Source organism: Pipra filicauda, unplaced genomic scaffold (genome assembly GCF_003945595.2).
Source record: "Pipra filicauda isolate LSUMZ 115617 unplaced genomic scaffold, ASM394559v2 scaffold81_size6448238_pilon, whole genome shotgun sequence".
Taxonomy (NCBI): domain Eukaryota; kingdom Metazoa; phylum Chordata; class Aves; order Passeriformes; family Pipridae; genus Pipra; species Pipra filicauda.
Window position 1 is genome coordinate 5,522,650 of NW_024104998.1, and position 143,869 is coordinate 5,666,518.

Here is a 143,869-nt window from a genome sequence, read left to right on the forward strand (position 1 = left end):
GTTTTATAATGACCGTGAGCCAAAGTACAAGCTCACTTTACCCAGAAGCTGTTCAGAAATAGCCACAGTATAAGAAAAAATCTCTGGCCTTATCAAGTTGTGGTAGCTAGAAATAAAAAGAATTTTTCTTTATTGTCCCTACGTTTCCTTTTATTTTTTTTCTGTTATCAACCTCTTCTCTCAAGTCTAATACTAAACGAAAGTGCACTATGAGTCCTGTCCTTCTAGTGCAGTGATCCTTTTGTCATTCTATTGTGCAAGTTTGGCTCTCTGTCACAAAACCAGTAATCCCATTTATTTTTAAATTAAACATGCCACAACTTTCTAAGAAAAGAAATAAAATAGGGGGCATTAACATTTTAAATACTAAACCAGAAAGTTAAGCAAAACTGACAATGTCAAGAATATTCCCTTTTACATGCAAGATATCTAACTCCAGAAATAACATTAGTGGTGTGTCAGTGATCATAACGTAACCTTACTGAATAAGTGTTTCCAGTTATCAGTTATAAAAATCTTGTTTGCAATTACTATCTTTCACTGTCATCTAGTGTCCAAAAATACTTTCTGTAAGTGCTTGGTGATTACATAGAAGAATGAAATACTATTTTTCCCAACTTCATTTAAAAACTTTTAATCAGAAAGTAATTCCTAAAGTTGAATATTCAAGGTTTATTTCTGTCCATATAGTTTACTCAACCTTGAAAAAGTCTGTGCCTCTGAACATGCTTAGCTAGCAAGGAAATATGAAATGGAGAGAAAATACAGAGCTTTGAAACCAATACCATTACAGAAGATAGGGGAAGAAACAGTGATTTCAGGTCTCACTTCTGTCAGGGTTTTAAGGGATTTGTGGGCCAGAAGGAAGCACAGTCAATATATGTGAGTACAACTGAACAGAAGCAAGAAGTAAATATATCTAGGGAAGAAAAACATTAGAAGATACTGTGAAAAAAACCCAAAATAAACAAAACCAACTAAAACTTTAATTGCCAAAACAAGAACATGCATTAAATATATTTCATACTTTCCCGTGAATTGTTAATTTTTCCTACATAAAGTAGCAAGAAAGCAGGTTTGAGTCATGTTCACTTAGGGCAATTGTAAGGTGAGCACTGTTTCAGCTTGCACAGTGAAGAACAGAGCCATATTGATGGCTTACATGTTTAAGTCTTACTCTTCATAAACACCCATGTTTATAATTTAATTAGTAATATTGCACTGAGAATATTTGATCACTTTTTCAAGGAAGTATATTATTAATCTTCAGAATGAAAGATTATATTAAATTGCTGTTTCTACCTACATGTACTTGCCACAGACACATGATTAAAGTCAGTTTTCATTTCATAACATTCAAATATTGCACCAGTTATTCTGAGTAAAGCGAAGACTATGCTTATGCATCTGAAAGGACACAGGAGAAAAAATAAATATAAATAACCTGAGATGTTTTTAATCTGTTTAGCCCTGGTGAAATTAGCTTCAAGGAACCACGGCACCAGACAGTTAAAATGATAAACTTAAGGCAGGGCATTAATATCTGTTCTTAAATGTAAGGTTGGTGCCAAATGTACATTACCTGTTTACTTCATAAATGTTACTCCAAGGGCAAAAGGCAATATAGTGAAGCCAAGTAACCCAAAATTACATAAGGGCAGTTTATTAACATAAAAAAACTATTAATAAAAGGGTAATTTGAAAAAATCTGTAAAAAAAGTTTCCCTTTCAGAAAAAGCCCCACAAAAATCAAAATACAAAACAACAAACCCCCACCCATTATTCTTTGAAGAATAATGAGAATTGAAGAACAGATAAAAGCATAAATATTGCACTGATATTAAGTTTTAAAAGGAACAGATTCATATTTATCGTCTCATCCTTGCAACATGGTAGCAATATTTTTACAAGTTCAGTTGAAGGAAACTGGATTGGTGTCCATACAATTTATGATTAAAAAAATAATAAAGCCCTTACAAAAATTTCATTTAAAAATATTTATCTGGAGTTAGTGAAAGACTAAACTACACTCGACATTCTTGATTAAGGTAGATAGTGAACTTGAAGAGGTAAGGGAAATAAAGGTTTCAACCTATTTAATATCACTTTTATTATGGTTTTCTTTATTTACTACATATAAAAATAACCAATTACATTTACCAGTTTTCAATGAGCAAAAGAAAACACACAGTCATCATCTTTCAGTTGGTGGCTTACTGTAATGAGTAGCGATGTCTGATTATTAGTGTTAGAATAAGATGAATAGAAGGTGATTTTTAAGTCCCAGTATGTCCTCGGAGAGGTCTCTATGGCAAATTCAAAGACACTTGGAACCCAGTGAAATATGTGCATTATTTATTTTCCTTTCCATTGCTTCACCTAGTAACTAACAAAATTACAGTAGTTTTGGAAGTATTTTATCTCATTTTCTGTAAAGAAAACAATTTATTCTATAAACTTGAATTGTCATCTCCTTGCATTAAACTGTGCTGAAAGAAAATCTAATGGCAACTTTGGAACTCCATAGAAAATACCATACCAGAGATGACTGTCCCATCTAAATTTTTGTTTTAAGAAAACAAAAAAAAGAATTATTGGTTTGTTTTGTTATAGTTATCTTTCAATTGAACAAAACAGACACTTTCAATTTGAACAAAACTTGAAAACCGTTAAGCAGTTCAAGCACCTTTAATCCTTTGTGAAATTAAGTATACGTATCTATTATAATATCTCAGTATCAATACTTAAACATTTGATGTCATGCTACACTGGACCTTCAAATTTCTACTTGCTGTCTGTTAGAGCATTAGAAATATTCAAGGATATAACTTTTGGAAATACTAAAAGACTTTCAGACAACTTTGCAATCACTTGGTTCTAAAAGAAACAGAACAAAGATAACTAACTTTCTGAAAACCCTCCTAACCTCAAAAAGGATTCTACATACTATATTTTGCATTGAAATTCAGTAGATATTCCTCAAATTGACCTTTAATAAAAAGTGATTGGAAAAATAATTGAAAACCAAGTGGAGAGAAAGAAAGAAATTGCATAGGAATGGCATACAGGTTGCTAGACCATTGTGTTGTTTTTAATGTATATATTCTCGTCTGCTCTGGGATTGCTATCCTACTCCTAAAATATTTCTAAAAAGATAAAAATAAAAGGACTATTTTAAAAATATTTCTTAAAAGAAATCCAAAAGGAAGTGTGAAAACTTATGAAACCATAGATCTAGAGTGAATATGGATCCCAGGCATAATCCACATTTAAAGAATTTAAAAAAGCAATTCCTATCACTAAACCCTGAGAGCTCCAATACTTGCCTTCAGACAGATTAAAAATGTAAAGACTACCAATGACCTCTAGTGTTGTGGCTTTAGTACTGCAAAATACTGTTGCTAGGAATAAACCACAGCATCTATGCAACAGCCAGGGATTTATAGCCTGTATTATTCAGTTATTAGTGTAACATAGAAGAAGCTCTTTTAAAGAAGAAAAAAAATGTCTGTTAACTAAAGCTAGCAGCATGATAACAGCATAACTAAAACCCCTGCCATTTTCCTTAAAATCTACTTCAAAAAAATAGTGTAATACTGTTTGGATTGAAAGCACCAGTTTCTGATGTACAAGGTGGAACACTGTATTCTTCTTTGCACCTCTTTCAAGAACTAGGATTAGGTATCAGATGAGATACTACTCTGATTTGCTCATAAGCCCAGGACAGGTAGAATAAGGGGAGCAGGAGATAGTGAATGAAATCCCAACAAGAAGAATAAGTAAGAGTCCATTATATTTCGTACTATTGCCGGATACATCTTTTGGACCATTTGCAGAGAAAGGACAAAGCAGTGTTGCTTTCTAAGATGATCTTCATGTGAGGCTGTTACTGTCCCCTTCATGAGCAAATGAATCTGTTGCATACTGGCTTTATCAGTCATGAATGTAAACAGAACAAGCCTAGATGCACAGATGCAGTTATAAAATGCCAACATGACAGTACTGGACCTAAATCAATTTTCCACTGAGGCTTGAGAGGAAACACAACACTTGTTTTTGGTAACACCGCAGAATTCTCAGCCTTACTCTTATAGCTCAGACCTTGCTTTTAGTTTTCCTATGCACTTATATAAGAAGTGGGATTTTTTTTTTTCTACTACATATTAAAAAAAAAAAGGCCTACAGCTTCAGGGAAATATGAAAAATTGTCATTAGGGACAAATCACCACAGCAGGATGGTTAAAAAAGATCATGTGAAATTTGTTGTGAAATTCTTGTGCGGGTTACCTGAGGATTCAGGGGTACTGCACAAACATAGCTGAACTGGAACCACAAAGTGATCTCCTGAGGTTTTCCAGGGCTTATTCTGATCACAAGCACTGAAGAGAGTAACGTTTCTGTGTCTAATTCCACTTTTGGATCTTCCTTGCTCTCGCTCCTCACTTTTTTGTTCTTAATATTTCTTTCTTTTTAATTCCTGTTAAACACATCACTTAGCTATTCTTACAGCTTGAAGTGTTTTTACGTGCTCTTTAGCACTTTGATTTCTTTAAATGCCTTTGTTTTATTGTTACTTCCTGTACCAATATGGATATGTTTTGTTGTATTTTTTTCAGGGTACACCTGTGCAGTACTCTAGCCAATCTTTATCTGCAATTTGAGATTATTATTTCATAAATTTTGAGAAATGTAATCCCTAATGTAAATAGTTGCTTTAACCATAAAACTTCTTGCCGAAGGTTTGATTCTGCTGGCCGTAAATTGGTTGCAGCCCTGCTGGTGCCATAGCTGCAACAACAAGGAGCTTGGGCTTGGGTAGTCTATCATGAATTTCCTCTTCACTGGTTTTGCAGCCTTGGCTGAGCCATATGATGTATCACGCAGTTGCTTAAAGCAAGTTCCACATCGCTTCTATGATCTGAAATCCCATGCAGAGCATTAGCAGTGTGTGCCGATTCTAAAATTAGCTGTCTGCAGTAAAATCACAAAACACCCTGATTAATGCTAGAATACACTTCACAAAAAAATTAAGAGGCACAATGGTCTTAAGGGTGTGTGGGGAAAAAAAAAGGCTTTTGAGATGGTAGTCTGGAGAATTTCTGAATTACAGAGAATTGCAGGAAATCCTCGAATTTCTATATGGCTCCAGAGAGCATAATGCAAACCTGAGTTTCGGCAGGCTCAGATTTTAAGAAGTATTTGGGAAAGACCAGGGTTTTCTCCTCTTCTGCACCCTAAGTAAACTTGTAAATTGAGTCAGTGCTTACAGAAATATTAAACAAAATTTTTTATGGCAGTTTCTCCAGCTCCGTCTTTAAAAAATAACCTCATAACTAAGCTGGATAAAAACATCAACAATTTCTTCTGCAGATAAATCTAGATTAACTGATTCTTCAGCTGGTTTTGTCACTATTCAGTGACCACCAATATTTTTTATCTCATATTCAGAACATGTATATTTTTTTAAGTTTAGGGGACATATGTAAAGTTGGCTATTCCTTTTGCCTAATTCTCCAGAGGTGAAAGTAATGAGAAAAATAAATCTGAAAAACACATACAAAGAAACATGTAAATGAAAATTGATTATCTTTCAAAGGATTTAATAAGCAGACAAAATGCCTAGACTCCACAATTTAGAGAGAGCTACTGCTAAGAGCCTGTCCACATTCACCAGTTATATAAAAACACAGTTTGAAATTAAACAACAGCAGCAATAAAACTGATCAATATTATGTAACAAAGCAGAGGAAAAGAGAAACTGATAGGAGTAATGTGAACTGGAAGCTATGAAACATGGTCCATAGCCAGTCAAGGTAGGGGTCAGTTGCTCTTTTTTTTCCCCAAACTACTAGAACTAAACACAGATTATAACAACCTGCTGAAACTTTTAATGACATGAAAATTGTCTGCTGCTAATTAAGAAAGTTACTAGACAGACACAGAGTTTTTAAGTCCAGGTAACTTGGAATTGTACACTGTGGCCAACTAAAGGTAGTATTATAAAACTGTGAAAATCAGGGAAACTTCAGAAGATTGGAAGTACTAATGTTAGGGTTATGTTCACAAAGGGTAAACAGATAAAACTGCTTAATCTATAGTTTGATGTGATGTTTATAACATGTTGTTTCTTCATAATGCCAACAGTTCTATTCAGTTAACACAGATAGAAGGATTAAGAACAGTTAATGTTGCTCAGAAACGTTCAGTGAAAATGGATTCATACCAGTAAATTTTGACTGGGATTATGTGTTTGAGGAAAAAAACATACATACGGTTTACTGAAGTTAATTTCTTCACTGTTAAATAAGGAAAAAATCCAAACTTTATGCACAAACCTGATTTTGTGCCTACAGTGTAACAAAAAAAAAAAAAAAAGAAAAAAAAAGAAAACTAAAGCCTCAATCAAGTCTTCACAGGCCACAGGCCACAGGCCTGAAACCATAGGCCACAGGCCAGCCAACATCACAGCAGCCAGCCTGGAAATGTACATCACACGGCACTTCTCATTACAGTTTTGACATATTTTTCTTTCTTTCCTGTGCTCAAATAATTAGGTAGGTATTGACCTCTATTCCCTCTAACTTGTTTATTTCAGTAGAAGAGAGTAATTTGCAATTAGTAGAGAATTTTATGTGTTAGTTTCTGTTTGGTTGTCCTCCACACATTTGAGTATGAATATACTAAATGCAATAATTACAGAAATGCATTTTAGGAAGTCATTAATTTAAGAGCTTTGGATATTCTTAGCTTCAAAATAGCCTACCACAATCTCTAGCTCTCTAAACAATTCCTTCTGTGCACAGATCTATACATGCTTCTAAAATGCATAGGAAACATAAATGATACAATCAAACCAGCAGTCATCTGAGCTGCTGTGTTGAAAAGCTCAAGTGAAGAGCAAATTCCAAAGCTGCAAAGCTCTGAAAGAGGATTCCACCAGCACCTACGCCTGATCTCATCAATGAATATAAAAAGCTCCTACAAGTGAGTAAGGAATGCAAGCACACTCAGAATAGTTTTCTTTTTTTTTTCTTGAAAATTATTTAAAATCTAGTTTAAATTAGTCTATGCCAATAGTATCTTTTAAAATAATATAGCTAGGTACTTAGGAATGTTTGAAAGGTGTAGTCTCTTCTGGACATGCAAAGAATCATCATTTCAGTGTACTTAGTTCATCATTTTGGTTTACTCTGTTAATTGAGTTCAATGACTACTTCTTTGAATTGAGACTCTGAGACCTGTAAAAAACGGAGATGGTCTTGTTTCTATTCCATTCAGAAATATAACTGAAAGAAAAGGGTAGAACACTATAACTTATCAGAACAAAGGACAAAAAGTTAATTCAATATGTTAATATTCCATTAAGAATTCATCTTCATGTAAGTACAAAGTGAGTTTTATTTATGTGGTTTAAGGCTGTTAGTAGTTTATTTAAATATATTAATAAAATATTTTAAACAAAGAGTTTCTGTATCTTGAATTTCCAATTTGTGCTACTAGAAAGATTGGGAAGGAGAGGGGAATATAGAAAGCCCCCAAATGTCTAAATTATTGACTCAGGTTAAATATAACCATACTTTTCTAGCCCTTAAAAAATAGACTGCACATTAAAATCTAAATATAGAAGGCGTGGACATAGTCTAGAAGCATTCAAGTTTGGCTCTCTGGAGTGCCTGATGAGGTACAGTTCCAAGCCAGCTGTTGCGATGCAGGCTGGCCTGTAGCCTGTGGTTTCAGCTGGAGATGCTGAAAATTTGCATCTGGATTCCCATACTGTTCCAGGAGTTACAGTGAGAAACAAGTTCACTGCCAGGGCTAAGGGAGGAGCTGAAGCTGCGCAGGTATGCCTGAACCCCTTAGTTTATAAATTCTGTCTTTATGATTACAGAACCAGGGGAGTGGCTGATGCAAATCATGAAAGAATCAGAGTATGTCATCTGATGTGAACAGAAAGACCTTTAGATATTCATAATGCTGTTTTGTAAATGGGGACAGTCTATCCTGTTTCATTTCTGTAAAAAGAAAAATACATCAAGTTTCTAGCAATCCAGGCTAAATTATTACTGGTATGATTTCTTCAACTGAAATATCTGCCTATGTAATTAATTTTACTGTTAGCAGGAATTAAATTTTAAAATTATGATTGTATATGTGAACAAGGAGACCTATATAGATTAACAAGGAGCTCGTGCACAAAAACAAACAGAAAAGGGAAGCCCACAGAAGGTGGAAGTAAGGAGAGGTAACCTGAAGGAATACTGAGACATTGTCCCAGCAACCAGAGATCAGGTTAGGACTACTAAAATCCTGATAGAATTAAACCTGATCAGGGATCTCAAGGACAAGAAGAAGAGCTTCTGCAGGTACATCAGTGATAAAAGGAAGACTAGGGAAGATGTGGCTCTTCAGAAGGATACAGGGGAGCTGGTTGCCTGGAATATGGAGCAGGTTGAGGTATTCAATGCCTTTTTTTGCCTCAGTCTTCATTGGCAAGTGCTCCAGCCACACCACCTGAGTTGCAGAAGGCAAAGTCCTGGAACAATGAAGAACTATCTACTGTAGCAGATCAGGTTCAAAGCCACCTAAAGAACCTGAAGGTGCACAAGTCCATGAGACATGATGAGAGGCATCCACGTATTCTGAGGGAACCGGCACGGGAAGTGACTAAGCTACTTTCCATCATATTTGAGAAGTCATGGCAGCTCAGTGAAGTTCCCACTCACTGGAAAAGGGGAAGCAAATCCCCCATTTTTAAAAAGGGAAAAAAGGAATACAGGCTTATGACTTGCTCGCTAGCAGGTCCCTAACTCCAGCCCTCACTAAAGCTCCAAGATATAAGAAAGAAGCTTTTTACAATGAGGGTGGTAAAACACTGGAACTGGTTGCCTAGAGAGATGGCGAACGCCCCATCCCTGGAAACATTCAAGGTCAGGTTGGAGGGGGCTCTGGGCAACCTGGTCTAGTCGAAGATGTTCCTACCCATGGCAGGGGGTTAGAACCAGATGGCCTTTAAGGTCCTTTCTAATCCAAACCATTCTATGATTCTATGAACATGACTCAAGCATTTTAATATAAAACCCCCAAAGATGATAGACAGTAAAAAATGAGAATTATTCTTAGTAACAGTAAATATTCAGAAATACTAATACAGCAATACCTTTCTATAACAACCTTACTGTTGTTCCATGTAGTCTTCACTATATTGCTTGTTTGGCCTTGTTGCATTCAGTATCATCTGCGTGTTGAGAAGGGGTAGGGTGGGAAAGTCCAGTTGGTATAATACACAAATGGGCTTCTTAAATGAAAATGCACAGTAGGGGACTTTTATAGGATTATTCAGGCTGCCTGTTTTCCCTTGAGAGCTTCTGTCCTTAAACACTTCTGAGGGTATGTCCATTCTGATTTACTTTATTTGAGGTTTAAATGTCCTCTGCATATTTTTGCCCAGGACCAAGAACTGATCTCATGACCTATATGTGAAATTGAAGCTAACTATCCCCTTCCTACAAGAAGCTCTGGCAGTAAACAAGAAAAATCACTTATGAATTCAAAACCTATGTAGTCAGAATTACTGAAACATATTGGGAAGCCACACCATGTTAAAATCACTGGTTAGGAATGATCCATAAAGAGGTCAGAGGGAGTGGCATGCTTTCAAAATGGCATCAGCTGCTCTTGAGTCACTGACCATTCAAAAACAAATTACTGATTGCTTAGGGACCAGTCAGTGCTCTGGGAAGGCAGCAAGAGATGAGATAGTACCTGGTGTTTGCTATGGACTGCTGGGCTACATTAAAGGATAATCGAAGTTCTTGAAGTCTCTCTGGAAACATGCAGGAGCACTTGTGTTGGAGACTGGTATTTATATGTTGCATATTCCAGTTCAGAATGGTAATATATACTTTGTGCCTTAAAAAAATTATTGGTTTTTGAAGTAGTTTTTTAGTTGCAGGAAGACTATATTGAAAATGAACGCTTACTGAAGATTACTTTGCAAAATTGACACAAAGCATCAACAGAGAAGGAAAGAACTTGGGTTTAAAACATCAGCCCGATTTAGCAGGGAAATGAATGCAGCTGTTTCCAGTATATAAAAAGGGGGAAAAAAACCCCTAAAAATCCCTGGCAAGACAAAAATCAAGGGAAACTGATGAAGACAGCAATGTGTTCTGGTTTTGACTAGGACAGGGTTAATTTTCGTCTTAATAGCTAGTACAGTGCTGTGGTTTTTTTATTTAGTGTGAGAATAATGCAGATAACGTGCCGATGGTTTAGTCGTTGCTACGTGGTGCTTACTGCAAGTCAAGGATTTTTCAGTTTCCCGGGCTCTGCCAGCAAGCAGGTGCACAAGAAACCAGGAGGGAGCGGGGCCAGGACAGCTTACCTGAACTGGCCATAGAACATTATTATAAACTGGGGGGGAGTTGAAGCCAGGAGGGGCTGATTGCTGTTCAGTGAAGTGTTGGGCATCAGTCAGCAGGTGGTGAACAACTGTATTAGGCTTCAATTGTCTGTCTCAGGTTTTATTTCTTTCTTTATTTGGTTTCCCTTTCCATTACTACTACTACAACTACTACTACTATTATTATTATTTTATTATTATTATTTTATTTCAGTTATTAAATAATTTCTATCTCAACGCATGGGTTTTACAACTTTTCCCTGATTCTCCTCCCCATCTCACTGGGGAGGGCCTTTATGTGAGCAAGCAGCTTTGTGTTACTTAGTGGCTGGCTGGGGTTAAACCAAGAAACAACAGTAAGGGAAGCAGAAGTACACAGGGAGAATTTATGGCAAGCAGACCTAAAAAAAATAGGAAGATGTGGTTTTTCAAGTACATTTGGAACTAAATAAATACTGACAGCATTGGTCCATTACTGGCATGGCAGACTACAATTGTACAGAAAAACTGTCACCAGACCTCACTCTGATACTGTGGGACTGTGCCCCTGCCTGCCTTGCTGCCATCTTTGGCTTCCAGCTTACCTTGCCTTGAAGAGCAGCCTGCTCTTTTTGCTCTCTGACTACAGCTGCATAAATATGTAGTTTAAAAGAGACACATTCTTTGGTGTAACGAATTTGGCACCCAAAATTAAAAGCACACAGGAGTTGAAAAAACTCCTTCAACCTTCTCATCTGTTTTACAGAATGTGAAAAAAATATACAGCTGGATCCTGAACAGTATCTTGAAAGAATAATAACCTACATTTGGTACAGCACTTTGCAAATGTGAAGAATTATCAGTAACCTTGATTAGATGCTTTCTTTTTGTATATCCCGGAGCAAAATAATCTTTACAAAATACAGCTTTTTTAGGATAGAAGTACCAGATATAATGTTAAATTTTAGGTTTTGTTCAGAGAGGCTTATGAAAAAAACCTGTAATTAGTTGCTTGGCATGAAGTGGCTCTGGATCACTTTGAGAGGAAGCAACATAATGAAATGTTACAAGAACAAGCCAGAACAACCTGCTCTGCTAGCAGCACTTTGCTTACTCCTCAGAACTGAAGTTCCTGCTTCAGTCCAGCCTGAGCTGCCTCTCAAATCAATCAACAGTTGTCCCACACGTGCTGTAAAAAGCAGAACAATGCTTAAGCGCCTGAAGCCTCATTTTATGCAATTGTTGAGAGCCTGAGCAGCAGAGGTGCTTTGCCAGAAAACTACAAAGCCTGTTAGCACTACTGCTTCAGTGTTTAAAGAGATGTTGCTGCTACTCTTGCCAGTCTCTCAGCTACTCAGACTTCAAGAGGTCACTCTCAGTAATTTCTCCGCAAGAGAATTTTAATGAGACTTATTGGTGCTTCAGGCTTACTAAAACTCAAAGTTGTTTTTTACCTCTGCTTATAGCATGCATGGCACTTGTTCTATCAGGTTCTAGCTGGATATCATTCCCTTCACAATAAAGATTAGTCCTTCATCACAATCAAAGAATTTATGAAGGAGAAGACCATTTTCGGAGATGCAAAAGCTGAACTTGACATCTGCAGAACTAAAACAACACAACTTTGACATAATCAGTGTTACATTACAGAAAGATCCCTTGAATTGCTTTGAAACTTGTATTATATTTCCCATTACATTACATCTGTTCATCCAAGTACTGATGTCTTCTCAGCTCCATTCACTCTTGTAGTCTGAAGTGCCACAGGTGTCTTTCAGCATGTGGGTAACTTGGACATGTGTCCTAACAAGCTGAAAAGTTGGGGAGTAGTTGTTTATGGGGTGCCACAAGGTGGCAACTGGGGGTAGAGCAGCCATGTTTACCTTTAAAAGCCCACAAAAGTGGTGTTTTCCAAGAAATACCTGTCTGGACAGGCTGTGAATATTCAACATTGTCTTTCATGAGTCAAACAGGCAGGAAGCTCTCCAATGTAGCAGAGGTGGCTTCTAAGAGTTTACAGTGAAAATCATAGGCCTGGTTCAGCTTGTGAGAAGTGGTAGACTTACAAGCTGGTGAACTCGAAGTAAAAATAAAATTAGGTGAAGGGCTGTGTGTATGTTTAAACACACCTAAAAGTAAACTTTGTGAGGGGAAAAAAATGCTTTATATAATGGACCTAGCTATTTTACTGAATGCATAGAATCATAGAATGGCCTGGGTTGAAAGGCTTAAAGATCACCTAGTTCCAATGCCCCTGCCATGGACAGGGACATCTTTCACTAGGCCAAGTTGTTCAAGGCCTCATTCAATCCAGCCCTGAGGGATGGGGCATCTACATTACCCCTGGGGCAACCTGTTCCAGTTCTCACAGGAAAGATTTTTTTCCTAATATCTAATCTAAACCCGCTCTCTTCCAATTTAAACCCATTCACCCTTGTCCTCTCACTACATGCTCTTGTAAATAGTCTTGCCCCATTTTTCCTGTAACTTCCCTTCAGGTACTGGAAGGCCACAGTTAGTTTACCCTCAAGCCTTCTCTTCTTCAGGCTGAACAAATAAAATTCTCTTAGCATTTCTTCATAGAAGAGATGCTCCAACCCTCTAATCAATCTGGTGGCCTCTGGACTCGCTCCAACAGGTCAATGTCCTTTCTGTACTGGGGACCGTGACATGCTTGCACTCTCTTTTGCAATCCTCTTCTGATGTGGAGAGTATATTCTATATCTGAATATACTCTGTCTGCCATATTATGCTTTGAATTTCCTATATTCCCTGACCTGCTGTCTATAGTGTATGTTACAGAAGGAGAGGTCATGGTGAGGCGGTAGGGAAGGCACAATCCAGCTGTATGCTGTGCTTGAGGGATCTTGGCTGGAGGATGTCTGTAATGCCAGTGTCGTGACTCCCACCTGCAGTTCCAAGTCAAACAAGCCCCTTGCTTGTATACCCCTCTCCAATTTGCTCTTCTCTAAGTGAAAATGTCCTCATCTCTAAGAAAAATTCTGCAGGCTGAGCCTCTAAAGAAACTTGTAATAAAAGTGAAACCCCAAAGTGATGCATGGGAGGTTCACTTTCATTTTCTTAGACAGGAATAAGAGGGTGTTTCCCACCCCACAGCTCACGGGCTGCTTTGCATCAAAAGCTCTCCAAGCTCCCATAGGGGCCCATCCTCCCCTGCAGGGAGGGAGGAAGCGGAGTCTGACCTGGGAGGTGAGCACATCTGGGGCCACCCTGTCCTGTGGTGAGGGGATAAGTTGAATGTTTTTAAATGCAAACGATGGGCTTTCACCTGGCCACCCCATGCTGGGGTGATTTTTAAGGTGTGAAATCTTAATTTTTCCTAGCAACTGGAAATGCAATCAGCCATTGTCTTAAATGCTGAAATAATAGTCAATGCCTATGGCAGGAAAAAGAACATAGTGACAGAGAGCCCTTGATTCCTTGCTATGAATCCTTCTCCTTTTATTTATATACAGTTTATCCTTTATAGCAGGTCTTCACTTCAGGCCTTTAAAAAACTACTGTGTGCTTGGGAAGCAGACTCATCATTTGGCTGGACTGGCCATGGTAATCTTGCCTTCTTTAAGTGACAGATGATACAAAGAAGTGTGGTAGAAACTGATATCTGTGTAGTTGGAAGATACATTTCATATCAAGTGTTTGATAAGTTTCTCTACTAGAAGCTGACATTTTTCTATTAGTTCAGGGTGTAACTAAGTATTGCAAGATATCTAAAAACATCTTTTTTAAATGATTATTTAATTCAAAATGTCAGGGAAGCGCACAGAAGTTATTTCAGTGTCGTTTTTTACAATAAAACTCAAAACCGGACAGATTTCTATTCTTTTCTAAACCTCTGTAGATTACCTAAATCTTTGATCTCCTGTGATCTCAGAATAAAATGAAATAGAAGAAACCATGTGCTGTGGTAAGGCCGAGGGCATGACTTCCAAAAGCCAGAGATATCCTGGGCTGCATCACAAGCAGTGTGGCCAGCAGGTCAAGGGAGGTGATCCTGCCCCTCTGCTCTGCTCTGCTGAGATCCCACTTGGAGTGCTGCACGCATGGGGACCCCAACACAGGAAGGACATTGACCTGTTGGATTAAGTCCAGAGGTGGGCCACAAAGTTGATCAGAGGCATGAAACACCTCTCTTACGAGGAAAGGCTGAGAGAGTTGGGATTGTTCAGCCCGGAGAAGGTTTTGGGGGGACCTAATTGTGGCCTTCCAGTACCTGAAGGGAAGTTACAGGAAAGATAGGGTAAGACTATTTATAAGAGCATGTAGTGAGACGACAAGGATGAATGGGTTTAAATTGAAAGACAGTAGGTTTAGATTAGATATGAGGAAGAAATTCTTTACTGTGAGGGTAGTGAGGCACTGAACAGGTTGCCCAGAGAAGCTGTGGGCGTCCTATCCTTGGAGGTATTCAAATGCCAGACTGGATGGAGCTCAGGTCTGGTGGAAAGTGTTCCTGCCCAAGAAGAGGGGCTGGAACTCGATGATCTCCCAGCTCCCTTCCAACCCCCGATCCCGCCCGGGCCCCGCAGCCGCCGCCGCTTCCGCCGCGCGGTGCCTCCCGCGCACCGCCCCCTCCCGGCAGCCCTCGCGCCGGAAGCGGCTGACGACAACAACAAACAGCGGCGGCGGCCGCGCCAGGCAGGGCTCTTCTGCTCCCGCGCCCCCGGCCCGCCCGCCGGATCCGCCGAACCGCCTCTGCCGCCCCGCCGCCTCTCCCCGCCCGGCCGCGGCTACCGCCGAGCCGCTGCGTGCCCCCGCCGAGCCGCCTGGCCCGGCCGCGCGGCGCGGGGGGGACGCGCCGCCACCGCGGCCGCCGCAGGATGCGCGGCGCTGCCCGCGCCGGACCCTCCGGTGAGTGGGGAGCGCTGCCCCCGAGCTGCGGGCTCCCCCCGCCGCCCCGCTCGGCCCCTCCCCGCCGCGGGGGAGGCGGGGACTCCGGTACCGGGAGGGCGGCCTTGGCGAGGGGCGGCGGTCGCGGCTTTGGGCGCGGGGCTGTACCCGCGGGGCGGGCGACAAAGAGCCGGGAGGCGGCGGGGAGGGGGTGCGGAAGGACCGGGATCCCACCGCTGCTGCCGGTGCCGCGGAATGACCCCTGCGCAGCCGGCGGGGGGAGCAGGCACGGGGGGCGGTGACTCCCAGCCGCAGCGCCGGGCAGGCCGGGGTGCTCCTGCCTGCCCAGGGCTCCGCTGCCAGGGCGAGGGATTCGCGGTGAAGTTACTACAAGGAATGACTCAGCCTGGCAGCGCCTCCGTGCTCGCCGGCGGCGGCGGTCGGGCGAGCGCCGGCAGAAGCGATGTGTGTTTACAAACGTTGTTCTTTCTTTCCCTCGGTTGTTTACTTGTTCTTGCTCCCGAGGAAGCATGTGTCGTGTGCTGGATTTTCCCATCGGTTTCTTCTTATTGCTTTCCAGTAGACTTTCAGGCTGTTTTGACCAGTGCTGGCGTTTCTTTCTCACTGACCCCCAAAGTACTGGCTACCAGTGATCCAGAAGTAGAAATGCTAATATAAGAGCTGGGAGAATTAAATGAGCTGATCTTTGTAATGCTCATGCTTCTTACTTAACGTCAGGTAGAGAGGAAATAAAAAGTCACGTCAGTTCCTGAGATACTCAGAACCAACCCAGAAATGTTAATTTAGACCTCATATGGCCCTAGCTTTCTTCTCTTGTGTCATTTGTTTTTTGTCTGAAGTAATTACATGGTATGTTCTGGTCATGAGCCATTTCTTGTGGTTTGTATTTTAAGCTTTCACCTTTATTTTTTTATGGGAAAGAATGAGAAGGTTAAGCTGTTTGTGTTTTTTTTTCCTTCTGCTCACATAAATGTGTGTCAGAATTAGTTTGTGCCATTGGGTTTATGGAGGAACTTACACTTCTGAAGGTGTGCGTTTGTAAAAGATGGTAATGTATGAGGTATGGTAAAAGATACCTTAATAATTATAGAGAAATAATGAGGATGGAAAAACATGCTTCTTACAGTTGAAGTTTATATAGCTGAGAAGTACTATGAGGAATACTAGACACTATAAACAGAATCAGAATCATAGAATGGTTTGGGTTGGAAGGGACCTTATAGATTATCCAGCTCTAACCGCCCTGCCATGGGCAGAGAGACACCTTGAGGGAGACCAGGTTGCTCGAAACCCCATCCAACCTGTCCCTGAACGCCTCTAGGGATAGGACATCCACAGCTTCTCTGGGCAACCTGTTCTAGTTGTCTCACCACCCTTGCAGTAAGGAATTTCTTCCTAATATCCAGTCTAAACCAATCGTCTTTCAGTTTAAAGCCATTGCTCCTTGTCCTGTCCCATACATAGCCTTGTAAATAGTCCATCTCTATGGAAATACTTCATAATAATAATGAAAATGTGCACTACTACAGTATATTTAAGTTGTGATCTTGAAGAGTGTATGTAGTACCTTAAGAAGCTTTTAAAAGATGAAGCACATAAAGGAAGGGCCTTACTGTTACCTGGTTCTCTACTTTTGTGCCAAGAAACAAATATTAACAAGAAAGAAATTAGGTATTCAAACATCATTGAGTTTAAATGAAAGTGCAGGGGATATATTTTACGTATTGTAACTGCTCTCTGGAACTGAAAGTGGTTTTATTTTATTACATTGGGAGTAGTAAAGAAAACAAATTGTTGAAGAACACGGGATAAGGAGCCTTACCTGCAGCAGTTATAGAGCTAGAAATACAAACAGGATCTTTTGGGATAATGGGTTACTGTAAGATAGACCTAACTGTGCTTTGGGAGTATACTATTGTTGTTTGCTTTGTGCAAGTAGCTGTGTGTTTTGTAGATTGTAGGATAGTGATCTATCTTATGTTTTATTGTATTGTTCTAGACTTGTACTCAGCACAGATTTGGGTTAGTAATCTCTGGGATCGTATTCAATGGGCTGTCTCTCCCCATGTCAGGTTACTATATTTATAATTAGAAGTGTATGCAGCAGACTTATGCTGTGACTGGAGAAGAGGGCAAGGGTTATTTTGAGGTCTTTTGTGGTGTCTGTTTAAAAAACGGTGTGTCCCTGCATGTTGGCTGAACACAGATATGGTTACATGGTCTTGCAGAAGTTAAGGTGAAAAACTGAATTTCTAAACTGTTAGTACATTTCTTAAAACTTCAGTTATTCTCATTAATTAGGGGGTTGAGGGTATGTTGGGAATAGGAGAGCAGCACATGTTGATTTGCTCTTCTTGATAAGAGAGTGGCAGTTACAGTAGTTTTTCTGTGTGTTGTCCTCTAGGGTATGTTGTCATCGGTATGTTCTTAAGTCTTTATTTGGTTTTAAACTAGCAGTTAGTCTCTGTGGAGGACTGGCTCAGAGTGATGTGAGGCTCTTGAGACTTATATTGCACAGGTTGGGTGCGTTCGCATGTTGGGGTAAAGTGAAACAAGTTGAAATGAAAAACTGTAGTGTGTGTACCCAGCTGTCACACGAGTTACTTCAGTCATTTGGATACTACCCAAGCAGTCACGTGTCTCCTGCATATGAAATGTTGCTCAAGAAAGTTGTGCTCCTGATTTTTGGTTCACAGCTCAATGACAATATATGAACAGTTTCTGAAGAGGAGGGGACAAAAAAGTTAATACCTTACTACTTTCAAGGACCCTATTAATAGTTAGCATGCTGATGCAAAGTTGTTAATCAGTATTATTGAATAGCAAACACTTGATTACGAGGTGCCAACTTACATAATAATGTATTATACTGCAGGACCCGATTGAGTGCACTGATACCAAACAGGCAAAAAAGAAAAATATCACTAGTATGTAAATTACTAATCTAATTCCAAGAATTACAGAGTGTCTATTTTATAGCTGATTTGTCAAAGTAATGATTTTGGTGTACAAGTTGAAAGATCCTTACATGAATTCTTTGTTGCAAAAGCCTACAGCATAATTAATGGTGATAAAAAAAATTGCTAGCAATTATTTTTGTGAGCTAATTAGCATTCTGTCATTGTGCAAAAGTCACTTGTCTATTTATGAGTTAATTCATATTGCAGATCCACTCTTTACTTTTGAATTCAGTTGAAGGAGAGAAGGCGGAAGACCTCATAGTTGTGTATCAGCTCTTTCTATCCCTATTTGTAAGCAAGGTTGGAAGTGGGTATACTTTGTCTTTTCTAATGGGATTCATGCATAACTAAATTCTTAATAATACGTAGATAGTATCTTAATATCAATTGTTGGATGTTGTTGATAGAAATATCAAAAAAGATTTATTGACACAATGTTTTCATTCAGAGTTTGAGATGAGGCTGGTCAGGAGAAACACCAGGGATGTCAGAGCAATTGTTGCTTGTCTTCTATCCATCTCCAGTTGTGTATTTTTTCTTTTGTTGTTCAGGTCTGCAGTCTGTGGTTTCAGCATGGTTCTGAGCTTAAGCTACCAGCAGCAGCTCAGTGTAGCTTTTTATGTCCATCCAAGATGTTGACTGTTTCGTTTGGAAACAGATTTTGCAGCTGGGCCTGCTATCTTTATCGCATCAAGGTGAAACGATTACAATGTGCTATATATAAAGCTCTACTGGTTTGTGCATCTAGAAAATAAGCTGTTGTAGAATCTGGTAGCCTGCTTTCTATGTGAAAAGACTTAAGTGCTGTATGAGTTTCTTTTTGACCTGCGTTGATTACCTGCTTATTGAAAGTAAAATGTAAAATTGCTTTGTTGACTAGTCGGGTTCCTGTGTCTGTCTTGCTGTGTAATGCCATAGGTTCAATAAGAAGAATGACGTGCAAGTATTTGAGAGCAGCTCTGCTTAAGTAATGTTCTAATGAGTCTCTGACTTCAGAATATGCTTTTATTTTTTCCTTAGGAAATAGCTCATGTTTTCTTACCTCCTAAGACTTACTTGTGCAACTATATTTTTGCTTTTTCAGGAAAGTAGTAAAGTTGTGGTAGTGGTGAAATACTGAGTTCAGTATTTCAGTTGCATTGTCTTTTTATTTGGAGGGATTAGGTGGAACTAGTAACTGTATGATACATCAATCTTCATTATTATTCTTGAAGATATGTTTGACCAATATGTGTGAGGCCAATATGCTGTTTTTATTTCAAACAGATTGAAAACAATATGTATTTTAGAGTTAGAAAGCAGCACTGAAGAACTAATTAAAGGCAAAGTTTTACTTGTATTATTCAAATTCAAAAAATCATACCACTCTTAGCAAAGCTAAAATATTAATTCTGTAAGAGTTGCACTTTGCTGAGATCCAATTTATAAATGTTTGAGGTAGCTGTTTCTAAATTCCGAAATTTTACTTCGATTTAGTGTTCAGTTTCTCTTTTGTAACTGACTTATCTGCCATTTTATTTTATTTTTTTTTTCGTAGAACGTGTTCATGCTGCATTCTGTAAAATATGCTCTTCTGTGTGTTGTAGATATAGCTGCAGCACTTTTAGCTCATATTGTTTGAATGGTGTTTTTTTTCCTGATATAGCAGGGACTCTTAATGTCAGTGGTTTATCTCAAACTTTGAGTTTGTTGATGCCAAGTAGCTCTGCTGGTATGTCAAAGGTGTGGAAATTTCACCCTTATTTATTGTAGTTGTGCTTAGGATAGACAGTTCTTGCTGACAAAATGGTACTTTTATTCATACAGTTTTCCTTCCATCCTCCAGAGTGTGTATTTTTATTAAATTCAAATGAAGCAGAAATTCTTATGTAAGAGTATATTGTGTAACTGGACTAGAAGCTCTCTTCTAATACATTGTGCTTATGCTATATTGCAAATATTCTACTAGTAAACTCAGCATGAGTTTATATGTCTATTTAAAAATATTCTTTACAAGTACTCATGTTGTCTACTGATTGAAAGAGACTTGATTCTCAGTGAGCGGTTTAAAAATATGACTGAAAATTCTCAGTTCTATCTGAATGAAGGGTGGGGGGAGGGGTAATGTGTAAACTTTTGTGTATGTTTTATGTGAAAGGCTTGGTGGTAAAATACCTATAAATTTCAAAAAGCAAATATAAGATAACAACAATTTCACATGCACACTATGGCTGCATACAGCACAACCAGGGTTCAGTAAAGAGGAGTACAGTTTTACTACCTCAACTGCTGTGAGTTGTGTTTTTTGTTGATTTTCTTGGTTTTTTTTTGGTTGTTTTTTTTTTTTAGTGAGGTTGTGTAATTCTTAAGTTGGTAATATTCCATGAAGGGATTTATTAGTGCTGTTTGTTAGCTGTTTTAAACTAGCAAAGACTTATATCCCAGAAAGATAAAGAAGGGCAGATGAAAATTAGGAAACACTTTCTTGAGATAAGAGACAATTCAATATTCTTCAGACACATCCTGCAGCTTTTTTCATTTCTGAACACATTACTGTTATCTTCTTTCAAATTGATGCCAGTAGAGATCTGAAGGTGATTTGTGATTATGTGGCATCCAACAAGAATCTAGACTTGATTTCTGAGTATGTATTCCTAGGGAGGTTGGGGGTTATATTGGCTCTGCATCTCACTGATAGTCCTGTACTTACCTGTTTCAGATACCACTGAAATAGAAAAGAATGTTGATGAATGGCAGGAAGTTCATAGGTGACATGTGAATTATGAGTAACTTAAAAAAATTGAGAAATTTCATCTTTAGATCATGAAATTCAAATGCTAAATTTATAAACATCCATATGGATAAGAAAAATTTGAAACCAGTTTGGAAGTTGCAAATTATTCAAACATTTTTCCAAGATGGTGGTGCATTTCCTTATTACTGGAAAACTTTAATGTTATTTGAAAACATGATTGCATATGAATAGAAATTAATTCAGGAAGAACCTGAGACTGTTATGTAGGCAGTCAGACTAAACCACAATGACTTTTACTTGTCTTACATTTCATTATTTTCAATCTTTTACTTTCTTTTCTATCTGTAGCGCTTTCATTTCTGTGAAATAAATGCCATTTAATCAGTCTTAATTTCTGTGATTTCATCTTTTAAAGTGGGTCTGCCCAAGATTTTTCTCTTTTCTACATAAAAGAGAAAAAAGCATTATAATGGTATATCTAGAGAGGGGAGGACAGGATGAGTGGCCTCTCAGACTGTATTTTGAGAAACTCTGTCCTGCACTGCATCTCTAATAATTGCCCATTTTTAAGTTATCTTAGCCGGATCTTTAAGAGGATGCTGGCTTTTTTTTTTTTTTTTTTTTAAATAGGTTTGCATTTATAAGCAATCTACCAGTAACTGAGGATGACATGGGCAGTTAGGAGTGCGATGCCTTCTGAAAATTCTTACTTGTCTCCTTGAATGATGGTTCTGATGTTTGGTATCCTCTGTATTCATTGGCCTCTTTCCAGCCTTAGTTGAAGTTTATCAGTTTGTGGAGCTGTGTTGTGAACCAGATCAGGGAATCAATTTGAGCTGTTGGTATCGAGGGGAAGTAAGCTGTTTCTAACTTGTTACAACAAAGTAATCCAGTTTATTCCAGAGAAGTATAGACAGTTGCACCACTGAAAGTTGATGCAGGAAAAGGAGCAGGAGAACTGGCTGAGGAAGGGGATTCCTAAATCTGGTACTCTTTTCTATAACCAGTGTTCATGGTCTTGGTTAACCAGAGAGAGCATGTTAGTGGAAGGAGCACTGGTGCTGACTTGTCTGAGTTTGGTGCAAGAAAGAAAGGAATTTTTGTTGTCTGTTTCTTGCAGAATTGTTTCCAAATACTGTAAGTTTTTTACATGCTAATTATTTTAAAGAGTATATGTCTGCAGGGAGAACCTTCCCAGCAGTATGAAGTCAGTCAGTAACTTGAATAAACCCACCTGAAGCTCCACTTACCCCAGAGTGCCATTCTTTGCAAAGCAAATGTATTAATCTCTGTAATTCGAGGGAGGCTTGTGCGCTACAAATGCCTTTGAAATGGCAAAATTATACATTAAAAAAAGAAAATTCTGACAAAACCTTCAGTTAACTTTGCAAAAACCAAGGTACAGACAGCTGTGGAAAGACTTGTTTCCATCAATTAAAAAACAAAAAAAAACAAAAACAAAAACAAAAAAAAACCACAAAAAAAAGGAAAGAAAGAAAAAGGATACTACAGGCCTTGGGCTGTTTCCTGGCAATAAGATTGTCAGGAATCCTTGGTTTGTTTTCTGACTTGTACCTGCTAACTGAGGCACAGAAGTTTCACTTTCTATCATGTAAGAGATGTGGGGTTTTGAAAAATGTGGTAAAATTGTGTTCAACTGTTGAAGGAGAAAAACTATCTATTATATGGATTGTGCTTTGGCAGCTCCTCAAATCAGTGAAACCTGCAGTGTAAATAGATGCTAACCATCAGATCTCAAGTTTTATAATTATGTACATATGGAATCATGACACAGTGTCTAATAATGTGCTTGTTACCTCATGAATGTGTTTCAGACTCTTGCTTTCCTAGAATTCACAATGTAAGTTTTGTCTGAACTTGTAAGAAGCTGCATTGTTTTGGGCCACGCCAGTTTCAAAGCTACACTTAAACACGCACCATGTTTTTTTTGCCTGCCCAGATGCGGTTGTTTTTGATCTCCTGCTGTTTCAGTGTTGATGTTGTTGAGGATCTATGAAGGCATTGTGGCACCTACTTTGCTGAGGGAGGAGCTTCCATGTAGTTCAGAGTTGCAGGAACAACTCTGAATATGATGGTGATATGTAACTCAAGTATGAAGTTAGTATTATATGATTCATATTAAAGGAAGGGGAGGGGGAAAGAAGCCTCTTATCCTATGAAATACTGAATTTACTGACTTTTGAAATTCCACTTCAGTGAGTTGGAAATTAGGCGCTTAGGGATGTTTCCTGGTTGCTCTGCAGAATTGCAGCTTATTTCTTGTGTTGAGTGGAAAAGACTTGCTTTACTGACCAGCAGCTGAGTTTGAGAGCTGCTAACAACAAAGTGACTGTTGGAGTTGCTGTAATTAAGTAACCGCCTCTGTGCCTGATGCACATCTCAACACAGTATAAATAGAGCTCCAGATGGCACCTTACAGATGTCAGGGATTGACAGTCTTCCTTTAAGACTACAGTGTGGCTTGAACATGAAGTTTTTATAGGCTTTGATATAAGGTGGTAATGGGAGATAGGATCTCCACCTGCAATAACATATATCTCTGTGATTAGATGAGATCTCCTGGTTAAATTTATTTTGGAGGAGTGGGGGATGCAATTATTCTCTGCAGTTGGGTCACGAGGAGCTCTACTATTTATTCATCACATAGCTTAGGATTTTTTTTTTTTTTTTAGTTTTTCGTTCAAGTTTTTGAAGTGCCTTTTAAAGCGTATTTCCTTTCAACAGTTGGTTATCCAGAAAAAGGTATGCATTTGCATTGTAGTTTAGAAACATAACCATTTCTGTTGCATAAAGCATTACTAAAGAATGTGTGCCCTCACAATGAGGTCATTCTTTCTATTGTTCTGGTGGTGGTAGCAGTAATCTTCTGCAAAATTAAGATATTTCTGGTTAGATGCATTGGTTGCAGTTTAAAGAAAGCTCCTTGAAGTCTGCTTTTAGAGAGGATCTTACAACTAACATGAAGAAAAGTCTTAATGTCATTAAATTCAGCTTCAATTTCTATTTTCATTTTCCTTTCATACTAGAATTTATGTGCTATAAAATACTTTGCTTGTGGAGTCTGCAAGTTGGAGCAAGAGAGCATTTTTTGAGAAGGGCACCTGAAAAAAACAAAGTGGAGGTAGAATACAGGTTTATAGAAGAAAACATAATGAATTGTAAGGAACATTCTGCACTGGTCTATTATACAGTTGCCTAAGTTGAAGTGAAACAGGAAATCCTGCTCTAAAAGGAGAGGAGAAGAAGGTGAAATCATAGGAGTTGCAGCATCTCAAAGGGAAACCTTAGGATTTGTTATATGGAAATAAAGCACAGTTTCATAGCATGTTACTGTGCTCCAAAGTTGACTCTCCGTCTCCAGAGGTAATAAAGGTATATTCCCCTTTAGGGGAGATGTTATCCAAGAAGATATTTAGTGAATGAGGAATAGCACTTGAGTCTTTTTAAGCATGTGATAGACTTGTCAGCCTTTGCCTCAGATGAGTTGCCCTTTTGATAGGCAGAAATTCTGTGGTGATGTCCCGTGAGACTCCTGACCCTTGTAATTGAGGGTAACACTTATGATTCATATTGGAGACACTCTTTTACCTGTAGTGTAGCCTCAGCTGGTCTGCAGTAAAAGAGAAACTTCTTTATTAGCGGTGTACAGATAACAATCATACAGAGTTATGTGAATGTCTAATAGCAATGTGGAATTGCAGGCACTGAGCGAACAGTGACAGTCTTGCCTTGATCAGGTAGTTCTATCTGCTATCAGATTAGAGCCCCTTTCAACCTGGACATATACATCAGGGGGAAAGAGTTTGGACCTCTTGGTTCTATCTGACCTGGAAGATGAAGCATTTATAAGTATGATGCTTAATGTACAAATGTGTAGCCATACTTCTCTGGCAACAAAGAGCAAGGTACCTTATATGGTGGGTGTGTTGTTGTTGTAGATGGAATTTTAAACCACTGGGTTTAAAGGAAAGCCACAACTCTGGCATTATTCGGTTTAAATTCTTTGGAGTTAAAGAAAAAAATATCAGTATCTTCATTTGCTTAAGTTTAGTTTGAAATCCAGTTTATAAAGGAAGTATGGGAAATGAGATGTCAAAAAAGTATGTTAACTTGAGTAAGATAATATGGAGGAAACATAGTGACTTTAAAGTGAAGTTGATTAATGTCTCTTTAAACCCAAACAACATAAATGTTGATTTCTATCTTTGTCCTGCCCTGACTGCTGTGTTTCAGTGTCTGAGTTTGTAAAGCTGAAAAGAATTGTACCATGGAACAATGGAATGGTCAATATTAGGTAATGGAACAGAGATTCTGCACTTAAGGGCAGAAATGGTTGGTTAATGTAGCCATAGGATTATTTGTGGAGTATTGTGAAACCTATGATACCTGTACTGTAATGACAAAAAGGAAGGGTCTGTAAACAGATCTTCATTTCCTTTTACAGATGTAACAATGAGCATATTCTGAACTAAATAAAATACATCTCCATACTTGTAAACAACATATGTTGAAAGTATTGATTGACACAGACTTCAAAAGTAGTCAGTTGTTGAAGAGTTTATATCGTATAGGAAAAGATTGCAGTAATTGCATTGCAATGTAAATACAACATAGAGCAGTGAAATAAATGTCACAACTGACATAATGTATTCATTGCTGATTTTGGTGTTTTGTTAGCTAATGTAACAAAGTATTCTGAATTAATTACAGAAGCTGTTTCTACTTTGGGCTATTCTTACTTACATGTCATCTCATTCTTTTTCTTATATTTATATCTACCATATTTTGTCTGCCCTGGCAGCTGTTACAGAAATTTCAAATGTTCAGCTGTTTTTTTTCATGATGTTACTGATAATTTGTGGCAGTTCCTCATACAAACTTCCATCCCATAACTTGAAGGATCTAGTTTATAGGATAGCATGGATCTAATGCTGTAAATCACACAGTTTAAAAAAATAATCTGTTTGGATTAGTCATTTGTGGTTTTGTCTGATTACATAGTTAGCAGCTCTGTCTTCAGTAGCTGTCAAATTTTGTAATTGTTCGACCTCTATTAAAACGAATTAAAATAATTTGAGCACTATAACACAAAAACTTGAAACTCGTAACACTATGTAGCAGTTTAATGCTAAAAAAATTTTTTAAAAGCCTGAAATTCTCCTAATGGCCTGTTGTGGTAATACAAGAAGAATAATAATAAAATGCTTATGGATATATTCTGCTGAAGCTTGATGGTGTTACTTTCACTCCAAGCTTATTTTAAGAACTTATGTTACTGCTGAATAATAATGTTCTGGAATATTGGAAACGAACTTAAAGGCTAATTTGTGATATGTAGCTGACCTTGCTTGCTTGTCTGCAGTAACCTGACCTTTGAAGGAAAAGAAACTTAGGCAACTGTGATGAGTTTCATACATTCCTCCCCTCATAACTAATCTGGGACTCTGTTCAGAGTCAGACATATGTTGTCCAGACATGCAAGACTAGGGAGAGCTCTCAAAATTCATTTTCTTCCAGTGTTGCAAAAACAGGCATCTGGAGAGAGGCACTTGACATAGCTGCTGCTGAGGGAAGGGAGGACTGCAGCCTGTCTTTGTTGGACATCAGTGAGTCTGTAGGAGAGGCTGCTGTTAAAGGCATGTATTCTCTGAAACCTTTCTTTACACAGTTCCTTTCTTCCTGAAAGCATTCACTGAAATTTGTGACAACCTTGGGAGTGGGTGACTTGTGTGTATTTCTGTGAATTCTACTTTTTTTTTCTTTTTTTTTTTTTTTAGGAGTAATCTAATACAAATTTGTCCTGCCTGTGTTAGTGTAGTTCTTTTGCCCCCAGGATTGTTGGCTAAAATGTTGGGTGGAAGAAATACCACTTGTTTTTTGTCTCCTTAATGGTTGCAAAGGAATTACAAGACTAGAGATTCCTGTGTTGTGATCCTAGTTTGTGGCATAGGTGTTCCAGTAGTTTCATGTTACTGTGCATTGTTTTGATCTAAAGCAAATATTCATAAATTCATTTTGCTCAAGTACAACTACTGATTGATGATAGCTAAACTGGAGGAAGACACTTCAATTACCGTTTTTGTAGTGGTAGTACTTAAACACATTGCTTATTTCCCTTTTATTGTACCTTTCCTTCTGACAAAATGATGTGTGCATTTTTCATAGGAGTAAAGAGAGAGTGGACAGGAGGGAGGAAGATAATGTCTCTGTTCTGTGCCCATAAAATAATTTTTTTCCTTTATCATAAGGTTTGAAATTTGGGACAAAGTGTTTGATTTAATGTTAGTAGCATGAGTTGTATAAAATGGTTTACACCTTCTAATGGTTTTCAGGCTTCAGCAAGCCTATTTTTAGTAATGGATTATCACCCTTTATAGTGCCTGATCATCTTCTCAGAAAGCTTGCTGGGGCATTAACACGATAGAAATAGTGTTTGTTTGCAGTTTGGAGTTTGATTGTGCACTTGCTTTACTGCCCTGAGCCCAACTACTCATCAACACATTCCTTGCCAAGGGCTCCTTCTCCTTTGGCCCTGCTACTTAACTGAAAACAGTTAAAATGAACTAGGGTAGCCTAAAAAGATCACTTTTGGTAATCTGGCTCATTTTGGTTGTTGCAGTTTCCACTGTAGTTTAAAAAGCAGTTCTGGGAGAGGAAGCCCCTGGCAAAGATGCCAATGACAAGCAGGTGGGAATGGTTAACATCTTCACTTTGTTTAAAAGAGAAATTAGAATAAATCAAGCTAACACATGTTTTGAAAGTAGGCGAGTGGCTTAGCATAATAGGTTACCTTGTTTCAGGTGAGGAAGGTGACACTGATTCCTGAAGGAGTCTGTTGGAGATAGCTGTTCATTCAACATCAGTAGCTTGTATACCTTTTGATGCTGGATTTTCTTAGATAAATTGCATGTGTTATGACTTTTGCTGTTGCTCTTGGCATCATTGTATCAGCATTCTGCACTAGTTCTGAACAGTAATTTCAGTTAATGGAAATGCAAGCAGTTCCTTTTTAATGAGCTAAAATTCTCTCCTTGTAAATACTCAAAAGTATCATTAACAGTTACTTTCAACAAAACTCATGGGCAAAAGTGTTCAGGTGTGTAACAGTTCTGGGCAGATTTGTAACTGGATAGCGTTATTAATTAAAAAACAACTACCATATAATTATTCTTCTGGCATTGACATGCACTGATTTCTGGGTTAGATGCAATTATGACCATAAAATCCTGGCATTTTAATAACACCTGTAATTGCATTTTCATATCTTTTCTTTACAGATCTTCTCTGGCTTTGAACAGCCATGCTACTCTGTTGCCAAAAATCAAGTAAAGCGAATGTGTGCAGTTACTCTCCTCTTGAATTTGAAGAAGGTGGTAACTTTGTATAGTGCCTGAAGGTAATTCTTTCTTTGCTTGAAGTTTAAAAAGTGGGAGACTGCTGATGCATGGCAGATGCTGTCATAAATATTCTTGATCTTGATAATGTTTCTTCTTTCTGTGTTAGTTAGGTTTAGCATTGTGGTATGGAGGGGTAAATGATTAAAATTTCACTTTGTGTATGAGATGAACACATTCTCTCATATTTCACTTCAGCCTGGAAAGTAATGTTTATGTGAAAGCTGGGTACTATACATGCCTTTTACTATACTTTGATTGAAAAGAGCTTATTTTTTTTTCTGTGTGCCCCATGCTGCTTGCTTGAAACATTGTGTTATTTAATGTTTGTTTCTAATTCTGCCTGGATCACAGTCACAAATACATTCTTTGTGAAAAGAAAGTTATGCGCAGGAGACCGATCAATTCGGAAACTTAGTCCAAAGAATTTAGTAATAAATAAATAATCGTTAGCTTGTTCTTGGTGTTCAACAGTTTTTACCTATCTAATAATTTGGTTTATAGAATATATTCATGTCCCAGTACAAAATGGAACTGTTGCCACTTAGTACAGTAGAGTTCAAGTGTAAGGACAACAAAACTCTGTTCAGATCAAATTATTTAGCTAGGGCTTTTTTACCACAGGTGTTTCTGAAATCTTGATGTGAAAACGCATGTTTTAACTAGTTTATGTACTATAATTAATACTTGAGAAATATGTGGAAAGCCACTCTCTTGTAAAAATAGCTCTTTTGACTTTCTGAAATAATTATTCTGGTAAAACCTCTCCCCTCTCCTCATTTTAATGGCATATTAGTTTTATCTGTGGTCTGTCAGTTTTTCTGGGTGTAGGCAAAGAGATAAAGGCAAATTCAGATTAAGTTGAGAGTTAAACAGTTAGCTGTGTAGATCTTGTATATGTGTTCAGGGAAAGAGGGGCCACTTATTGTACCTGTGTAGCAATTTGATCGAAAAAGTTTTTTTTATAATGATATAAAAATATTACTTAGTGTCTAAAACTTTTACAGCTCAGCTTTTTGTAACTCCTTCCACATAACAAAAAAAAAATCAGGCTGTTAGTGACTGCAGTGTTATTCTGCAGCAACTTTGTTAGTGTGGCAGAAATTACTCATAAACTTCCTAGCTCCTGTGGAGGAGAAGAGAAAAAAGGCTCAGAAGTAAGGAGTATTTCAGTGATAAAATCTCAGATCTCAATGTTTTACGAAGCAGGTCAAGGTTTTTCATCTGTCACATACACTGGAAAAACCTGTGCATATAGTTGCTCCTCCAGGTGCCTGTGGGGCTTGAGACTGAAAATGCATCCTGTGTGTTGGGCTGCACATTCTTTCTTACATACTCTGTATTTGCCATTGGTGACAAAGAAGGTAGCTACAGATTTAGCTAATACTGATAACAGAGGAAAATAATTTTTAAAACTATTACTTATTGTGGAGGAATACAAAAAGGAAATCTACCTTTTTTTTTTTTTTTTTTTTTTTTTTGCCAGTGCTTCAATATGTCTGAATGAAGAAAGTATGGATAGGGATATTAGTGAGCAGACAGACTTTCTAACTGTAAGTTGAGGAAAATAGATAGCATAGGTCATGCTGCTGTTTGTAAAATCTAGAAAGGATGTCTGGAAATAACTGTATCAAGGGCTTTAACAATATATTTAATAATTGAGACAAGCCAGATAATGATCTGAGATGGTGACCTCTGCAACTGGAAGTCACAGTTTTTAAAATTTTTTTTTTATTTAACTTTTTCGTTCTCAGTATATATTTCCATGTGTTCTTCTAACCATCTGCACATGCAGAGACTTACCTTGCCCATGTTTCTGGTCAGAGGAGCATCTCTGTCTTTAGAAATAGATAAAGAACTGTGGAATGTGAGGGATGATGTATTCACCCACTGTTTATCTGAAAGTATTTTTTCAATAGCATGTGTGTGTCTTTCATAACTCATGTAAAACTAACACTTGAAATTTTTGTTTCAGTTTCTAAATGATTTTATCAGTGGAAGTTATAAACTTCAGAGACCTAAAGAAATCACCATGAAGCTATATGTATTTTTGGTCAACACTGGAACTACCCTTACGTTTGATACTGAACTTGCTGTGCAAAAGTAAGAGAGTAAATTAATTGTGTATTGCTTGGTTTTTTTTAAATTAAAAAGCATATATAGTTGTTATATACTAGATTCTTGACAGATGATACTCATTTCTATGAGTAAGATGATACTTATATTTTTAAAAGATACTTATATTTTTAGTATGTTGATATAGTTTTCTCACAGGTGTTCATGTATTTGAGTGGATTTTGGTTGTGGGTTTTCTTCATTTTTTTGTGATTAGCATTTTCAATGCCTTGCCAGGTGATTCTTTGTGTTTGAGATTCCATGAAAGAGTAGAAAAGTTATTTACTTTCTGGAGCAGTGACAGAGACTGACCTACTCTTAGCTGAGTCTGGTAGTATTTTTGCTGCTTTTTGAAAAAAGCTGTCAGAATGACTTCTGGTCTTTTGTACTCTTTTATTGAATGGTGTTTTTATTTATGATTCCTCTGTAAGAGTTTTGTTTTTCACTGACTGACATCATAGAAGAAGTTGTGGAGGCTTTTCTTTTTCTCCTGTCAGTATGCTTATCCTGAAGAAAATGTGTGCTCTTTAATGTTTTTAGATTAGATGCTAAAGACTTGGCATGAAGTTTTTTGTGTCATTTTCTGGATGGGTAAAAGTGGGTTCTGTCCTGTGTTGTAAGGCTCCAAAATGTTTTACATCATCTTGTATGTAAAACTTGAACCTCTGAATGCCCAATTGCCTGAAGCATTATCGGTGTTATAGGATCACAGTTAAGTCCCAATAAGTCTCCTGTTTGTTTGGGTTTTTTTTTTGCTGCGTATCAAAAGCATCTTTCAAATGTGTGCTTTGTGTTGTATCCTTTTTTCATTGTTTTCATGTGCAAGACACATTGTAGGTAGCAAGAGCCAAGCTTACCTGCTGTCTTCGTGTTCTACCAGTGATGAATGAGTTAGAACAAGTAGTTGTGCTTAAAAGACTTTTACCAGGGATTTTGTACTCAAATGCATTGTTTTCTTTCTTCTGAATTCCTGTTTGTCATTTTCGTGACTCAGCAAGTGAATTCTGAATTCCTGTTTGTCATTTTCGTGACTCAGCAAGTGAATTCGGATTTTGAAAATTGTTTGTGGTGGTGGAAGGATTCTAAGACTGTGTCTACTGATTGTTTTTTGTATGCTCTTCTCTAAAGCCTGTTGACACACAGGGTATTATGAGCATGAAATACTGCTTCAGCCACTCTGGTTCTACCAGGTCCTTTGCAGATGTGCCCATACCCCTGTATGGTGTCCTAGTACATTTAGACATTACGTTTCTAAATCATGGTGAGTGAGGTACAGCATCTGAGCTGCCATTCCAGGCTCCTAATAATCCAGTCGGGGCCAACTTTTTGCTGATTTGGATAGTTGTTTGAAAAAGAAGCTTTCCAGCAAGTGAACCAAATGAAATCAGGGACTCTTCAGTTGAAGTGTTTAATATCTTATTCTGTATATCTGTACATATGGACTTGGTCTTTCTAGGAAGACTGACTTTCTTGGGTTCTTTGCCTGTTTCCTTGTACATGGACAGGCCAAGCTATCCTTCCTAAAGACCATGGAGATGATAGGTGAATGGTTACTGTAACACAACTAGCAAGTACAAGCTTGTGCTCATGAGAGGTTTGTAATGAGTTTGTGATGTTGTGTTGAATCGTGGTTATTTTAGATAACTGATATTTATGATCTTTACTTTTCGAGTACCATACAGCCAGTACCATTGTTATGTTTCCTGACAGTTATATCAAAACCACTGATGCTTGTGTTGGTTACTCTCTTCATACTCTGAAGTTTTTTAGTATCTTTGCACAGGTACTACCACTGTGTGTTATAATTTGGTTCAGTAACTGTATCAGATTAGTAAATTCTTGTTTATTTTGCTGTTTGCTTGTGTTTTAAAGAAAAAGTCTAGAACAGTCTAAAGTAAGCAATAGTATCATCACCTAGAAATCCAAGTATGAGGCTGGTAAACTGAGAACAGGGATGATCTATTGATATACTGTTTCTACATTGAAAGTGTCTGTGATGTTTATACAAATTTGTTGCATATATATGGATTGTTAAATTTCCTGTTACTCTTCAGTGCTATTAATGCACTTCATGTAAGTAAATCAGTCAATTTATTAGGTGAAACTATGTTTACATTACACATAATGAAGTGTTGATATTCTTGTCTTGTAGGGTTTTATCAAGTCAGCTCTTGGTTCATGAAGTCTGCCTTAAAAGAACATAATACAACTTTTACAGTTGTTATCCTAAATGCTTGATATGACTTAATCCAGAATTTCAGCATACAAACAGATCTTGGAAAAACATTACCAATGATGCACCAGTAATGCAGAGGCTGTCTTCTTTTAGCTGAGAGCTTATTAGTGGGATATCCAGAATGCAACATGTTGTGACACTTAAAAAACTTAGGAATATGTCATTGTGCAGGATAAAAAGTAGTGCTTGTTTTAAAAATGTTCTGCTTTGACACTGACAAGTCACCTGTGTAAAATTAGAGACACCAATATGCTGATAGTGTCATCTTCTCTTCCCATTTCTTCCAGTGTGGCTGATCTGAAACATGCAATTCAAACAAAGTATAAGATTGCCATTCAGCACCAAGTGCTAGTTGTCAATGGAGGAGAGTGTATGGCACCAGACAGAAGAGTGTGTAGTTACAGTGCTGGAACAGTAAGTGCATACTGCATTCTTAGTCTAGACTGTCATTTATAGGGGAAGAAAAAGATGTTTTACTAAGGAATTTTTAAGTATTTTTTCACAGTGTGCTGTTTGCTGGATTTCTTTAATTTGAGGAACAGTTCCTTCTGTATTCACCTTATACATGTAGATTTTAACTTGTTCTTAAGACGTGTTACCCATATAGTGGAATAACTGGTGATTAAACAGTATGTTGCTTTTACTCAGTCTTTGGTTTCATTTTCTTTTTTTGAGTATAGGACACCAATCCAATTTTTTTATTCAACAAAGAAATGATCCTGTGTGAACGTCCACCAGCTATCCCCAAAACTACGTTTTCAGCAGAGAATGAGATGGAATTGAAAGTAGAAGAATCTCTTATGATGCCTGCAGTGTTTCATACGGTAGCATCACGAACACAACTTGCTGTGGTAAGTAGATTCTTACTGTATTTGCACACCAAAGGAAAATATGTCAGAGAGGAAGCTTGCTGTAAAATATGAAATAGTTTGTTCAAAAGGCAGTAAGAATGGCATGCTAGTGATGATGTATTCTTCAGAGCCTTTATCTCAAAGTATTTCAAGGTAAGTACTGAAATGTGCTTGCTTCTTTAGCATGTTCAGAGCTTCTTTCAAAAGCACAATGTAAGACATCTTTATGGATGAATATGTTTACACCATTTGCAAAATAAAAGCAATCTGGTTGCTTTGGATGTATGCCTTAATGCTCTGCCTTGTTTTCAGTGTCCTCTGTTTGCCTCAACCTGAAATCAGAAAAGTAACTTTGGAAACATTGTTAACCCAAGTAGAAAATTAGCAGTATAATTTTTAAAAGCACCTTGCCAAGCTTCTGTTTCATGTTATGTGTCTAAACAACTGGTGAGGAATTAATAAAACTAAGCTTCCTTTTGCTAAAATTCAGATTGCCTATTATTGAGTACTGGCTTTTACTTGCGTATATTTACTTGCAAACTAGTCAGAATCCCAATTTGATTACTTTTGTGTTATTTTTATTGAGAGAACTCGTTTCCTGCAGCGTGGTCAGTAAGATACCCAGTGTGCCTGCAGTAGGAGCAGCAATTTTTTGGTGTGTTCAAAAAACTGACACAATGCCTTCAGTAGATGGGCTGATTGTGTTTCTTCGTGTTGGGAACTGATCTAATTTCTTTTCAATTTTTACATTTAAATGTATTAAATATATTTAATATCTCTAAAGATTATTTAAGGTTCCGATGGCTGGGAGTGGGAGAATGTTTATATGTAGCACTTTGCACAAAATGAATAGTAATATATGTTTTGGTAATAAAATTTCTTGGTTTCAGTGACAACTTTATTGCAGTCCAAAAGAATATTTAGTGCTTGAAATGGCTAGATTTTAATACCATACAGCTGAATTCAGAGAAAAGTGTTAAGTCTTGCGTACAGTACAGAGATTTTGTTTTTTTCCATTGGCATCCTGATCTGTCGGGAGGGGGAATTTTTACTAAATAATCTGTCCTTGACATACTATTTGATTTAAGGCAAGGATTGAGTCCAGTAGACTCCTTCTCTTTCTCCCACCTGTTGACAGTTATTGCTGACTTTGTAAATAGGGCCTTGAGTTACTGAGTATCTGTGAATCACATGACTGTCATGCAGGGAAGAGTGGATATCAATGTGAATTCAGCTAAGGAGTGGGAGGTTTTCAATTGTGCTCCTTGAAGAGTGTGAGGATTCTGGGTTTTAGCAGCTGAAACTGAAAGTGGTTTAAAACCTTTTCTTGTGAAGTTCTAAGAGGAGGTTATAAAATAAGCAAGGCTGGTAGCTGCTAAATACTTACCATTGATTTGATATGAAAGGGGGACTGTGGTAATTAGTATGGTCTTTGTGTTTGTGTTTTATTTAGGGTAATGGAAGTGAAAGGTGGTGGTACTCAGTCTCACATTTCTCATGGTTGATATTTTATCTTCTCCATCCCATCTCCTATTTTCTAGTCTTAAAAATTCTTAATATTGCTTTCAGTTTGGTAAAGTTGCTATATAATGATGGAACATACTTAATTACTGTGGAGTAAGCTCTTTTTATTGCAGGGATTTTATTGCTACTTAGACTTGAAAAAGATTGTTGGTGCTACCTAAGCTTCCTCCTTGATTCTGAAGGTTGCATTAATATGCAGAGCACAAGAGTTTATTGCAGTGTTTGTGCTTTTAAATATGCTATTTAGATCTTTACTGGCTCATTCTGATGACAAGTTTGTAATACTATATATTTAGCTACAGACTGGAAAGTTTATCTAGAGAGAGTGATTTTGATTTGTAAGTGGAAAATAAATCTTTCCATACTCGATGACACTTATTAGTATTATTGAAGGATGGGGTGGAGGGGAAGAATTCAGTATTTAAAGGTCTTTAAACTTGAATCTAAGTAGAATGGAGGTTTTATTTTTAGCCTGCAGATTTACCTTCGGGAAGATTATTATTTGTTCCCCACTTCTGCCAGTTCTTCCCTGCTTGTAAAAGGGCTGCAGTGACAGTAGACTGTTTTTTGGTGAAAAAACTTGGAAATTTATTTAAAGACTAAATAGGTAGTAATATTTGTAAATCTGAAATACCTTTACACCCCCGGTTAGTTTTGTCCTAGATGTTAAATCTTTTAAAGCCATAGGATGTGTGTTAATCTGGGAAAATGAATTGGGTACTTCTCTGGGGTGTCAGGGGAATGACAAAACTGTCATGTATGGTGGAAGATTAGTAAATAGTCTGTTGTGATTTCAGATGTACCAAGGTGTGAAAACTGTATAAAGAAGTATTGCGATGTTGTGCTGAAGTGATGCCTGCCTGAAGTGTATTGAGCAGTAATTCAGAAGAAACTGAGGGAGGACTGGGAATGTGGTTAGAACATTAATCTTCTTCAAGCTTCACCATAAGCCTCTTGCTTGGGAGGAAGAAGGAACATGGGATATTAATCCTTCTCCAAATCAGTTAAGATCTGGGGAGAGTTAGAAAGGCTCTGAACCTCTGTAGTTGTGTGATTGATGCATCCAAAGCCACAGAGAGCACTGTATGGGAGACTTCCTGCAAAATAGACAGGAAAAGTCTACCATATAATAGTCCAAGCTTTGTCTTTTTATTAATTTTAGAGAAACAGTAACCTACTTTACCAGAAAAGCAGAATGGCAGTACTTGATGATGGAGAGTTTTTTGCCTGTTGTAATTATTTAGGACATTTTAATCAATTAAATTTGGTAATTAATACTTACTACTAATGCATGTGCTAATACATGATGATAATGTTTGGGAGTAGGAAAATAAGAGTTGCAATCTAGATTACTGCTTGTGATAAAGTTTTACCTATTCTTGTCCACAACAAGAAGCAGTGATGTGTAACTATGTAAAAGTGGAGGAGAATATTTGATAGCTACTGGTTTCTATTTAATTTGCTATCTGTTCTGCCCAGAGGATCTATGATTTGACTTTTAAAATCAGGCATAGGAAATTGTAAACAGCATATGAAATAGTAAAAATTGCTTTTAAGATGGCTGTTAACGTATTATGGAAGAGTTCCTGGTTATCTCCTGTGCTTCATGCTCTAGGTCTACTGTAGTAATAGACGAACTCATTGTATGAAAGATTATGAATATTTCAGGGGGTGAAGACTTATTCCTCTCTTGTTTCCTCCCTCATTTTAAGCCTGCCTGAAAACTGTTCAGTTTAATTTTGGCATCTGTAATTTGAACTGTTATACCACTTGGCAACTATGCTGTAGAACTGTAGGAAAGGTGGGGTTTTTTTAATTTGTTTTACCTTATTTTTAAACCTTACTTGTACTGTGGAGAAGAGTGGACAGATTTTTTATTCCCTTTTTCTGATCTCTACTTTATATACACTGGTATATAACCTTAATTTTTTTCCCCTCATAATAAATGTAACTCTGGATTCTCATTTAAGAAGTATTTTTACTAGTCCATGCCTTTATGGCATTTCCTTCATTTTTTCTATGTCTAAAACTGGCCATTATTGACTTAAATTATACTTTGGCTTTCTGCATTTTTCTCTCTAATATTTATTACTATTCAGGTATAACCAAAAGTCATTTTAGTTCACAGTGGAGGCTCTGCATTCTTACAGCCTTTTGCATACGCATTTTTAGATAAGTATATATAAAAGGAACTATTTTTTACTCCCAATTGAAACTAATTTCATTAACTTACATGTAGCCTTTTTTTTAGGTTTTGTAACTCCTAACCAAAAATTATTCCTGTGGGAAACTTATTACCTCGTGTTTGGTTTTCAGTGGTACTGTTAGTCATATCAAGATATATCAATTTTCTCTGTGTTTTCATGATTTTAACATCGGTTACAGATTTTATTAAGTTCCTGTTCACTACCTATGATCTCATTATGTAGAATTCACAGTATAAAGATTAGGTAGCTTTAAAGAAGCTAAATCTGTTATCCGAACCTGTTCCTTTACCATTTAAACTGAAAATCTTGACATAGGTTTTGTCCTACATGGCGTAATGTGTTTGTTTATGATTTTTTGTTTTTTTTAAATCTCTGTTAAAGCAACTTTCTAAGCCTGTTTTCATTTTATATCTCAGTGTTCTGATTTCTCTTGGACTAAAAACTTACCTTTGAGATATCTGTTCCTATGGGGTTCCAGCTTACCTTTTTACCAGGCTCTGGTTTCCCACCTCTCCCAGTTCAGCAGTTCTGGCCTTGAGCTGCAGTATGTGGACAGTGAGGTGCATGCAGTGTTTGCAGAAAGTTACATACACATCAGCTTGGGAGAAGACAATCTGTTCTCTGCAGAGTGTGTTGTGCAGTAAGCTATGTTGTGTCAGTCTTGTCTAATCTTGCGGTCTTCTAACACTACTGCTTAAAATAATTTCTGGTAACTTAGCCTTTAAGAGAGGATTATTTATTTTTTTTTTTCTTTAGTGATCTAACTGAAGTCCCCTTGTTATTTTTCCCACAAGGTTATTGAAAACTTGGACTTTTTGTTAGTGGGTATGTTTCACATTTCATGTGATGCTGTTACTGTCATGATTACTGTCAATTCTTGTCCGGTTCTTTTTTTGAGAAGTGGAAATGAGGATGAGAAACTGTGTGGTCATTTAATTTGGTTGCCTAAAACCATGGCTGTAGTCATAGTACCTACATCATTCTTAGTTTAGTTTCAAACACTTCATAATATTTAAGCCAAGAAGTATAGTCATACTTCCTGAAAGCTGTGTATCTATTTAGAGAAACGCTCTTTCTCTTCTACTGGAAAGCTGCTTTGAGACTCTGTGGAAAAGAGTTGCTTTAAAATGTTCATGTTCCTTAAGGTAGTGTAGTGTTTGTAACAATTGCGTGACCAAAGTAATTTTTTGGCTAAATTACTAGTCTAATGGTCAGACACCATTCTAGCTCCTCCAGAGAAGTCCAGATTTCTTTGTAACTTGGATTAGTGATCAGTCTCAATCTTTTAAAGTAATTGAGAAGGTTGGGTTAAAATGGAATAGGTATTAGTTTATCCTAAGGGATAATGAAAGATCTGCTCTCAGGTAGATCTTTCCAAATGCTGCTCTAGCATTTGTTTTTGTTAACCTTTGTAACCAGAACTTTAGATCACGTTTTTAAAAAATTCACCAGAAAAAGAGTTGGGTGGCTTGGAATCAAGGTGGTAGGAGTTAACACTTACCTTGTACCATGGTTTGATTACCTGACTGTGGTGGTTCTTGGTGTGTTTTTCAGTGGTAGATTCTATCATTTGACTTCCCCAAACCTGCTTATAATGTCAGAGTGAAGAACTAGTGAAAACAGTACTGAAGAAAAAGTCATTAAGCTGTGACTTACAGAATAACTTATTCTGTACTATGCTGGTGAAATAAGTACTTTCCAAGTACGAAATAAGTCATGAACTGTGTGGACAAATGCCCAAAAGATGAAGTCACCTGAAATGACCAATATTAAAGGAGAATGGAATAATCAGCTATCTACTGAAAGGAGACAAATTGCCATGAAATATCAAAGTCTCCCTCACAGTAAAGTTAACAGGTTTTAAAAGCTGAAATCATGAAGTGGTTATTCTGGTAGCTTTACTGATGGTTTAGTTGTATGCATTAGGGATAATGGTCTTGGTTATTAATTTTGGCAAAAAAGGTAACAGTTCCCTGTTGTGAATACATTTGTCTGCTGATACAGTGTATGGGTCTGTGGAATTATACTTTCAAGGATCTTTTTTATTGATCTGAGCCTGATTTTTAGGGTGACTGAAACCTGTAAGGAGTCCTTTTACAGGATTTCAGGCACATGGCAATCGAGGACTTTGATGACTTGTTTCCTTTTACCACAGGGTTGTAGAGAATGGAAAGAACCCTGCATTTCCTGAGAACTTTTGTTCTTTAGAGGTAAGTCCAAAGACCACTTAAGACAAACAGACCTTGGTCAGATTTTGTTCATTCAGATGAACAGTAGGATGTAAAGACAGTCTTGAAATTGATGCAAAACACTCTGAGATAATTTCTGCTTTAGATTAAACATATTTTGTTACTTCTACTGGTTTTTGGTTGAAACATGGAAAACAGAAGTAATTACAATCAGAAGAATCGCCTAAACTTAGGCTGCAATTATCAAAGGAAATAATTCAACTAAACACTGTTAAAAAACCCAACCAAAGATAAAAAGCTTTCTGGTTGCCCTGGGGATTTCTTGACAACTTTGGTAGTGAAGATGTCTTTATTCTTCAACGTAACAGCACGAGGAGATTAGCCTGAGTTTGGCTAGTCTTGTACTGGTGGTGGTGCTTCTCAAGGTCCACATTTCAGTGGTACGGTGAGGCTGTCAGTGTTCTAGGTATGCTGCTGTAGCCAAGTAGGATGAACGTAGCCCTACAAGGCAACTGAAGTTAACTTTTGTGCTCTGTGAACCATTGGGTGTCTGCCAAGAACCCTTGAGTGTGTCTGTGAACAGTCAATGACAAAAGCAAGCCTGTTGTTAGGCAGGCTTCATTTTCTGTGCTGAAGCTGGCAACCTTACTGAGAAGCGTTAAAACATATGTTGGGTTGCAGGCCTTTATTTCTGTGCCTGACATAATTCAGTTTTTAGACTGTATTCATTTAGCAGAGCTGCTTAATTCTTTTCTGCATACGGCCATGCCAGTTATATGAAATAAATTGGTCTTGATCCTTCTAAAGTAGCCTGAGATCTCCACAGAAATGTTGTCTATGGAGATTGTAGGAAGAACAAGCCAAATTACTTGAAACTTTATTTCAGAAGTGATGGAAAGATGAGAAAGGTACATTTGTGAAGCTAAAAGCTACAACAAATTAAACATTTCTTAAGTACTTTTCAGTTACGTAGATACTCCAAAGGAAGAAAAAAACTTCACTGCTTTGTCTTCTTGCTGCAGAATCTCACATTTTGAAAGAAAGGTTGACTAAAATACATAAAATAGTGGTTTAACATAATGTTCTTATTGCCTGCACTAGTATCTGCTTAGTATAGTCTAAGACTGAAACAGTTCTGGCATGTGGACAAATAGTTACTCCATGTGGTTTGAACTTCTTTAGAACCATCTACTTGCAACCTCCTGAATCCAGGGTAATATTCTTTACTGTTTAAATATAATGAGCTCATTTCATGCTATTGCCCAAATAACTACCATCAAAGGCGTCTGCCTATGTTTCTGTGGACTCCTAATTGCATTCAGGTTCATCCATGCAGAGAGAATTCTACTGCTTGCCTCCCACCACCTAGAGAGAATTTCTTTGGCACTTGGGATGCACATGTAAAAATAACTTTGGGAGGATTATATTATGGAATGGTGTTGCAATGCCTTGCATATGTGCCCTGAAGCATGTGTCTGTTTAGTTGTACAGTCTGACTGGTAGTCTATTAGTTTACAGGTAGCTTTGAAAACTTGTTATTTGAAAGAAACTTAGCTATGTTTTCAGGCTAATTAATTTTGATCTCAGTGTTAGTTCAGAAAAAAAAATTATCTTTGGGAGACATGTCATGTCTCAATAATTATGTTTGAGATGATTTATGAGCAATATTTATGATTGCTTTCATAAAGGGTTTTTTGTTTTAATGTCCACATCTCCTGTGTATACATAAAGAAGCTGCAGCTCCTCTAACAGTGATATCTGGTTAAATGCTTAGATGGCATTGGGGTATTTTTATGTAATAGTTCCCTTGGACATGTCTGTTATATGACAGATCCCGATTCTGTTATGAGACTTCTAAAAAGTTAACAAATACTAATTTGCTGCTCTGGGAAATACCGTTGTTTGGTCTCACTTTTCTAGGAGCCAGACTGCTGGGAAACAAGCTTCTGGTTTGGTTACCCAATCTACCACAGGGTAGATTCCTAGATACAGAGTGTCAGTGCTGGTCATCAGTTGTGTAATAAGCGATCTCAGTTGTGAGGATTTTTTTTTTCCTACTAAAATATATTGACTTGTGACTTCTCTTTTGTGTTTGAAAAGTGTTTTGCTGGGGAAACAACCTTGTTAAAACTAAAATACTAAACTGACAAATTTAAGGTTCTCAGGAGAGCATCAAAAATTATATATAATGAAGCTTCATAGGGCAACACAGTAACTTGTAACTTTTGACTTCCAGTGTGAACACAATAAATGGATCTCACTGAAAAAGCAAACATTGTCCACTAGTTAAGGGTATGTCTCTTGATGGAAAATTTGGTCATATGAAGCCTCGTGTCTACTTGAATGTGTTAAATACTTGAGCTGTGCCATACTAAGTGAGTTTGTCCAAAGGAAAATAGAACTAACAAAAACCTCTACCCAGGGCTTTTAAAGAAACATTGGAGTCCAGTCTTTACTTTCCTAGTTAAACTGTGATACTCACTTGAAGGAACTGCATAAAAAGACTTCATAATCAGTTTTGATTTTGTAGGTGGCTTATGTCGTTTCAGTCTTCAAACTACTGTGTGGTTCTGGAACTATTGGTGGTAGTTTGGAGGAAGAGAATAGTGTTTATGAATTGAAAGTAAAATGCTTATGTACGTTTCCAGGACATAGATTATAATACAACAGACACATTTAGTTACCTTTTCAGCTTCATATTTTTGGTGCATTTTTTAGTATACCTTAGGATAAAACAGCCTGTTCTTTTGGTTCTTAATATGATAATTGAGGAAGCAGTAATTCTGCTTTTTTTTTATATGCTTTGAGTAACTCACATACAATGTGAATTTAAGAAAATTAAAAAACTGTTCAAGTTGTCAATATTGCATTAGTCAGTTTATGGGCATATAAATTGTATGGACAAACTAGGTATAGTCTGGAGAAAATGACTTGCAGATTTCAGCACTGTCTGGATACTGTTCCAGTTGTGTTATTGGTTGATTTTCGCCTTAGGAAGTGAGAGTTTGTACAGCAATTAAAATAACTGTTTTTCTCAAACCGGAAATCCTTATTCTCACATGCACAGGAAGTGACCAAAGTTCAGAAAACAATAAGACAAATACCATCTTTACTAAAAAGTCATAGGAATTTTTAGTACTTCAGGACTAAATTACTAGTCTGGAGTTGCGTATGTAAATATTTTGTATATTCATTGTTCATCTGCTGATAGTTTAACTATCAGTGATTTGAAGGACAGTGGAATTTTGTCATGGTGCTTGAGACAAGGTTGGGACTTATAAAAAAGGGAGGGTGTTCACAACTTTCAGGTTTTGTCAGTATTAATTCTGAAACATTTGGATAAAATGCTCTGCAGTTTTGTCGTTTATTTTGGGAAGGTAGATGTTGGTCCCTAAACTTTTTTGGGCATGCATGTGTGCTGCTAACCCCATGTGTTCAGCAGCAAATGTATTCTGAAATATGGAGATGTGTTGGGTTTTTAACACTGCTTTCTCACTGTATTTTGTATAACTTGTTTCTCTATGCATGGTTTTCTTACATTTACAATAGCATGGGAAAGTTGTGTTTAGTCCTAGTTTAGCAATGTGCTCAACCTGCAGGAAGTGGAAAGACTTTTTTTATAGAGTAGGTACATATTAAACTTAAAATACAGGTGTGTTCAGGAAAATATTTTCAATGTAGTATGTTATTGGTAAAGTTTTAAGCTGAGGGATTTATGACTTTTGTATTACTTTCTCATATTGGTGTTTTAGTAGGCCCTTTGAGGGGAACAGCCTGTGTTCTTAAATTGCTAGACTTAAAATAATTGCTCTTCCTGCTAGTTAAAACTTTAGAATTGATTATAATAATCATTGCTGTTAGTGCACTTATAGTAAGATATGGTACTTGCCATATGGAGGTCTCTGTTTAAGTTTTCCATGTGGGCTGGCAAATTCTCGCCTTCTTATGGCTGTAAAATGCCTCTGTGTCATCCAGTACTTTTAACAGAAAAACTTCCATGTTGTTTTCTACACACCAAATTGCAGCATTATGTTTTAGTTTTGTGGATGCTCTGCACTGCTGCTCATCATGTTGCATCTGGTTTATTAATCAGTAAAAGACTTTGATTATTTGCCCTGCTGTTTCCTCATGCATCTCTTCTTGCATTTGTTGCACCTGTGCTTTCACTAACTGATCCTGCAGTTCATTGTCTTGTTCTGAGTTTCTGCTTGGCCCATTAAAAGTTTTCTCCTTATTGGACCTTGTTTCCAGCTTTTTCTATCACATTTTTAGTTCAAGCGTTATTAGTCGTGTGTAATATTTTATATTAGCAGCATTTCATTAATTTTATAAGGTGCTTTTGGAACGGCAACTTTCACCTACCTGTTTTTGAGTTATTTCTCAGTAAATAATATATAGTTTTTTTGTCATCTAACTAATTTTTTTTATTTAAGAATAAAGGAAGTATTGTTGTTTTTGTTGAAGTTTTAAGGTGTACAACTTTTTAGCTATTTAAATTTCACACTTTACATTAATATCTTTGCTTCAGTGTAATTACCACAATAACATGATTTGCACTTCGCTGATTTTTTTTATTTTTTTTTTCCCCCCCCAGGAAATGTATGAGGTTGCCAAGAAGCTTTGCTCCTTTTGTGAAGGTCTTGTACACGATGAACATCTTCAACATCAAGGCTGGGCTGCCATAATGGCCAACTTGGAAGACTGTACATACTCTTACCAAAAGCTGCTTTTCAAGTTTGAAAATGTGTATTCAAGCTATTTGCAGTCCATAGATGATATCAAGTTGAAACTTACACAGTAGGTTTGCTATTAAATTCAGTCTCAATACTTTAAACATAGCTTTTGAGTCTTGTATGTCTGGTGCTAGTTCTGATTAATCAAGCATGTGTTCTGTTCTTTGCTGGCTATTTCTTTAACTGACATTTTTCCATGTATTCATCAGCACAAAAGAACTTGTATTGAATTATATGGAAGATAAGCTCATTAATGAACAGCTGTTTAAGAACTGGAGTCATTCCAAATGTGCACGAGAAATAGCTAGATAATAAATTTAGACATTAAGATTTTTTAAATGCCCATTTACTCTTTTGAATTAATTTTTTTAATACACTTGAGGAGATATTAACAATTACAGTCTGTGTTCAAAGAAGTCATAACACAAATGAAGTCATAACACAAATTTTGAGTGTATATGTATACCTTGGAGGGGGGTGTGTACATATATGTATGTATATGTGTGTATACTTGTGTCCTGCATACTCTGGATGTTACTTGGAGGAAAATCTTCTACATCTTTGTGGCTGTTATAGTATTATGGTATTTATATGAGTGCTTTGCCCGATAGAGTGTGAGTGGATGTTGGATACTTAAAAAAATAAACCATAAATAAGTTTTATCTTTAAAAAATGTTTAGCTTCATAGCTCTTACCAAATATATAGAAACTATTCAAACTCTGCAGAAGTAGTTGGACAGAGGATACTGAAATCTTTGATAGTAAGCATTGGTATCCATGCAGATTGGAAGTCCCAGTTGTGTGTTTAAAAAAAAAAAGAAAAGCAAATAGGTATGTCTCAGTTTCAAACTCTTTTTTTTTTTTTTCACTTCATTATAAGCTTATTTCCTGGTTTAGAACACTTAATATTCTGCAGCAGAAGAGAGCAAAAAGTGTGACTTCTTCTGCTGTCCTTTCTTGATGTTAATACTGAACAGAGTATTTTGAATGAGTAGTTCCAAAGTAATTTTGAAATCTGTTTCAATTCTAAAATAAATAGTATTTTATATTGCAGGTGATTTGTAGCTAAGATTTCGTGCCATGTTGGCTTCTAGATAATAATGCTTTTTTCTTTTCACTTTTTAAAAAAAGGTTGGGTTCTGCTGTTTCTATCATGGCCAAGATACCACTGCTGGAGTGCCTAACAAGACATAGTTACAGAGAGTGTTTAGGAAGACTGGATTCTTCAGCTGAGCATGGAGGAACAGAAAGTGACGAAACTGAGGATGGGAAATCTGCTGAATTGGTGCTTTATCCTGATATATCTAAAGTGAACAATAAATCAATGTTAGCATCATTTTGCAAGTCAGTTGAACATTCAGCATTGGAAGGCACAGACCCTGAAAATGTAAAAGATGATAAGGAATGTGGTCAAAATGCTACTGTCCAGGACAGCGAAACATCAGTAGAATTGAAAGATGATGATCAGCCTTCCTTCAATGTGTCTTTGTTAGACTGGATAAATGTTCAAGACAGACCTAATGATGTTGAATCCCTGGTCAGAAAATGTTTTGATTCTATGAGCAGGGTAAGTAAATTTTTTTTAAAGTCAAATTGCATTCCACTGAATGTTGCCGCCTATTCCAGATGCAGGTGCTTTTGAAGTGTCTCAACTTTTTGTAACTACTTGTTTCTCAGATAACGGTCTGAATGAAGACCAAAACAGAGACTAGGTATGGATAAAGGTGGGAAGATTGTTTTAAGAGTTCAGGTGTTAAGAATTTGAGCTTTAGGAAGCTGTATAATTTCACAATGGATGCTTGTGACCTTGCTTGTTTCCAAGAGGAATGGCTATTTGAGAAAGTCAATAGCTTCTTGTAACATTTAAGCAAAGTGACCTCTATTGTTTCTTTGCCTTTTTCATAGAAATTACATTTATAATAAAACTAAAGATTTTCCTTGACCAAAGTTAATGTTCTTTGTGTTTAAAATACTGAAGCCTTTATTAAAATATAGAACAAATTCATGTGGTTAATTATGATAAATTTATATACTATATTTATGAATTCTGTATTAGCTGATACAGATGTGCTCAGAAGAGCCCAGTCAGTCTGGGGAGTGTCAGTTTGTATTTCTGCTGCTGGTAGAATAAAACATTGCTCACTTTACTTTTGAGATTATTATTTTAATCAATGAGCATTATAATCTTTTAAAATTCTTTTGCCTATAGTTTTCCTTCTCTCTTTGCTTTCACTGTAGCTGATATTTCTTACATTGTCTAGCCTTGTTTGCGTATGTATAACATCATACTGTTGCAACTCAATATACCTTGAACAAAGAAAACAATTTCTATTGTCTTTGACACTTCATTTCCTCTGTAAGGTAGGACTGAAAAACTGACTGTTATTTCTAAAACCCATCTGTTGTAGGGAACATTATGATGTGGTCAGTTCTGCGCTGATTTTTTAAATTCTATCTTAAAAGTAATAATATTAATAATATGAAAGGCTGTTTAAGATTTTAAGCTGTCTGAATTTTAGTAGTGCAGAAAAGGCCAAGAAAAAAATTGGACGTTACAAGTTTTTTTTTCTTTAGCAAAAACAATAATTGATTTTGTGTGTAAAAGACTTCCTATTTGCTAAAGTCTGAGGCAGTCCCCTGTCTGTTTGTTCAGTAATGCTGCCAGGTGCTTTCTACTAATTTAGAGCAAAAGTAACAAAACCCACTAGTTTGGTTGCGAGACAATAAATTCCATTTCTATGTAATATTAACAGGACACAAATGTAGTGTCACTTAAAAATCAGTATTTTAGGAGTCAGACATTAAAAAAATGCTTCCAAATAAATTAGAGTGATCTTAAAGACAGAAAAATGCAAAAAATACTTTGGTTAAATACTTACTCCAGCTTTTTTAATCAGCTTATAGTCTTATCTGACATGCATCACATGTTTTAGAGAGACTGTCTTGTACTTGTCTTTTCTGTCCTTGTCTTACTTAAAACTAGGTAGAAATGCTTTATTTTAACTATCATAACTGTTTTTTAATTTAAGCTGATTTGTTTTTAGGGGAAAAATGTGATTGAACCTGCAAAAATTAAGTTTCTTTTTGTATTCTTGGCATAAGCAGAATTAGCAGGTAGGGAAAATGCTTCAGTCAGAGTATTCTGGCCAGAGTATTCTGTGATTGATCAATTCTGATCCATTTGGGTTCCCAAAAAACCCCAGAGCTTTGAAGTAATGTGTTCCTGGTTTTCCTTAGGAAAACATTAATTTACTTGTTATGATTAGCAGCACAGACTAAGGATTGAATCTTTGGTTACCATTGATATGGAATTAGTTGAAAAAAGAAACGACCTGCAGCTGAAAAGGAAAAGAAAATACTAAACATCTTGCGGCATAATTGTTCTTTTAATGCTCATTTCAGATGGCACTTTAACACAGTAAGCTAGAAGAAAATGGCACTAATTTTTTTTGATTGTTTTGCCTGCCTTCTCTCCATTACCTTTCCTTCTTGGAAATATGAACCATACAAATGGTTTGTGATTGCAATTCTTGTTGAAAAACTGAATTCAGGTAAGATTTTCATGAAAGTGTAGGGCATCAGAGTAAGGGCTTTATACCTTCTGTACTGGTAGTCTTGACGTAACTGGTGTGTTGCACGGAGTGCTGCTGGTTATCTGATGGTTCTAGGCCCTAGGTGTTGCTGCAATTTCTAATTACAGAAACCTAGGCTGCAGTAAAAGCAGTGGGTAAGTAGGAGCTGACCAGATGTTTCTGTTAAGTGCTGTTGTAGCCACTTAAATAAAAGGCTAGAAAAGGAAGATACTTGGAAAAGAGGAGGAGAGCAATATTGTCTACCTGTGAATGTAGAGCTGAATGGTGGAGATGCAATTATGTCAAAGATGGGATGAAAAGAATGGATGGAGAAAAGAAATTATAGAGTGGAATGAGAGGAATAGGCATTCCTGTATTACTATAAAAAGACATAAAACACAACTAGAATATGGATGTAAAAAGAAAATAAAAAAACCCACTATATTATTCTTTTGTATTTTGTCTGTTAAGAAACTGTTCTCGATGCTGCAGTGGATTAATTCAGGATGTTGAAGAGGAGTAATCCTGAATAGGGTGGCAATGAAGATGATCCTATAAAATCAGTCTGGTTTTAATACCAGAGGCTACTTTTGTTATCAGTTCTTGAAGATGGACAATTCACTTGAGAAAGTTCAAGATTTATAAGACGTCACATACTAATAATTAACCTTTGTTGTTTTCAGAGAATTCGGATGTATTTTGTCACATTAATAACAGTATTAATTATTTATTCTGAGAAGCTATGTGCTAATTACTGTGGTTTGGTACTTACCCCTGAAGTCTTTGGATTTGAAGAAAATGGAAGACCTTTTCTTTATAATTGCTCCTTAATTTGTAAGTGGCATAAATCCTGCACGTGATGAAAGAAGCCACTGCTGCGACAGATAGTATGACCTCATGAATAGCTTTCTTTTTCACGAGATTCTCATGTAAGAGATGGCATACCCATTTCGGATAAATTTGGGCAAGTTTGTTCATCTTCTGGTAACACCTAATGATTCTGATTATGTTCCTAACTAATATATTCCAGGTTTAGACTAAACTCTGTCCTTCATAAGATGTTGCAATTACCTCCATTGTTTTTGGAACTCTTAATTTAATTCACTACTCCTATGATGAAACTTGAAGAGTCACCCTTAATATCTGTGGACATTCGCAACCTCCTAATGTTTCAGATACTTATTTTTTTTCTGGATGATGGCCTGTGAAGGAATATGATGACATAATTTTTAAAATGTGTTTCTATTAGGAAAAAAAATTAGCTAGAAGTACTACAAATACATTATTCCTCCATGACGTGTTTTCCAGTTGCTTAGAACTGATCTGCTTGTCTGAGTAGTCAATTAAAACATTCATTTAGTGGGAAAAGATTGGCAATTCTTGCAGCTTTTTCCCATCACTCTCCCTTCTGCACTTTCCATTGAGTTACATTCAGGATTTGTTTTGATTGTAGCTGTATGGACTCTCTTCCAGGGTAGACTGTGTCCATTAGCTTTAAACTGCTTCTTCCCCCTGCACCTTGCTTTGTCCCCTCAACTAATGTTCCTTCGCCTTATGAGGATCCTGATTTCTATGATGGCCTGGTTGGAATACTTGAAAGATGTTCATGCTGTGATATAGAATCTACAGACTCATTTACTCAGAATTCTGAAACAGATGGCAGATGTAGTCACAGATTAGATTTAAAAAAGAAAAAAGGAAAGAAAAATATTGAGATTAAAAAATCTCATTTAACTAAATTATATCACCTTTCAATGTGTCAACTGCTAATAAACTTTTTTTTTTTTTTTTAGCTTGATCCAAGGATCATCCAGCCCTTTCTGGCAGAATGTCGCCAAACTATCGCCAAACTAGATAATCAGAACATGAAGGCTATTAAAGGTCTTGAGGATAGACTCTATGCATTAGACCAGATGATAGCAAGCTGCAGCAGACTGGTGAATGAACAAAAAGAACTTGCTCAGGTAATACACCTTTTTGTGTGCAATGTTGGAAGATTGTAGATTTTTGTGTATACTGTTAAAGTTACAGTGAAACAATTGCATGTTTTAATGCAAGATAGTTTTCAACATATTACACTGGAGTTGCTCCAAAAGATACTATATTCATAAAAATTTGGCATGTAAATATTGGCAGTTTTTGCATCCTGTGGTCATGTTTTCACGTGGTTTAGCGGTAGAAAATCATAACTTTAGGAGGAGATAGGGAAAGAGTTAAGTAGAAATACTTTAATATTTTGAAGGTCAATACTGAGTCCTTGGTAACTTGTAACTCAATGATACAGGATCAGGAAAGAGGAAGTGGGCTCAGTGGTTGATCATCAGTCTTGTAGTGAGGAGAGTAGTGTGTCTTCACTAGACAGTGTCATTTTAAGTGATAAGAAATTTGATTAAAGGCTATTCTAAATGTAAAACGTATAGCTCCTGTTTTTAAAAAAGACTACAATGTCATATGAAAGTTGCTATATTAAATACAGTTCCTGTGAAGAGCTTCAATCAACTCTGTGATTAAGGTTGTCCTTTAATGCCTTGTTTGCAGCTGAAAGTATATAAAAATCTGTATATAACCATTACCTGCTGATGTTCAGATTTTCATCATGAAGAAAGGCATGAGTTTCTTTTTTCTGCTTGCACATTGATAAATTATTAGTAGGAATAAATGAATAATCTTACCTCCCTATCTTGGAGAGAGTTAGAGAAGAGAGCTGGGCTGACAGCTGTGTAGGATCCAGGCTTCCTGCTGCCTCTTTGCTCTGGTGCATAAAGGTGGGTGCTACCAGTACTTCTGGCAGCATTGTTTAAAAGCAGAGCCTGTCTTCAGATAAGTTCAGTGAGTAGGTTTAGAAGAAAGTTTATCTTGAGTGTGTTTATTTTGTAGGCCAGTGCTAAATGCAAGGTAATTTAGCATGATGGCTAAGCTAGTCTTCCATCCCTATAGTTGGTTGCCCCATGCAGTGAGTGGTGGTTTTCGCTGTTTTCCCTCTTGCCTTGGATGAAGAGCCTACCTCAAGTCTAGCAGTCCCAGTTTTGAGTGAGATTCCTAACAGTCAGTTGGAAAGGAAAGTTATTTCATCACCTTGTTTAAATGCTACTGTAAATTTAGAACTTGTATCTTTTCAAGACTTGTCAGAGACTTTAACTTTCAAATCTTCATCTTTGCCTTTTCTGTTTTACAAATTGTCTATTCCTTTCTGTATGATATAATGGTTTTTAAGAAAAGTCTACTAGAATGTGACGGTGTGTTTGGGGTTTTATTGGGGTTTTTTAAAGCTTCAATTAATTAAATGTTCATGGTTAAACAAGTAATTAAGTGTACTGTGAGATGCTTTTATGAATTGATTTTTATATTTGAGCCTTAGTAAGTATTTTCATACCAGCTTTAGTAGTTGTTTGGGAAAAAAAATTAGATGCTTTTAAGATACTAGAGTTGGTATCATGTTACGCATTAAAATGATAGTCTGAATGGAAATTGAAGAAGATTGGCAAAGTGCAAGGGCTTAATTATATTTAAAAATACAGATGAGGACTTGTCTATTTAATTTAAAGATAGTGCTCGCAATTTGTGTTATAACATATATATATATATATATTTGGTGCTATGTGAAAAAACACTTATAGTTTTTTTTAACCTCACACCTTCCAGCAGTGAACTGTTCCTGTTCATAAAGAAATAATGTGGAGGCACTTTATTAGAACAAAGACAAGGAACATCTCAGTGTTAATCTCATTGGCAGTATTTGGTTTGGAATCTGTAGGCTCATTTTCCCCTGGCCAGGAAAAGCTGTTGTTCTAACCAGAATTTGAGTTGACTTTCTATGCCAATCTCAGTTTCATTATTAAAATTCAAACCAAACTTACCCCACGGAACAAATTCATTTGCTGCTCGATGACCTCATTACATAGTTAATTTCCTTGTTCCTGGACCTGCCTCAGGAGGTTTTTTGATTTCCATTAGGCTGTTCAATTAACTGACCATTAAACAACCAGTTCAATAGTTAATCTCCAGCCCTTAACATTTAATAAGAAAAGCTGCCTTGATAAATTTAAAAACTGGTTTTCTCTGTGGATACTGGGATTTGTAACATGAGTGTATAGAGCAGCAGTCAGCAGGTGGCATTATGTGATAAGAATATGGCTCTCGAAAATTTGGAACCTCTCTAATCTTTCAGTGTGATTCCCCCCAAAAACTGATCCTTTCCAACATTGCCTCGTGTTTGATTTTATATTTTTTTAAATTTCCCTATTAGTTAGTGTAGCTTTTTAAAACGTTTTATTGCATCTAAATACATTTCTATTAGTTAGGTTCATAGAAGTGTTACTCTTCTATTAGCTCTTTTAAACTGTCAAACTGTTTGGCGGATGGCCTTGATTCTGGTTCTGTACTTTTATTTTCCTCTGCTTCTTGTTAAATCTAAAGAAAACCTTAGATTTATATGTTTATAGTGTTTCGGGGTCTTCTTAGCTGCTTATTACACCACTGATGCCTTCCCTGTTGATTGTCTGAACTTCAGTCTAAAATGTTTTTAAATATTCTGTGATTGTTGCTTCTTTGATTTGGAAATAGTCATTGGGAAAAATCCATAAAGATATTATCATACTTATTTTTCAAGACCCTTCTTAGTTGGACTGTGAGCTGCATGTCATAAATCCTGTGGCCTGATCAGGGCTAGAAAGGCAAGATCTTATGAGAACAATTGATTATCTACATATTGGATTTCTCCACAATTTATTGATGTTCCCCTAACCCTTCTACTTTCCCTCAGTTTATTGCAGTTTTTCTTAATTGGCCTTTTTCAAGTATGCTGAGATTTTTCTCTCTGATTTGTGTGCTAGGGTAATTTTAGTTTAAATTTTACTTTAAAGATGAGTCCACAGGTACAGAAATCTCAAAAATACTCAACTTCATGAATAACCTTTTGAAACTGCAAGTAAAGCTGAAAAAGATTTTCTAGCTCACCGCATCCAGTTTTATGTAACTTCAAACTCTGTGCCATCTGATTCATTTAAAAAGCTTACTGAGCTGCTATTTAAAAGCAATTATTTTCTTGACTTCTCTAATCCTGATGCAAAGTTATATAGAATCTGATTGTCCTAATGTTTATAAACATCTGTTAATCTCAGATTTGAAAGTATTCTTGGCTAGTTCAAGTCTTTTTAACATGCCCATGCTGCCTTTCATTTCAGTGCTTGAAAATTCCCTAGCTATTATCGCAGCATGTTTCTTCAGTATCTCTGTCTTACTTGAGTAAACAACCCAACTTCTTTTGTTGGGGCTGTCTTCTTCTTCATGAATAACAGTTTTCCCCACCTTTTCTGATATTGATTCGCTTGGTTCGGATAATACATACAGTTAAAATGTTTCTGGCCAATATTTGTTTTCCAGAGGGTCTTTGCTCATTCAGTACAGAAGTTGCTCAGAGTTTAGTAAATGGTTGATTCTTCAGTATTCTCTTGCATCTTTGGTGGGCATCTTCCTTTTCCTTATACTGAATGACTTGTTTGATACTTACTTTGATTTCTGTGCTGCTCTCACGAGGATATAAATATTTATTGCAGGCTTTGTAAATGTGTTTTATAGCATCTTAAGCCTAGGCATGATGATGATGATGATTAGGACAAGATTGTTTTTATTCAGTATCAAATCAGTAATGACTGGTTTCATTTTTCGGCAGTTTTTCATATAACTCTATGGTTTTCTGTTCTCATCAACTTCAACTTCAGAAAGAAACACTTAAAACTATTGCCTGGTTTTGAATTCTTTATTAAGGAAAAAGACTTAATAAACAAGTTTGTAGAACTACAAATACAGTGACCATTGTGATGTTCAAGCAACGTGTCAGAGATAAGATATAAATGCGGACAACAGCAAGGCTAAAATTGGTGGTATTGGGTGGTATTTGCTTGCCTAAAAACCCACACTGTTTCCAGGAATATTTTTATCTTGTCTGTTGAATGAGATGAAGTATACAATGGCCTAGTACAGTAGTTATGCCAGCAGTCTCTGTGTTTCTTCTGTATGTGTCATCTATATGTTATCATCTGTAATCAGCCTTCTAAGACATGTTTATCACCGGCAGGCCATCTTCCCTGTTTTACCTCCCAACTTCTTAGGATTTACCTGTAACCATCCACAATGGGTGATTCTTTGCCGTGCCCACCTCCTGCATGTGAATAAAATGTCTAACTGATCTTGGCTCTCGAGAAGAATTAGCGTAGTGTGAATTTCTTTATTCAAAAAAATGTATATTCTTTAACCCACAGTAGTATTGAATGTGCTTTAAGTTGTTATTAAGTCTTGCGTATGCCAGAAGTTAACAACAAGATTGTTTGCAGGAATTAGGATGATGGTTGATCCCCTCTATCCTGGCAGCTATTCTTCTGCAGTATTAATTTTTGCAACCTTTCTCTGGTGTTGGTTAGCTGTGTAAAGTTCTACTAGGGTTGTGTTGGTAACTGTTTGGGAGTGAAGTATCAGATAAGATTGATTGGGACTGGACTATAGAATGGAAAGAAAGCAACTTTGAAACTTGATTTCTCCATGTATCTTTTTGTTATACTCCTCAATGGTTACAGTAGGTTTATTAAACTTCTTGCATTTCTAGAGGAGATGTATCATTTCCATGCTTTTTGATCATCACAAAACTTGTGTAACAAATGTCTCTCTTCCTCTAGGGATTTTTGGCTAATCAGAAGAGAGCTGAGAACTTGAAAGATCCTTCTGTGCTGCCTGATTTGTGTTTGAGTCATGCAAATCAGCTGATGATTATGTTAACTAATCACAGAAAACTGTTAGATATTAAACAGAAATGTACCACTGCCAAACAAGAGCTTGCAAATAATTTGCAAGTCAGACTGAAGTAAGTTACAACTTTGCAAATTTTATTGCTTCAGGTTGCAGCAAGGCTGTTTAAGGAATGTGTGTCTTAAGGAAATCATTACTATGAGAAAGAGTGAATGCCTGGTAACTTCTCTGTTAGTATGTGTTCCTAATTGCTTAACGTTGACTTGTTTGTATTTGTTTCACTTTTGCTTGACTTCTCTCAATAAACGCAATTTATTTTTTTTTTTTAACTTGTGGTATATGCCTCCACCGTATGTATTCTCCAGTGGCAAAGTTGTTGTAATGTTTCTCCTCGAGCCCACCAGTTGATCACCTTTTCAGTAGTTACCCTGTGATTTAGTTATGTTGGTGGCTGTGCTTGAAATTAATCTATTGATTGTATCATGGATAATTGAAGTTGTGGTTACGAAGTGTAGGAATTTATATGTTAAAGGGTCTGTTTCTTTGTGTGGACTTCCCAAACAGAGTTTTGTTCTTAATTCTTTGACAATATTCCTACTCTTACTATCTTTTGCTGACACTTTTCAATAAATATTGATAAGATTTATAAACTAAAAGTAGTCTTTTTTTTACTGAGTATGTATCAGCTTTTTTAATTCTACTGAAGAAAGTTACATTATTATTGGTCCTAAGGTCATTTATGCTAAGATCATTTCTTGCCAAAACAATAGCTCTACTCAAATGATGGTAAATGTTCATTTTTTGAACACTGATGTGGATGACTTACTGTAAGAAATTAACAGGCACCTGCAAGGTGACTACTGAATTCTGAGTAGCTTGGTACTTTCAGATGGTCTGTTATTGTCCCATGTGAAATGATGCCATTGTTCATTTCATCCAGACGTTGCTAACCTAATTTAAATGAAAAAAAAGATTACTGAGTTACAATCTTCTAAAGTGTAACCTACTTTTGTAGGTGGTGTTGTTTTGTAATGCTTCATGCTGACCAAGATGGAGAGAAACTACAAGCATTGCTTCGTCTTGTAACAGAACTCCTAGAAAGGGTCAAAGTTGTAGAGGCTCTCAGTACTGTTCCTCAGATGTACTGTCTAGCTGTTGTTGAGGTTGTGAGGAGAAAAATGTTCATAAAACACTACAGGGAGGTAAGTAAATAAAATTTTGAGACCAAACCTTTGTGTCAGTGTATAAATTGACAACTAACTACATATTTTTTCCCTTTCGCAGTGGGCAGGTGCTTTAATAAAAGATGGGAAACACCTATATGAAGCTGAAAAGGCAAAAAGGGAATCTTTCGGTAAACTGTTCAGTAAGTACTTTCTCTTATGTGAAATCAGAATTGTGTTGAAGTATAACTTTTTTAGTTAAAATACTTTCATTGTATTTTAATTTCAATACCTGTATAATTTTTGTAAACTTAAATAGGAAGTTCATGCAGTGTGTCAGGTGTTCCTACTGTGAACAAAATGTTTTTCTATTAATCAAACCAGAGAACTGTTTTATATAATTATCCAAAATACTGTGAAAGTTGTGATTAGTTTAATGTTTGTAAAAGATAAGATTTCTACCTATTAAATTTTAATGCAGTTTTTGTTTAAATATTCCCTGTGTGCTTTATTGTTCTTCTAAACAACACTTTTAAAACTATTACTGGATATTTGGGTGTTGCTTTGACTTCCTCTGGACTACTTAAGAAAAACCCAAGAACTAAGACCCATGTCTAAAGACCTTGATCAGAAGTTTAAAGAAAACTTAGAAATGAAGTTGCTGGTAAAAGTATTCTTTTTATTCCTTCTGCAAAGTCTGCAACTTGTGTTCTGAATTGGCAGCTAAAATAAGAAATTTTTGGAAAGAAGATTAGCAAGGTTAGAGTGAAGGTTTGGAAAAGAAGTGGAGGATTTTGTATGGGTGAGCATTAAGCAGAAGGAGGCTTCCATGAAGTGAGAAGTTCTACCTGAATGATGAGGTTTTGCCTGAAGTTCTGTGGTCATTCACAATTTTATGTTGTCAACAAATGGCATAGTTAGCTTTCAAATGTAGTTCAGCTGTAAAACTGAAGTAACTTAATTGTTTTCTGTTGAGACATTGTTTGTATGTTGCATTTCTTTCTTTAAATAACTTTTTTCTCTCTTCCTTCCCCAGGGAAGTCTTTTCTAAGGAATCGTTTGTTTAGAGGACTTGACTCCTGGCCTCCATCCTTTTGTGTATGTACTCGTATCTTTGGGTTTGTTTAATTTCTATATACAGCAGTTTCAGGAATTAAAAACCTAAGCTTAATTCATTCAAGCTATGTCCTTGTCACATTGCTGTGACACAAATGAAAAGGCTGGGAGCTAGTGGCCTATATTAACACTGGTTTGTAACTTGCAGTGTAGTGGGAAAAAAAATGTCAACTTAATACTCCTGTTTATTAAGGAGTCTGTGATATTGAACAACAAATTGCTGTTAATGGTCAGAAAAAAAGAAGCCAGGAGGAATAATTTGATCATCTAATCATCTTGTGAATAATAGAGCCATAAAATTAATCGGATGGTAAAAGCAAGTAAAAGGTCTCCCTGTTTCCTGATAATCACTGAATAAGTGGAAAAGCATTTTTGTCTTTTAATTGGCTGATAACATGAAGAGGTGAAAACTATATCTGTAATTAAGCATTGACTGCTAACTTTGATTTTGTACAGCTTGTTTAATTGAAGTAAGCTAACTCCCTGATTCTAATGTTGCCATCTCACTTTGCCTTTTTAACGTTTTAGCTTCTCCTTTCCAGCTTTTTTTTTTTTTTTAAGGATACTTGGAAAATAGGAATGCTACTCATTTCAATGTTTCAAATACTGAACTGAGTTAATATTTTACTGTCTGTTCAGCAGCATAATAAATAAAGCTTCAATGCCATCTCTTATCCCTTAACTTTTAAACTCATCCATAATATTTATGAAGCTTGGAAATAGGGAGGAAGTTGGACTAGATGCTTGGAGATGGATAGAAGTAGTGGATACAAATGTGAAGGTGTTTGTTGGTTGGTTGGTTGGTTGGGTTTTTTTGTGTGTGTTTTTGGTTTTGGTTTTTTTTAGGGGGATGGGACATGGTTTCTTAAAAAAAAAAAAAGAAATCTTTTGAGAGAGATCAGTTTAACATCTTTTCTGTGTTATTTATTAAGCTCTTTTTAATCCTTCCTTGGTAATCTTGATTTTTACCTTTACAACAATGTGTAAATTAATTTCTTCTTTACAGACACGAAAACCTCGCAGATTTGACAGTGAGCTTCCAGATATCTCATTGAGTGACTTGCAGTTTTTACAGTCTCTTTGTCCTTCAGAAGTACAACCATTACTCAGGTAAAGCACCTTTTTAAACTTTGTGTGTTACAGAAATAGCTTCCCCTGGTGGTCCCACCTTCTTCAGCTTTCCAACCCCAAATTCATTTGCCATAAAGAACAGACAAGGATATTTTCTGAACTGATACCATTCTTAACCAGTGGTCTTCACTGATACATATCTACGTACTTCATGTACTCAAGCTCTGATTTGAACACATGTATCTGTATCGAGATGTAAAGCATGATGGATGTTCTTTTGAGCTGCCTCATGGTTTAAAAAAAAAAATGTTGTCAGTTTCAAACTGAAATAAACTCATAACTTTGTGTTGTCAGATCAGAATTAGATTAGATTTTTTTATTTTGCTTTTGCTTTTTGTTATGTGCTATTCCAGAGGAAATAAAATTAATGTCTTTAGCTCAGCTCTTAGGGATCTCTAATATTCAATTACTGTTTTCTCTCTAACACACTGATTTTACTAAAAAGTGTATTCTTCAAGTGCCTCTGCTGTCTATGGAAATCCATAATTTTGAGTAGAAGCTTTGTTTCTGTGTTTCTTACTTCCCAGCAGTGAGGTGGACATGCATATGTAGACAGGAAAGCTACTGTTTTGTCTCACAAGAAATGTGACAGGTTTAGTTTCTTATCTAGAACTTGGAGATGACTTTCTGGAAAAGATGACTGTTAGAGTGAGCTTTCAAACTTGCATGTCTTAAACCTGGAGCAGTCAAGATGGAGAAATACCAACCAAGATAATGGGCAAGAAACGGGCAGTAGCAAGTTCTCTGTAAGGTTCTGTCTAAGAGGAGATCTATCAGTATGACTACATTTGGATGTTTCATGTTTCACCATCCTTCACTAGACGAGGTCTGCAGAGACTTGCTGAGATTTTTATTTTTTTTTCCCTGCCCCAAGGCCACAATCCCACAAAGGTGGGATTACATTTGCAAAGGTAAATGCAAGAGGCAGATGCTTCACTGCCATCTGTCAGTTACCTATCATGTTCACCAACAGTGTCAGTCCAATACCTGTTACTGGTGCTTAACGCAGGTGTGGAATTAACTGCTTTTTTCCACCTATATTTTGTGCTGGCGTTCTTTTTGATTCATTATCTTTGTGGTATTGTTGTTGGAGTTTAGAATAAGTGTAGTGGACTTGGTCTGCTTGACAGTGGATTTGCGCTACGTCATGCTATAGTTCATGCTCCCTTTTAATTTTTCTTATTCTGCTCTTAGTCTTGTTCCTCATTGATTCTGCAGGGGGGAAAAAGTGCAAGTCAAAGTATCTTATTGCTAATGTTTGCCTGATTTTTTGATTTGTGAGAATTTTACAAGCTTTCTGGGAAGTTTGTACTGAGTTGAGGGCAAATTTTGCCTTGCTATTGTCCAAAAACCAATCCCTAACTAAGCTGTTTTAGTTGGTCTGAATTGTAGTGACATAGTTTTCCACTTGATGGCAATAGAGGTGGGATTATGTCATGTTCCTCCCGGTTTTTTGGCTCAGTGTTGCATTTAGTGAAAATATAGATAATAGAGGTGAACTTGCAACTCAAGTGCAAAGCTGTCACACGCTTTGGGTAGACACTGAGCTTCAGAAGAAACTTGAGTAGTACATCCTTTGGTATATTCATTTAACATGTAAAGAGCAAGCAACAGGCAAACTGAGACCCAGCACAAAATCCTTTTCTATCAGACTGAACCCCTGAGCTGCATAATTAAAATGATTTTTCAATTTATTTACAGTGCCTCAGTCTTCTGAAATTATATGCTTGAGCAATTATTGAAATCTTAATTTTTAAAAAATACACTAGGTACCACTTACCCTATATATTGAGCAGTGAATGCAAAATACATTGAGGTGTAATCTTGCAACACTTGCAATGTGATCATGACACATCAGTCAGTCTTTTAATTCGGGTTACCTATCATGAAAATGAAATAGTAGAGAATTAATTGCTACTTCAAAGGAAGAGCTGTGTTGAAGAGAATCCAACTGGAGAGAAGAACAGAGTCATTTGCAAACATAAGTGCTTCAATTACAGATCTAATCACTACCAATTCTCTTCTGTTACTGTTATTGTAACTCTAGGTCCTACTGGCAAATGTTTCCTGTGGGAGAAAAGACTGACATGTTACTTGCCCATTGTGTTTATTGTTATCTACTCCTTAAAAGCTCTCAAGGTTTTAATTTCAAGCGCAAATACCGGGTAGTCTTACTAGATTTTCCATGTAAAATAGATGAAATAAATCAAGTACGAACCTTATACAGAGGGAAGTTTAGTGTCGTTGAAATACACACTTTAATATATTTGAATATTAAACTAACTGTGTGGGGAAAAAAGTAATCCTGTACTATTTTTAAGGGTTCCCATACTGTGTGACTTCGAATCTCTTCACCAGCATGTACGTGCTCTACATAACCTGGTAAAGGCAGCACAGAGTTCGGATGAAATGTCACAAACGATTACAGACCTGCTGAATGAACAAAAGGTATTTTTTCTTTCCTTTACCAATAAAAAAGTATATTATATTCAAAATAGTAGAATATTTTCATGATATTGTTTTATAAAACACTTCAGAAAGCAACTTTGTTTTTCCTGATGTAAAGATTGGTCTCATTACTGCATAAGTTTCCTTTCTAATCATGAACTAGTAAACATTCCAAAGATTTTGAGCTCTTCAAACGCGTAAAGCGAGTATCTAGAGAGTAGTCAAAAGATATTCAATAGCTTCTAAACATTTAATAGATGCTTCTATTCCGCAGAAGTTGTAGAATTATACTGTTAATATTTTTTTCTGCCACTTTCAGATCTTCTGACGAAGGCAGAATGTCTGCATTCTGCCTTAGTCACTTTAGTTTGTATTCAATGAAGCTGTTGTTTCTCTAGATTTCTGCATTGCTTCTTAGGTCCTTTTGGCACAAGCAGTTAAGGAGATTTTAAGGCCTTGGTTGGCTGTTGTGCAGCTTTCTTCTTTGAGTACAGAAGGAACAGATGGCAAAAAGATCTTCTCCTAGTTTTTCTGCCTGTCAAGCGGATATCTTCCCCTAGAAACTGTGTTTCTGCCAATCACTTTTGCTTCTGTGCGTTCAGCCTCTAACTTTCGTAATACATCAAACAGAGTCCTTTTAGCTTCTGACTGCAGCCTGTCTCAGTGAAACTCTGGGTGAATTCAGCAATGCTTAAGATTTTTTGTGAAGATGACTGCTTCAAGTTTGGAGTTTTTTCTGTAGAAAATCAGTGTCAGTTTGGGGTACTGCTGTCATTTATGGTGTAAATTCTTGTATGCACTTGACTGACTAGAAGCATCTTCTGTAACTGCTAAGGCTGTGGGCATGTTTAATTTTGAATAGCAATTTCCTGCTTAAACCAGGTGACACGAAGTCCTCTATCTTTTTATTTCTCTCCGACTTGAAAGACTTCCAATAAATCTCCTGTTCATTTATGTAAAATATGAAATCTGGGCTGTTCTATAACCTAGAAAAGGTGTGTCACCTAAGTAATTTTTTAGCTATTTTCTCTCTTTATGAAGATTGTTTTTCAAATGAACAACCATTAAGAACAAGAATATTAGGGCCTTAACGCTGTTAGCCACTGAAATGCCTGGAAGTGGTGTAAATTCTGTGATATCTTGAAGTTTTCTGAACATGCCCTTTCAACAGACCTTTGTCTGAAATACAGAAGTTCACTCTCAACATGGTCTATCCTGAAATTTATCTTGTACGAAACCAAGATAAACACCTAAAACAGGTGTTCTAGTAAATTAATTTTTCACTAAGGCTTGCAGTGTCAGAAGAGTGAGAAATTTAAGATTTAATTCGAAATATACATAGTAACAGTAGAAAAATAAACAGGAAATGTGCCTGACTTCTTGAATTCTTTGTGGTTTGCCCTTCTTGGTTCAGATTTGCCTATCTTGAGAAATTTTTGTCAGTATCTGGCTGCACAAAAAAAGATGTTTGTCAAATCAGGAGAATATTCTTCGCACTCTTCTCTTTTGCTGTACTTTGACCACTTTGGATTCCTGGCTGACGCAGAAATGTCAAGTGTTTAGACAGATTTGGATAATTGTCTCTTTCCTTAGAGTAAATTGCATTGCACAGTTAGAACTGGGCCATTCATGATGTCATCTTGAAAATGCCCATTTCTGTGTGTAATTTCAGTGATTCATTTAAACTCTTTTTGGAATTGAAGCAAATAGATTTGTCGGAGACTTTTTTTATTCTCAAAGACAGTGCTCTTGTTACTACATGATGAAAGTCTTTCTCTGGCATTGCTTTTCCCACAGATAATCTGGAAGTGTTTTTTAAATTATGCTACTTTTGCCTATTTTTTTTTTTTTTATAGAATTACTGAAATAATTTTTAAAATATTCCTTTTTTATCCCTAGTATTGATAGGAATTTAGAGTAAGTAATTAGAAGGATGAATAAACATTTAATGATTGTCCCGAAGATGCCTACAACTTCATGCAGCCACACATTCTGTTGGAGAACTGATATATTGTCCCAATTTGGTGCAGAGTTGACAACAAACTGTGTTGAGTGTTGCCCATACAGCAAATTATTGCTCTTGCACTTTCCCAAGGACACACATTTGACCCCATCCTCCCTTTCCATGCTAGTGGCAGCAGAAGCCTGATTCTTTAAATTGGACTGGGATAGTTCTCCTGAATTGTTGGTAGTGCAGAAGTCTTTCCAGGTCAAATGGGAGCTCATCCTACTGCATCAGCCACAGCAACTGGTCTTTTAGTAGTTGCTTTAGGCAGGAGAGAAAAGTTGTGACTGTAGACAAGTGAGCAAAGAGCAAGTCAGAGGAGATCCACTACCTTACTAGGGGTGTTAAGAGTATTTCTTTCTAAGTGTCCCCATACCTCTTACTGTTTCAGCTTCCAGGTTCATAGAACGTGATGATGTGCTTCTCTGTCTGATTTCTTATTTTAGTATTGCATCAGGGTAGTTAAAGAATATGGTTGTGGATATTTGTTTAATTTGTTACTACTTTGAAATCTGTTTTTCTCTTCAATGGTTTCTGCTCATTCTTTGTAATTTAATAGTCTCACATCAAAGATGTGGCTGTGCCCTCTTGTTTCCCTAATACAGGAAAGTTTAAGCAGATCAACAATTGGGTTAAAAGGTGTCCAGGAGAAAGTTAAGGTGCTGGTAGGAGTTGGGTAAGATGATTAAGGTGTCTGCTCCATGGTTAGTAAGTGATTAACATATGCAATCCTTTGCTGTTAAAAGTTTCTCTTGTAAGAGCAGCTGGCTTTTCAAATCAGATTATGAATCTACCATTTCTTCTAGTTGAGTTCTAAATTCAAACACTGTTTGTAGTCTCTCTAAGAGTTGCCCCATTCTCTGAGTATGTTTATTGTAGTAACATAAGTAGAACAAGGCAAGTAATCCAACAATACCTGGGAACTGTGAAATTAATTCTGCTTTTCTGTCTCTGCTTTCTATCTTTTTCTTGTTCACTCTTGACTCTACTTCGTCACCGCAGAAATTAGTGTATGACACATGCATACATTGCTACCTGTAGATTGTAAAACAGACTAGAAGGCAGGCACAGGCTTCTTAGGGAAGAAGCGATAGTAAAAAAGCTCTTCATATAGTTTCAGCTACTGAAAATGTGAGGTTTAACTCTTTACTAGGCATTAATCTGGTACTCTCACTAGACACTCAGCTCACAGCAGCCACCGCTGAGGTGTGTAATACATTACAACCCCAGGTCACAAGGAAACCAAGTTCATTAGAGTGTTACTTCACAGAGTGACAATTATTTTTTTGGTTTTTTTTCATGCTATATTCTTATTCTTTACCTTTTAGGATGATTCTGCAGGATTGCTAAAAGTAGATACCATCTTTCCTTTGCATGTGGCTTTCTGTTGGGCTTTCCCATACTCAAAGTCTTTGAAGTGCCTTTTTTTTTTAGTATGTGCTTATTGACATCTGTTATGCTAGCTTTTCTTACTGTTAGAGCTCTGGTTTATCATTGGTAAATGTTTGTCACTTAAAGCGTGCTTTGAATACAGGCATGTATCAACCTGGATCCTTCAACATTTATTTTTCTGTTTTCTTAGATAAACAACAAGTTGAAATTAAACACAAGGGAAATACTTCAGAAATACTTAAACCTGGCCTAATAATAACACCAAAAAGGAGCATTTTCCTTTAATTTTTCATCTCATGTCCTCTTCATTTTTGATAAATAAAGACAATATTTTATATGTTATGACAAGTTTTTTTTTATAGTGGGTTTTCATTACTGAATTTCAAAATCATTGTGTGATTTACTTTCATAAAGATGCAAAGGCTAATGGAGTGAGGCTTAAATGCTAAATAGATGAGCTTTGGAGCTGGAAATAGATTATTCTTAAATCAGAGTTGAGAATTGTTAATCACACTACATCTCCATTAAGAGAACATTTGCACAGTACAGAGGAGGATTGGGTCCCTTTTTAGATAACAACCATTTGTAAAAGATTGAGAAAACAAAAATTGGATATTTATACACCGGCAGTTCAATGTCTGTCACTTCTGGGGTTTTATGGAGTTCTGTTGCTGACCATTTGTTGCCAAGCTCCCCTAACTGTTGCCAGTCAAGTTGCTGAATTTAGTGGATGGCAAAAGTTTTTTCAATAAAAACTAACATGAAAAGATTCATCTTCAAACATGCAATTTAGAGCAGTGTATGCACTGGAACTTGAGATCTTGCTTTATAATTCGTATAGTATTGAACAAGAACTGATGATAATTAGGTTTAAAATGTTACCTAATCACGATTAATTGAAAAAAATTGATTTGAAGGAGGGTTTTTAGCCTTTTAGGAATCAAAGCACTGGAATTGATCAGAATTACTTGGGGACAGTCCCATGAAGGTGGAGAAGCTTTAACTAATCTTTTTTTGGTTTACAAGGTGGTGTTACTCATGAATTATTATGCGTGTTTATTCTAACCGTTAGCTTTTCAGCTGAATATTGAAGGATCTGGTGCTACAGAATCAGGTTTGGGGGTATCCAGGGTCTAGAGGCAAAATGACAAAAATTGGGATCTATGGGAGTGCATGAAGGGGAAAAAAAATCCACTCTGGCTTTTTTGTGATGTCTTGCATTCTGAAAGGTCAGAATGTTGCTTTTAATTAGAATGTGCTCTTCATTATGTACTAGTTCTACACTCTCACATGCAGAACAATTCATACATGTTTTTAATATGTTAGTAGACAGCATTTTTGTTTATAGTAAAGCTTTTTGTAAGCCTTAGTTGGGTATGTTAATAATGACTGGGTTACAATGCTTTTTTTAATAACAGGATTGGCAATAACAAAATAAAAATATTTTAGTAACAAAATTATTAGGAAAACTGAGTTCAATAGGCTGTTAGAAAACAAAGCCTATTTCTGACTGATTACTTCATTTTATTGTCATCCAAAATTATGTTTCAGTCCTTTCCACAGTTGAATGTGATCTATGTAGGATTTTTGGCTAGATGAACGTTTAATATTTATGTGTTTACAAATTAGGCTTTTTTGAAACTTAATAAAAAATCTTTCTGAATTTCTGCAATTTTTTACTTAAGTTTTAGTAGTACATATTTTGGACTCTTAAAAATAATAAGGCTTAATTTTTTGTTTTTAAAGTTCTTGTTTTGCTTGGTAATTTTTAATCAATTTTTAATATTAACAGTTTTGCTTATCACTTTGTTGAGTGTTGAATTCGTATTTTATAATTTGTAGGCCTCCAATAGCCAAGCTTCGCCACAATCTGCTACCACACCAAGGATGGAAAGTACAACAGGAACTGCAATTGCTACCTCTTCAAGAACTCCTCCATCACTCAGTCTTCAGGGTCCCCTGTGTCCTTCTGTGTGTCCCCCAGCTCCATTAGAAGAATTGTCTCCAGACAGCATTGATGCTCATACATTTGATTTTGAAACTATTGCCCATCCGCACTTGGAGCAAGCTCTTAAGCAAGGATCGTTAGACTTGGATTCATTAGCAGAAAGTCCAGAATCTGACTTTATGTCAGCAGTAAATGAATTTGTAATAGAGGAAAATCCGGTATCTCCTAATGTAATAAGTGACCCACAAAGTCCAGAAATGATGGTGGAATCTCTTTATTCTTCAGTTATCAATGCAATAGACAGTAGACGTATGCAAGATACAAGTTCTTGTGTAAAGGATGTTTCAGTAGAAAATGCTTCTCTCAATGTTTGTGTGGAGAAGTGTAGGGTTATTGCCCAAGACTCCAAGGTACATTTAAGAGGCATAAAAGAAGATCTTTGCCACTTTAGAACACTTGTACAAAGAGAACAGTGTGACTTTTCTAATTCTTTAAAATGCACTTCCTTAGAAATAGTAAATACAATTGAGAAGGTAAAACTTCAACTTGAAAAAACACTAAATGATAAGCATCAAAATGAATTACAGTCTTTGAAAAGTGAATATGAAACTAAAATTAATAAATTATTGGAGGATGGTGAAGAAAATAAAAAGAAGATTAAAAAATTAAAAGGTGACTTATTAGGCCTTGAGGAAGTTCTTCAGAATAAGAATGATGAATTTGCAATGGTAAAAAATGAAAAAGAAGCTGTAGTTTGCCTCCAGAATGAAAAAGACCAGAAATTACTTGAATTAGAATGCCAAATGGAGACACAAAATTCTGAAATTAAGGAACTGAGGCAGTCACGTGAAATAGTACTCGAAGACTTGAAAAAGCTTCATGTTGAAAACAATGAAAAACTACAACTCCTGAGGGCAGAACTCGAGAGTTTAGAGCAAAGCCATTTAAAAGAACTGGAAAGCAACCTACAAGCCAGGCATTTACAGGAATTTGAGAAGGTGCTAGCTGAGCACAAGGACTGTTTGGATAAATTAAAAAAAGAGAACCAGCATAGACTTGAACAAATGCAGGAATCTCATGAAGTAGTTATGCAGGAGAAACAACAACAAGTAGAAGAGTTACAACTCAAGGTTTCAGATCTGTCTGATTTGAGGTGCAAATTAGAAGTTGAACTTGCCCTGAAAGAGGCAGAAACTGATGAAATGAAGCTTCTTTTGGAAGAAAGCAGAAACCAGCAACAAGAGACCTTAAGATCTCAGATCGATAAGGAAACAGAAAGCTTAAAAAAGGAGATAGATAAATTAAACAATAAAATACAAATTAGCAGTGATGAATATCAAGTGGGCTTATCAGAACTAAGGACTCTGATGACAATTGAGAAAGATCAGTGCATTTCTGAGCTAGTAGATAGATATGAAGAAGAATCAAATTTGCTTAGAACTGAATTAAATAAAGTAATGCTTCTTCATAAAAAAACTGCTGAGGCAGAAAAAAGACTTTCAGAGCAAATAACAGAACTACAGAATAAGTTAGAGTTGGAAATGAGTGCCCTAGAAAAGGAAAAAACAGAAAAATTGTCTCTCTGTGAGCAGCAGGAAAAATATGAAGCAATTATCCGTAAGCTAAAAGAAGAGAAAGAACTGTTAGTATCTAACCAAGAACAAGACAGGCAGTTGCTCATTCAGAAGCTCACTTGTGAAAAAGAAGATGCAGTACAAACTGCTTGTAAAGAGTTTGAATTACAGAGGGAAGCTGCTGAAAAAGGGCTTTTGGAAAAAATACAACAACTTGAGATGCAAGTAAATCGGAGGTACTGTAATAATTAAGTTACTGTGTTTTCCTAGTATTTTAAAGTAATCAATGTGGTATATTCATGATGCACTATGCAGTAAGTAAAATTTCTATGTAACAGTGTTTATCTGGGTTGCTTTCTGTATTCACATTTCAAGTTACTTCCATTTTATAGGTAATGGTGTTCACATGTCTGTAGTTAATCTCAAAGATTATAAAATATTTTATACAATATTATTTCCAGACAGCAATGAAGGTTTTTTTATTTTGGTCTTGTAACGCTACGTTGAAGAAGTGTTTCTACAATAGCAGGTTACTTGAAATTCCGATTTTTGTGTTCTCAGCTCTCCTTTCGCATCCTTTGCCCTGCTGCTTTCCCATCCTTTGCACTGTAGCAGCATGCAGTGGTTTAGGTTTTAGGTTAGGCTGGTAAATTTCTTTTACTGGCTGACTATACACCAGGTTGGTGATAATGGTGTCATGGAAAATTGTGTTGGAATTTATATAAGATTGGCTGAGAACTGTCCCATGACCACCTGGACTTCCATTGACTTTTGCTACTCCATTTATGTATTTCAGGGTCTTCAGTTTGAGCTCCATAATGAAGCACAAATGTGCAACATAATCTTTAAGAACATCCTAATGTCATTGGTTTTCTTTGTTAATTTCTGCAGAGATTTTTCATTTTTAAAAGAAAAATACATTTTCCCCTTGCAAAGCATGCGTAGAATTATTCTTTCTGACTTCTTGTATCTTATCTACTTATTGGCTTGTAATGCCTCTCAGCAGACTAGATTATGTTGTTATGGAATGGAAATAGTAGAATTTTTCAATGTGACTAATGCTTACCAGTAGTATTTTATTTTGAAATGCTAGAAATTTGTCATTTATGTTTTTGTAGTGTAAATGAATGCAGCAGATAGATCTTATTTGTAAAATACCTAAATAGAGAATTTTTTCGTAGGTATTAGGATATACCAAGTGTGTGAAATGGGAAAAGATCAATAAAATGGACAGAATGGGCATAAAAGCCAGAATAATACTGCAAAACATGAGTACAGACTTAAGTTAGCTTTTAACTTTCAAATATCAGTGGAATGTTAAAAAAATAAAGCAGAGAGGAAGTTATGCAGAGGGTCCAACATGCACACAATTCACTTTCACCCATTGCAAGGGAAATGGGAGTATCTGCTTCACTTGAGTTGTCTGCTACCTCAGGATTTTCATATGCAAACATATCCATCATTAAATGATGTTGTGTTAGTGTCTGTTTTATGTCAACGTATGAAAAAATGCATCAAGGTAATATCACATTCTTTGAATTAAGATTAGAATATAATGAAACTTAAGAACAGCCCTTCTTTTACTTGAAGGAAATATTCTCTCAATGAAATATGATGAAATGAGAAGAAGAATGATAAATTTTATCTTCTTTTCCTTTTCTGTATGTTAATGCACTGTACAAATTTGAAAAACTTGACTCAACAGGAAAAAGATGTAGCTGTGTCATCAGACTTTTTAAATCCACCTACACTTAAATTTGAACTTCTGAGCACAGCTGTGTATCTTCTTATCCAAACTGGATAAAACAGATAATAACTTATTTCAAGGAAATATTATCTACTTCAGTCTGAAGAAGTGCTGTTAGTTTGTTATAACTTCTGTCAAGTAATTTGATTTTTAGTGTGACACTGAAATATTTATTGCCTCTTAGGGCTCCTTTTTATGCCTTTATTCTGCTGTTAGTTTTTTTCTCTAGGAATCAAGACATTCTATGTTTTATCTCCAGAGATCATGTTTATTGAGTGAATCTGTGTTAATATTTCCAAGTCACTGTTTAGTTGTTTGATTTTTGAGTTCCTAAGACCCCTAGCTATGTCAGTAACTCAAGCTGACTTGTTATCCTCAGTCATTGTTAAGCAGTTAACTTGTAATGGTAGAAACCAACTTTTATTTGGCGCATGCCTATATGTTTGCGAGACAAACATTCTTTTCTGCAAGAGTAATGTTAGATTATCCATTCAGAAGGCACAGACAGAGAGATGGATTGTTAAGTTTGACTGGAGTATGCACTGGTGTCAGGAGTTTAGTTTTTGAACTCTCATGTAAACTAAAAAAAATATTTGGAGGCGACAAGGAAATGTTTGTGATCATGCGTTACCAATGTATGAAAATTAACGTGTTTTGGTGTGTCTGAAAATCAAGTGGTTTTGATTAGGAAAGATAATAAAACTGCAAGGCATTTGTAACTCTCCTATTTACTTTATGTAGTACTAGCCAACTGAAAATGACAATTTCTCTAATGACGTTTGTTGTTAAGCAGTTTGCTGATCAGTTAAAAGATTTATAATATTACAAAGGATATTAAAGATAAAATAGGAATCCTGACTGCTTTGAAAAAGGAATTACTTTTTTGGTATTTTCCAGCCTTGGTATTGTCTATCCACTTCTGTCACTTCTACAGTAGTGAAGCTTCTTCAGAGAACACATGCTCTTTCTCCCTTAGCTAGGCTTCGTTTAGAAATAAATTGGAATTTATTCAGGCACAAAAATGTTTTTTCTGTGGATCAAAAAAAGATTTACTTGGGTTTTTCATGACTTACTTTGTTCTCTGCTTATTTTACTTCTGATTTCTGGAATATCAAAGGTTGTTTTGCCACTCTAAGAACTTCAGTTGGCTTTCAGAGCTCTTTTATTTACAGCTTCTTAAGGGCTTTTTGAGTGCTTAGCTGCTGCATAATAGTTTGTGTCTTCAGTATATGCCCATGTAACAGAACAGTGGCAGCATTGTTAAATACGTCCTCTTTCATCTTAGAGTAGTACACTGTTTACTTGCAAAGAAACCCCAATGTGAAGATATGTGCTTTTGGTATCTTGAAAACAATAAAAAAGTTAGGCATTGTCACTAGTGCTGTAGTTGTCAAGACCTTTGCAGATTAAATCTGTAAACCTAAAGCCTGATACAGTGATGAGCTGTAAAAACTAGTAATGTGGGAGCATTCTTTGAAGAACAAGAATATCTTTTACCTGGCTGTCATTTGTAGTCAGTAGTCCAGGCAGCCTATTTGAGAGGCAAATGATTCCTGCTTTGGTTTAGTGCAGCTAAAAGATTTGGGTTTAAATATGATTCCGGTGTAGAAGAATAATAGAAATTTAAAATAATACAAGTTTTCATAAATGTTACCCAACAAAGGGATTTCTCTATTCTGAAATTCTTCAGTGGTGGTTCTTGATAACTCAAGCCAAAACAGAGAAGAACATAGTTAATGTTTTTGCCTCAGTGATGGAAAATACTTGACCTATGTAACATTGTCTGTTTCAGAAACCATTTAAGATCATTATCCTTCTTGCCTCCATAACTGTTGACGCTTTTGTCCCTTTATGATTACTGCTGTCCTCCAGATTTTGCAATCCAGAGTTTTGAGTTTTGTCTCTGGATTCCTAAGCATCGGATTTACTGCTTAATTGTTTTAATTATGTGAGAGTTTTGAAGGTGTTGTATTTTGATATACTGAGAATCTTCATGAAGTTGATCGTTTTTTGTTCTTTTTACCACTTTCCACACCTTCTGTTATGTTTAGAAAAGTGTAAACGAAAGCCTTCCCCCTCAACAAAACTTCAGTTAGCCAGTGTAGTACACTAAACAAACAGAATGCCCAAGAGTAAGAATTGGTGAGATGCTCATGACTAAAAGGTAAAATTGAATAGTAGTGACATAATTGTAATACGGTATTTATTAAATATTTCAGAAATAATGTCTCACAATGAACTTCTGACTTTTTGTGTGTTTGCTTATTTCATGTACTCTGGGACTCAGTATATGCTGCAAATTTAAAGCCCAAACATTTTCTTTTAAGTCCTCCTGCTGAATCATCTGCTGAATCAACTTTAGTTGCTGAACTTCAAGAGAAGCTTCAGGAAGAAAAAATGAAGTTCTTGGAGCAACTTGAAGAACAAGAGAAAAGAAAGAATGAAGAAATGCAGAACATCAGAACATCACTCACTGCAGAACAACAGGTAAAGTTAATTCTTTTTATTTCATTACTTTTGCTCCCATGAAAGTTATGTGTTCTTTTGCTGTTTTGAAGTTGGAGTAGGGTTTTCTCTTCAGCTATGTAACACTTCCACATTCTGGAAGTTTGCACCAGGATATGATGTGTTAATGGAATCCAACACTTATACATTTAAAAAAAACCAACCAAAAAACCCAAAAACACCACCCCCCCAAAAAAAAATCCCCCAAAACCAAACAAAAGCCCCAAACAATCCACAAACCCAAAAATAAAAAAACTGACAAAGAAACTGGGCTATCCAGATTCAATTTTTGTGGCTTCTTTTACTTGAAATTTTTATTCATTCATCTCTTTAACTGCAGAAAGATACCAGTTGCTACAAAATTTTGGACAACACTATATATTTGAAATACTAATTGATTTGGAATGTTGCTTACTGGCTTTTAAACCTTGTTTGCCTGGACAGGTGGTGTTTTAAGTTTAAAGCTAACACTGTATTTTACATAATGAACTTAGAAACACTATATACTCCACACCTTGATACAAAATCATACTGCACTAGATTAATATTTTATATCTGTATCCACACATCTTCCTTTCAAAACATCTTGAGTTCTTAAATTAAATCTCTGTTAGCAACAGCTATTATCTACAGCTTTGTTGCATTTAAACACCGAGAGAGGATTTTCTGTTTTAAGCACCTCTACGTACTCTAGCTATGGTGGGATCAAATAAGGACAAAGAGACAGGGTAGTGATCAACCAGCTTGGTGAATGCTATGAATCACTTGGTGCATAGAACACAAAATTGCAGACAGCTATAAAGAAGGAATATTATTGAAATTCTTGGACTGCAAGCATTAATACTGAGGTGAGCCTTACATGGTAAATCTAACGGGAATTTTTTTCCTACATAGGTAACTATTAGATTTATTTCTCATCACAGTATTCCTTACTATTCCATTTTACTCATTGTCTAATAGTATTCTTCATTTTTGCAGCAGAACATGGAAGGGAAGGTTCTGAGGCATTCACAGCAAATTCTGGGGAAAGCTGAAACTTTTTATTAACAAACAAACCACCCCAACAAAACCAAGCAAACAAATACCTTAAACCCAGAAAAGTGGTGTATCAGTCAGTGTTAACAGTTAACCACACTGGCTCTGCTGATTATTGAATATTTTGAGTATTTAACCCCACCTTTGTCTTTTTTGTCATTATTTGTTTCCTCTGTGAAATTTTCTTAAAGGTGTTCCTTATGTTTGTAGTCTGATAGTTTTTGTTATGCAAACATATGCCAAAGGCTGCTGTGCACTATGTAAAGTGTGTAGCCTGCCAAATATTTTCCATTTTAAGACTGAGAGTTGGTATGGATAGGTCAAGACAATCTTAAAATTCACTGAAAAAGTGAAATTAATTTAAAATATCATTTTGATAGGTGGTGTTGGTAGTTTTTGTCTCTCTTCAGCAGCACAGTAAGATTAAAAGGGGTGAGGGTGTAATGATCAGTAGGAAGATTGAATAAACAGAAAGAGTTGTTGGATTGAGACTGACGGCTATGCTGGCCTTGTTTTTTATGTTCACTTATTCAAGCTATTAACCAGGATTCCTGTATCTCTTTTGCATTAATTAATTGTTCCCTGAGCAATTAATGCATGACTTGAAATGTATTGTTTAGATTACAGTATATTAATATTTTTCTTTGTTATTGTATGTAACATATCCTGATTCATTTCAGCTTTGTCTTAATAATTTTAATCTTTAAAGTAACTGTTTTACATACAAAACGTACAGCTATTTTACATTAACTGAAATATAAAGTATTATAATTAAAGAAGAAAACAGCAACTTGGAAATTATTTTTTGTAATGATTTCTTTATTGTACTATTTGTGTGTACTGGGCCTGGGGGAATGAGAGAGTTAAAAATAAAATAAATTTTAAAAAACTGTTATGGAGAAACATCAAAATGTTGCAGGCATTGTATCTCTTCACCAAAGCAATAAGTAAACAAGTTTTGATTCCTTTTTTTAATTATAATTTAGAAAACTGAAATGCATGCTGTCTTTTGTACTTTTTTGTTCCAGTGATGTATTTTGCATTATATTTGTACAGTACATTTCTTATTTCAGTAATAATTCCTTTCTGTTTTCAGACCAACTTTAACACTGTTCTGGCAAGAGAGAAAATGAAAAAAGAAAATATAATTAATGATCTTAGTGACAAATTAAAAGTGCTTACACAACAGCAAGAAAAAGATAAGGGTAAGCAAAGTTCTTCGGAAGTATTTGTCTTCTCTAATAGGACTATTCTATTCGCTGCATGTTGGTTTTGATCCTTAGTGCTTGCTGTTGTCAAAAGCATTTCTGTTTATTTGTGTCATAGATTTGATTGAAACACTTTCTGAAGACCGAGCTCGCTTGCTTGAAGAGAAGAAGAAGCTTGAAGAAGAAGTTAATAAACTGAGAAGTAGTAATTTTTCTCCATCAACCTACTCGGCAGCAGCATCAGAAGCTTGTGGAGCCTGTGCAGCTGATGTTCCCACTGACACAGACAGATTGGTTTCTGACTTTGGGGCTGAAGGGAGAATGGACTCCACAATGGAAACCAGTATGATGGCTGTGCAGTAAGTATGGGGCATTGTAGTAGAAATGCACAAAGCACGCACCCGTTCTAGACGCGTACGCTGTTGGCTGTTGTGGAGTACAAATGGGCATGTTTAACACTCTTTCCACCTTTCCTCCTAAAATTATTCTTTTAAATGTACATGAACATACAATTGTGGTGTCACAATCATCAGAAATGTGTGAGTTGGATGACTTATAAGTATACAACTTAAAGCCGAAACTTGGCCTCACAGTCATGAGATGAAAAAATAGATTGAAGTATACCAAGTGTAAGTTAAACAGAAGAAGAACTGTGATAGTGAATGAGTTGGGTGGCTACGTGTTACGAACATACCTTTTGAACAGTGTCTCACTTTCATGCCTCTAGCTTTCTGAACAATCCCAGACTTCTCCTCCATACCTTTTACAGAAGCAATGAACCTGACTGGGAAAGACACAAGGTTTTTGCCAGAGGAGCAAAAGCAGAGTTGTCAGATACACTTCCATTCACTTAATCAGTGTCCATCACGACGTATGCTGCCCTAACCCAGAATTGCATACCCAGAGAACTAAATAGCTTTGTGGAAGTGAGGATGAAAACAGTTGTTGCTTACCAAACTAAGCTTGCACTGATAATAAAATAAGGAAGTACCCTGTCATTAGAAGGAGAGATGTTTCTTACAGTAATCATTCCAGTCTTGAACTCTCAAAACAGATTTACAAAAAAGAATAATTGTAAAGGTAAGCTTGTGAACAAAAAAATTATGACTCAGTGTATTAAAAGTCAGGTAATATACAGAAATTAATACAGATATATGTTGACTACTTCCTATTACATGAGAGCTAAACAAGCTTTTAGCTGAAATGAGGTAATTATTAGCATGGCTTAATTATAATTTGCTACAAGTTCTACTTGGCAGTTTGCTTGACATATTTCATCCCAAAACTTCTATTTTCTTTTACCAAGCAAATCAGTTTGGACTATAAAATGCATTGCTTCTTCCCTATTAAACTGCTTTTAAAATACCTTTTAATTGTTTTAGGAATTGCTCTCTATATTCTTAAGAAATTTCTTATTGCGATGTGAGTATTGTCTTATCATGACCAGTGTTCAGTTTATGAGACAGATAAATGGAAACAATTAGCAAGTTCACATTAGTGTCTCTAGGAAAGGGTCCCAGGGCACTCTAAACTACTTCCCAATAGCCTTTAAACTACAGACTAGGAAAATATGACATCACAGAGCTGAACTGCACTATCAGGAGTTAACTGTCAAAGCATTTGGAGCTGTATCTTTCATCCTGGTGGCTTGAAGATATTGTGAAATACCAAGAAACGTCCCTATCTAACTTGATAGACTAATGAATGACTGAAAGTTCACTGGCTTGTTGCAACAAAGAAGCTCCTTGGTTTAAAGAAAAGAAAAAAATCCCCGAAAACATGCCAGAGATGTCAATGCTGATTCTTAAGGTATCTTTCTGGGCCGTTCCATCTGTGCTAGCAAATATTATGGCACACTTCACTGAGTGAAGATGGTGGGGTGTGTGTTGAAAAGATATTTTTGATCGTGAAAAAAAATTTCATTTTTAACCTATGCATTTTCTTTCTCTTTTAGTGAAAATGTCCATATGTCTGAAGAAAAGCAGAGGATAATGTTGTTAGAAAGAGTAAGTAGATTGTTTGGGAGGTGAAGTGTTACAACTAATTACTTATAAATATGTGCGTGTGAAGTTGTGCTGTCATCAGTTATATGATCTGATGCAAGACAGTGTCTGCAAGGATTGTAAATATAATTTCAGGACATGTTTTTTCATTGTACTCTTTTTGGATCAGTATAATTCACTGAAGTAATTCAAGAGAAGTATTAGTACATTATTCTTGTCCTAGCTTTGTTTTGTTCTGTTTATGTAGACTTCAGTGTGAATGACTCAGATGTAATTTCTTCTTAGAAGTGGCAGGTGACATTGATCCAGAGAATTTCTGCAGTAAAAAAATAGTTGTGATTACTTTTTCAAAATAAGACATACAAAGCAGCTGGACAGGAATTAGAATTGATTTACTGCTTTCTCATGGAAGTAAATAATTTCTCTTAGGCTGTATTCTGGGGAAAAGATAAGATTGACCCCTAGTCGTTACACTACAATATTTCAGATTCTAGAAAATTTTAACTGTCCAGTCATGTCTAACTCCATCTCAGTTGCCATTTTAAAGTTGACTGTAAAAAACCAAAACAACAGTATCCTTAGCTTTCAGCTTTCTAAGAACATTTGGACTAAAATCTCTGACCAGACAGAGAAAAGTAGTGTTTTCTGTTGATGCATTATGGCACTCTATGATGCAAGTGCCTGGATGTTACTGGCAGAAGTGCTTACCTGATTTATTCTATCATCTGATTATAAAGGATTTGTCGTGAGTAGAAGCTTTAATGTAGTAATATATTACATTTCTTTTGCTGTTCTATCAGTGACTTGTTTTTCTAACTAAAAGGAAAATATGAGTATGGAGGTAAATACAGCTTAGTAGTAGTGGGTTTTGTAGCACTGGATAATTGATAGACTTCAATTTTTTTTTTTACATGTCTTTATTCAAAATATATTTTGATAATTGTTTTAGAATTGAAAGCTGTAGTATTGTGTAAGTAGTCGGGCTCTAGTAATATAAAACCTTTTTTTAAATGTTTGTACTGTATAAAGTGTACTAGTTAGCTCATCAGATGAGATTTTCTTTCAGACTTTGCAGTTGAAAGAAGAGGAAAATAAGAGATTAAATCAAAGATTGGTAAGTATTTGTGCAAGGCCTGTTTTAAGTCTCATGAAAAAATGAAAGCTAAAAAATGTTGTCTGCTAAAATCTAAAAATGTGTATTTATTAATTTCAAAAATGTTTTCAATGTTAAGGCAAGAGGTAAGTAACCTGATAACCTTTCAAAAGTACCTCATCTTAGCAGTCTTCTCTTGGAAAAGATTCAGAGGATGGGAATTATCAGGACTGGAGAGAAACAGTTTTTCCAGAAAAAACATAGAACATTCAGGCTTGGGGTACAGGGAGTTAATTTCCATGGCTCAGTTTTTCAGCAACGGTAGATTGACGGCCAGTTTCCAAGAGTTACATTAAGCCTAATTAAGAGTGTTAGCAATAACATAGAGATGGTTTTGGGGAAACTGCACTTGTCACTTTTTAAGGTGTGAAACTTTTAATTCTACCTATTTTCCCACTGGAAATGCAAACAACCATTGTCTTAAATGCTTAAGTAATAGTCAATGCCTATGGCAGGAAAAAGAATATGGTAACAAAGCACCCTTGATTCCTGGGCTATGAATCCTTTTATTTATCCTTGCTAGCAGGTCTCAACTTTAAGTCTTTAAGAAATTACTGTGTGTGGGAAACAAGATACATGGTTTGGTTGGACTGGCCATGATGATCTCGCCTTCTTTCAGTGGCTGGTGATATGTAGAAGTGTGATAGAAACTGATATCTGTGTAATTGGAAGTTACAGTTCATAGCAGAAGTGTTTGATAAGCTTCTCCAGTAGAAATTAGCATATTCTGTGAAAAATGTCGAGTTTGAAGAGACCCACAAGGATCATTGAGTCCAACTCTTGTCCCTGCACAGGACCACGTGCCCAAGAGTATCATCCAAATGCTTCTTGAAATCTGTCAGGCTTGGTGCTGTGACCACTTCCCTAGGCAGCCTGTTCTAGCACCCAACCACCTTCTGGATGAATAACCTTTTTCTAATATCCAACCTAAACTTCCCCTGACACTTCAGGCCATTCCCTCTGTTTCTGTCACTGGTCAACACAGAGCAGAGATCAGTGCGTACCCCTCCTCTTCCTCTCACAAGGGGGTTGTAGACTGCAATGAGGTCTCCCCTCAGTCTCCTCTTCTCCAGGCTGAACAGACCAAGTGACCTCAACTGCTCCTCATACAGCTTCCCCTCAAGGCCCTTCACCATCTTCATTGCCCTCCTTTGGACACTCTCTGACAGCTTAATGTCCTTCTTATACTGTGGCGCCCAAAACTGCACACAATATTCAAGGTGAGGCTGCACCAGTGCAAAGCAGAGTGGGGCAATTACTTCCCTCAACTGGCTGGCAATGCTGTTCCTGATGCCCCCAAGGACATGGTTGGCCCTCCTGACTGCTGGGACACTGCTGACTCATATTCAACTTGCCATCAACCAGGAACCCCAGGACTCTTTCCACAGTGCTGCTTTCCAGCATCTCATTCCCCAGTCTGTACATGCATCCAAGGTTACCCTATCCCAGGTTCAGAATCCGGGACTTCCCTTTGTTGAACTTTGTATGGTTGGTGATTGCCCAGTCCTCTGATTTGTTGAGGTCTTTCTGCAGGGCCTACCTGCCTTTGAAGGAGTCAACAGCTCGTCCCAGTTTTGTGTCATCTGCAAATTTGCTTAGTATCCATTCCAGTCATTTATGAAGATGTCGAAGAGCCCAGGGCCTAAGATGGAGCCCTGTGGAACCCCATTAGTGAGAGGTCACCAGTCTGATGTTACCCTCTGTGCTCGACCTGTGAGCCGTATGCTCACCCACCACCATGATGTGTTTTTCCATGTGTGTGCTGGACAAAATGTCCAGAAGGGTACTGTGAGTGGCAATATTGAGAGCTTTACTGAAATTCAAGAAGATTACATCAACTGGCTTCCCTTGGTCAACTGGGTAGATTACCTTGTCATAAAAAGAAATCAGGCTTGATAAGTAGGATTTTCCTCTCATGAAGCCATGCTGGCTGTCACCAATGACTGTTGTCTTTCAGGTGTTTTTCAGTACTTCCCAGAATAATCTTTTCCATGACTTTACCAGGCACTGAAGTGAGACTGACAGGCCTGTAGTTTCCAGGGTCCTCCTTCTTGAAAATCGGAACAATGTTCACCAGCTTCTGGGACCTCTCCAGAATCCCAAGACCGCTCAAAAATCATTGAGAGAGGTTGTCCGTTGACATCAGTAGCTCTTTGAGGATTCAGGGATGAATGCCATCAGGCCTCATAGATTTGTAGGGATCCAGCTGGAGCAACAGATTCAGCACAATTTCAGGGTTGACTGAGAGCTGATCATTCTCGTAGGGCACTGAGACCCCCTTGGTCTGTCATCTGTGTTGAAGACAGAGGCAAAGAGTGTTAAACACCTCTGCCTTGTCCCTCTCCCTGTTTATGAGTTGACCATCCCCATCCTTTAACTGGGCAATTATTGTATTTCAATACTTCCTATTGCCATTAAGGTATTTGAAAAAGCTCTTTATTGTCCCCCGTATTTCTGTCCAGCTTCAACTCCAGCTGAGCTTTGGCCACACAAATTTTCTCCTTATGGCAACAAGCAGCATCTCTGAATTCTTCCTGTGTCACTTGACCTTGCTTCCACTGGGCATACACCTTCCTTTTTTGCCTTATTTCCAAGAGAAGATCCCTGCTCAGCCAAGCTGACCTTCTGCCTCGCGTGCTTGACTTCCCCCATTTGGGAATGGCATGCTCCTGTGCCCTTAGGAGGTGATGTTTGAAAAGTGACCAGCACTGATGGACCTCAGCACCTGAAAAAAAACATTTTCCTGGGGGACCTCACTTTACTAATTCCCTGAGCTGCCTGAAGTCTGCTCTCCTCATGTCCAGAGCTCAGGTTTTCCTGGCACTTTTCCTCCTGTCAACAGAGATTTTAAACTTGATTGCTTTGTGGTCGCTGTGGCCAAGATGGCCACCAATCTCCACTTCACTCACGACATCCACTCTGTTGACAAGCTCAAGGAGAGCATCCTTTCAAGTCAGCTACCTTAGGACCTGTTATATTTGTTCAGGGTGTGAGAAAGTATTGCAAGACATCTAAAAGCATCTTTTTTAAAGAACGTTTTTATTCCAATTGTTAATGAAGTGCACAAAAGTTATTTCAGTGTAGTTTTTTACGATGAAACTCAAAACGCACTGGACATATTTTTAAACCTCTGTGGATTTCCTAAATTTCTGATCCCTTTTCATCTCAGAGTAAAATAAAATTGAAGAAAATGCAATGTACAAGACAATAGAAGATTCTTTTTGTTGTTATGGTTAATACCAAGCCACGTAGGAGAAATTGGCAGTTTATTGATCCCTGAAAAATTCAAATTTTATTTTTAACTGGGCATAGGAAATTAATACCTTTTCAATTCTTTACTTATAACCTGGTTTTTTATAGATAAATTTATTTTTATTTTTGTTTTCATCCTTTTTCCCTCTCCTTCCCAATGCACTTATAAAACTGAAATATACATTATCAATGTTTATTTCTATTAAGCTTCTTCAGATATGCAACTTAGAAGGGGATCTGCTCAATAAAGAAAATCTTTGAGGGTCACTATATTTTGCAGAAGAACTTGTGGGTTACCTCTGCAAGGAATAAAAAATAAAAAGGACCTTATTTTAGTACTAGGAGTGTTATTACAGGATTTTTTTATTTTATATTAATTACTGAGAAAGGGAACCTTTTTTTTCTGTGTAAAGGCCATAAGAACTGTATTCATAAAAACGTTCTTTACTAAGTTTTAATGGAATTATTCTCAATATTCTCATTTCTTCTGTTTGCCTTAAAATTAGAAATTAAGGAAAAATACAGAAATCAGGCTAGTTTGCATTTTAATTTAACACTTATTCTAGTTTTTAAAATAGCAAGAAAATCTCTGATCTTGGTATCTGAAAAGAATTCTCAGACACTTTTGTGAACAATCAAGGCAAATTTGACAACGTTCATGCTAGCTTCAACTTTTTCAAGAAAGAGAAGTACAACGTGAATAAGACAAATGTAGCCTCTAACAAAAAAAAAAAACCTCTGAAGTTGGATCCTCTAAAGAAATCTGCTGAAAGCATCATCAGAATTTGAGAGCTTTTTGTATTGTACCGCATTCAATTTGGACTCATTCTTTGAAGAAATGTAGAAACTGAATTGTGAAAAGGCTTCAAGCTCATGTGAAGACAGGCTGGTGCTGCCTCTGGGGAAGGCAGAGGGCAAGATTGACAATAGGAAATATGGTGTAGGGAGCAATATTTGAGTTACAGCTGAAAAATCATGTGCTAAACTTCAAGTATGAGCAATCTAGATCTGAATAGCTTGTATAAATAATCCAGGAAGTAGGAATGAATGGAAAATCTGCAGGACCTCTAGTCAGAGTTTCTCCGGAGCAATTATAAATTGTCTTTTGTAAGGAAGTTACCCAAGGGTAATGAAACGGATACATTTACGTCAGATCAACTTCTCTAGCTACTTGCCTGCATGTGGGCCAGGTATTCCTTCGTAGATAGAAAGTAGTGTTACCCACTTTAATTTCTCATAGTTACTGTAGAAAGTTTGTGTACAGTTATATTTATTTTTAGGTCTAGTTTGTCCTATTGAAGTTAGTCCATGTGCCATTAATTTAAATGAACTTAAATATAGGAGAATTCTTATGTTCAAAACCTCATATAACTGAGCCTTCGTTTGGTCTTAGTTGATTTGACTCCAGTTTTATTCCAGGGAGTGCTGATCTGTCTTATTACAATAAACTTCAGATTTTGTGACAGTTCTTAGAAAAACTGAGAAAACATATTGAGTTCAACATCTAGAGTTTAATTGTAACAAATATGTTTAACCTTCAGTGTTCTACCATCAGCCTTTTCTAGTGCCAGTGGCTTCTGTGTTACATGCACAGCTGTATCATAGATCTTGTGTATGCTCAGAATAAATCTTCACTGGCACTGATCTGGAAAGCCCTTCTTAGTTTTAAATAATGAGGGAGAACTCAGTTATGCAAGAAATTTCATAATCAAATGTAGGTCTTAAAAAAAAAAAGACGCAATAATGAAACCCTAAAACAAATCACAAACAGCCAAACCCACTACAGAACAGGATGACAAAAGTATGCTGTTTTTTGAATGAATATAAAATCTGCAAGACTAGACACTGTTTGAAATCAAAAATTATCTTACCATATTCTTACCTGTAATGTACATTTCATCATAGCTTGTCAATACTTTATAGCTTTTCTCTTTGTTTTTATAGATGTCCCAAAGCATGTCATCAGTATCCTCAAGACATTCTGAAAAAATAGCAATTAGAGAGTAAGTACATGTTCATTTTCTTATCAACAGGTGGATATGCTTTCAATAAAATAAGTGTATAGTCAAAGATTATCACAATTCTTCTGTTCTTGCTCTGTGGTGAAAAGATATATAGATCTTCTCTATATTTCAGCCATCAGCTATTGAAGCATCCCAGTTGAGCGTAAATCGAATTTTAGAAAACAAATTTGTAAACGAAAAACCAGCCTTTCTGAATTCTGTATGTCAGTGACTTGCTTGAATTCTGTAGCGTTCTTTACACAGGTTATATCAATAATACTTCATGGGATTTCTAGAATCCTCCCTGAGTTTTCCTTTAGATTACTCGTTGTTCATCTGTAACCTTGAAGTCATGCAAAGAGAAAGTAGAAAGAAATCTGTTCACCTTTGAATATGCATAGTGCTGTATTATATTACGAGAGGAGTTTTAACCTCCTGAAGTCTTCAAAACTCTTGGCTTATCCTGACAGAATGAAATTAAATCAACTCAAACATTTTGTTAGGTATTGTCAATCTGTTAGCAGCTGCATGTAGAATTGTTGCTGGAAAAAGAAATATCCTTGCAAAATATGAAAGCTACAGACAACTTCTCATTAATATAAGAAATCTTTTTGGTTAGAAAACGAACACAGATTATTCCATTCATGTTTTCTGAATTGCACCAGTTTGCATTTTTATTGTAACAAGATCAGTGTGTGAAGGATTGTTTTTTTCCCTTGAGAATCTGAATATTCTGGCGACTCTCTTGGTAGTCGTTTGGGAGGAAACATGGCAAAAGAAGTTGTCTTTCCAATAGAGATGTCTTTAAGTCAATATAGCCAGTCTTCATAATAAGTCCAGACAGAAAAGCCTGGAATATTGTTTATTTAATCAAAAAGTGAACTTTAAAGAAGATGAGCTAAATTTTCTAGATTTACTCATTTGTCTCTATGTAGTCTCCTTTGATGAAGAAGAGTTTTCTGCTTTCTTTGCAACTTCCTCCCCCATCCCCAGAAGACTAATAATATTTATTCTTAGAGCCCCCCTCATGATCTAATGCCTAATTTGTAGCTATTTTAGAATTCATTTCGTTAATGGCTAAATAATTTACTTGCAACACATTTGCACTGTGGAAAAGAAGTTTGGAGATAAAAAAAGTTCTTTGAATTATTTTACTGAAACTTGGCATGAGAACTTGGTGGCTTCTTATGTTACCCTAGTGTCAGGAAGAAGCAGGTTTTTAAAACCTTTTATGTAAAGTCAGCACAGTGTTTATTTTGCTTTTAATCCTTTGATTAAAAATGGGCACTTCATTCCTTCTTTGTCTTGTGTGCTTAAAATTTTAAGATTGAAAGGTACATAAATATTTTGCTGTATTTTTCTATGTTCTAATTAGCTTCAGTTTAAAACATCAAAAGAATGTTTGTAAACACTACTATAGCGATGGTTACCTTAATTTTGGGTTAATAGAAATAATGCAAAATTAAAACTTTCTTTTTTTGTTAGGCATTTCTGATTATTTTTCTTAAAGCAAAACTGACAGTTCTTTTGAAAAAAAATAATTTGAGCTGATTGGTGTAGTACATTTCAAAAACGCTTTTCAAAAGGTAGCCTGGTTTTGTTGACTTGAAAATGTAAAATGTGTATATGTTGGTGTAGCAAATAGAAACATCTGTTCTACTCTTCAACTAAGTCTCAGTCTGTGCAATACATGGGGAAAAAATGTAATTAAGTGTAATTACTGTAGTTTTAAGCTTCTATGCTTTTTTTTATTTAAGTTCTGTGATTTTATTTTTTTTCCCCAGTTTTCAGGTTGGCGACTTGGTTCTCATTATCTTGGATGAAAGGCATGACAACTATGTGTTGTTCACTGTTAGTCCAACCTTGTATTTCTTGCACTCAGAGTCCCTTGCTGCGCTGGATCTCAAACCAGGTGAGTGTGGTAAGTGTCAGATTTCTTCCAATTACTAACTCCTCCTACAAATAACAGTCTTCCCTTTCTAATGCTTAGTAAGTGATTTTATAAATATATATGTGATAAATATGAGAAGCATGTAATACAGGTAGTTGTCAGCTATCTTTGTAGCTTTTGCTATTTGTTCTAATGCAAAATATTTTTCAGGACAGAACATTTTTAATCAAAAATTTATATGAATGTTAATATCTTGGAAAAATAGGGAAAAGTATCTGCATCTTCAAAGAAGCTGTAAAAAAAAAGGGGGGGGGAGAAAATGCCATTTTTGTACACACAGAGAGTATGTTAACATTCCCATCAGCTTACTTCAACTACTTAGTAGCATGAATAATAAATAACAAAATGTAGACAACAGTATATGGGGATTTGCAAGCAATATTTTTGCTGGTTGTTTTTCCACCAAATTCAAATGGTATTTAGCAAGGCTAATAAGTTTTCATAGAACACTTTTTCTGTATGGTTTTTTTGATGTTGATGGCACATTTGCTTTTTTTTCTCCCTTAATCTTCAAGGGGTTTTTTTGGCTGTTTTTGGCAACTGTGTAAACATAGCTAAATCAAAATCTTTTTAAATGAGGAAAAATAGCAATGCTTTGCACTAAACTATGAGCTACGTGAAATAGAATCATGTAAATGTCTTTAAACTGTCATGTGTAGTATTTTTTGCAAACCCACCTGTGCTCCCAACTTTTCGGAAATGTCTAAGAATACGCATTAAAAGAAAATTTAGTATTCATTCTAAAGTGAAACTTTCTACATGTTTTTGCATCTCACAAGCTGTCAAATTATTTTCAATGAGCAGACTCACAATAGATTTCAGTTATGATGAAAGATGATAGATCTTAAATAATTGTGTAGCCTCCAGAAGACTGCCAGTCCGTATCTGAATTCTGAGTCTGATGAAGGTTGTGTGCCATGTGTCATCTGTGAAGCATAAGGGGAGAATGCCTGTCTTAGTTACAGATGTAATATGTTCTGAACTGGCATTATATGGCATTAGTAGTGCATACATAGCTATGTGAAATATGGTAGATTTTCATACTATTGGTTTACATATATAATGTAAAAACCATGTCAGTTGGTATGTTACTGTGAGTACATAATTCACTGTCCTGTTTTCAAATGGACTTGGCTTGCTCCATTCCTTACCACTTGCTAACTAGTTAGTCTCAGATTTGAAGAAACCGCACATAAAAAAACCAGTGAAGACTTACCTTTTGCTTGAGGAACACATTTGTCGCTGTCTCGGTGCTTCAGGAAACCGTGTCTTCTTGATTCTATTCCTCCATCAGGGAAGTGGGGAAAAATGAAGTCCAGAACACCAGTTGTATTTGCGATAGGCTAAAATTGATATGGATCTAGGTAATGCAAATTATTGTTTTAAGGGCTGCCAAAATGTTGCATCTAAACCTGACCTTTTATATTAACAGGCATATCAAATTGTTAATTCTGTATAGATCTACCTAAACTATTAGGTAGATCCCTAAACTATTAGATCCCTATCCCTAATCAGGGATCTAAGCTATCATTGGATGTCTCTACTTACATTACGATGGCTTAAAATGTTATGACAACACTGAAATTGGTTAAGGAAGGACCACATGGTTTCAGTGTTGTCCCTTTGGGTTATGGAAATTTCCATCTGCAGATGTAGGGAAAAGAACCCTGCATCTCTCTCACTATCTCTGTTAGATCAATGAAACCTGTCAGCCCAGCAAATTCTAATTAAAAAAAGGGTTTTTGTAATTTAAATATTAGCTGTTGAGTGTTCAGTCCATGTGTGAGTTCTTTGCACTGATTGTAGGTAGGAGTGTGGAGTAGAACAGAATCTATTCGGCTACTAATTGCCAGTTTAACCTTGAAGGCTAATAAAATTTCAAAGTGTGGTTCTTGAGTGAGTCATGTTCTAGTCACTACATACAGTATCTCATAAATAGTCACACTTAGAAAAGCATTGATTTGGTTATTATGTATAGGGTATGTGATTTTTTTTCCTTCTATTTATTTTGATATTTTCTTTATGTTGTGGTTAGTGATAGTTTTACTTACTGTTAAAGAAGTAGATATAAGCTGGAAGTTTATTTATGCCCACTGTTGCTCTTTTAATCTGTCACTTTATTATTGAGGTTTTTCACTCTTCTTTCTGAACAGTATCAGGTACTCTCAGAAGACTGCAACCAAAACTGACAGACTTGTAGGGCTTTGAAACTATTATTTATGAGTAACTAATTTCCATCACTAATATAGAAAAATAATCAAATGTTTCAGTAAAAGTAATAATAATAGCTGAGTATATAAGAATTTGTCCTTTGAAATATTTCAAGAAATTTCTGCCTTCAGTCAGACCAAAAGGTCAGACTTGGTTAGTGAGAATAATTTTGATTCATTAGTGAGTTTCAGTTTTGATTTGCTATTGTCTTCTCTAATATTAGTTTTTAAAACAAAATTTGAACTGAAAAATCAAGTTTTCGTTTGAAAATGCCAGTAAGCTGTCTTGATATCTGAACTTAATGTTTGTTCATTTATTAAAAAAATTGATTTTTTTAAGAATTTCTACTTTTAATGAAAATGAAATGTAATATCCTGTTACCTGTAGTTGCTTATCTAAAGTAATAAATATATTTTCTCTTTAGCATCAGGTGCATCTCGGAGACCTTGGGTGCTAGGAAAAGTGATGGAAAAGGAATATTGCCAGGCAAAAAAGGTAAGGAAATAGTAATGGAAAATCATATGCAATTAATAGAGAAGAAAATCAGTTTATATATTTGTAACAATTGTGACAAGTACTTTCTGCATAACAAGTTAGATGAAAATTACCCTAAGTTCTGCTATTCCTGTTCTTCTTCTGCGTCAGTGAATAGCAAGAGAAGGGGAATTAGAAAAGGGTTCAGTGAACAGTGGATTAGGTATTTGCATTCATACTGCCCAAACCTTGCCAGACTCATAAGGGTCTAGTAAACGCTGAGAGGTGGGAATCAGTTTCTGCTTAAAAATTTGAAAATCAGAGGAATAATCCCACATGGGTTTCTAATTTGTTGTTTCATTTTTTTTTTTTCTTGTAGGCACAAAACAGATTTAAAGTTCCTTTGGGTACAAAATTCTACAGAGTGAAAGCAGTACCATGGAACAAGAAAGTATAACACAACAAAATTTTAGTTCCTTCTGTCTCCATTCTTTTTTTGACTTGTCCTTCAGTGCTTTCATTCATCGCTTCAAATACCAGGCCATCTTTTTATACTGAGGTCATGAGACAAGATACGTCATTGATGTACTGCTCTTACTTTTTAACAGGTGACATTTTAGAAACAAGAAATTCATCAAAAACTCTGGCCCTAACTGCTTTGATTTTTTTTTTTTTTTTTACCCAGATAACTTTAAGAGTGTGGACCAAATGAGTTCATTTTCTCGAAGGGCAACCACCTGAAACATGGTTTGTTAGCCATGTTAATTGCCTGTTAAATATACATTAGCTTATATTTAGATGTTAAATGTTAGTTACCATTATTACCAGCATATGTCCTTTTGTGAAATCATTATCAAAGTACTTGCACTCTTTAACAGATTCTTTATATGTGTAAAATTCATCAGCTATTTAAAGAGGAGTGTTCATTGCATGCAGATAATCATATAATTTTTCTTCAACATGAGTTTGCCTCAGTAGATGAATAAAAATAACTACTGCAGCTTGTTTCATTACATGAAAATGCTCTTTAATGTTAAAAAAACCCTTGTAATTTGATAGACTGATTTTGAAAATCAGTCACAGTTAGATCTGCAATCTTCAAAAGCACTTTCAATGGATTGATCACACAGATTCTGAAGGGAAGACACCTGTGCCGTTTGTTGAAAGTGAAGCACTTGTTCTTCTCAACAAAACAGAAATCTTGTATTAATCTATTTAGAAAAATCATATTGATGAAATTGTATTTCATGGTTGAGTTTCAGGAAAAAACTCATTGTACATTAACCATACAAGAGTCATTTAAGTAACAAATTATTGTAATTGTAAAAGACATGTAGAATTTTAAAACAATAAAGATTTGAAACCATTTGTGTTTGAAGTATTTGTGTGCCTTTAAATATTAGCTCTAATATTTATTTCATGTTAATCTGTTGCAGCTTCTCTGTGATTTCTCCAGCAGTTTCATTACATAGAAATACCCAAATTTTTCAACATTTTGGAATTGCAAGAATTACCTTGTAATGATAAAAAAGAATTTAAGTAGACAGAAATTTTAATTTTGTCAACATATTAAATGAATAAAGGACATTTTAAAAATAGTTTTACTAGATACCTTTTTTAAATGTCTTATTTATTTTTAATAACAGCATAAAAGGTTGTACTATAAATGTGTAGTCAATGGAAAGTGGAATTACGGGTTCAACTATGAGCTGATGCCTAGGAATTAATCCACAGAGTTAATCAACTTTTGATTTATTTTCAGAAGGTGTGGGGTGGAAGAAAAGAGATAAGTGAGAGAAAAGAGATAAATATCTGCTTCTGGCCATGTGTTGCATATAATATTTCTTCAGACTAACCAGTCCACTTGAATACCCAGAAACTTCTGTATATGCTTTATTTAAAATTTTGTTCCATAACAATTTTAAGTTCAGATTTTTATGAAATGCATGGGCTTGTAATTGTATCATATCTTTGATTAAATAAATCTGAGACATTTGATCTCTGGAAAAGAGAATGCCATTTCATCAAGTAGCGTTCTTCTCTGATTGTTAAATGTACTAATTTATGTACTGACTTCTTAAAATTAGTTCTCAGAAATGCACCTTATTCTTCAAGAAATAGTTTTACCATAGTTGAGTACTGCCCAGTGTCAAATACATAAATATAGATCTACAGGACAGGTTTAAAGCATAAAAAAAACCCCAACCACCAAATGAAACCAACAACCCATGTTGCAATGGGTTTTTTAATCACTGAATTTTTGACCTAAATGGGAATTCAGTTCTGTCTGCAACTGGTGTAGTCTTGTTCCTATAGTCAACTGAGTCACAAGTGGTTTAAGAAGTTGTACACATACTCATTCCTTTTAATATGCCAAGTGTTTAGAAGCCTCTATCTTTTAACCTGTTGTTAAAACTTTCCCAGCCTCATAATCTCTACTGCTGTGAATATTATTTGTTCTTCAGTGATTAATTGTCTCCTGGAAGCCATCAGGCTTTGCTAAGAGGCACAGAATCCTTCCATTTCTGGGAGGACAGTTATTCCTTGTGTAGCAGTAATGAATCTGTGCGGCACTGGGTAACCCGGCACTATAATGTAAGACCCCACTCTTTTGTTATTGAATAGTCTACTTCAAAGATAAGTGAAATGACCTGTAGGATTTTCTTCATGGAGAAAAGGATGTGTTGTTTGTCAGGTTCTTCCAAGTTGGATAAAACTGCTAATTTGATGATGGTCCTACATGACAGAGTACCTACACACTGCAGTTTCTTTAGGGCATACAAAAATAAATGTTTTTCTGATAATCTAATGTCATTAAGCACTAAGGCCTGTGTGTGTGTCTTGCTGCTCTGTGTTGATGACATACCGTCAAGTTCATTTGTTGCAGGCTCTGGAGATGGTGACCTGAGTGCCAAAGAGAGGTGAGTACAGAACTCCATGCTGAGAATTAAAGTCAGAAATTCTTTTGTCTTTGTTTAAAAAATCTAAACTTTCTAGTCTCAGTTTATTGTTACTAGGTTAAAAAAATACATATTTAAGCTTATGGACAGTAGCAGTGATGATTTGTGGTGCTATGAAAATGAGCTTGATTTCTAGTTTAAGATAGACAAAGGCATGACTGACATTTATTAACTCAGAAACACATGAACAATATATGAAAGTGAACTTGTGAAGCACTTAAATAAATTGATTAAAATAAAGTGCTGTAATGCAAACTATGGGGGAAGAAAAAGTCCTTCCCTGCTGATATCTGCCACTTAAAAGAACACCAGGATGTATCTGTTATTGTTACATGACATCATATTTTAAAAATATAAATAAACAGCAATGGCTTTGGTTTTTCAGAATATTTGTCATGTGTTTCATTTTATAATCTTTATGTATATTCAAAATGGAAATTCTGTCAAACAAACTCCTAACATATTCAGTAATGATTCTGAACAGTCATTGAGAAAAATGTAGTTTACATATTTTTTGTATGTCACAGCCTTACTAGTTCTTGAAACTATGTTTGTTATGCACCACCTATGTAGTTCATCTTGCTCCATAATAAAACTTTGTGTATAGCTATATGATTTGGATGAGGGCCATGTTCAGAAGGGGTAGGGCAGAAGTTGGGGGGTAAGTTTTTGATGATCTGAGATTTCCCTAATTCATTTGTGGAGCTGCATGTTGGAAATCTAGCGATTACTAAAAAAGCCTCTTGTGCTACTGCTAATACATGTTTAGTCCATAAGTTTGGCTTTAGACAAAGGCAGCTAATTTTTTTAATTGCTAAAAGGAAAGTGAATGGTAGAGAAAGTTGACAGAAAGCAAATGTTATCCTGCAGACTCAACACAAAAAGGATGTGATAATTTAAAAGGAATTTTTTCCAATGTCCTTGGAAGGCTGTATCCATTTGAATATTCTGAGAAGCATATCAGTTTTTGTACTGCTCTGCAGTAGGTCTCGAGTCAGGAACTTTTGCTGTGTAGAATTTAGTTTTGTTTCATTTGAGTCTTAAGGTGGTCTATGAGTAGGACCAGTTTACACTGAAGTATACCCTTTTCTCTAAATATACTTGTTACACATGTTGCATAGTACGACTGGGAAGTCTGCCCTCTGCAAAATTATTATGTGCCTTTTTGCAGTGCTAGTTTTCTTTGTGATCTAATATTGCATCCTTTCTTGTTTTATGGAGTTTTAGCTAGAAGCCAGATTGGCTGTAAGCAGTTATGGCAAAAATTGATTAGTACTTTGTAGTGCTTTTTCATTCCTGTAATTTTTTCATTAATAAATTCTAATGCAGGGAATTACTTCTTAGTGCCAAATTAATAATTCTAGAAACGGAGAAGAACTATATTGCCTCTATTGCCTTTTCAAGCTACATTTGCCTTTTAAACTTTGGTGAGCTATCTCAGTGCTGTATTTTAAGGTCTCTGGTGTCTTCAGCTCACTTTACAAGCCATTTTGCACTCCTAAAGCAGCAATGATAAATGATGAAGGATAAACACTTACTTCCTTTAGCACTCACTGTATTAACACTCAGTCATATTAACAACATCCACATAAAATACTGAGGAGCATGGGAAAGTCTAGTCCCCAAATACCGGCTAAGAATTGAGTTCAGCGTTGATGCACTCAAGCAGCATCAGACTTGGAAAACAGTTGAGGTTGGAAGCGACCCTCAGAGGTTGTCTTGTCCAACTCCCTGCTCAGACTGAATTGCTATGACAGGTCTTCAGTTTACAGCTAACTTTGCAAACATTCAATTTGGTCCTTTGTTTTGAAGCCTCATTTGAAACTGATAGTGTAATTTGAATAATTTCTAAGTTCTCCCCTCAAAATCTATCTTAGGTAAATGCTAACTTTTAACATGCTTTCACTGTAAAATGTTTTTTATTTAATTGTAAATGCAAGAAATGTGACAGTTACCAAGTAGTTATTTCTACAGCTGCTCCCAGCAAACACACCAGACTATTTTTCTGTATATTAGATGATTATTCTGTATAAGAAGAAACTGATGCACAGGAAGTTTCACCTGAATTTGAGGAAGAACTTTTTTACTCTGCAGGTGATTGTGCACTGGAACAGGTTGCCCAGAGAGGTTGTAGAGTCTCCCTCACTGGAGATATTCAAGAACCATCTGGACACAATCCTGTGCTGTGTGCTTTAGGATGACCCTGCTTAAGAAGAGAGGTTGGACCAGTTGACCCACTGTGGTCCCTTCCAACCTGACTGATTCTGTGATTCCGTTTCATAGTTCTAACTGAATTTTTCAAGTACCGTGAATTTATGGTATTTCACTGTACTTATGAATAGTTGCTCCATATTTTTGGCTCAATTCTCTGAAATTAGTTGTGGGTGGCGACCTTGGTTTCCTTTCCCAAAGTTTTGCTTTTTGGACTTAAATTTGCTCTTTACCTGTTTGTGTTGGGACTTTCTTAACAGGTGATTTTTTTTTTTTTTTTTTTTTTTTTTTGCTGTATCTTACTTTTTAGGCAAGATTACTGAGTAAGGAGAAGGTTTTTTCTGTGGTGGGGTGAGCATTTCTAGTATCTTCTGTCTCAAATCTCTGTGTAAGATCTACCTGTTCTGAACACGTGGATGTGTGCTTGTGTACACACCTTTAGCAAATGCTGATACTTGCAATCAAAGCTGCTATATTTTGGTCCTGTTTACATGTGCTCAGAGTATTAGAGGTGCAGAAAAAATTATAAAGTAAGTAATGGCTCATTTTTATTCTTTGAGGATTAAGTACAAAGATAAACCTATGTATAACCAAAAAATTGTTGTATTGGAGTTTAACACTTACGAGCTTACACATTCTAGTCATTATCAAGGACATTATGTTTATGTATTAATTATCAAGGAAGAACAAAGAAACATAGTCTAAAGATCCTGGATACTTAGGGAGTAGCCGTCAGTTTTAAGAACCAGTGCACCTCTCTGGGTCTGTATTATTTAAGCAGTTGAAATGTTGGCACTTAATGTCTAATATAATCAAAGTAATGAGGAGACAGCTGAGCTATGCCTCTTGTGGGGTTCTGGTCAGCATTGACTACCATGTCTCTTGTGAATGGTGGGGTGTATTTTTAGCACAACGACTGAAATAGTAGAAAAAGTTTATGATGAATACTGAACTTAGCAAAGTAGATGATAATTTTGTAGAAAATTGATAACTTTCTAAACTTGTGAAGAGAGCTTTATTTTGTGTAACTATACAACAGAAAAAAGGTATTTTAGTTTCAGTTGAGATAAACAGCCTAAAGTCAACTGCTTTTAAAAGGCTGTAAGGGAATTGCCCTTTTTTGGTATATAATAAGCTTTCTTGAATTAGACTGTAATATTTTTTCAGAGATTGTGTCTTTAAAAACATTTAATCAACAAAACAGCTAAGCAGTAAAATATCCTCTTTTAATTTTAGACCAATACTCATCATATTTCTATTCCTTGTGTTTGTAGCTCTTACGGATAAGTGAATTCCTGTAAACACAATTTGCCACAGATATGATGCATGCAGTTAAATATGCCTTTGTTGACCATCTAACACTACATTATAGAGTTTGAAAAAAATTTCCAGATTAACAGTAAAGTGTAAGTACATGTAAGTGTTGTTCCTGATTTGTGGCTAGTCCAGAATATGAGATCTTTTGAACCCATGTATAGGATAGAACAAACAGTAATGGTTTTTAACTAAAAAAGAGTAGATTTAAACTAGATATAAAGAATAAATTTTTTATGATGAAGGTGGTAGAACTCTGGGACAGGTTGCCCAGAGAGGGGGTGGATACCCCATCCCTAGAAGCATTCAAGGTCAGATTGGATGGGGCTCTGAGCAACCTGACTGAGTTGATGTCCCTTCTTATTGCAGGGGAGTTGGACTAGATGGCCTTTAAAAGGTCCCTTCCAACCCAAAATGTTCCATAATTCTGTGTATGATTACTGTGTGTGTGTGCGTGTGTGTGTATACTGTGATGGCATATGCTTCAATTTTTGCAATGCTTAAGTTTTTAAGCACTGAAAAATTGAGAAATGTCAGCTTATGACTGCTTGTCAGACTTGGATTTCATATGCCTGAGGATGCACTTTTCAATTAGCTAATTAGGTGCTCTTTTGCTCAGCTTGTGTTTCCACATCTGTTCTCAGTTATGCATTAAAACCTTGCCCTGAACATATGATTACATTCTTGTCCTTTTTATGATGACAGTTTCCGAGCAGAACACTTGCTATGTGCCTCTTTACGTAAGACATGAGTGTCTCCAGATAATTCACTTATTTTTGGTCCCTGACAACCAGGGTGACCAATTTGAGATACTTGGACTGATGTTTCAGAGCGTAGCAGTTTATATCTTCAGATACTGTGCTCTCACCGTTTGTGCTCTCTCCGTTATATAAGTGAGAAAGTAGTGTGTGCAAAGGCATGTGACACCTGAAATAAAAATTATAGCCTTGCATCTGTGTCCTGATTGACACTTGTGGTTCTCAGGTACCCCTGGGAACTGTATGTTGGTAATCTGCATGAGTAAGTTCTTACTCCGTAAAATGGTTTCCCATATTAATACAACACATGCAGTTATACTGTGCTGTGTATCAAATCACATACCCTTCTGAAGTTTTTGTTGTGGGATGTAACATGCAAACAAAAAAATCAATTTTTTTTACCATGGTTTTCTGAAAAACGTTAATTTTCAGTGGATTTTTGTAGGTTTTGATTTCTATCTACAGGGATCTTTTGCATTTTTCAGCTTTGTATTAGACTTTCATAATGTGAGTATTTAAAAAAAAAAAAAAGGAAATCAATCTTAGTGCTTTTCCATCTGCCAAATTACTTTTTGCTAATCTACAAGTACCATCTTGAACTTTCAGACTTTCTGTTCATATAGTCACCCAGCAATCATCTTGAGAAATTTTTGTTAAACCAGTACTGCACAGGAAGCAATCATCTTGAGAAATTTTTGTTAAACCAGTACTGCACAGGAAGCTTAGGATGAGCCATGATTCTTGTATGGTACCTTTGGACTGGCTGCAATAGTCTTTCTTCTTCTCCCTTTTTAGTCTCACTTTTCCCAGCTCTTCGGTGAGTTCAGAAAGAGGAGCTTACTGCTGACAACTGAAGTGCATTCCCTGTATGGTTAAATGAAGCAAATGCGTTTGTCTCATTGTAGATGAATAATATTTTCCATGACACGTACGTAATTTTAACCTATTCACTGGTGACAAAAAAAAAGTGCATAAGCTTTAATGCCCTGGTGATGGAGCTGGTTGGTTAGTCTTAAGAGAAAGTTCTTTTTTGGAAAATCTCAACTCTTAGGAACTTGAAACGTCCCATAGAAGTACATCTAACTACTATGAGTAGACATGCCACAGCGTAGTCTGGCATGAAGGGGGTCATCTGCTGTTAAGGGAAGACTCCTCACTGTCTAACTACTAGGCCATTTATTAAACAGAATATTCCGTCAGTGTTCTCTGTGAACTCTATGAAAATAGCTTTCTCCAAGGGGTACCAGTGTTTGGGGTTTTATTTGGGGTTTTTTTGTTTGTTTTTTCCCTCTTTAACTGCAAGATAAAACTGCAACACTTTATATGCAATGGGATGGCTGTTTAGTAGGCGTCAGTAGTGCCAGTCTCTCTCCTTCATACAAAACATTCTTATAACCAAGTATTTTCACGGATATGTTAAAAAACTGAGAAAGAGGAGAGGTTAAAATTATTTTGTTTTCTGTACTTATTTAAATAACTGTATTTTAAACTTTTCTACAAACTTATTTTTTGTGTTCCTTTACCCATCAGAAAATTATGTATTTATTGATTTTGTGTTTCTTGAACAATTGAAATCAATACATCTGTTGTCTTGGATATTTTGTTTTCAACAACAGGCTACATAGCAGTTTATTCTGCAGAAACATCTTGGGAAGTCATTGAATCTCAATCTAGCTTAGGTAATTCTGCTCTAATTTCACTGTCAATCAGATTTTGAGACAAAAATCAACATTTTAGAGATGGTGTTGTCTATTATTCTCTCCTTACTTCCTATAACAGCTATAGAAGAAATCGTAAACCTGTTCAGGTGTTCATTGATAATAATTTGATTTTTTTTTTCTAACTTTATAGAAATTTTTGTTCAAGCATCCTCAAAAATGATAAAGAGAACCAAAATTATACTACTAAGCATTATTTTTATTGTAAGGAAAAGAAATCTGTAAAGTATGTCCTGTACTTTTAAACATAAAGTAATCTAAGAAGGAAGTTTAATGATGAGGTCGTTCAGTCATTTCCCAGTAGATGTTCTTGGAAATCTGGTTTAAAAGATGGCATGAGAAAAATGACAAGCCCCTTATGTTGGGCTAATGGCTACATTTCTCTTTTGCTGAACTTTACACAATGTGAGAAGAGTATTCTTAAGAGTTTATAATAACCATCTTCATTGGTAACCTTTTGCTTTCTACTTGTCACAGAATTTACACCACCTTTCATAAATACTCTTCACCTGCCTTTCATGTTTTCAGTGGCTCTGAATTTATTACATTTGTTTAATTATTTCTCTAGGTCAGTGAGGGATCATAATTATTTTTGTCCATAGGGGATTTCTGCAGAAGCTGAATTGCTTTGCTACAGGCTGGGTGTTATTTTCCTTTATGGCTATACCTTCTCATCTTCGGTAACTATGGAGCAAAGGAGAGAGCGGATGTTGGAGTATGTGTTAAGGAGCAGTGGACCTCAGTGAGACCAGAGCTCTGACTCTGGTACTGGCCTGTGCTCGTACTCGTGATGCAGGGTCACAGGCAGGTTTTTAGGATGTTGCTTTGCTTTGGGTCATTTCTTGCATTGACCCAGGCTTCTGTGGCTGTGTTTTCCCTAAATGTAGGTGTGAGGAAGAGGAGGTAAATGTAGGGGTTGAAGCATCTGTGTCAGAAACTTCCTGTGATTCCTCTTAACATAAAACCCAGGAATTGGTACCCAAACAGTCCAAAACATTCTAGCACTGCTTTTAGCTCCTTAGCCAGGAGAAGAAAAAGTAATTTTTGAAACTGTTCTTGAAGTTTAACACTTCAGCTGAGTGCTGAGTGTGTCCTCTGAGGGATCAGTGGTGAAGCAGTTCTGCACATTGTTCTCAAAGAAACTAAACCCAAGACACTGTTTGAATCTCACCCCCTTTTCTACAAAGCGTGATGCTGCAAGTGGTAGGGATTCCTGAGCCCCCTCAAAAATTCAGTCTACTGCTCTGCCAGCTCTGACACTTCCCTGTCACAAATATTCAGAGTGCCAGTGACTTGCAGTTGTGGCATTTATATATCTTTAATACACTTGCAGAAAGTACAGTCTCCACATTTTTAGCTTCTTAAAATAGATAAGTATTTTCTACTGGACGATGTCTGTCACTGTTGCATAACCTTCTTTGAGTTCTTTCCTAGAGAATATTTTTGTTAAGTCTGTGAACACAATTATTAGATAAATGATAGAGCAATAGTAGCACTTCCATTTCTGCACGCTTAGTTATTCCTTTTTAAACAAGCATGTGATTATCATATGAAGGTCAAAGGAGTTGATTTAGTAGTTGTTTTCATTTAAAACCTTTTTAGATGTGGGGGAAAAAAAATGAAATTCCAATGCAGGGGAGGTCTATTATTACATTTTTGAGTGCATAAAATGAATCGTGGTAAGTTACTATTTTAAATGTGTCTCAAGAATCTGTGAGTCTTTTTATAGCACAAAATCTGTGGGTTACTTCAATGAAAAGGAAAAAAGCATGCTATTATTCTCATGCGTTTTTTGACATAAGTAATGTTTAAATCTATTTTTAAAATATAGAATTAGGTGCTTTCTTATTTTAAAACCGGAGTTAAATAAGGTTCTCCTTTATTGAACTTCATCCAATTATGTATGCAGGGTAGTTAAACAGTTACTTTGTGGGTTTGAGGCAGTTTTTTGGTTGTTTTTGTGATCAGTAAAAGCAGACAATAAATGTGGTAACCTCTAAAATGGAATTTCTTGCTTTCTTCCTTCTGTGTTTCCTCTTTGTGACTAATACAGTATACCTGAGCTCTGCTTCTAACATATGTTTTTATATAGGTTATTTAGCATGAAAACAGCAACATAGTATTGCTGTTGGATAGCTATGTAATGTTTTGAATGTGCTTAATGTAAAGCTGGTAATTCCTTGGTTGTGTGTTTCTATCTGACTTGAGATTAGTCCTTTCATTACACTAGCTTCCTCTAGGCCTGCTTTTAAAAGTTGCATGTGTTGAAGATGGACATCAAAAAAGAGTAATTTCCTGCAAGGCATTAGTTTAGCCTCTGTTTTGTCTCTTTCCCTAAATTCTAATTTTGATATGTGAGTGACCATATATTCTATTTAAAAAATTATGTATATATAAAGAATTATAAGGGAAGCATGGGGCTATACAGGCTACAGTTTTCCTTTGGAAGAAGCAAAATCCACACATTTTTGAATTTTGGAACAAATCAATAAGGGAGAACTACAGATAATGGATAAAGTAACTTTCTGGGTATTATACTAGAGGATACTTTCTTAAGGATAAGTAGCAATACTTTACTATACTGTAGTTCCACTTTGTGATAGCCATTGTTCATAATTCCACTGACTTCTCTGTGTTCCACTTGGTAGGTGGAAATAAGGGTCTCAATTGAGTTGCTTCTCCAGGTCCCTGTTTCATATAAAGTAAGCCTTACAGTTTGCATCTGCTCAGCATATTTTTCCTATTCTCCAATTTGGTTTTTTTTTCCACTTTCTTAGCCTTTGTTCTTTTCCTTGTCTCCCAATTTCTCATCTCTGTTATTTGATTCTGTGTGAGAATATATAGATTTTTTTGCCTTGTATCATTTGCTACCCCAAAGTGCTGAACTGTGAAAGAAGAGAAGGAGCAGTGCCCTGCTAGGCAACTAAGGCTCATCTGTTGGTTTGCTTCTGACCTGAAGACTTCACACTTTGAGTGCATTTTTGATGGCAGTTTCAAGGAGGAAATGGCTGCTTGCATTTCAGGAAGATATCAAAACTATGAAGAAGGGAGAAAAAAAATTGCTGTTTTCAGGGTAAAGGTGAAAATTTATTATTTCTGGTGTTAGCTGCTTGGAAGAGTGGCAGTACTCATAAGAAATATCACAGTGGAAATGATGCTGCTCAGATTTGAAGTGGACATCAGCAATGTGATACAGATCCTAGAATAATCCTGACAGTTCACAGATTAGATATTTTTGTGACAGAAATGGTTTTCAAGATTGAAAGGAGAAGGAAATTTTTGTTTATTTTGCCGTGGCCAAAAGGAGAACTGGGAGAAGGTGACTGGTAGGAGAGAGGCCAGTGGTATCTGGGACCCTGGGGAAGGGTAGCAGGACTCTGGAGACCTCATGATGTCTGCAGAGTGGTGTCTTCTGGGGTGTATTTCCACAAGGATGGAAAGATGCCATCCTGGTAGTATCAGCCAGGTACGGAGCTGTAGAACGGCTCAGTCTGCTGATTTCTGTTTGTGCTGAAGATTATGGATGTGTTCTAACAGCTCCCGTGTGCTTCACCAAATGTTCTGATGGGTTCTGGTTTTCCCAGTATCTCTGGTTTTCTAGCATGGAGAAAGGTTCCCATAATCCTCACTGTTCATAAGTATATGGAATAGTTAGTAAAGGCATCTGATTCTGCGTGGGACTGTATCTCCAGAGCAGAATGATATTCCCTCATACATTAAAATAATACATGGATGTCTCTGACCAACTCAGAGATTTGGGAAGGACTTTCCAAATACAGGTTTGGCTAGAGATCCTGAAGAAATGCTCATGCTAAAAATAAAGGCCCAAGAGAGAGCCCAAGCTGGTGGCTTGGTGAAGATCAAAATTATCCTGACTGGTTTGTGGGGAAAAAGTACATAGGCACTTGCCTTACGCTTTTACCCTTAATTTCTTGTACCATTATCCCTGTTTAGGCTTCACTGTAATGTTACCTAGTACAGACACCTACTACAGAGAAACACCTCAGTGACTTCAGATGAAGCATAGATGATAGTCTAATGTTTGTAATGAGTCACAGTTTGAGCATTAAATGCTTGGCTTTGCAGGGAAGTTCAGACTTAGATACGTGATTCCAGATGCTCACTTCCTTCATCCCAAAACAATGGGGGGAAGATGATGTCCAAAGCCTTCAAAGATCTAAGAATCTGCACTCTCAACATTTTTTACCTTTTCCTGATTTGTTTAAAAGGAAAGCCAGAACAACTATGTTAGAAACCTACCCATCTGACACTGCGGTTCATGTGACACTGAAGTGTCAAAACATACAATGGTTAAAAATTAATAAATAAATCAATCCTTGGTTATTTAGGATGCCAGCAGCTGACACTGTGGCAGTAGCATGATGTATGTAGAGGGAAAGGTGGTGCTTTCTGATAAGTGTTTATGAATAAGATACCTTCATTTTCTTATGAGATTATCTTCAGAGACAGGCAAATAGAGGATTAAGTGACTTCAAAACACGCAAGAAGGTGAATTAAAATTGCCAGGTCTTCTGTCCTGCTGGAGGAAAGCATCTCTCTTGCTTTGAGGCCCAGTGATGCCAAATGAAATGAATGCAGTGTCTCCTGATGGCAGAGCAGTGCTATTTAAAGGACAAGTCCAGGCAACAGAAAAACATCACCTATAAACTGAATTTAGAGGACTGATCCTAACATTCAGAGTTTTAAATGTTTTTTTGTAAATTTTTAGGAGGCATAGATTAATTTTCTTTTTTTTTTTTTACCAGTAGTAGGAATATGTAAGTTTGTACAATTGTTTCTTTACTACAGAATGGGATAGAGTTTTTTCTGAGGGAAAGTAGTGTCAACTGGCTGGGCATCTGTGAGGAAAGTGGATATTTTTTGATACTTTATAGCTCTGAATATCACAACCACAATAGTGGGAAATTCCCATGAAGTTATGAAATCAATAAAAAAAACTGCTATTGCTTTGAAATACTTTTTCCAAATTAGAAAAGAGTCATCTATGACAGGAAATATGAGCCAAAAGACAACAGATTTTGCCTTTTTTTTTTTTTTCTTTCATTATTCATGAGAAGCCTTATCTTTAGTAAGAATGGTTTCTATTAGTGTCTTGCTGAGATGAACCTTTGACTCCTCTAACGTCTGCAGTGCCACAGACAGGGTAGTCTGTTAACTGATATGGAGTGTTCTGCAAGAATTCAAACAGTCCTAGATATTAAACACACCATGGGAGATGTTGCAAGATCATGCAACTTGGTCAGAAAATTGGTGTAGCAGCCTTTCTCCAACATCTTTAAAATAATAAAAGGAACCAACAAACATCTCTAAGGAAATAGATATGCCAAAATAAAAATACACTTTGTGAGAAAGGCTACCTTTTTGAATTTTATTAAAGCTTTCTGTCTGTTTTACCTAATTTAATGTTGAAGTTTTCAAAAAAATTTTTTAAAAAAATTCTTATCTCAGTTAAAATTCTTTTTCACAGATTTGTGCTAAACGTGCTCTTAAAAATCATCCTGCACATCTGATACTTGAGGAAAGATATTGAAAAGAGGAGGAAAAAAAAGGGAGGGGGAAAAAACTGATGCTAATTTACCTTGGGAAAAATAAGTTATTGTAAAAAAACTTTTGGCATTGTGCTGTGACACTAAGCAAGTGAACATTCATTTTAATAAACTTAAACATCTAGATCACTCTAAAGGGCCAGCTCCCAAAATAGTTGTCTACCACTACAAGCTAATTAGATGAGGTGCCTTAAAAAACAAAAACACCCATTGAGCTGTGAACATTAGCTAACAAGTATGTTCTTAAAGTAATTTCTGTGGTGAGAAAGTGTCTCGATTGTGGATAAATACGAATTCCCTTTAGGTAATTCAATAAAAGTCCTTATATTAGGAAGTAAATAACTAGTTTGTCTTTAGGCTGGTCTATTTCTACAGTACTTCTACAGGGAAGGCCAGCATGAGCAATTCTTCCATCTGCCAGGAAAGTTAGGGATAAGTTCTATTGCTGCTGTTGTAATGAGTGTTTTCTTTTTTTTTTTTTTTTAATTTTTAATTTTACAGTGTTTAAGTCAGGAAACTGATTAGATCACTTAATTTCGTCTTAGTTTGGCAGTCTATAGGCCACTATGTTTTTTTCTCCTTTAGGACAGAATTGAACACAAGCTGCCTACATAAAAAATAAAAACATGAGTCTGTCTTCCACAAGGACACTTGGTCTCAGTGTCAAGACTCCCACTGATTCCTAGCTATTTGTTACAGTGATTAATCCTACTTTCTAAAAATAAGAACAAAAACAAACAAAAAGAAAAAGGAGCCTGACTTCTAAATGTTATGCACATGACTTAGTTTCCAGCTCGTGTTTTCATTTTGCTAGTTGCTGTCCCAGGATACTTTAGAGAGGGCCCGGGGGTGGGGGGGGTTGCACTCGAAAATGGTTGAGTGACCCTGTGTCTGCTGGGCTATGGGAAGCAAGAAAGCATCTTCCCTTCCTGAAGATCCTAATGTCTTGTTCCGCTTTTTTGACTGACTTACATAGATTGGTCTCTAAAAGTGTGTAAGAAGTTTGTGGTTTGGGTTTTTAATTTTTAGTTTGTTGTTGATTTTATTTTTTCTGTATGTAGGGGATCTAAGATGCCTTCACAAAAATCTACCAACCAGACCGACTGCCCTAACCAGGTGCACCTCCAAGGGCAAAGACTTCCCATCTCTCAGGAGGGAACACGTGGTCCAGTTTCTGTGTCTGCTGTGTGTATCTGTGCATGTGCTACTTGGTGTTTGTCCAGTGTCCAGGTCTGTGACTAGAAATGCCAAAGCAGATGGCCAATCCTAAAGGTGGATATATGAAACTATCTCTAGTAGCAGATTTGCACTGGATAAGTGCTCTGTTGCCGGGGAAAAAGTGACTGAAGGTGCTCTCATTGTGTTGGATGTGTAGACATCATACTGAAGGATTTATTTAGAAATATTAGAAAATTTTTAAAATTAGTTGCTATTATATTCAAAGGCAGTAACCAGAACTGGTGTGTTGAGTGAGTTAAATACTGACAAAAAGTGACTTTAAGTGTCAATGCAGAGACAGGTGATTGGCAAAACTCCAAGGAGATGATTCCCTCCAAACCTTGTTAGATGTGATGGCAAAATGATTTATCAGTCTCTTCATACTGACCTTGTTGCAATGTGATGGGCATGATACGTTGGGTTTATTGTTTGGATTTGGGGTTGTCTTCCCCCAACCATGTTTGAAGCTACTTTTTTTATCCTTTTGATTTTTCTCTAATCTGGTTAAGTAAAATTATTAGCTAAGCATTTTGATGGTATAGGTAATATCAAGATTCCTTGACAGCCAATGAATGGCAAAGCTTCCCACACCTTAGTATTTGGACCATAGTGGGACATGATGCCAATGCTGGGAAGGAGCAGTTAAGCAGTAGGTAGTGTACTCCTCCTCTGTGAGCATCTTGTCAGCTGCTGTAGCTGCCAGGTGTGGAGAGATCTGCAAACAGGTTACGTCTCCTGTGACACTCACACTGTGGGAGGTAGAAACCATCCAGCACAGCCTGAGAGATACCTAGGAATCATGAAAGGTAATAAATATGCTTTCTTTTTAAAAAAAAGTAAATTCTTCTTAGATATTAATCCATCTAGAGAATTTGTCACAGCCCTATTTAACTAGATATAAACTTCCTTTTTTCCTAAACATCACAGACGTTATGGAATTTGCAGCTTAAACAGCTGAGGGGAGCACAGCTGAGGTATTTGAGGAACTGCATTGCATAGACAAGTAGGGTCATAACTTATTAAAACATTTGCAAAACACATTCCAGTGAGATGAAGTTAAACAACTAGAGCATCTTCCCACATAAGAAAGGCATCAGGGAGCAGAACAAGTAATCAGGGAAATAGGCTGCCCAGACACATTCTTTGGATAGTTGAACCCACTTTTGATAACTCTGAACTCACTATCATTGGCTTGTAGGGCAAATTCAATTGGTATTACAGTAAATGATGCTGTAGCTTATGTAAGAATTTTTTTCTTCCCTCATCCCACTGTATTTCTAAGCTCTGTGTGATTGTAGGCTGCCTTGAATGCATGTGTTTTGGTCAGAAATAGAGTAGTGTGCAACATAATCTTCCTGAAAATCCTGCATATAAATAGTACAGGTGGAAAAGATGTCCTCTAGTTCACAGCAACTTGAAAACTGGTCTGGCTTTCCTAGTACAGTGATGTTATATTGGCAATAGTAAGCAGTAGTAGAGCCAAGGATTTAAAGTTAGTGCACAGAGCTCCTAGGCATCTTCTCTGTGCCCCATCCAACATGCAGTTAGTACAGCTGCATGGTCATGACTTTCTCCCCTTCCATCCCTCTTAGCCCTTACATTTTGAGGGGCTAAAGTACTGGGGAGTATATCCTCCAGAGAAGAGGCAAATTATATGGGAAGCTTCCCTCCATCATTTCCTAGGAGAACTACAGATACATGCAGTGAAAGTGCCTGCCCTGCACCTTTAATAGCAAATGTAGTGTTCATAGTGATGTAGAAATATGTCCTGTCAATGAAGACGAGAGTGAGAAGTTCCCTCTGCAGTCTCAGAGGTCTTTGGTGAACTGGAAACACAAATCCCTTCAGAAAGCTGCAGACACTGTTCTGAGGGCAATAAGCATATTAGAGAGATTTTGTTTATTTGTCTTGTGTCACAAAGTTGTTCTGAATATTAAACAGTCACCGTCGTATGCAGGACATATCCTATAGCATTTAACAATGTACAGAAGATCATCTGATGTGCTAACTGGAAAATTCAAGTGCATCATCACTTGAAGGCTTCTTTGAATAATGCTTGCACACAAGAATGAGTAAAATCTGCAAATAAATTGATGAATACTGTAACTGAAAGTGAACAAAAGTGGAGATCCTAGTTGTCATTGGCCAGTTCCTTAAGACATGCAGATTTAGCATTAGTTACTCTTAAATCAGCATTCCCTTCTGCAAGGCTGGGTGCTGATAAACGTCACATGCTGTTGTATTAAGTGTAAAAAATTGATTGTTTTTCTGGCTCTAAGGCTAATTGCTATTAGCCCAAATGAGCTATCAAGGTGATATGATAAAGGCCCTGTTGAATATTTATACAGAATTAAATTAAATACGCATGTACCAGTTGCTCTACGAAGAACGTAAGGGAAAATATGACTAATACATAAGAACAAAGATTAGTTTACTTGTCGGTTCATGATCATGATATAGATGGAATTTCCTTCCATAAAAACAGCATGACAAAGAGTTCATGAATATTTTCATCAGTAGCTAATGTTTCCATTCCCAGAGGAGAGCTCTAGGCCCACAAACAAGAAAGGCTGCTGTATTTAAGATTCGAGGGAATGTCATCACAAAATGTAAATTGTCTCAAGAAACTTTCAGCTTTGATAGTTTTATCTCATGAGAGGCAAGTGCATCCCGGCTGTGAAGTGCTTCATAATCCAGATCCTTATTTATAAACATTTGACTAATATAGCATTTTGTTATTTCGGAAATCTGTGCTGGGTTCCACTGAAAGCAATGAGGGTATGTAAGTAGAGGGCAGTATTGTTGTTTCCATTTTGTTATTTTCAGGTTGAAAGGTGCAACTTTTACACTGCTACAAGTGTAGGGACATATTTTCAGAGGAGGGCATAATGAGTTTATATGCATTTACTCTCTGACATGTAGAGTCTTTTCAGAAATGTAATAGATTCAATTATAGATTAGTAAGTAACATTTAGGTGTATCATATATATGTTTTGGATATGGCTATGTCATAAAAATAATTCTCTCCTAGAATAACAATAGTACTCGTAAGTAAATATGAATTAGTTAATTACAATCTGACTTTGAGGCCTTGTGTAAATTGTTTAAGCATTGAGCTGATTTGAAATAGCAATATCAAGTATTTGGAGCTAGATTACCCTCTGTTAAGGTATAATTTTGATAATTCTTGTGTACTTTTTTCAGACCTTTTATCCCTTCTTTTTGAAACTGGGAGGGATAGGCAAATAAAATTGGAAGGAATTTTACCCAAATATAGGTAATAAAAAAGCAGTGCTGCAGCAGATCTGCAGAAACTAACACATAGGAGAAAGTAGCCCTAATAGTAAATAAAGGAGAATGGTGAGGATAAAGTTGGAACAATATTCTTAAAAGTGGATACTTGGCAGAATGAGTTAGAGATGACACAGGTGGGGGGAATACTTTTACAAAATGGCTGGCAGTCTTCAAAATGTGATAGTGAGAAAATCAGCAAGTTTCTATAAAGGGAAAACATCCATAATGATCTAGAAATATTTTTATTTTCAATTGAGTGCTGTGACATCTTTTCCACAGAAGGAGTACAGAAATTCAGGAAGTTCTTATTATAGCTGTTGAGCAAACCCAAATGGGCAAACACTTTTTTTCAAGTGCATGCAAGTTCTGATGGCAAACAGCAAAGTTGTAAGAAAATTAGATAATTGAGTTATTGGATCACAGACATTTACTTCTAAGAGCACTTTACTATATTTCTATTGTTTATATTATTTTAACATCTCTACTTAAGAGACAGCTGGCCTGTGTCTGTAGACCATGTTATTGCATAGTCTGTTATTGTTCTGTTTTACATGCAGTGTGGTCCCAGAAGCAGCCAGGATGTATCTGGAGTGGGATAGAGAGTGATGTCTTTCGATGCCCAAAAGCATACCAGAGAAGGCAAGGAGTCTCTGGGCTCCCTTACAGATGCTCTGTGCTCGGGGTACACGTGGGGGCAGACCCTGCACCATGTTACAGTGAACCCATGGTGCAGTGCATTGTGACATGGGCAGTTGTGCCCTTGATGCCCACTGACATTGTGCCTAGTTTTCCACGATTCCCAGAAGTTCAGCATCCTGTGCTACTGAATATCAGGAAACACTGCCTGGCAGTCACTAGAAGAAATACTGTATCTCTTCAAGTAATAAATTTGTCAGTATTTTGTCCTCACGAGCTGTTATATAAAGTACCATTGAGGGAATATTTGCATAAAGAGCAGTTTATTCTACTCTTCTGTAGAACTTGAGAGCAGTTCCACATAATATTACGTGAATAGTCAAGGCTACACAACAAAAAACGTCTCCAGTTTATTGGAGGAAAAACAAAAAGAAAGTGGGAAGGAGAAATGGGATGTTTGTTGCAGAAGGAAGATATGTGAAAGGGAAGATACACACCTAAAGCAGCAAAAGAAGTGCAGTGGTCTGCTAAGAACTCTGTCAACACAGAATTCAGGAAATGTAATGGGCCTGTTCTCCTGATGTGCCTTATAGGAGTGCAAACTTTGGCTTGTTTAGGGAATAGCCAGGCAAAAATCATCTGAGGAGCTGCTATGATGCCCAGGAAAGCAATTGATTTTCAAAGAAAATAGCCTGGAACCTCAGGAGTAAGTTATCCAATTTTAAAGGAATATGGGTAATCCTGGCAAAGGGCCTATTTGGCCAAGGAAAGAGCTTTTGATGAATAAAAATGGAGAAGAGGAACACATAAAAAGGGGGGAAAATGACAGGTTACAGAGGTGTAGTTTGAAGGCATTGGTTGGACATGCAAATATGAAATCATGAAGACCAAAGCCCGGCAGGAGCTTAGAGTAGTAAGGATCATACAAAAAGGCATTTTACAAGTTTCTCACAGAGAAGCTCAGGGAAAATTGGGGCTTTGGGATAATGGTGGGAGACAACTGAGGGAAGGAGGATGCAGAAAAGACTAAGTACACAACTTTCTTTTTTCTACCCTCCCCACACTTCACAGGAAAACCATCTCTATCATGGTTTGTGAAGCAGAAGGAGAGCCACTACTGAAAGCAACTGAGTATGGAAGGTGGGTGGGAAAAGTTAAATAGAGGAACAGGGTTGCTTTACGCTGCCTTGCCCCTGTTTCCTGGCAAAATCATGGATTATGTGCTTCCCCTGATGCAGATTTGTGGATGACACCAAATTAGGGTGGACCTGGCAATAACAGACTTGGGCCAAAAAATCCCCAAAAGAGTTTCAGCAGGGACATTTGCAAAACTCTGTTCCCCCAGAGATCTGACTTCATGCATTGTCTGTGGCCTGACGACACAAGTAGCAGCTCTAATAAAAAAGAACTAAGTGTTACAGCAGAGATGAGGATGAACATGAGTCAACAGTGGTCTCTCATCATTAGTAAGACAAAACTTATCCTGAGCTACCTTGGAAGAAGTATGACCAGCAGGACGGTATTATTCCTGCTGAAGCTGCTGTAGTGTATCCTCCTCTGGGTCCCCTGCTTTGAAAAAAAGGGTCTAGTGGAGAGATACCAAGATAGTCAGAGGGAGCAGACTTGTGGAGAGAGGCTAAGGGTACCAATGGACCATGCCAGGGAAGGGTTGTTGATGGCAGCATATGACTACTGAAAAGCAGACTAAGGGGGGACTTTGTGGCAGCCTCAGATTACTTGAAGAGAAGTTACAAGCACAGTAGAGGATTTTTTTGGATAGTGGAAGACAGCAAAGCAAGGGACAAATCACTTCTTGGGACATTTGGAGTGGCCTTTCTTGTCTAGGAAGGTGGTGCAGCACTAGAGTATGTTGCAGTACTGGAGCAGGTTGCCAGGAAGACTTGGAGTTGGTGCTCTTGGAGCCTTTTTAGAACTCTGCTGGACAAGGCCTGCTCTAGTGCAAGAGATGGACCACTAATCAGGGGGTTGGACTGGATGGCCTCCAGAAGTGGCTTCCAACCAGCACTTCTATGATTCTATGAGTTTGATGAGGATTTATACCTTTTATATGTAAGGCTATATGTATACATACAGCAGCTATAATTTCCACAGTTAAAACTAAAGGAAGAAAAGTTAAAAGCAAAAGCCAAGAGAAGACTGTAATCCTCCTGATTCAAAACATGTCAGCCAGTAATAGAGGAGATATTTGATTCTCATAGAAATAGAGATGCATTTGCTTCCTTGGACATGTTACATATCAGTTTGCATGTTTCTAAATGTGGGAGGGAAACTACAGGCCTCTAGAGATCACTGTTCTACTGACTGAGTAGCAATCTTTATGTTAAGTTCTAACATGGTCATGTCACTTCAGCAGAACTTAGGAACTCTATGGAGCCACATAATTTTAAAAGTATACTGCAAGCACATATAGGGCACACCTGTGGTTTCATTGAAGAAATGGATTAATTTAAAATCGTACTAAAATCTCAGGAAGGGAAACATTTTCATATATTAAATGAGTAACTTAGCAGTCATGAGGGGAAATGACAGTTGTGAGCAGAATGATAATCTTTGAGCACTTGTGGCTGGGTTGTGAGATGTCAGATGAAATCTATTTTCTCTGTCTCAGTTTGGAGGTATTTTGTTTCTAAATGGTTCACTATGTTAGTGAGCAACAAGGCCCAAAACCAGAACACAAGAGAATAGAGCAGAATCACAACAATGCCATTAGTATGCATTAATGCATCCTACATTACTATCTTGTTCAAAATCAAATAGTTCTATTGGATTTAATTACATGCAATTAATAGCCACTTGAGGGCTAAAGCCTTGATTTTTTTCTGTATGAGAAAGATGCCACCTTTTGCCCTCTTGAGCAGCAAGAATGATCTAGGTCCATTGCAGTTTGGTTTGCTTTTTATCCCTGGGCACATGCACTGGAAACACACTTTATTTGCAGCATTTATATTTTTGAAGTATGTCATGAGAAAAAGCAGAAACTAGCTGTAAATGCTTCTTCTGCACTTCATAGTCTAAACATAAAGACTGTTGTCTTCGTTGAGCAACAACATCTGTTACTCTGGAAAAACAGACGTGTGAAGTATACTAGCAGTCAGGAAATATCAAAAAGGTGAAGATAAAGCTTCAGCAGCTCCACAGGCAGCAAGGAATTTGGAGGAGAAGACAGATGCAATATGTGCTTGTGAACAAGGCGTGCAAAAGAGGAAAAAAGATATTGTGTGAATTGTTTAATTTGCAAAGATAAAGGAAAGTTCTAGAAATAAAGTACAATATTGTGAGGGCTTGCTTATACTTTTGTTTTCTTTAATCACATTCCTTATTTCTAACAGAGTTGATGACTTAGAGGTTTCCCAAGAATCCTTTCATACTTCTGGGTGCTGATTTACACTGAATCTCAAGGGTTTGCTGTCAAGGGGATGTTGGTTTAGTTGAGCATAGCTGGGTATAACTCTTGGCCATGTTATAAAAATTCATGAGATGAAAGTCTGGCTGCAGGAGATCAAATAGAAGGTTTTTATTTGATATCAGGACTTTCCCTGCTTTTTCATTTTTTTCACAGCTTGATCAGAAAAGAGGAAAAGAAAAATGTACTGGTACGCTGGCTGTTTTGTAGTGTCATTAGAATTAAGAACTCCCAGTCCTTGTAATCTTGTGATGACTTTTTTTAAAAAAACACCTTGAACTGCAGAATTTAATGCTTTATGTGTAGTTGTAAACTTAGAAAATTAGCTTGACTAAATGTTTTAATTTCAGAATATTAGTAGATAGAAATTTATTTATTGAAAGAATTAAAAAATTATTATGCTTGTAAGTGTATGAAGTGATGCTGACTCATAGTACTGGAATACTTGGAAAAGCTAGTCTTGGATCTCACCAGGTTTCTCAAACCCTGATGTATTTCAAAACAGCCTTCTTGATGCTGCAAAAGTTGGCTAGATGTCTTTGCCCTTTCTATCCAAGTCTAGCATGAAAAAATCGGAGTTCAGAAACAATAGATAGATTAAATAGATAATTGTAGTTCAGTCAGCACATTCAAATTCCTAAAAGTTTGGATCTGTTCTCTGTTTTCCCTTTGCTTCTCTGCAGTATTAAAAATTATGAAAACTGGGAGATATTTTGATAGCATTTCTCGCTTGGGGGAAGGATTCTTTTCCTGACCCTTATGTGATGCACTGGTTCTTTTTGTGTCTTTGAGGGAGCATTTTAGTCTCAAGGTTGCAAGCTAAGACCAATGCTGGCAATTGTTCTGCTTCTGGGCACCCTGAAGGGGGTTAGCAGAAAAGCTAAAAGTAGAATTGAGCTGCCATATAGGATATACCATCTTGGATTAGGTCCAACCCCCACCTAATCCCATACCATGTCAGCAGCAATGATTAGTGTCATATACATCAGATGAAAATGGGATTATGTGGCCCTTGCTTATGCAGAGACATTTGAAATTGGCTTAAATCCTGAAAGCTGTAGTTTAATGTCTCTTGCACTGAATCAGTCGTAATGATTTATGATACTATGGATGTTTGGTCACCCACAGGAGGGACCACTCACTCCTCAAACTTTGCTGATTTCTTGACCTTCACAGCTTTTCATGGCAGTATGTTATGAATACTTGAATTGCACTTGGGGTGAAAAAAGCTTTGAAAGTCTACTTTGTCCTGTATTAACAGTGAAGGAGCAGAGAAATTTCTTGACTACATGCTCTGGAGCACTGGTTATTTCTACGATAGTTATTTTGTATGCTGTTATCACCAAGTTTTCCTCTTGTTTTCAGGCTACCTTTTGTAATCTTACTTCATATGATCAAGGGCTTTTCTTTTTTTTCATGTGTGATCATTTTCAGGGCATCTCTTAGACTATCTGTGTTTGTCCATGTCTGACACTGATGCTCGGGATTGCCTATGGTGGGAGGAACGTGTTAAGCAAGGAACACTGCTAGTGTAAATTCAGAGGACCTTGAAAGGCACAGTAAAGGCTTTTTTGGCTAAGAAAGAGCAGCAAAGAAATTCTTGAAGACAGAGAGATGGGAGAGTTGTGAGGCAATTTCATTGTTAACAGAAGCAGTGACAAGAACTCAGAGAAAGGATGTCTCTGCTGCTGGGAGGGACAGAGCAAGCAGAAGAGTTTGCAGGCACCCAATCTGGGATGAAAGGTCTGAGAAGAAACTATCATAAAGTATGATGCTAAAATAAATTTCAGATACTTTACTCCTCCTATAACTGCTTCCAATTTTGTAATGAAAAATCTACCCCCTGGTTTTCCAACAGTCTATAAAGTCTACAAATAGTGCAATGTTTTACATTATCAACATAGTGTTAGATGACTACAGATCACCAGCTACAGTAAAAAAACAAAACCACCCATTCTAAAACTATTGCGTGAACTTTATTGACAGAATTTTTAAATATGGTCTTGAGAGGATGCAATCTCCTCCCATTTATTTGTAACCATCTAAATTAGGACATGGTAAGTGGCTTCTTTATTCTGAGGAACAGTGGTGTTTCAAGGAGCTCTTGCATGTTGGTCTGTTGGGTTTATCTATGTTGAATAAGTTGTATAAAAGAGGGTTTTTTAATCTGCTTCCAAACACAGGCAGCAGTTAACTGAAACTATGAAGGTACCATGGCTGTCTGGGAGAGTAAACAGAACAATCTTGTTTTACTGGGCTTCATTAACTGGAAAGGTCTTGAACTACTGTGGCTGTGGCAGGATTAAGAATTTCTGACTAGGGATACTCACCTTGTAAGTACAGAGCAATATGCCTACCTATACTCTTTAACACAGAACAAAACATTTCCTCTGATTGAGCCCAAACTTTTAGATTAAAAAAAAAAAACAAAAAAACAAAAATCAAAGTAACTGTAATTGTATGAGATCTGAAATACAACCTACACTGTTGTTTAAGTGTCTAATGTCCTTCTTTAGCTGGTTTCCTGTTTACTTGCTGTGTTACAGCATCTTCTGTGGGATTGTTAAAGCTCTTACATAAATGCAGTTCACATCTGATGCTTAAGCCTTATGATTTATGAATGGACTGGTGAAAGAGCAAGTAGGCAACATATTACCTTCTGGGCACTGCAGGTGGTGTTTCAGGAGCTTGTGGTTTTGTTTCTTGACTTTCAGTAGTGATTTCAAGACTTCTTTATATTTATACAGAGACTAGAACTGAACCTCTATTAGTTCAAAACATTGAAATGTTTTTCAGCTGTAATAGTAGCAGACAGATCAGGTTAAAACTCAGCTACATGTTCTGAATTGAATAAAAATCACTTTTCTAGTTTCAATAGACTTTTTGGTGCTGTTGAAGCCACCCCTCTCCTAACCACCTTTAATTCTTCTTAGGGAATTCAAATATTTATTGACACTGTGAACAAAAATTGCTACAATTGCATTGGGAGGGGGGAATTCTTCAAAAATATTGGTTGTTTTTATGTACAAGTAATAAAAACATTCAAACAGCAACTTATGATTTAGAGAAAAAAAGCAGTAAAGTGTGAATAACTAAAGGAGGTTTAGTAAGAGTGATTCTCACTGACCATTGTGCTCTTGTACTTGATTGAAAAGACATCCTTTCCTAGGCAATCCTTTGGTATATCAATTATTTTATGTGTCTTATAAATCAAAATAAACTAGGTAATTTTCTGCCATGGTCTTGGTTGGTAACTGAAGCAGTTCATGCTTTAACTTAGTGGCTGAACTGACTAAATTGAAATGTAAAAAAATAAGAACTTCCTTTTACATTGGAGACATTTAATGATTTATCATAAGGGTGTTCTAAAATTTATGTTTCTTTGAAGATATTTAAAATATTAAGAGAAGAGAAATATACAAAATCCTTCACTTTTTTGCAATAGGAAAAAATCTCCCTTTCCACATATTAGAAGCAATCAGGAAACAGAGGGGATTTTAATTGCTGTCCTTAGTGTTATTTGGCTTGGTGCTGCAGAAATCTATTTACTGTATGTACGTGTACTATTGTTCTAAAACTATTGTTTTCAATTCAATATTCAAATATTCTTTGACAAGCAAAGAATTTTTTGGTGAAACTTCTTTTTTGACCTTTTTATCAAGAAATTAGATTCACACAGTTTTTAATGTAACTTTTTGTCACCTTTTTGATGGGTAGGTTGAATGACAAGTCAGTTTTGAAATGAGAGACTGCAAAATTTCAAAGGTATTTGGAGATTACCTTCTGCCTTAATTACAAAATGGTAATTATTACCTGACCTGACTGCTCTAAGATCCACAAAAAATTGTTCACAGGTTGATGACCTTTTTTCTTATATTTACTATTGTGGATAGGTCAGGATGTAGCCAAATGTCTGAACTTCTCCATTTTTTTCAAATCAACCCAGTTTCTTCCAAAAAGACTCCATAGTCCACACTGCTCCCTGTTTTCAATGTAAAAATATTCTTTAGTCCAGCTGAGAAAATGACAAAAAGGGATTTTTGAATTCTGGAACCTGCTATCTAGTTAGAGAGAAGGTATAACAGGGATGAGTTTTGTGGGCTTCCTTCACATGATCTTCAGCTCTTGACCTCAAAGGATTGAAGGGATCCATTTCCTCTTAGACATGTCCATCCTCTATGCCAAAAATTATATCACTATCCTGTCTTTTCACTTGAAAAATTAACTGATTACAAATTTCCCACACTGTTATGGTTTTTTGACCATTACAAATATAGACTGGACTTAACTCTGTTAGGATATATTCCTCATATGCTAGTTTACAACTGATAATGCCCTTTGCAAAAGGCTTGTTCACAACTCTTCCTGATGGCACCACTTTAAAGGCATTTTTTCTTTAAGTTCTAATTTCATATCATAAAAGTTTTAAAATTTATACTATGCCCTGTTCCTGAAGGCCCCATTAAGCTGAAGCATTTGGTGATTGTAGAGGGTATGAGAACCTCCAGTGCAGGCAGCAGGACTGTTTTCAGGGGATTTTGTACTTTGAAGGCTTGAGTAGTTTGCTGGCACTAATGCACATTAATGTGTCTGACTTTAAAGACTTTACAGTTTCATTTGACTGATGAAGTAGTGAAAGTTTAGAGCTCCTAAATTTGTTTGCTCTCCTCTCAATTCCTTGTCCCCAAAATGTTTTCTTACACCAGAATGGTTAGCTGTAAACTTACCAAGCAGTTGCTCTGAGTTTCTCCTGCTTTGTATTTTGTAAGGCAGCAAGTACTTCCCTCCTGAAGTCAATTGCTGCTGGACTCTTCTTGTCACACTACCCCAATTAACAGCATTGCAAAGAGAAGCAATTCTAGATTCCTAGAGTTGGTGAGGGATACTGGTTTGGTTGCTCACTGATCCAGACTGCTCACTCAAGTTAAATTAATGCTTGATTTTTTAAAGTTTAACTATCTTTTATTGGCTTTTTACTTCATACTCATACTGTGGTAAAAATATACAGAGCAAGAGGTTCTGAGACCGATAAATCCTTCAGAAAACTTATCTTCCTGAACACGTCTATTAGAAAACCAAAAACCCAAATGAAGCTATCAGTAGTTCTCTATCCATAAGACTAATCATGGTACCAGATCAGAAAGATCAAGTGATGGTGTTTTATTTTCCTTTTGTTGTTGCAAAAAAGTGGAGTAGAATGGGGTGTTATCTTCTCTGTCTACCCTTAGAAGCATTTCCATTGATCTGAAGCCTTGTACTGAAGAGGCATGGGTCCAGTTGAATAATCCAAAAGAAACTGGTTGGGTCTCTAGCTGTGGTTGACTTCTGCTTTCTTTTGGAGCTCTCCTAGGAGGATGTCTTTGTATTGTTCCTCTCAGTGGAGCTAGGAGGAGCTGCTGGGATAGTTTTTAGAATAGGACTAGCTCACTTTGTTTGATTGATGAAAGGAAGCATTTAGTATTGTTGTCCTGATATGAAAACAGAAGAAGATAAAGATTGGAAAACAAAAGACAGTTTGACCTAGCTATGAGAAATAACTTGAATTTCTATAAATTATGAGTCTGCAAAGGTTCCGTGATGTCTGAGATCAGAAAATATGTATTTAAATACTTCTGATCATCTGTTTTATGAACAGAAACGCACAGGAAAATGCATAGTTGCAATTTATAAAAAAAAAAATAATCAAAAAACCAGAACCATCAGATCATTAAGAAATTGTTTGTCAAGAGTAGTTAGTGGTAATGAGTTTTAAAGTCAGTCATAAAATCCTTTACACTGCATTTGGTTCCTGGAAGATGTGGGCTCATCCTGAATTATATGCAATTTTTCCAGTGGGTTTGTGACTGCAATCACGGGGGAAAAAAAAGGAAAAGGCTATCTCTCTGGATAGTGCTTCCTATGTATTCACAGTAGTTAACTAATCCTCATGTGATGATGGTAGTCTTTTCAATTTACAGTAATTTAAAGCAGGGAAAAGAAGTTTCAGGTAATAACTTTGTGACAGAGCCTTTGGCTTTTGTGTCACTCTGCTGCCAACATAAGTAGAAATTAAAATGGCAGTGATATGACAGCATACTGATCCAACTAACAAATCAATAGGGTATGTATATATAAATCCAGGTAGAACCCATGCACCCCAGTGATAAAAGAAAAAAGCTTAATAGAAGATGAAACAATCTATAGTATATCAATAAATTAATATCTATTCCTTGGAGACCAGTTTTTTAATGCTAGGCAAAGGTGAGATGTTTTATCTTCCTAATGTGTGTGTTTGATTGTTTATTTATTTGTTTTTGGTTTCGGTTTGGGGTTTGTTTGTTTGCGTTTTGTTATTTGTTTTTTCTTCTATTTTCTGAGTAGGAAGGATTCCCTGGGGCTGGACCCAAGAAAATGGCATGGAGTTGTGTCAGGGGAGGTTTAGGTTGGATATTAGAAAAAGGTTCTTCACTCAGAGGGTGGTTGGGCACTGGAACAGACTCCCCAGGGAAGTGGTCGTAGCACAAAACCCACCAGAGTTCAAGTGTTTGGACAATGCTTTCAGGCACATGGTGTGATTTGTGGGGTTTTCCTATGCAGGGCCAGGAGCTGAATTTTGATGACCCCTGTGGGTCCCTTCTGACTCAGGATATTCTATGATTCTACGATATTTTGTTTCTGCTGCTGCTAATATTGCAGTCTTTACAACTACTAGGATGTCATCCTGTAGTGGCTTCTTTAGCCATAGTGTTAGAAAGCCCAGATCTGTCTGCTAATACTGAATTCTTCTGAAGTTAAAATGATAACCTAATCTCCTGCAGCACAGTAAACTTCAGCTTAGTACTTGTTTCTGAGAAGAAGCCTCCCTGGTATATGGGGCAGCTGAGGTCAGGCATTAGGGTGGAGTGCTCAAAAATTAATAGATCATGTAGTTAAATTGCTATTAAGGTGAAATTACCTGGCTTATAGTAATACTGCCTGGGGTGCAATGGTTTTTGGAGATTCAGGCCTAGAAAAAACTGCCTTTTCCACTAACTTTGATCCACGTGTGTTTTGTTACATTTATTTTGGTAATTTTTCATCAGGCTAGGGATTACTTTTAAATCAAAGTGATATGTTTTCAACAGTGAAAACATGTCACACATTTTGACCTATTTTGCCATCAGTTTCTTTCCAACACAGTGTTTTGCATAGTAGTTTGCACTGTGCTGAACTCTGAAGAGTTTTCCTTTCTGTTCATCTGTTGGTCATTACTAGAGAAAGAATGAGACCATTTCCAAGAGGATGCTCTTTAGACATGTTACCTGCAGATCTGGATAAAACTGCTTTCTGAGAAGGAAAATAGACCAAAAAGTCAGTACTTGTATAGCCAGCTAGGTAATCAGGAAGTCTGCTTTTCTGTTAAAATATTTTCTTATCGGAGATGGAAAAAAAGTTAATAAGAAACAGAAAGAAAAAAATGTAGATGTATGCCTCATGATAAAATTTAGTTGATCTTTGCAAAATAAGAATTTGAAAAATATAAGTATTTTACTTTAAAAATATATGTATTCTAGGACTGTTAAAAGCTGTGAAAAAAACTTGATTTATTTTAAAGATTATACTTTTTTTAATCATTACTGGAAACAAAATGCTACTTTGATATGATCAAGATTTTGCATATTAAGACTCTAGAATAATAAAAAAATCAATTAGGCTTGTCATGAGCAGAGTATCACTTTTTTTGTGATTTCAGTGAAGTGGATGACAGTTGATGTCTGGCATGGTACTTTATTAGACTACTTTTTCAAAGGTGGATTTATAGGTGAGCCTAACTGAGACTTTGGGTACTGAAAATTTAAAAGAGACCTGGTCTGTGGCTTAGTTTGGGGACATCAGGTGAGCAAATGTATACAGATATGAATATGTCAGCTGTAACAAATGCTTTGAAATTACGTGCTTAGAGTCACAGTAGCTAAACAGAGTTGGCCTAAACCTCTCCGAGCTTTGCCCTCATCTCTCAAGGACAACAGAAACACTGTTCAACAAATGAACTGCCACTTTCTTCTGGGAAGAATGCCTCAAGTAAATTAAGGTATTGTAAACAAAACTGGGTTTATATGTTTGACATCTGTGTTAATATTTTGAAAAAAGAGTTTTTATTTAATTTCAGCTTCTTATGTTATTTGATTCTCTCTGGAGTGTTTAGCTGATATCTTTATGTTGCTGAATTTATGTTGCTGAACTCATCACAATGAGTCATTAAAATAATTAAAATGAGTCAATAATATGAGTCATCAAGTGAGAGAGAGTTACACCTGCAACCAATTCCTGTCCCTATGTTATGCAATTAAATTTATGATGATGAGCTTAAAACTTCTGCCTGTCATGTTGAAGTGTTTCTTAACAGCTCATACTGCTATCAGACTTATAATATTTAGTACTGCTGAATGAGTCTTTGTGATTGAATTAAGTTGTTAGTCACAGAAAATAGAATCTGCCACAAAGAAATGGAACTTCATTGCTCAAAAAGAAGTATTTTCTCGAAAAAGTTTTCATAAGCCTGTGCTTGGGCAGAAGTTCTTGGGATATCAGGGTTAACCTTCAAAACTAGTATATATTGCAGAGATATAACCTGTTTTTTAGATTTGAGTTTATTTACACCTTCATTCTTGCACTGGTGAACTTTTTTATATATGTGAATTAAAATGGTTTGATTTTTGGAGGGAAGGAAATTATAATAGAGAATTATATATTGTATATATTTATATTTTATAAATTAAGCACTTGAGCTTTCTAAGGAAGGGGTTTACACACTACAGGTATCTGTACAGTGCCTGCTGTATCTGTTTCTCCCTCTTATATAGTTTGTGCCTTATTGATTTAAAGAGAAAAATGCAAGTAGTATCCTTATTTATTAGGTATTAGGTATTGTTTGCCAAATACTGATGACCAGAAGTGTCAGAACTTCTAGTGATCAAAGATCATTCATTTAAAGACAAGTTTAAGAAGGTCTGTATATGGTTGGGTTTATTTTCTGACCGTAAGATGCAATATTTAAAGCCCAAAATTTGCAAACTTGCGTATGTGAATACTGACTTCAATTCTTTTTCTCTTTCCAGATTCTTTCCAGATTTTGCTTGATTTCAGGGAGCTAAGCATAACTTTCGCTGTCCACCTTTACAAAACCATCCATGAAAAGTTTGGTCCTAGGTATTGGCATCAGGTTTTGGGCAGGTTAGACTAGTAGAGAAAATTTTACTTGTTTGACCACTCTCTTTTTTATTATTCTAGTAGTTTCTTTCCAACTTTTCCCAGTTAGTACTTTGAGATATAATCAAGCTTGTAAGAAAACAGATTCCCAATTCTTAGTTGATTAAGAAAAGAATCAGAATATTTTTCAGAAAGCACCAATAATAACAAATCCATAATTCAATAGCAGATTAACAATTCAGTATAACCCCCTGAGGTTGAGAATATATCGAAATAAACTGATGAATCTCATTAAAAATGTAATAATGTCATTGACATATTATCAATCTTTATTCCATTTTTAAATCATAGATATTTTTCCCCTTTAATTTCTGGACTGGTGTGTCAGGCTGACAGGGCAAATGAGCAACATGCTGAAGGTGAAGATGCCAGTTGTAACAGGTATCTGTACAGATAGTATCAAAGGGCTCAGGGACATTAGTGGCTTAGCCTCTTACTGTAATACATAGAGGTTTTTTGCATGGTTGGCAAACAGTTTAAGATGATGGAAAGTTGCAACTTTCTCCTGCCTGCCCAATGCTTTTTCTTGAATGGGTTTAAGAAGTTCACTGAGGAATTAAGGAGTTTTAGCTTTCTTACCAGTTATCCAGCAGAAATTTATATCATGCAACACAATGCCTTTTCTTGACAGATTACACAAGTCTGTTCTATGAGTTTATTTCATAATCTGTCAGGTCACAGAGAGGTACCAATGGGAACTGCCTTTTCTTCTGTGCTAAGCTTCTATTTTAAAAGTGATTTACAATTCCTAGACAGAAAATCAGAGCAATAGAGCTATAAAATTTATTATTGTGATCATATCCCCTTTCTCTGTGGACTTCTGAGTATTTAGTAAAAGAGAGAAAATCCATCTTTCATGGGTAGTATATAATCTACACAGTGATGGCAATCTTTCATTTCACTTTGGCTTACATGAACAGGGGGATACCATTTCTATGGGAAAACCTCAATCCCTGTCCTCTTATAGTGACATCATTTGGAGCTTTCTAGAGGTAACACTGTGCCTTTAGTCTGTTTTTCACCATGCAGCAGAATAGGGATTTGGTCACTAGGTAACAACTCGTTTTCTTCATATCTGTTTGCTACCCAAATACATTGTTTGTAGATGGACAGGTACTGAAAGAGTCATGCTTGGGATCAACATCTAATATAGTTCAGACAGAAGAGGGAAGGAAAAAGAAGGGAATTTTGAGAAAACTAGTTTTCGGAGGAATCCTTTCAGTATGCCTCTTCACGGAGCTAGAGTCAGAATTGCTAAATAAGGCAAAGCAACACTAACAAGAGCCCCAGACCTGTGAAAATGCTGATAATCTTTCAGTAAAATTCCTCTTTTTTCCTAACTGCTAGTGTCAGATTATTTCAAGTAAATATATCTACCAAAAATAATACCTCCAGCTGAGTTCACTGTCTTGCTTTATCTTTGCTTTCAAGTTAAATAACACAAGATGAAAATCAAGAGCACTTTTAGTCCTGTTCCTTTCTCAGTCTTAATGGTTCAAAAGTCTTAAGGCAAATTCTCAAAGGACTCTAATAGGCAATTTCAGTAATGCAGCAATGTTATAGATTCTTGGCTTTTCTGTAAGGTAGACTATGATTTAAGAGACAGATCTTTTTTTATTTGCCTTAGTCTTCTAATAAGGAATTTCTACCTTCCTGGAAAAATGCTTATTTCTATCATTGATCGATGTCTTCAGTGAACAACATTTTAAAACCTGGTTCAAAGGTTAGGTAATTCTTAGTGATATGATTTAATATTTCTAGACAGTAACTTTTGCCTTTAAAATCTAAAATATTTATATATTTCAGGAGATCGTGCAGACTTTGTTGTTTTACCAGCCATAACCAGAACCAAGCCTGTGACAGTGGTCAAGAGAATTCTCCTGCAGAATAAAAAGGCAGAAAGATTCTCCTGGGCTCCTACTGTGCCCTCCTACTGGGCCCTCAGAAGACAGTAATTTATCTTCTCTAAAGAGAGGTGGGAAGTGAAGATTTGAGGAAGATTTGATAATAGTCTTCAGTTATGTTAAAGGTAGACATGGAAGAATAAGCACTCACCCTGTTTTACATGGGACTAGGAATAATGGGTTTGAGTTATAATCATTGACAATAAATTATGTGGGAATAAAACTTTCTTACAGCGTTGAAGTAGTTTGCTTGTAGAGATGGGAGGGTTTCCTGCTACTGTAGGCTCTTCAGAATAGACTGTACAGGCATCTGTCAGAAATGCCAGTGTTTTGTTTTGGAGAAGGGTGAGATTAGATGTTATGTGATAATCACTTCCAGCTCTACTTTCTTATGAGAAGAGGAAGCTTGAGAACTGCAAGTAGAAAGAGTAACACTGATCTTCTCTAAAAGCAGAGAGCAGAGAGTGTGCTTTCCATGGTGCCAGTGCTAGACCTTCAACCCATATATAAAGCAAGTGAAAGAGTAGCATTACGACCTGTAATGGAAGGATGATGGGGAAGGCAGTGCCTTTTCTGTTGTGCCTGCAAGGCGTAAGCTCACTCTGCTTTCGTCTTTGCTGATGAAAGAGGAAGCATTTACTAGCTGCAGGCTACCTCCAGAGGAGACAGTCTTACAATTCCCACAGACGCAGTGTCATTCCTCCAGGTGTCAGACACTGAGAACTCAGCTATTGCTTCTGGCTTTCTGCAGTTACCGCTTAGCCTGGGAATGGCACAACTGCACTGTGTAAAGTCTCTCAGCTGAGGATCTCAGAGTGCTACTCAAGCAATTTTACCCCATTTTACAGATAAAGGAAATGGCTCACAGAGTGGCTGAGTGGCAGCTCAAGACCTCACAAAAGCAGTCAGGTACTCTGAGCTCCCTGTCAACTTTAGGTAAAATACAGGAGTTTGCTCGGTAGCTCTTACCTGTATGATGCACACTATTGTACTTATTGCTGAAAGGACTGGCACAGTATTCCCAGGAGACCCTCAAAGAAAAATGTTGAGACTTCAAGTCTGAGCGTTCCTTACATGGGTTGATTAATTTCACTCTTGATAAGCTCAGAACAGTGAAAATATGGAACATGTCATGCTGGAGCACATGGCTAAAGGATCTTGCATATGCCATTTTCTTTTTTTCCCCTCGAACTAGCAAGCTCAGCACAACCCCAGTGATGCCTAGATTCTACTTACCAAAACCCACTGACCTGACCTCCTTTATTCTATGTTCTGCATCTCAGTTTGGTGGGTGACAAGCTACAATTAACACCAAATGAAAAGGGAAACACTGGAAAGAAACACTATAGTAGAAGCCTTTTCAATTTCATGCATAAGTCTGGGGAACAGCAAATTGTTCACAACCACTTGACCAGGGAAGAATATGACAACAGCGAAAGGTTGTTAGGTGTAGCAACTAATAGAAACCGTGACTATGTCACAACCTTGTAACAAAAAAACTATGTAAAAATCATCAAAGTAAGTGAAAGAAAGTCTAATCCATAGCACCATTCATGTCCTGGACTGCATCCAATGAAGGGCAACAAAATTTGCAAAAGTGCTAAAGCACAAGTCTTATGAGGAGTGGTGGAAGGAACTGGAGTTGTTCACCCTGGAGAAAAGGAGGCTTGGGGGGGAACTTCTCACTCTCTACAACTACTACACAGCTTGTAGTGAGCTGCGAGCTGCCAGTTGATCTATTCTCCCAGGTAACAAGTGACAGGACAAGAGGAAATGGCCTCAAGTTTCAGGGGAGATTTAGAATGTATATTAGGAAAAATTTCTTCACCTAAAGCGTTGTCAGACATAGAAACAGGCCGCCCATGAAAATGTCAAGTTATGCCTGGATGTATCTAAAAGACTTGTGGATGTGGCATTTGGGAACATGGTTTAGTGATGAAAATGGTGGTACTGCGTTAACAGTTCAACTCAATGATTTTAGAGGTCTTTTCCAACCTTAACAACTCTATGATTCTATATTGCTAAACATAATGTTGAAGTAAAAGGATTATTTTGATAGATTTTAAACAGCAATGGAACCACAATAAAATCAAAGAAAACTGGTGAATTTAAGTACATTGTACTGAGTACAATGGACTGATGTTGCTATAATTTTGAGAGATTAGATTTGTGCACAAATGTTTCAAAACCAGGCTTCTTCTGTTGTATAATCCATTGGACCCTCAGTGCCTTGTTCCGCATCGACTTGTGGGGTTTACATTACCTGTGGTGGACTTCATCCAATAAAACTTGTGTCACATTTAAACTAGAGCTGCATTGAAAACTTTTGGTGAAATTGAAAACTAAGAGGTTTACAGAAAAGTTCACTCTGTGAACCCAGCCTGAAGTTCAACTAACACAATTCCCATTTTTCCCTTGGGCATTACTGCAGACCCCTTCCTTTACGAGGCAGATCAACCTTTGTTTCTTTAGGTACCAGCCACTTGTGCTATCTCCATGCCTCACAGTCAGTGCAACAGATAGTTCAATGAGTGTAAAGCCTTTCCTGGTCTTGAATTTTACCTGTTTCTACTGACTACAATGGGTAACTGCAGAGAAGACCTGCCACAGGTCTCTTTTGAAACAAAAGTGGCAAGAGAAGTGAGTAAGAGGAAATGGGACAGTTGTGAAACTTATTTTCCCAGCATCTTCTTCCTGAAATGAAGGTCATCTGACTTGATCATCCCCTTGATTGGACTGAGACAGAGTTCAAAAGGAAGTGGATCAGGGATGTTGTGTCTTGAAGGCAATACACATTTTACCTACCAGGGAACTACTTTTTGTCCCATTGTCCTATTTGGGGCATTTGGATTCCCAAGTGAATGTTGGTATGCGAGCCATGTAAACCATTTTTTTTTTGGGGGGGGGCATTAAGTTGTATATCCCTAAGGTCCGTAGCTGTAATCTTACTGTTTTGACCACCTTTTTTGTATTTGCAGTGGCTCACGCTCTTAATAACTTTGTTAACTCTAGTAATTTTAAAATTTAGTTAGAGCTTGTGATGAAGTATTTTTCTCAGCTAATAATTTTGTCTTGGTAGTGTGACCTTTATTACATTTACCCTTTCTAAACTTAGTAGGTTAGAACTGTGCGTGGTGTTTTAATAGAAAGTACTTTAAGTACTTTGGGTTTATAGTCCCTATTTATATGCCTGAGACCATGTTGATTCTTCTAAGATTTAATTCCTGTTTATAGAGAGATTGTGTTGTATTTTAATATTTATGTATTAATATGAAATATATGGGGTTCACAAGTGAAATTTTTATAATTAGAGTCTTAGAAAGTTAGCCAGAAACCAGGAGAGAAAGATATTGTATATCTGTCATGACTGAACAAGTCTATGTTATCAATAACTATTTTAGGACAGATCATATACGACAGTTACAAATTATGAGTGAAATTTTAAAATGCATTTGTTGTTTTATGGCATGTTGACTTTGATTTTTTTATTTTAATATAGCCTTTCCTTTGAAATGAATAGATTTTAACCAAGCCCCAAGTCTTCTGTAAATTTTCTTCTAGTTATGTCAATGAATAGAACACACAAGAGAGAAGGAATCTTAAAAGTTACCAAAGGAGCTAAGCCACATGCGGTTAACAGGGCCAGCATCCACTGCAACTCCTCTGTGTGACCTGAAAATGATCCTGACTGGTGAAGCGGTGATAGCACTGCTCTCAGGTTGTATCACTTTGCCTTCTTTCCCATCCTAGTACATTTGGTAAAATACAATGATTCTTATTTATTAACTCAACTAATTTTTCAATGAAGTATTTTACCAACTTAAATACAATCTCTGTTATAAAACAGATGGACAGAGGAGCTCTGATCTTCAAAACCCATGGAATGATTTACTTTTCTAGAGATACCAACCAAGAACAAAAATACATTTCTGTCAGTGACTACTGTGTGTTGATTTTCTCTTTTAAAGGCCTCCACATTATGCATGGGACCTCATTAACTGGGACACTGTTCCTCATTCAAATATGGGTTATATCATTGCTGAACTGTTGTTGTATTCCTCTGTGCGTCTTTCACTAACTCACAAATGGTATTCTAAGAAGCAACAGATTGTTTGACACCTGTACTCAACAACTAATCTTGTTTTACTAGTAGTTATTGTGAGTGGATTGATTCCAATACATTAAGTACATTATGAAATGTGCATGTTATAGATCTCAGTATAGAATTAAATATCTAATAATGGGTTTTTGCTTTTCCAAGAATTCAAAATTTTAAAAGTATATTTTGAGCCTCTTAATGTCTTCTTTTCATTTCAGACTTAGTTGACAGCAACAAATCTGGCACTCTGATCTAGAAGTCAATAAAACCATGAGTTCTTCTGAAGCCAATTAGATGAAGAGCATCTAATGTTTCAGAGCTACTGTAACAGATGAAAAAACAAGGTAGACTTTTATGTTTCTGAAACAAAAAAACTCATGCAGATTTCAAGTAAGCAGTAATGACTCTGGAATTATTCAGAAGTGAATGAGAAACGAATGGAATTCATAAATTGCAATATGACTGTTCTGGCAACTGTTCTGGCACTGACTGGGGATTCAAGAAATCATCAAGGCAATATGTAGCTGGAGATTAAGAGTGAAAAGTCTGAACGCCTTTCTAAAAAGGTCAAAGAGAAATTGTTGCCACCTATCAAGGCTCACATGAAAAAAGGTGTTCTGATCTCAGAAAACTTCCTGCCATCTTGTCTTGATGGCTTTAACTTCTGTGTCATAAATTACATTATTTATGGATGTCTTGCACTGAGTCAGCTGTGAAAGTCTGGGCCACAGCCGAGTTAAAATTTTATACTAGAATAAAATCCAGTGAAACACATGTCAAAAAAAAGATCTGTGATTCTGGCTGATACTTTAGCAAAAAAGATATCTATTAAGAAACTAAACAGAGATTTATTTATGAGGAGAAATTAAGCAATACACATACACTCATTTTTAAAAGCTTCCAGACTAATTAGTTTTGAAAGATAAGGCAGGAGGGCAGAGAAAACTCAACTCGTTTTGTCTTCTGTTTCACACTTTATCCCTTCTTTTCCATTCTCTTCTCCTTTTGAACAGTATTGAAAGAGGAATAATGTTGAATGAGATGTTATTGGTACCAACTATAAAACAGGTGCAATAAAGTAATGAGATTTTACAAAGAGCATTGGCTGCAAGTTCTGTGTTTTGGGTTCCAGTTTTGCCCAGTTCAGCTGAGCCTCTCATGGTGGAGGCATCCTAAAGATACAAGTTATTTGCTATTTTCCTTTTGTCTTTCATGGGCTTTTTTGCACTATGGTATTTATTAGTTCTCCTGAGCATACTCAGACTAGACTAGAAATAATATCTAGTCATAAGAGAAATAGAAATAATATCTTGTCAATAAAAACTAGACATGGGAAATAATGTCAGATTACATTGGTTTCTACTTCAAAACAAAGTTAGGGAGGTCCCATTTGAAGTTATTCAGTTCTGTATCAGATTTTCTGCTTCCACATCTGAACTGTCACAGTTTGAATTTCATGATTTGGGATGTAGTGAGTGATAGAATAAAATGGGGTTACTCTTAATTTCTCTGAGCTGGGGAGATCCTATGAATAACTTATAACTTTTGATGTATTTTATCATGTACCATTTAGATGAGCATAAATTTAATGAAAGGCATTTTGGTTATATTTCATAAATTTGATAATAATAAATTACTTAATAAATTTAATGGAAGGAAATTCTGCTATATTCACTAGAGTAACAGGATCTGGATCTGTAGTAACTGGATCTGGATTCAACCAAAGCTACCTGCACATTTCTTAGCATTGCTAAAGCTAAAACTTTTAGGAGGTAGACTTGAATGACATCACTTTTGCATTGCTTATCTGCTGTTTCATGACCTCCTCAGCTGAAGAACTCACTTCTCATTCTAATGTATGATATAAGGACTAATCTGCTAAAATTACTGCCATCATCATCTATGACATATTGATAGTCTTGGGGGAACTCTCAGGAGTGCCCCTAGAGGTCAAAAATTAAAGTTCCTGATTTTTTTTTTTCAAAGGAAAAAACATTAATCCTTGCATAGATGATTTCATTAGCTCCCACCATTTCTAGTTACCACTCTTATACTAATCTTTCTAATTTGTCTTTTAAGTCTGTTTGTTCAGTTCTAAGTCTACAGCACTCTTCCTCTCCAGTTAAGGATTCTCACTTGTCTTAACTTCTGCTGCAGCGTTGTCCCTACTTTTGTTTTCTTGCTGCTGGCAATATTCCTGGCTTTGTCTGTGGTCTCTATCTGAGTGCAGTATCTTCCTTCTTCCTTGCATCTTGTGTTTAGCCTGCATCCAATTCCTGCTGTCTCTTCCCTTGCAAAGTGTTCAGAATTCCTCTTCATATTTCTGTCCCTATGTTTTCAAATCTTTTTAGTGGCTTTGTGCTTTCCTTTACCAGGAGAGACAACAAACTCTTTCAGGGTTTAGATTGAGTCAATGCAGAGTATGGAGTGGAGGCAGGACCAAGGTACATTAATTTGATGTTCCCTGGATTCTTGTAATAGAAGACAAAGTGAACAGCTTCTCTGTCTGTGACACTCATGAAATTGTAGACCTCTAGCATAATGTCCCACATTTTCCTCTTTTTCATATTAAGGAGTTCTTCTTTGGTCCTAAGAGTAGGAAATACTCTGTGCCTTCAACCATTGTGGTTGTCCACCTCTAAGTATTTCTTAAGTTTTACTTTGTCCTTTCTAAGACGAGAGAACTAGAATAGACACAGAGTGTAAATAAAGTAAAGATTTGTAAGTAGCAGAACAGTGATTTGTACTCTAAAGCTTGCTTCTCTCTTTCTTTCCTAGTGATTCCTAACAATTGGTCTGGGTTTTCTCTGACTGCTTCTGTGCTCTGAATTGCAGTTTCATAAAGCTATTGTTCACAGCTCCAGCATCTTACTCCTGAATGCTAATTGTCAGCACAGAGCCTAATTTTACAAGTTAGAATTATTTTTTCCCTTGTGAATTATCATCTACTTATTTACATTAAACATCTTCTACTATTTCATTGTCCAGTCATGTAGTCCCCATCTTTGCCATCTTAGATAACTTGCTATCAATTAATCCAAGTTTCCAGCTCACTTTTAACAGGAATAATAACACAGTTTCTCTTTAAAAGAAGAAATGTGAATGTGGTGACAATGGGGGAAGGAGCAACATTAAAGTTTCTTATGCAACATGCATACCACTTGATCAGCACTAGCTATGTTCTACATAGTTACAACAGCTGCCACTTGAAGGCTGCCTTAAGGCTCTGGCATTGCTCACAATTTTTTCACAGTAAGTGGGCATCTCCTGTGGCATCGTCTTCACAGTCCTTAAGGTGGTGATATAGGACTTCAGGGATGTTGGATCAGGTTCTGTTGCTCCTATGGGCATAAGAAAACCTGTAATTTTGTCTTTTTCTTAACTTACTGTTTCATCCGTAAAGAGATAGCAACAGTTCCACCTCTTTGTCTGTCTATTTATATAGAGAACACCTTCAGGCAAGATTTTGTTACCTATGAATCTGCCTAGTACAAAAGACATCCCACCTCACATGGGGACTTCTTAAAGCTACTAAAAACATTAATAATCCTTCCTGGAAACCGCAGTTTTCTTGTATATGGATGCATTCACATTCAAACATTTCAACAAAAATGAACCAAGCAGACTTTCTATAATATCTTTGGCTTCCAGATGAGCATGTGAGTGCAAACACTGAAATACCTTGAGCAGGTGTTTTGGTGATATTTCTGATCTGAATAAAAACCCCACTTTTTGCTGATGCATTACTGAGCCATATAGAAAAAATTACCATCTACACGTTTGCAATAATGCAGTAGAAACTTGGTAGTTGAGAAATGCATTCATCCCTGCTGTGATCTGCCTTAAAACCCCAAGATATTCCCATTCTAAGACACCAAAATTACTAAATAGTTCTCCTCACATATTTACTGGTTCACGTTTATCAGTACTGCAGCTGAGACCTGGAGAACCTAGTTCTTTGGGTAGAGGAGACTATTTTGACAAGGGAAAATGTGCTGCCAGTTGTATTAGAAATGAAGCAGAAATTTAAGCTGGTACTTGCAGTACTATAGGTAAATATCTCTTTTGTCTTTCTATGTCTGACATGGATCTGCAGCCATCACTAGTACCTCTAGGAAGTCAGGCATTTAGCTCAAGGCTGGAAAGCAGATGTTTCTTTCTTACAATATTCATATCCATGATGCTTATCCTATAGTTACAAACATGTAATCCAAATGGTGGTGGGAAAGAGAAAATGGGGACTGAAAAGAGAAAGTGAGTTAATAGCTTGGGAAGTTTTCAGGAAAGAAGAAAAGTGAGTTCAGCCTTCTGTGAGTTCCTGTGATTTTTTTGGCTATACAGATGGGAGCAGCTGGGAAATTTTTATTTTCAGGCAGAAAAGGGAGCTAGCCTTGATTTTCTTCATTCCAGGGAAATTTCTAACCACTGTGTTAATGAGTAAAAATATGCTTCCATTGTTGCTTCTCCTTTGCTAGTGTGTGTGTAAATATTGTTGAGTTGCCGCATTCAACTCTCAGGAGGAACTCTTCATTTGTTAATTTTGCTGGAACTCTGGTACAGTGATGGTGTCTGGCTGATCATCAAATATTTAAGGACTCTATGGAAACAGAAGTGCCTTCAGACTACAGATGGAACTAAGTTTAGGTGACAAATAAGTGTTGTATTTTGAACATGTATTTAAAGGAGAAGTTAAATGTCTAAGTCTAATGGATCTGTGGTGATCGGTCAATTCAAAGGCTCCTGAAAATTCAAGAAATGTTTGGGAGGGGTCCATTTTCCTCTAAGACATTGAAAAGTAAACAACTCAGAGTGGCCATGAAAGTAACTAAATAAAAGAGTTAACTCTTTTACCAGAGCTATGAGATGTTTTGATAAAGACTGAAATATGCTGGGAGAAGATACAGCTGTCAGAGATAAGACTGAGCTGAAGTCACCTTGTGTCTCAGCAAGCTGTGCAAGTGCTGGAAGAAAAAATTTTGAATGTGTTGCATATTTCACTATTTGCGTACTCAGACCCTTCAAGAGGCTGACTGATCTTTGTGAGGAGTGAATGTTTGGATGCTCTGATTCACTCAAGAAAATACATCTGTACTGCTGAAAGCTACAGAGGACTCAAGCCCAGTAGGTAGCATCTGGATCAGAAAAAAACTAACAGTGTCTTGGTGAGGATTTGCTTTTCTTTTCTGTTGCTTTCATGCTGATGGCACAGCAATCTCAGCTGATTTCTGTTTTGCTTACAGGAAGCAAAAGGAGAAATTTCGAATCTGTCTCATACACCAGCTGAGCAAATTCTTTGCATCACCAGTGACACAAACACATCTATTCAGAAAATTTGCCATTCACATCCCCAAAAGATTCTTGTCCGTCAACTCTGCTTTTGACTGTACCTTTCCAAAGAAAGTGGTTTCTGTCTGCTGAGTCACCCTTGGCAGCTGCATGAGGGACACATCAGAAAGCAGAAAGGGAAGGCTGCAGAGAAGAGATGCCTACAAACCATGTAATATGTGGTAGCAAAGGCAGTACACCTGCCTGTGTGCCTCCTGAGAAGGGATGAATATCTGGGAAGGCTTCAGTCCAGTAGGCTGACACCTGGCCATGGAATTGATCTCAAAGTAGGCATCAAAAGAGGTCTTCTTAATCCAGGGACTACCTGACATTGGAACTTATGAAAGTATGGTAATGTTCTGGTTAAAAGCCCAATTACAATAGGAGCAATAGCTTCAGGATTTACAGAAGGATCTACTTGAATACCTATCCATGTCCGGACACCTGATGTTTGTAACACAATTTTTACTTCTGAAGCAAACTGAGTGATCACTGCCATCTATTGGCAACAAATAAGCTAACATTACTCTCCCGCTAAGAAAATGCACTAGAAATTGCATAATTGACCCGAAATTGAACATGCTGCACTGTTAAAAATTATTTTTTTTTTAAAAAAAGAGAGTATTGTACCACAGGAAATGTGCACCTCTTATGGTAGTTTTCTTTGTCTTACTTGGGTGGTTTTGTCTGTTACAACACAGCTCTCCATTTATATGATTCACATGAGAGACTACGCTCCTGTTTTCAACAAACACCTGCCTGGGAGAGCTCCAGGGAATTAGCACATTGGAATTCAAAAGTATGAGATAACCTGGTTGCCTGAGGGAAAATTTCCTTGCTCATGGCACAAATCTTGTGAGAAGAAACACCATGAGATCTTCTCAAAGAAGGGCCTTGATTGCCACATTTTTGCTTATTATTATCATCGCTTTGGCCTTAATAGAAAAAAAGAAACAAAAACACTTGCTGCGTGAGAGTTCTACCCATTTAAACATGTAAAGGAACATTGTCCCTACTGGCACCTAAGCAATTAATCAAGGGCAAAGAAAAAAAGTAACTAACCTCTTTTTAATATCTAAAACTTTTAACTCCAGTATTTGAATATCTGAGGGTACTAATTGTACAGAAATAGCAAATGTAATAATGCACTAAGTAATATTGTTCAACATCTTTATTTTGAGTGTTCAGTGTTCAAAAGATTTGCATACTTACAAATAAATAATTGAAAACTAATTTTAACAATGTCAGTGGTTCAATGTCACTAACTTCATTAGAAGTTGGATCTATTTATGCTAGAAAGATGATTATATAATTTTACCATGCATGATGCAATAATTGAAGTTGTGTTATAACTAAGACAAAAATTAATTTTTCTGCTGTGTGTAGCTTTATACTTCAATTACATTATTTGGACTAAAGACTTGGGATTTAGTCATAACAAATTTGGAAGAAAGACCATCTTTTTAATAAATGACTTATGGACCTTCCTAAACATATTGAAGGAATTTAGTTCCTCTTATAAGTTAACTGATATATTTTTTCAGAAACACTGCATTTCAACCATATTTATGTTCCAATTATAGATTGGACTTTGAATTACTTCAACTGACATCCTTTTCTCTAAACAATCACTGTATAATCCAGATCCACCAAGTAAGATGAAAACTGATATTCTATATAAAAACAGAATAGTGATTCAAATATCCTAAAATTTCATTTCTCATTCATTTAAAATGAATGTTTTACAGGTGCTTGGAGCAGTAAAGAAAACTTTGTAAACTTGAACTGTAAAAAAAGTTAAGGTAAATTATGAGAAATAAAATGTGCTGATTTGGAGTTCAAAAACTAAATGGATGAAAAAAATCTTTTTCTAGCAGTATTAAGCAGCCATATGTCATAAGACTATAGGGAAAATAGTTAAGAAATATTTATTTTATTCATTTTTATATAGGAAAATCTGTTCTAAGGTAACTAACATGCTATTTCCATGTATTTCGTGTGTGCTTGCCTATTTTTTTTATCCAGGTAGAAGTGCACCAAGCTTCTACCCTGACCCTGGGAACTGTGGTCAGCCCAGGGAAGAGACTGTTCCTGCAGAGGTAGTGCAGGGGTGGCTTGTTAGAGCTCTGGGCTGCTCAAGGCATGAACACTCACAGTGGCACTTACTGCAGCATGTGTTTATGCAAAACCAGCACACATGGTGAGGTCACACCCGCAGTTTAGCAGAGCAAGAGGTTTTGGCATCATCTCACAACTGGCCTCTGACTGTCCCCAGGAACTGCTACTGGCTCACATGAGTAAATTGCTCAGCACAGACGCAGGATTTCAGAGTCTTGTGCTATGGAAGTACAAGGGAAGTAAAGCTGCCTGACAAACTTTATGAATAGTTGTTTGAACTCTGTAAGAGAATATTTTCATAAAGTTGTAACCCTTTTATCTTGAAAGGATTGCTGCTTAAATTACTGTTAACAAAATCCAGAGTGGGAGGTAACAGAGGCCTGCCAGTATTAAGGAGATCAAAGCATGCTGGTGTTAGTAGATATATTTATGTTGCAGGTTTACCACATTAAATTATTTAGGTACTTCAGAAGTGAAAGAACAATTCACTATCAATACAAGAAACATCATATTGCTAACTCTAGTTTAAATTTATTTCCCTTTTTCAGGAGAGTGTCTTTAATTTGCCATTTTCTAATAAATTTGAGAATGACAGCAAATTGGGACAAGCTGTTGACTTCCTCAGGGGCAGAGAGGCCTTGACAAATTAGAGAGATGGGCAATCACCAGCAATATGAAGTTTAACAAGGGCAAGTACCAGATCCTGCACTAGGACAGGACAACCCTGGTTGTGTGTTAAAACCAGGAAACAAGAGGATGGAGAGCAGTGCTGTCGAAAGGGACCTGGGTGTCCTGGTGGATGGCAAGTTGAATGTGAGTCAGCACTGCCCTTGCAGCAAGGAGGGCCAATCATGTCCTGGGGGGCATTAGGCAAAGCATCACCAGCCTGTTGAGGGAGGGGATTGTCCTGCTCTGCTCTGCACTGGGGCAGCCTCACCTTGAATATTGTGTGCAGTTTTTGTCACCACAATGTAAGAAAGACATTAAGCTATTAGAAAAGGTCCAAAGGAGGGCAATGGAGGTGGTGAAGTGTCTGAAGGAGAAACTGTATGAGGAGTGGCTGAGGTCACTTGGTCCAAAATCAGCCTGGAAGAAGAGGAGACTGAGGGGAGACCTCATTGTGGTCTTCAAAATCCTCACGAGGTGAAGTGGGGGGGCAGGTACAGATCTCTTCACTCTTGTGATCAGTGACAAGACTGAAGGAAATGGCATGAAGCGGGATCAGGGGAGGTTTAACTTAGATATAAGGAAAACATTTCTAACCTAGAGGGGGGTTGAGCACTGGAACAGGCTCTTCAGGGAAGCAGTCGTGGCATCAAGCCTTTCTGAGTTCGAAAAGTGTTTAGACAATGGTCTCACGCACATGGTGTGACTCTTTGGGTGTCCTGCACAGGGCCGAGAGTTGGACTTGATGATCCTGATGGGTTCATTCCAACCCAGCATATTTCTATGTTTCTATGATTCTGTGAAATAAGATTCAATTTTCAAAAGAAAACAAACTGTAACATTTTTCTGTACTTGGTTAAGGCTTAGGGGAAGGAGTGGTTTCCACATCCAAGATAACCAAATCTTGAAATGAGGAGGCTTCCTGCTTCTTTTACTCTTCTTTCTTGTTATAATTTCCTCTTGTCATATGTACAAGGGGAGGAAAACAGTTTCTAAAATGCAGTAATTGTGGCTTAGTATTGTTTATCCTTCTGACCAGTCACCTGTGCTTTCAAGACACAGAATCACTCAGAATCACAAAATGGGTAAGGTTGGAAGGGACCACAGTGGGTCATCTGGTCCTCCCTGCTCAAGTAGGGTTGTCATAGAGAACAGTGCACAGGTTTGCATCCAGATGGTTCTTAAATATCTCTAGTGAGGGCAACTCCACCATCTCTCTGGACAATCTCTTCCAGTGCACAGCACCTGCACAGTAGACACCTGTGTGCCTCTGCCTCATTCTTACCTTGATCCCTGACTGTGTACACTGGCTAGACAAAACTGAGAATGTTGGTCCAGCCAGACAGGACTGCATGCCTCAAAACACTGCTTGTGCTTTTGACCAGCTGAAGGCAACATCCTCAGCATATTCCTGTGGGTCTGTCTGCTGTCCACCTCCTTCAGTAGCTGCCAAAATGAAGAGCTTGCTCCTCTGTCTGAAGTGGTGATATACACATTAGAGACAGACCACAGCATTTTCTGTCGTTGCTATTCTTTTTGTTAATCTTTCCCTTAATTTGTCCTTTGGTTTAAAGAAAGAGGATCAGAAAGTCCTCAGAAAGAGCTCAGGATCCTCTCAGCTCATGTTTTATCTTTTTTTGTTCAAGATTGTAAAACTGAGGAATGATTTTCTTAAAAAGAATAGGAATAGGAGAAATGTAAGAACAAATACTCCTGGCACAGATGACCTAGTTCACATACATATATATATATATTTAAATTTAATTATATTACTTATATTTATTTCCTCTTGTCTTCCTATTCTCCTCATACATAATAAAGCTTTAAAAAGCATTTAGTGATGATTATTTAATGCAGGACTAAAAGAGCTGCACTCTATCAGTTTAAGCCCATGCCCTGGACCATATTTAATTGTAATATTGTGCAGTGACAAGGTCATGACATTTTTTATAATCAGCTGGATTCCCTGAAATCATCTTCCCTAATTCTGGCTTTTAGTTGCCTACTTAGAAACTCCATGGTAGAAAACGACGACGATTCATTATGGCCAGCTGGAATAAGGATTTTGTTTCTCACAAGAAACAGCATTTTAAAATAGGTGTACAAATACATAGGCATACATATATATGACCTTTTTTTTGCATATGTATAGACACGTACACACACGTGTGTGTATTTCCTCCTGGATCAGGATGAAACGTCAGAAACTTGATACTTTTTATGGGAATGTCTCTCTTGATTTTCTAGCTGCCAAACTCCTTTGCTTCCCACCCCTCCAACTGCTTTTCTGGAAGCTCAGATGCCCAGCTGCCATGCTGACTTGCTGGCTGCCCGAGGAGCCAGGTGCCAACAGGGAAGTGGAGGATTCCTGGGAGCTGGCAACCTGCCCACCCCACTGCCAGCCAATTGGGTAGAGCCTTGTCGAAGGCAACCTGTATTATTTCTGTTGAATTTTTTTATGGACTCTTTCAGGAGCCATATGTCCTGTTTAATCAGTACTCTCTGATGGAGCAACAATCCTTCAGGAACAAAAACTAGTGCACTTCGGTGTTTCTGTGGCATGTAGAAGTGCTTTTCTCAAATGTGTCCTTTAGCTACAACTGCACTAACATGTCCTCAACACACTTTCAAGATGTGCTGATTCAAATGTAGCTCAAAAAAAATGAAAAGAGAGCCACAGAGGTACTGAAAGCTGAGTAGAGTGAAAGGCACTCAGGTATTGCAAGAAATGAGCAAGCAGAGCATTTCAGAAGGATAAGAATGATCTAGGAGAACGGGAGGAATTTAGGGGGAGTTCCTGATGAACCAATGTCTTTAGCTTTGAGACATTAGAAAGCTAGGGATGTATCATGCTTCAGAAATGCCCAGAGTCAATTTATAAAAGCTTAGGGTTGTTGCATGAGCAGATAATAGCTAAAGAACATCACCTATGGTTATGTAAGAACAAAGCCAAGTTCATCTTTATTTTATCTCAGTATCAAACTAAATGCCACTATAATGCCCTATGCCAGAGAAAATGTTTTGCTCTGGGATTTTTTCAGCTAGTTAATAGCAAAAAATCCAACTAACATATGAAAAAAATCTATTTGAGACAATTCATATTTGCGAAGAATGTATGAAATGTATCTGACCTATCTGTGTGTGTTGCACATATGTATTTGTTGACATTTTGTTGACATTTTGACAATGGTCTTTCTCCATAAATTATTATATTTAAAGCAGTATTTCTCTTTCAAACCCCTCTCCCCTACCTTATAAAAGTTGTTTGCTTGGGTTTTTTATTTCTATTTTGAGTTGTTCAATTCTAACTTAACTCTTCCAGTGAAAAGATCCCATCATTTTCTAAGAAAATATGATGAATATAGTATTTAGATCAATACCTCAGCTCCTTCCCCTCATATATCAAACACATATTTTTTACTCTTCATAATATCCTGTCTTACCCTAGCTCACTATCCATTTCTTCTTCTCTATCTAGTCTGTTCAAATTCCTTCATTTCTTCTTAATTTGCTTCAGTTTTTTCACATTGTAGAAAAGGTATGAAGCACAACTTCCTTCCTTCAGTGTATTTGGGATTTTCTTTCTCTTTCCATTTCTTTCTCCTTGTCCTTCTGATTTCACTGCAAGAAAATTCTTCCTTCCTTTTAACATTCAACTTTTTGATTTCTTCTTAATCACATCCTCCTACTCTGCATTGACTCAGACTTTCTTTTCCTCCTCTTTTAACCCTTCCGTGCCTTGCGTCTTTCCTCCTCCCTGAATCATTGCTTTTACAGTCACTCAAGTCTTTTCAATCTTTTTTTTACCTCCTCCACTCAGCTTGTTATCTTTCCTATATAAATTTTCTTCTTGACTCATTTAGTGTTATCATTGTTAATAATAACAGTAGAAAAGAAGCTTTCCATAGAGAGTGAAAGAGGTCTCTGCCAATGAACCTGACAATATAAAAAGAGAATAGAGACCAAAGTGAGGTGAATAGGACTGAAAGAGGCAATGATACCTAATGGGACAATGAAGTCCTTTTTTATTTCTCCATCATTTTGTTGTTTAAGTAATCTTCTACTAGAGGAAAGTTGAGCTAAGGTTTAAAGTAGCTGCAAAACTCACTTTAGATAGGTAGCTGCTTCAGATAGCCGAGTGGGAGTACTTCAACTGTGTCAATGGAGTCCTTTGTCAGAGACATCTATATTCTTTCTTTTTCAGCATTGTCTACAGTATTTATTCTCCTGCCTTAAGGAACTGACACTTTGTCATGCAAAAAAAAAGGGGATGTTTGTCTTTTAGTTTTTTTAATCTAAATTGCTCTTCAAATATTTAGTAGGGCTTATATCCAAATAAGTTAAACCAGCTCAAATCAGATTTAGTAAAGGTCCATATGTTGCAGGCAGGCAGTGTGACAGGCTATCCCTAATCTTAGTCTTCCTCCTCGAACAGCTAAAGGTCTTTGCCAAGAAGATCTGCTTATCTTAGATCCACTAGCTATAGTAACACAGTTTCACAGTGTTTCATGAACTGTCTAAACCATCACATCTGGCAGATGGAACATATTTAATAGTTTTTTCTTTAGAAGTGTAGGGAAGAAAGAGTTTTGGAAATATAGCCTTTGTCTAGCCTTCTGTTGGGTTTTACATGTCTTGGTGCTGCCTAGCAGGTGGGTACTAGAACCGCTGCTGCAGGAGCCTTGTGCAGTTTACTCAGCAGCGTATTCAAAACCCTGCAAAGATAATGGAATGAGAGTTGTGGAGGAAGGAAAACAGGAGATGAGACAGGAGACATGGAGCAGTAGTGAATGCAGTACTGGGTCCACGTCCTGCTGAGTCAATTCTCTTCTGACATGGGAAGGACAACAGAGGAGCAGGGCACCCTTCATAAAAATCTTTAGTTCCTTTTACCCTCTATGCACTAGTAAATTGTTCTCTCCACCTTTCTCTTTTATGTTTAGAAAAATACGAGAATATATTTAACTCTTATTATACAGTTATTAAAATGGTTGAAATGTCCAGTGCACTCAAACATTGTTGCGATGGGCAGAGGGTACCACAGTCTCATCTGAAACCACAAAGCTGTGAACACTATAAGTCAACTTTGCTTCTGGAAGACGCAGTCTTGCTGTCCCCTTGCTACCAGACATCTTGACGGTATCCATTTCTTTGAATCCACAAGAGGAGTTGTAAGCTATACAGTGGGCTGCATGGAGGAATCAGACATTAGGAATTCATTTCAGCTCAAATCAGTTTCTTGAGGCAGTTCCGCAAGCAACCACCTGAACTCTTGTGCCCACCTAACAGATGTGGCAGCTCAGGGGCAGAAATTTGGTGGCCAGAAGCATGTGGAGTATGGCACTGATCTTTTTTGGCAGGTCTTCCAAATGTTATTGGTTTAAATTATGCATGAAGCTACAGACAAATAATCAGGTGAGAATTCACTGCCTCAGGAAAACAGACCAAACAGAGATTTTAACAAAGCATAATAAATACTCATGTTACTTCCAGTTATGAAGAGTGGAGTAGTGTGGAGAGGCAAATCTAAGCACTGGGTAAATCCCTGAAGGTGAACTTTATAGGCTGCCCTCTCTGTCTTTTTGGTCAAGCATGTAACTGCTATGGTCATTCTGGTAAAAAAAAAGCCTCTCCAAATAGGCATTTATCATGTAAAAAGCAGTCACCAACAAAATTGATAAATACCCTTCTCCAGTGCCTTGGTATGTTACCTTAGAGAGGGGAAACCTCCCCTATCTCTGTGTCTTTGATTCATCATTTCAAAACCATATGCCCTGGCCACTTGCCACCACCTGCATTTTGCTGTCTGTCAGAGCAAGATCAACAGCTTCCTTGAGTCTTGGAAGAGACCATATTGCAGGCAAGGCTGCTTCTGAGCAGCCGAGCAAGCACCTTCAGGGCTGTCTTAATCTCTAATGCAGCATCACATGCTCTGTTCAGTCTGGAGAAGAGGAAACTGAGGGGAGACCTCACCACAGCCTACAGCTTCCTCACGAGGGGAAGCAGAGGGGCCGACACTGACCTCTTCTCTTTGGTGACCAGTGACAGGACCTGAGGGAATGATATGACTCTGTATTGGGAGCGTTAGGTGGGTTATTAGGGAAAATGTTCTTCACCCAGAGGGTAGTTGGGCACTAGAAAAGGCTCCCCAGGGAAATGGCCACAGCCCCAAGCCTGCCAGAGTTCAAGAAGTGTTTGGACAGCACTCTTGGGCAAGTGGTGTAAATTTTTGTGGTGTTTCTGTGCAGGACTAGGAGTCGGACTTTGATGATCCTTGTGGGTGCCTTCCAACTCAGGTTATTCTATGACTCTATGATCATGGTGTACTTCATATTAATCCCATCAATAACTGGGAAGGATTTATACATATTTGGTTTTTTGTCTTTATTTTCTACTCCATTTGGTCTTTTCTATACCAGAAGTGGTCCCAGTTTTGACAGACAGATGACACTGGTGTAAAGTGGGTTACCTGAATTGCGAAGCCTCTTCAGTAGTGAAGAGAAAAGGATAAAGTAGAAGCTAGTAGAGAGAGGCACAGCTTAGCTCCCATAGGGTCACACTGCCAGGATTTGTGGCAACAGATGCAATAATTCTGAACAAGGAATGTACAACCTCAGCACAACTTCCCGTTTTAAGATTAGTTTCAACTAAATTGAAAATAATCTCCAACAACAATACACCACGTAATTAACACAGCTTGATTTTCTGTCAGTCAATCTTTATTCCCTTAAAAATGTCCAAGTCAATTTGGAAAAAGAACTCCACAGAAAAAAAGAAAAACATCACTACCAACAAAAAGAAAATAATTATTAAAATTAAATCATTAAAAAATACTAAAAGTGTTACTTAGCTTGTGTATTAAATTTTCGTAGTTTAAGTACCAAAACCTAATGTTTAACAGAAATTTTGTGTGTGTTTCATATGGTTTTTTCTTCTTTTCCTTGGTAACAAAGAGCTTGGTACGTGGCTTTCTGTTTGTTAGAAACACAAAGTATATGTAAAAAACTACATGAGTGAACATGTTTGATACCTCAGCTGTAGTGTCATGTGTCATTTTGAATGAAAAGAAAAAGAACAACATGGGGAATGGATGGCTGAAAAGAGGAACGTAGGATCAACAAATGTGTACCAAGGAGAAACTGAGGTAGTTGAAGGAATAGGTAAGGTGATGATTCCAGACTTAGGAGCAGCATGGCAGAAAGGGCATAAGAAAAGAGGACAAAACCAGACACAATTGAAAAGGGTTAGGAAGATCTAATTCTTTTATTTTTTATATAATTTTGGAGCTGAGTTCCTCAACAGTCCGGTCTTGCAAAACAGTAGAAGAGAAAGCAAAATTAAATGCTTGTTCTTTTCAAACTTATCAGAAAAAACACATATGAATTATATAATGTGTAATTTACTAGTGCCACTTATGATCATCGAAAGCTTTAGTTGGGACCAGGGATATGGCAAGCTCCTTAAAGGAATTTCAGACCTAATGCTAACAAATTAAACAGTCTGTTTGTTTATAAGGCCCAAAGACACTAATATAATTTGTTATGAGGTGATTTTTCTCTGTCATTGGCGTGACATCCCTTTTATCAAAGGATGGATATCTTAAAAAATAAACAAAATCCAGTATCAAATGGTAGATCAAGCTTTGAACCGTAATTTAATTTTTGAGAATTACTAAGAAAGCTGGAGGGAGGATGTGGAGAGGCAGAAGATAAAGCCATTGATCCCACTGCCTCTATTAGCAGAACTGTGCCACACTCAGAAGTAGTCTGTTAAAAATAACGAGCAACTATATCCAAGTGAATTTGCAAGTTATAAAATCACAACTCACCTATTTTGTTTCCATTGCTTTAACCCCATATTTTCACTAGCCACCTGATGAAAATAGGAACTATTCCCTAGGTGTTCCTTTGATGCCTCATTTGCCTCAGGAGAGACAGAGAAGGAACAGATTGGTATTTGTTCCTTCCCTTTGAGTCACTGGAGACTTTCACAGCTGGAGATAGTATGCCAAAAAGATCCATTAGTAATTTATTAAATTCTCAGCTGCTTGACTAGTGTGTCATAATCACAGGTTCAACTACAAATTGGTCACCAGGGCTGGAGTCATCATGAAATTTTTCCTCTAGGTCAGGTAGGCAGAAGCATTCTGACATTTGTAACAAGTGTATGACCTGCTTCCTCAGCTTGGTTTATTTTAGAAATTCCCTACAAGGCATTAAGGCTTTGGCGTTGTTCTTGATTTTTTCACTGATGTTCCTTCAGACATTATAGATTTGACTTTTGGCCTGTTACAAACATTTTAAATTTGCCCTAGACTCTTTAAAAATACTGTATCATCTGAAGTCTGTGAGAGCATGTGAAGGGCATGTTTTATACTCTGTTTGAAGTAGATCTCTACTGCACTCTTACAACTTCAGGTTTATGGACTGAAAGACCACAATGGTCTTTTGCAAATTCATGTTCCTATAGTAAAGAGTTCCCTAGCATCAAATTTCTGTTTTCTGAGCAGATATTTTTAGACTAAGCTTAAAGTTCTTTCTGATAAGCTTGAGTCTTTTGCTTTAAACTATTTTTTCCAAACTCAAAAGCATATTCCATATTTGTCTCCAGATTTTGTTAATCTTCCCGAGGTGGGAATTGGTGATTCAAGTACAAGAATTGAGAAGCAGTTTCCTAAGTGAGAAACAGTATTACTTGAGATTCTTTTTTCTGGACATCAACAGCATTGCTTTGCCAAACTGTTTTTCAGGTAGCAATCCACCCCCAGGTAGCTTCACTCTGCATTTGGCTGCATTCTTGATTGACTGTGACCTCTCGGTCCCAGCACCCAAATTGGCCTGCAACAGAGACCAATTTTTTTTTACCTCTTGCATTGATTCCTGCTGAAAATCTCTTCCCAAATCAAGACTGTTGTGCATTTTATTCAACTAAATGAGGTTATGTCACTAACATTTTTATTATGAAACTTCTCAGTGAACTGCGTAATCCACTGAATTCAGATCTTGTTAACTTTTGAAGTTCTTAACTAAACTGTCATGTCATGCAAAGTCAAATGCTTCTTAGAAAACTTTTGCATTGAAACTATTAGTGTGCAGCAGGTCTGGCAACTTTGACAGTCTGCTGAGAAATCAGATAAGAAATCAGTGGTCATTCACAAGAGACCACTGTGGAAATTTATCCTAAATGTAATAGATCATCAGAAAATGTCTTTGATGTAAGGGAGGGCGTCAAATATCTGAACTTCTGCTCTAGAGGTAGCAAGAATGTGAGCTGGCGGACTTTCTTATTTAAGGTGGTCCCTACTGTTAATTTTTTCTAAAACTTTTTGGGCCTCCTTTTTCATCACTGACAGAATATTTCCATCATTTTTTTTTTTTTTTAAAGATGATTACTTCAGCAGCGGGGGTCAGTGAGATCTAGACTTAGGCCACTCTGCTGCAGCACACATGAAGTGATTCTCTATCTGTAGTGAGGGCTGCCCTTGCACCTTTCCTTCTAAAAAACATCACTAGGTTCGGGTTCCCCTGACGAAGGCTCTCATTACAAGATGAAATTAAACATTTTTTTTTCTGAGAGACTCCAGGGTTTAAATGTAAAATCTTCTGCTTGATATTGCCCCTGCTGCTAATCCCTGAAAGTGTCACTCAGTCTTTGGTGTTGTTGAAAGGAAATGTTTGGGTGATAGTCCTCATATTGGGCAGAGAGCTTTCTTCAAGGAGGCCGTGTCACTTGCAGTTATTCTGGTCACCAGTCGGCTATTTGGTGGTGTCGGTAAGTTTTGGTCATGAATCTGCTGTCAAAAAGGGCACATGGTGAAGATATCTTCTGTGCCAGGCAAGAGATTTAATTTAGACCTGCTGCATCTGCAAACAAATTCTTTTAATTGCTATAATGATGGGTGTAATAATTACTTTAGAAAGAGAACTTTTGTCTTTGCAGTGCATCTGACAGAGCTGAGGATCTGGGTTCAAAAGACAAAGACTTACACCAGTGGGACTATTTGGTATCTATTTTTGGTTTGATGATGGAGTAAGATAACAGCAGGTGCCTGCTACAGGATTCCTGGGAGGAGGGTCTGCTACATCCTTCTTAAATGTAATTCTGGTCAAAATCAGAAGCTGACAACAAACCAAGCAACTACTGGATATTTTCTGAGATAAAATAAACAGTCAACCTTCAGAGTCACGTTAATACAAATAATTGCTTTCAAATCATCCATGTTCCAGCATTTGTGAAGGACTGCAAGCAGTTCAATAGGGTCCTTTGGTCAGAGTGGTTATTGCTCAGCCCTTGAGACTTGTTGTCCACACCACTCTTGAGTCCTGCAAAATCTGTCAGAGTTTTAAAGTCTTTCCATTTTAATTATTTGGAAAGTTTGCAGCAGATTTTGTCCAGGGAACAATTCAAAAGGCAAGTAATGCTCATTTCTTGCTATTAAGTTCGCAACATCATTCTTTTCTAAGGGAGAAACTATTTGGATTAGATTCTTGTGAAATAATGTCTATAGACCCAGATTCTGCTTTTGAATGTGGTAGTTTCTCCTGTATGCCATCTTCAGCTGAACAGTCCCAGCAGCAGAT

The 143,869-nt window shown here is 36.7% G+C and overlaps 1 protein-coding gene across 2 annotated transcripts; it reads left to right on the forward strand.

The window, feature by feature from the left end:
• Window positions 1–15,198: 15,198 nt before the first annotated feature.
• Window positions 15,199–88,447, forward strand: RB1CC1 (RB1 inducible coiled-coil 1). Of its 2 annotated transcripts, none has more exons than XM_027728140.2 (24): window positions 15,199–15,253; window positions 28,246–28,364; window positions 30,338–30,465; window positions 33,001–33,127; window positions 33,394–33,564; window positions 44,079–44,281; window positions 45,349–45,784; window positions 49,583–49,753; window positions 54,461–54,645; window positions 55,546–55,732; window positions 55,815–55,896; window positions 56,730–56,791; window positions 57,816–57,919; window positions 60,262–60,388; window positions 65,628–67,543; window positions 71,382–71,541; window positions 73,691–73,799; window positions 73,921–74,161; window positions 75,757–75,808; window positions 76,872–76,919; window positions 82,155–82,213; window positions 83,998–84,134; window positions 86,800–86,870; window positions 87,229–88,447. In XM_027728140.2, exons 3-24 carry the CDS (start codon window positions 30,395–30,397, stop codon window positions 87,304–87,306), a joined length of 4,797 nt encoding a protein of 1,598 aa, XP_027583941.2. In that variant the 5' UTR covers window positions 15,199–15,253; window positions 28,246–28,364; window positions 30,338–30,394; the 3' UTR covers window positions 87,307–88,447. The 2 variants fall into 2 exon arrangements, with proteins under 2 accessions (XP_027583941.2, XP_027583943.2); XM_027728142.2 differs by having other exon boundaries at window positions 83,998–84,125.
• Window positions 88,448–143,869: the final 55,422 nt, after the last annotated feature.

Excerpts from the sequence above, each read along its gene's own strand:
- RB1CC1 (XM_027728140.2), top strand. The coding sequence starts at position 30,395 with ATGAAGCTATATGTATTTTTGGTCAACACTGGAACTACCCTTACGTTT. Across the intron at positions 30,466-33,000 it reads ACTGAACTTGCTGTGCAAAA|TGTGGCTGATCTGAAACATG; the intron begins GTAAGAGAGTAA and ends CATTTCTTCCAG. Across the intron at positions 73,800-73,920 it reads ACAGCAAGAAAAAGATAAGG|ATTTGATTGAAACACTTTCT; the intron begins GTAAGCAAAGTT and ends TTTGTGTCATAG.